Source organism: Lemur catta, chromosome 1 (genome assembly GCF_020740605.2).
Source record: "Lemur catta isolate mLemCat1 chromosome 1, mLemCat1.pri, whole genome shotgun sequence".
Classification (NCBI taxonomy): Eukaryota; Metazoa; Chordata; class Mammalia; order Primates; family Lemuridae; genus Lemur; species Lemur catta.
In genome coordinates, this window is record NC_059128.1 from 284123910 (window position 1) to 284258211 (window position 134302).

At 56.7% G+C, this 134302-nt stretch overlaps 1 protein-coding gene across 2 annotated transcripts; it reads left to right on the top strand.

Annotated features, from left to right (window-relative positions):
• The first annotated feature begins 28042 nt into the window (after positions 1-28042).
• Positions 28043-114675, top strand: AGPAT3 (1-acylglycerol-3-phosphate O-acyltransferase 3). 2 transcript variants are annotated; one of them, XM_045540780.1, is made up of 10 exons: positions 28043-28112; positions 45206-45267; positions 97367-97593; positions 103083-103252; positions 103708-103869; positions 104542-104695; positions 105255-105357; positions 109222-109297; positions 113226-113424; positions 114415-114675. In XM_045540780.1, exons 3-10 carry the CDS (start codon positions 97416-97418, stop codon positions 114501-114503), a joined length of 1131 nt encoding a protein of 376 aa, XP_045396736.1. In that variant the 5' UTR covers positions 28043-28112; positions 45206-45267; positions 97367-97415; the 3' UTR covers positions 114504-114675. The 2 variants fall into 2 exon arrangements, with proteins under 2 accessions (XP_045396736.1, XP_045396737.1); XM_045540781.1 differs by lacking the exon at positions 45206-45267.
• Positions 114676-134302: the final 19627 nt, after the last annotated feature.

Genomic DNA, 134302 nt, shown 5'->3' on the forward strand with positions numbered 1-134302 from the left:
ACCGATCTCCCCAAGCGTCACCCGGTGGTTTGGCGTCGGTGGTGCCCGAATCAGCTATTTCCCCAGGGGGCTGCGGGCGGCCGCCCTCCTGGGCCTGCCGCTCCTTCCCCGCTCATCGGCTGGCGTTTTGCTGCAAAGAGCAGCTGCTCCTCACCAGCCAGAAAAGGGCAGGGAAGATGAGCATCAGTCCCTTTAAAGGCCAGTCTTCAGAGAGAGCAATTCACGTGGTGTCACCTCCTGGTGACAAATGACATTTGCTTTCTTCTCTCTCACTCTCTCTTTGGTATGACTACGGATTTTCTTTTAGTCACTATTTTAGGGTTGATGTCATTTGTTGCTCCTTTTATTGTTCCAAACAATCCACGTTTGGCCAGCGGGACCCCCGATGGTGGCCCAGCCCTCTGCCACGCCAGGTGGCTGACGAGCTTCCTCGCTCGCTGGCAGGATGAGGTGCCCCGGCCTGCATGGGCCCTGGCCCTCCTGCGTCCCCAGTGTGGATGGCCCCCGCAGCCCGTCTACTTTGCAGAGGAGAAGGCCACATTTCCCTGAGTCCCTTGCCACCAGCGAGGCAGCTGCCTGCCACGTGGAAGGCGGGCATCAGGCGGCGTGGGCAAGTGACATTGCAATGGCTTCCAGGGAGTCCCTGTGGCAGGGACGTCTGAGGTTCCTGGGGTGGGGCTTGAGTGCCATTGCCTCGCTCCTGGCCCTCCTTGGGGTCCTTCCAGCAGCTGCGCGAGCCCGAGAGCCCGAGAGCCCGCAGCTGGACCCTTCTGCTCGGAACTCCCTGGGTGGCCCCCATGCTCTGGGCCAGACCTGACCGATGTCCCCAGACAGCTGCTCCCTGCACAGGGTCAGAGGGGCCCTGTACAAACACAGCCAGCCCAGGTCAGTGGCGATGACACCTTCCCGTGGCCTCCCAGGGACTGGCAGCAAAGTTCAGTCTCCCCGTCCACCCCGCACGCTCCAGGTCAGCGACCTCTGGCCCCTTCCCGCCCCCGCTCACTCCTGAGTTCTCCACAGGACTATTCCGCCGCGCGTTTACAAACATCAGGTAGAAAGCACGCGGCAGGTCCTCGGAAGTTTGAACCCAGAGTTGCCACGTGACCCAGTGGTTCCACTCCTGTGTGCGTGTCCCCAAGAACTGAAAGAGGGACTCCAACAGGAGCTTGCTCAGGGACGTGGCCGACACGCAAGAAGGAAGGAAGGGCTGATGCCGCCACAGCGGACGAACCCTGAGGACCTGGTGCCGCACACAAAGGTCCCGCGCTGGACGGGTCACGTGGTGCTCAGGGACACAGAGGGACGAGAGCAGACTCGTGGGTGCCGGTGAGGGAGAGGCGAGGGGGAGACGCTGTTCAGTGGGTCCAGGGCTTGCTTAAAGCGATGGAATGTTCCGGAACTAGACAGAGGCGGTGGCTGCACAATGTTGTGAGTGTCCTAAACGCCACGGAATTGCTCACTTTCAAGTGGTTAATCTGTTGTATGAATTTCTCCTCAATCCTTTATTTCCAGCGTGTGCGGGTGTGAGCCGTGTGGGCAGGACAGAGGGCAGAGAAACTGCCGGAGCCCTCGGCCACGGGTCCCGGGGGCCGCAGTCCAGACGGGGACACAGGGCTGGCATTTGCCCTGGGCCCACGCTCGGTGGCCACGGCCTCCTTGGCCAGGCCGCGCTGGGACGACCCTCCCCTCGCTTGGGGCAAAAAAGGCAGCTGGGATTTTGACAAGGATTCAGTGGAATCTGGGAGTGTTGCCGTAACAACAGCGAGTCTTCTGATCCACAAACACGGGGTGTCTTTCCATTTATTTAGGGCCTCTTTCATTTCTTCCAATGATACTTTGTACTTTCAGTGTGGATATTACACATCTTTTGTTACATTTATTCATAGGTATTTAAATCTTTTTGATGCTATTGTGAATGAATTTTTTTTTGTCACTCTGTCACCTGGGTGCAGTGCAGTGGAGTGATCATAGCTCACAGCAACCTCAAATTCCTGGGCTCAAGCGATCCTCCTGCCTCAGCCTCCCCAGTAGCTGGGATTACAGGCGTGCACCACCATGCCCGGCTAATTTTTTCTATATATACTTTTAGTTGGCCAGATCATTTCTTTCTATTTTTAGTAGAGACAAGGTCTCACTCTTGCTCAGGCTGGTCTCCAACTCCTGAGCTCAAGCGATCCTCCCGCCTCGGCCTTCCAAAGTGCTGGGATTACAGGCGTGAGCCACCGCGCCTGGCCTCAGAGTGTTTTCTAATTTGTCTCCTGACTTCTTTGAGCCACTGGTGACTTAGGAGGAGGCTGCTTGATTCCGTACATTTGTGTATTTCCCGAATTTCCTTCTATTAGTGATTTCCAATTTCTAGATCCCCAGGAACATGTCAGGGCCTTTCAAAGTTCCCTCTGGATGTCCCATTCCCCAGCTTTTCCTCTAAGGCTTTGGTCTCCGTGTCTGCCCCCACTGGTGACACTGCCCAGGCGGCTGTGACAGTCGTTAGCCCGTTGCCATGATTGTTCTCAACAGTCATCCTGGGGGAAAAAGTTGTTCCCAATAACTGAGGTCTGAGTCGGGTCTAACACAGAAGCCTGCGGGTGGCGTTTCTAGGAAGCTGCGGGCTGGGCAGGTGGTGACAATTACCAGGGAATGGGGCTCCTGGGGCTCCCAGCCCAGTCCAGCCCCTCCAGGGGGGGTCAGCCTGCTGGGTTCACAGCGACTGTGATTGTGAAGCTTTGGGTTTTCAAGGCCACTGTGGCGGGGGGAGGGGACAGGAACAGGGCAAGCTGAGTGCCACATGCTCGCCATGCTATCGAAGGCTTAGCTGTTTTTCTTGAATAAATGCTCCTCAGATTGTTGGGGACCATGTGAGGGTCTGTCTGTAAGGGTCCCTTTCTGAGTCCCTTAAGGAAATCCAACTCCGGAGCTCGAGGCTGGCCTGGAGGGGACAGGTCCCCAGGAGGCGCCCCTCTCACCGTTTGGGGAGGGGGTGTCTCACGCTCAGGCCACAGGGAGCGGCACCTGCTGCTCTCCTTGTTGGAGGCGGGGAGGGAGCTCCTGTTGCCCCACGGAGCTGGAGCACTGTTTCACGAGCACCCGGCAGACGCCAGAGGCTGCGGCTGGGTCACAGCTCGCCCAGAGTGAGCACACGTGGGGGCAAGGCCGTGCTGTTTCCAGAGCCCACTTTCCACCTGCAACGTGGCAGAAAGGGCTCGGCGTTACCTTCACCATCGGATTAATCAGCCAGAGAACGATTTTCACTGGGTGTTTTTTCCTTCTCGCAGGCGTAGGTAAGGCGAGGTCTGGCCTTTGACCTCCCTGCTCCCCCTCCTGTACCGAAGACAGTACAAACATGTTATCTCTCCTCTCCTCTCACTGCAAATCATTCCTCTTTGGAGCCATTCCTGAAAAGAGCTCTTGTGACCCCGGTGCTCTTGTCCTCAGAGGACAGAAGCCGTCGCTGCCTGGCCCTGGGGTTAGAGTCAGGCCCAGCCCTCGGCAGGTGTCACGGATGCAGGTGTCGGCCGCCTTGCTGAACCTCCCCCAAGGGGCTCCAGAGAATACCCAGAAACTGCTTAGCGAGAGGCCACGGTGCTGCTCTGGGTGAGGAGGGTGGGCTGCCTGTCTTTTCTTATAGAAAACCCACTTTTTAGGCCAGGTGTAGTGGCTCACGCCTGTAATCCCAGCACTTAGGGAGGCCAAGGTGGGAGGATCACTTGAGCCCAGGAGTTCGAGACCAGCCTGGGCAACATAGTGAGACCCAGTCTTTAAAAAAATAAAAAAATTAGCTAGGTATGGTGGGGTGTGCCTGTAGTCCCAGCTACTCCAGAGGCTGAGGTGGGAGGATCGCTTGAGCCCAGGGGGTTGAGGTTACAGTGAGATGTGATGACGCTACTGTACTCCAGCCTGGGTGACCCTGTCTCTAAAAAAAAAAAATTTCTGTTATCTAACTTTTTCCTCTGGACCTTCAAGTTCATTAGGACACACTCTGCTTCCCAAGGGAGTGCAGGGGAGCGATTTGGGCACTGTATAATGCAGCGCCATCTTCCCAGACGCCAATGATAGTCTTTTTTCTGCCGTCGACCAACGGCTAAGCCTTGGATTTTAACTCTCTGGTGCAGCCTCCTCCCACCTCTGGCACCAGGATAGGAACAGACTGTCCCCGAACATCACGGAGTGGAACAAGCATGCTCGGTCGTTCAGCCACACACACGTCTGCCCGGGTGGCCGCGAGCTCCACCGGACGCCGGCCTCACCGGCTCTCAGGCTGACGCACCTGCCACCGCCCGGGTGCTGCCGGTTGTCATAGCAAAGGGACATAAAACCAGGGGGCAAATCAAATGCTGGGTCCTAAACCTTCTGTACTCTCCAGAGTGATTTAGGTCACCGCTGACCACATGTCACTGGGCAAGGAGAGCCACGTGGCCTCACCCAGCTTCAGGTGTCCCCACAGGAGGGTGTGCCAGGACAGGCCGGATGGTGCTGTGGGAGCAACACTGCCACTCGGGGGCTCAGGGACAGGGCTGGGTGTTCACCTGCCCTGCGCACACCACGGGCAGGGCCAATTCTGGGCCTCCCCACCCGGGTACCTGTCATGGGCCGAATAGTGTCCCCTCCAAATTCACCCCCACCCAGAGCCTCAGAACGTGACTTATTTGGAAATAAGTTCTCTGCAGGTGTGACGGAGGGGAGGATCAGGATGGAACCACCCGGGCTAGGGTGGGTCCTAGATCCCATGAGTGTCCTTATAGGAGACAGAAGAGGACACATGGTCACACAGGGAGATGGCCGTGTGAAGACAGAGGCAGGGACTGGAGTGAGGTGACCATAGCCAAGGAACGCCGGGGCCACCGTCGGCTGCAAGAGATAAGGCAGGGTCCTCCCGCACAGCCTTGGAGGGAGCCCTGCCCACTCCTGGGCTCCTGGCCTGTGGCCTCCAGGACACTGAGGGAATGAATGTCCCCGTCTGTGGTCATTTGTCAGCCAGCCCAGGACACTCAGCCACGGTCAGAGCCACTGCTGCCGGGACCACGGCCAGCTGTCATGGTAGAGGGAAGTTACTGAGGGTCGTGTACTGGCCACTAAGTCCCTGGCCTGATGTGGCCCACATCGTCTTTGCTTGACTGTCATCTCCATGCCAGGCAGGCAGCCCCGAGCCAAGTGCCAGCGTACAGCGGGACACGTGCCCAGGCTGGGAAGAGCCGGGGTCTGGCAGGCAGTGCCACAGCCTCCCATGGGGAAGAGAGGGGCCACTTGCAAATAGCCCTAATGTTTATGGCCATGCAAATGTCCGACAGGGCGCAGAGAGGAGCCCGGCCAGTAAGCAAATGCCCAGGAAGGTGCTCAGACTTGCTGATGAGAGCAGAGGGGGCTGCGCACCGGGCTCTGCATCGTCTGCACCTGGTCCTTCGACACCTGGGCTTGTGCCAGCCCTTCGACACCTGGGCTTGTGCCGGCCCTGTAGGGACTTCCCGGGTGAGCCAGTTCCTGGAGACAGTAACCGCCTCGCCCCAGAGCCCACCTTCCAAACACAGACCCGCCGATCCAAAGCCCACAGCCCAGCTCTCAGCCACTCCCCACCTGCCCGCATCACCCCAGGGCAGGTACCAGACAGCTAGGGATGGCCCTGGGCCCCGGAGCCACTGAAACGGTTCAGGGCCACTGCCACCCCAGCCGGCCCACCCCGCCTCACCCACTGCTTCCCGTGGACGCCACAGCCAAGGCACCTACCCTCGCCTCCCCTGCCACCAGGCCTGCCGACGGCCCGGTGCTCCCGAGTGGGCCCGTGTGCAGCATGAAGCCCCCGACCCGGGAGCATGAGTAGGTGAATCTCCTCCTGCAGGACAGCCGCCCCGTGTCCCCGTGTCTCACCACACCCCACTGAAACACATCCGCTGCCCCCAGGACAGAGGCAGTGAGTGGCCACAGACCCAAACGCCATCCCCAGCACTTGTAGTGTTGGGTGCAGGGGACACTGTGCAGAGCTGGCCAGGCACGGTCCCCACTGTCGTTCAGCCAAAAAGTGAGTGACCGGGTTCCGATCTGAGGCGGCAAGAAAGTGCTCCTGGAAGGAGAATCATCCCACCATGGACTCTCCCCTTGCCGAGGTGCGCCGAGGAATGAGCGATCACTCTGGGGTCTTCGCAGGGGCATCGGCCCAGCCAGCGGGGAAGAATGACACCTCCGCCAGCACTCGAGTGAGCCTGGACCTGCGTCCCCCCGCCCAGGCCTCAGACGGCTGCAGCCCTCGCCGACACCCGGACGCAGCCTCCGGGGGTGCCTGGAGCCAGAGTCGCCCGCAGCTCCCCGACTCCACCACAGCCCCCAGCCCACAAACACCGCTAGCCCATGTTTGCTGTTTTAAGCTTCCAAGTTTTGGGGTAATTAGTGACGCAGCAGTAGAGACTCAACACAGGCAGGACGTGGAAGTGTGACCCATAGAATTATCACACATACTTGTTGGACATCGCTGAACATCAGAGATGTGAATATAAGGCCTCCTGGCACCCTCAGGGAATGCAGGATTGCAGTAAAAGGCTCTATAAAGGGATGCAATCGCCCAGTCTGCCGTGGGGGGCTGAGGGGGTCGAGGCCCACTGGAGAGCCAGGGGTCTGCACGTCTCAGCTCGGGCGTGTCTCGTGAGCAAGCGTCTTCGAGCTGACTCTGAGCGATGACAGGCCTCACAGACGCAGGGGAGTCACTCCAGAGGCCACAGCTGTGGTGAGCCGGGGCTGGCCGAGGGTAGAACCGGGCACGCTCTCACGAGCAGCCGATAGCTTAACAGAGACAAGTGCCCTTCCCTTTTAAGCTGTGTTTCTTTCTTTTTTCTTTTCTTTTCTTTTTTTTTTTTTTTTGAGACAGAGTCTCACTCTGTTGTCCAGGCTAAAGTGCCGTGGCATCAGCCTAGCTCACAGCAACCTCAAACTCCTGGGCTTAAGCAATCCTCCTGCCTCAGCCTCCCGAGTAGCTGGGATTACAGGCATGCGCCACCATGGCCAGCTAATTTTTTCTCTATAGTTTTAGTTGTTTAGCTAATTTCTTTCTATTTTTAGTAGAGACGGGGCCTTGCTCTTGCTCAGGCTGATCACAAACTCCTGACCTCAAGTAATCCTCCCGCCTCGGCTTCCCAGAGTGCTGGGATTACAGGTGTGAGCCACTGCGACCAGCCATGTGTTTCTTAAGTATTGATTATTTTTACCATTTTTACTAATTTTTACCCAAGTAGCCTATATATCATAATTTAACTTTGACATTTAGATTGACTAGCTTTTTAAAATCTTAGCTTTACTCTAAAATATAATATCCTGCCCAAGCACAATGCCTCATGCCTGCAATCCCAGCATGCTGGGAGGCCGAGGCGGGAGGACCACTTGAGCCCGGGAGTTTGAGGCTGCTGTAAGCTGTGATGACCCCACGGCACTCTAGCCCCTGCTTCAAACAAACAAACAAACAAAAAGAATGATATCCACAGAACCGCAGGTTTGATAGACCGTATTTGTTCCATGAACATAAGAATGAACAGTGTATAAAAAGGGACTCCACTTACGTTCTGCAGGGAGGGTTTTGCCGCAGACCCCGCTAGCCTGACGGCCCATCGCCTGTCACCGCGCTGTGTTTGGGAGTCTGAGAGGGGAGTGTCTGACGGGTCCTGGCTGAGGACAAGGCACAGCCTCCCGGTCTTGCTCAGGGTTTCAAAGTGTGCCCTTGTGCCCCAGGCTCTGCCCCAGCGCTTATCCCGGCATTTGGATTGTGCTTTAATTTTTTCCCAGGTGCCTTCCACTCTACTGCCTGCTGTTTACACTACAGCTGCAAGGGGGGTGGAGGGTTAGTCACTGAAGGGGGGTGGAGGATTAACGCCTGTCATCTCCTGTTTCACAGGTGCGTAATTGTTATCCTGCCACCGTAGACCAAAAGCCCTTCCGTGCACACGGGCGTAACTGTGCAGTGCGCGGGTGCCGATGTCATCACGTGCCCGGAGCTGACTCTCACGCACGGGACAGCGAGGAAGCCAACATCTTTCTCTATTAATAGCATTATTTTATCATTTAAGATTTTATGGTAAGCAAATTCAATATTAATAATATTAATGACTACATCACATTTCGTCAGACTGATAGAACCAGTCCCTTCCGCCAGGTACTGAACTGCTCTCTATTCAAACTCTGCAGCAAACATCTTTGTGAGTGAAGTTTTTTTGCGGGAGGGTGGGATCGCAGCCCCTGGCATTTTATTGCTGTTGACTCATGTCAAATTATTTTCCAAAAGGATTGTGAGAATTCACCTTCCACAGTATAGGAGCGTTTGGAAATATTTCAGATGGGGGGAAGAGAGAGGGAGAGAGAGAGAGAGGGAGGGAGAGAGGCGGATACCCTGAGAGACAGTGGACGGAGAAGACGCTGGATCCGGAAGAAACACGATGAGCCGTGCGGCCGTGTTAGGAGAAAAAACAAAGCAGCAAACAGCAGGCAGAATTGGAGGAAAGTAACTCCCTGTGCCCTGGAGCGGGTCCCAGGCACGTTCCTCTCGGGCGTCCTGCAGAAATACTGAGCAGCCGCGGGCAATCTCTGCAGGCCGGCGGTGGGCACAGAGAGAGCGAGGGAGCTCTGGGGACAGAAAAATACCCCAGTGTCCACCCCACTGGCCCTGCCCCAGGCCAGGTGTCGGACTCTCCTGATTCCTGCCTAACTGTGAGGGTCGGAAGACGTGAGATGGACGAGGGTCTGCTGAGCTGGACACAGGGGCAGAGAGCTGGCCGTGGTGCTGACAGCGGGGCGTGGCCGCCAAGGCTGCCGGGCCGGGCAGGCCCGAGGGAGGGAGGAACACATGGCAGTTCTGGCCCCGAGGACGCCGTCAGCGCGGAGCCTGGGCCCTCAGCGCCACTCACAGCGGGCGGGGCTCACACATGCGCTCTCGCCGCAGGGGCCACAGCAAACCTCAGCACCAGAAAGCGCCCAGCTAAGGAGCAACTTGGTGTCCCAGGGGCCCTCGGCAGCGGGCACTGTTCACAGCGGCGGTTTTCAGTAAGGACAAAGCCGGGCCTTGGGCTGGGACAGCACCTCCCAGCCGCCCTCGAGGGGCTCAGAGACGTCGCGCGGCGCTCACCAAACTGGTTAAACTTCCCAGCGCAGAGGCACCCTGTGTCCCTGACCCCTCAATGTCCAAACCTGCCCCGTTACGAGGGGCAGAGCAAAGGCGAACGATGTGGCCTAAAGCAGTTGCGAAGTCGCCTCTGTGCATTCCCGGTGTGACGTCAACCCCAGCAGGGGTCTGCAGTGCACTGTCCACCCCAGGGGTCCCCAGGAGTAACCTCCCGGGATTGGAAGCAGAGCCCGGCAGTGGGTCCTGGCCCGGCCCCTGGGGGGCCCAGACTGGGATTCTGACCCTTGGTCAGGACCCGGGGGAGAGGGGCAGTCCCGGAACCCACGCGCCTGAGGAGTGGGCGTCTCCATCGTGCAGTGTGAATCATTTGAACACACCCCAGCGGCTGCATGGACAGCCACAGACCCTGCAGTCACCTGTGTAAACAACCCGCGGTTTGTAGATACTCAGAGTCTTCAGCCACTACAAGTCAGTTTCCGAACATCGTGGCCACTCAGGAAGAAGCCCCTTGCCCCCAGCGATCGCCCCTCTGCCTTCCACACCCCCAGGCAGGCACCAAGGGAACCCTGGCTCTGGCGAGTGGCCGCTCCAGGCACTTCCCCAGGCAGCGGCTGCGGTGCGTGCCGGGTGCTGCGGGCCGCAGGGGCCGCAGTGCTCGGCTTTGCTGGCGTTTGTAGCCAGGGCTGCGCTGCGGCGGCTCGGGGCCCAGTCCGACTGCCGCCCGGAGCACAGCACCAGCGACCCACCGAGCGCCACTGTGCGCCCGGCACCGCGTCCGCTCCCGCGCTCCTGGCAGTAGGGGAGCTGCCCTGATGAGCCCCCCTTCCCAGACACAGACACTGAGGCCCGGGGAGGCCTGAGGGTGCCCCTCGCAGGTGACGGCAGAGCCGGGCTGCCTGCTTCCAAGGCTTCGGAAAACTGTGCACGGAATGCTTAGGGCCTGCAGCGAGGCGGCTGGATGGAGGGACGAGAGGTGGCCCAAGAGCCCGTCCTGGCCGAGGGACCTTGGCTGTTAACCTCTCCGGGCCTCAGTTTCCTCCCCGGCCGCACAGACCCCCCTGCAGGCCGGTCCGAGGACTCCTCTGGGTCTGCTCCCCCAGACGCGAGAGCTGGGCGCGCAGGGGCCTCCAGGCCTCGCCCCCCGGCTGTAAAGTGGGGGTGAAATAGCAGTGATTTAAAACACCGCAACGTCTGCCCATGGGGGTCTGTGAGAACTGGGGGAGCCCAGGGGGCCTGGCGCCACGGGAACCATTGTTGGGGGTCTTGTGCGTTTCCCTCGGGCACTGTCCCCGTCTCAGGACAGCCTGGGCTCCCGCATCAGCTGCTGCCAGTCCCTCCTCCCCCTGGGGAGAGCCCAGCGCCGTGTGTCACCCTCAGTGCCCACCTGGCGTGGTGTCACAGCACGGGTGCGGGACGTGCGGGCCCAGGGAGGAGCGTCACAGCCACGGGTGGGGGCAGCCCCTGCTTACACCGACGGGACTGAGACCCGCAGTGTCACCTGCCACCTCAGGGCCCACGACCTGCCAGATGAGCTCTTGCCTACTCAGTTCCAGGAGAAAAAAATATTTTTCTTTTTTTTTTTTGAGACAGAGTCTCACTCTGTTGCCTGGGCTAGAATGCCATGGCGTCAGCCTAGCTCACAGCAACCTCAAACTCCTGGGATCAAGCTATCCTCCTGCCTCAGCCTCCCAAGTAGCTGGGACTACAGGCATGCGCCACCATGCCCGGCTAATTTTTTATATATATGTTTTTAGTTGTCCAGCTAATTTCTTTCTATTTTTAGTAGAGACGGGGTCTCATTCTTGCTCAGGCTAGTCTCAAACTCCTGACCTTAAGGGATCCTCCCACCTTTGCCTCCCAGAGTGGTAGGATTACAGGCGTGAGCCACCATGCCTGGCCAAAAACATTTTTCTCTTTAGATAAATGTGTTTCCCTTTTGTTGTTCGAAACCAAACTCTGTGCACGCCCCAGTGTTTTCCTTTACCGTCAGCTGCCCAAGAAGGTGCAGCCATGTTCAATGCCTGGTCGTTTCAACTCAGATTTTCCTGTGGTTCTTTGCTAAAAATACTTTCTATTCCTTGCCTTACACTCTTTCTTTTTGGTTTTGGTTTTATGTTTGTTGGATTGTTTTTGGTCTTGACACTGCTGTGAGTTTTCTTAAACAATAATGTTTAGTTACCTAAGTAGTACAGAAATCTATTCTCCTTGTAAAAATTTTAAAACAAAAGGTCACAGATCAGGGCTGAGGTCCTCTCATTGTCCCCAACCCTGGTCCCTTTTCTCTCCAACGTTTGGGAGCCTGGCGTGTATCCCTCCAGATCTTTCTCTGAGCACTGCTGTACAGATATACATCTCCATAGAGAACATACAGCACAATTTCAGGTTGAGTTTTTCCATAAATGGGACAATACAAGACATATCATCTAGATACTTGGTTTTCTGTGTTCAACTCCATGCATGGTATTCAAGACGTCAAACATTAGGCGAGACATGCACTGAAGCCAGCAGGTATAATCCAGGGCCAACGACCCCCCTGCCTCCCCCTGCCCCAGCAGAGGTAGGCGGGTCCCGTGGGAGGTGGTGTGATCTAGCAACGAGCTTCTGCTTTGTCTGTTGCCCCGCGTGCTTCCTGGGAGATTACACTCTCTGAGGACCTGAACCCAGTAGGTTTCCCTGATTCTCAGAGGAAGATCACCAGCTGCAGAAGCCAGACGACCCTTATTGACAGATTCACGTGGAATTCCAAGGGCCTCTCTGGGCTCCCTGAGGACCGTCCCTCCCGGGGCCCCTGGGGTCGTGTGTCTTTGGACACAGTCTGCGTCTAACGATGACCTGGAAAACCCAAACACCAGGGTGGCCAGAAACCAGGACGTGCCTCTGGAAGATGTGGCTCTGGCCCGGACACGTGGCCCTGGGCAAGGCAGGCACCTGGGGGAGGAGTCAGAGGTCTGCAGGCCCCAGGGAGGCGGGGGCCGGGCGGACTGGGCCGAGCCTCGGTGGCAGGGCATGGGGGAAAGGCCTGTCCTGAGTCTGCACCTGGGGCTGGTTTCTCCCTGGGGCTGTCGGTGGGGCAGGGGAGGGGGAGGCTCTGACGGCTGAGCCCTGTCCCGCCCCTCCCCCAGGCATACGTGGCCAGGAGATCTGGAACAGAGGAACGGATAAGTGACCTTTGTCTCCTGGGCCCCATAGCCCTGGATTCGTGTCCCTGCTGTGTTTGTCATCGCCGCAGAGCACAGGGACTGTGCCCCGTAAGGAATCCCAGGCCTGAAGTGCGGCCTGGGCCACGCTCCGGCTGTGGTTCAATCAGACGCTGTGGGTGGGAGGGCATGTTGCAGCCCGGCCCACTATCCACAGATGGGGCCTTTTTGGAAATAGACCTGGGGGGGACGGGGAAAGGGTCAACTTGAAGCAGAGGCAAGTGCGGGCATCAGTGAGGACCTGCAGCCCCCGCCGACGGGGCATCGCTGGGTGAGGGGCCTTTTATTTTAAAGACAGGGTCTTGCTCTGTTACTCAGGCTGGAGTGCAGAGGCCCAATCACAGCTCACTGTAACCTCCAACTCCTGGGCTCAAGCGATCCTCCTGCCTCAGCCTCCTGAGTAGCTGGGACTACAGTCGCCACCACACCTGGCTAACTGTTCTATTGTTTGTGGAGACGGGGTCTGGCTGTGTTATTTAGGCTGGGCTCAAACTCCTGGCCTCAAGCAATTCTCCCGCCTCGGCCTCCCACAGTGCTGGGATCACAGGCGTGAGCCCCCGTGCCTGGTCACGGGGGAGGGTCTTTAGTTAGCCCCTGGCCCCTGAGAGCCTGCAACGCTGGCCTCTCTGTCCTAACACAGGCCTCCGGGTGGAGCACACAGGGCTCAGCTGGGGCCAGAGGGCCCTGACCCGACACGGTCGGGGTGTCTGAGCAGGTCTGACCCCGAGCAGGCGCTGGGACAGCCACCCGCAGCACACATGTGTTCCCCTTCAGAGACAGCTTCCTCTGAGGCCCGAGGCCACAGTGAGGGGAACTCACACTCGGGGCAGGGCAAAGGCCTCTTCACTTTATTAAAGAAAAAAAAGTTAACATCAAACCTGGCGGAGCAGAACCATAGAAAAATGCACACGAGGCACCTCCCTGCCTGGTTCCCTCTCTGGTCCTGCAAGCGGCATTGGTCACTTTCCAGACGATGTTTCGGAAGCAAATAGGAAACAGCCATAACTGTGCTTAACTGGAGGCAGTTTGTGACTCATTTGCATCCTAAATTCTGGGAAACAAACACCATTTTCATACTGATTTCCACATCCGCATGGGCTGCCTGAAGCTTTTCAGCCGGGGACACCCGGGGATGCGGCTGTTGGGGAGGGACAGCCGCAGGGTGGGCGGGGGCGCTGCCACCGCTCACGGTGGGGACGGCTGGGACAGGACTCAGGTCACTGCCGGGCCAGCCGCCTGCGAGGGCTGATGTGGAGATGGGACCCCTTCTCCATCAGCCCACATGGTCCCCACATACAGCTCGAGGGGCAGAGTCTGAACCCCCACAAATGAGAGGCCCAGAAGCTGCGCTCTGAGAGCACACGGGGTGCCCGCCCGCTGTCCCCCCAAGGGACGCGCCCGAAGCTTGGCTGTCACCGGCGTCTCAGTTGGTTTGTGCTGCTGTGACCAAAGACGGAGATGGGTAACTCAGACACTGAAGCTCACGGTCCCAGGGACAGAGTCCCAGACCAAGGCCCCCGCAGGGGAGGTGGCTGGCAAGGGCTGCTGCAGCCTTGGCGTCTCCTCGCAGCGTGACCTCACTTGGCAGGAGGCGGGGGTGGGGGGCAAAGGGCCTTTACAAAGGCCGCATCCCACTCAGGGGGGCCCTCCCTCGCGCCTGGTCACCTCCCGAAGGCCAGTCTTCTTACTACTGCTGCACTGGGGGTTGAGGCTCAGCATGGGTTTTGGGGGAGACGGCATCACACAGCCACAGCACTGGGGGTGACGGGCTGGACTGTGTCCCCCACCCCCAAGATTCATATTTAAGTCTTAACCCCCAGTGGCTCAGAATATGACCCTACTTGGAGACAGGACCTATGCAGATGTAATTAGTTAAAATGAGGTTGTCCTGCACTGGTGGGGCCTCTGATCCGGTGACAGACAGGCACGCAGGGAGAACACCCCGAGAAGGTGGAGGCAGAGACCGGGTGACGCTCTCCAAGCCAAGGACGCCAGAGATGCGATTTGTCAGAAGCCGGGGCAGAGGCCTGGGACGGGTTCTCTCTCGGAGCCCCCAGAAGGAACCAGCCCTGCCCACACCTCAGTCTTGGACTTCTGGCTCCCGGAACATGAGACGACACATTTTTGGTGTTTAAGCCGTTCATTCTGTGGTACTTGGTCACAGCAGCCACAGGACACTGGTAAACTGGGCCTGGTTGGGCCCAGGGTCAGAGCAGGACTGAGGGTGGCTGTCCGGGACAATATTGAGAAATCACAGTAGAAGGTTAAGAGCCTGCAATTAAATCATCCTCTTTGGTATAGGAAGAGAAACGGTGGAAATTTTTATTTCCTTTTCTTACATAACCCTGCAACTCAGGTTGCTAAAATTGTTTCTATTTATTTTTTAAGACAGATCCTTTATAGCAACGGCTCGAACTTGTCCGGCATCAGAATCCCGGGAGGCCTTGTTAAGCCACAGCGGCTGGCCACTCCCCGGAGCCTCAGGGCGGCAGGTCTGGGGTGCCGTCCGGTAACTGGCGTTTCCAACGCCCAGGTCTTGCTCTTGGGCTGGTCTGGGGACCACACTTTTGGAACCAAAGCTCTGTAGAGTTGAACAGGTAAACGTGACAGCACAAATACTTAAATAGTGACGGTAAGTCCCAACCTTTCCTACTGAGAGGAGGGGGAAGAGCAGCTGGAGAGGTTCGTCAACCCCGCCCCGAGCGCCACCAACACTGCAGATGTCACTGCGCACTTGCTCCAGGCCAGGCACCGAGTGTGGCCCTGCGATGTGCTTTTGCTTGACCCTCACAACAGTCCTAAAAGAGGGGTGCTGTTATTATCCCCACTTGAAATGAGAAAACCGAGGCACAGAGAGGTTAAGAAACCTGCCTAAGGACACACAGCTGTCAGTTGCAGAGCCAGGACGCAAACCGCGGGCCTCGCTGCAGGTTGTAGCAGGTCTCAGGAACATGTCTCAGAAGGGACACACACTGCATCCCTGCCGGAGGTGGGATGGAGGAGAGGACAGAGGTCAGAGGACGTGGGGAGGGGCAGGGAGGAGACCTGCCTGTTAGTGAAAAGGGCTGAGTCACAGGGTCTCGGTCCCCTGCGGAGCAGCAGGGAGACAGAGGCGAGCCCCGCCCCCCCGCCTGGCCCAAGTCTGGAGAATGCCGTTTGTTTATTTCAGACACCAACAGAAACTCAGACCAGTATGATGGTGATGATTTGGATAATAATTATTTATAATTAGCGTTTCAATTTCTGTGAGAAGATTGTGTTTAAATTGCTTAGAAATAGTTTTCCAGTATTTCAAACAGTCACTTAGCAATTTTATTTGCTCTATTAATTTATAGTTAAGTTGCAACAAAATACACAAAAAAGTGTGCATAAAGTAAGAGGAAATTAACCCAGTACCTGAGCAAATGATGACAAAATCCAAAACCTGGAGCCCCGATTATGGGTATTTGGCTGGAATTCTGTACAGTGGGAAGGTCGAGTTTTAGCTGGGGAGCACACTTTTGGGGTCTCTTCATAACTGTGAGTCACAGAGTGAGGATTACAAAGAGTAGTGACATGAACACGCAGGGCTGACCCGGCCCCTGCGCCCCCGAAACGCCGATCTGGCCCTGCCCGCCAGGGCTGCCGCAGGGGCCCGGCTTAGCGGTGTGCGGTGGGCAAGTGCACGGCGGGGAACGAGGGCTCACCAGGCGGGCACTGCCCGCGCAGGACGATGCCCTGAGCACAGCTGCCGCCACGGGGGAGGGGAGGGCGGGTCTCTGGAGGAGGGAGGACAGGGTGGCACTGCACCCCTTCCCGGGGCGGCCGTAGCAGAGTATCGCGGGCCGGGGCTTCAGCTACGGACGCCCATCCTCTCGTCCGGAGGCTGCAGTCCAAGACCACGGCACCGGCGGGCCTGGGTCCTCTGAGCCCTCTCTCCTGGCTGGCAGATGGTGTCTGCGTCCTCACGTGGCCGTCCCTGCGTGTATTCGCAGCGTCTGTCTTCTCAGCACTCCAGCGGAGGCTGGCTGAGCCGGGCAGCCTCGGCTCCCGGGGTGCAGCGATTTCACCCAGCAGCCCCCAGGCAGGGGGTAACTGAGGCTTTTGGGGACCTCACTCGACCTTCACCCTAGAAGGATGAGTCCAGCAGCAGCTGGCAGGGTGGACACAGCATTGCTGATGCGCAGGCAGCGGGAGGCCCCGGTGGCCGCTACGGGGACAGGCGGGAAGGGGTGGCGGGAGGTGTGGAGGGAGACACTCTGTACTTACGCCCAGAAACGGAGTTGTGGGACCGGTTTCGAGCTTGGGTGCTGGGCCATTCTGGCGTGGCTACTGTGCCCCGCTGTGGTTGTCACAGAACATTCAGACACGCCTGGCGAGTCTTGGGGGGAGATCAGTCCCGTGGGAGCTTACCTTTAGACAAAGTGCAGGGACACAAACCACTCTGCGTGACCGTCCTCCTGGTGGTAGGTTTGAGTTTTAACCTGGGGTCTGGCTGTGGTGCCAGGAATGACCATCCACCGCTGTCCCAGACCGAAAGGCCAGGCCGGGGCCCCGAAGTCCGTGGGTGTCCCTTGGAGCCGCAGCCCAGCTCCACGACCTGCTGGCCTCCATCCACGGCCCCCGAGGATGGACAGCGTTTCCTCCGTCCTTACGTCCCTCTGCACTGAATAGTGTGAACTGACAGAGAAGCTTCAAATCCGTTCTCGGTCATGTGACGAGGGACACAGGAGTCAGCCTCTGTCAGCCCACGGTTTGTCTGTGAAGTGGGAATGGCTGCCCTTCTAGGCCGGGGTGGCCCGAAGCACCCAGACAGGGGACGCACCCGCCAGGCAAAGTTCGCAGGACAGACTTGTGCCCGGCAGAAAGCAGCTGTTGCCGTGAGCACGACTGCGGTGAGAGTGCGTGGGGGACCCGGCCTGGGGAGGGACTCAGAGTGGGGGCTTTGACCGGGGGAAGCCCCTTGCGCCCTCCACGGGGGTGTGCGTGGGCCGGGCAGAGGCCAGACGGCCTGGCCGGGTGGCTCAGAGGTAGTTACCCGCTACCTCTTCCACCAGATATCCTGGGCCCCTTTCCCCTCTCTCCTTGCCCCGCTTCTCCCTTGCACTCTGTGCCCTGTCACGATGCTGCCTCGTGACTAATGGTGCATGTCCCCCAGACAGGACGGGGCCCTCCAAGGGGCAGGTGCCACGTGGAGTCGACCTTTCATCTCAGACGGTCGGATTCTGTCTAACGCTGCTGGGGGTGGGGGGACAGCCGGGCCAGAGAGGAGTCTGGGGCCGCGGGTATCATATAGCAAATAGAAACCCGGCTTTGGTGTGGCCCCACCTGGTTGTTTCCCCTCTAATGCAAAATTGTAAAGGAGTTTCGGTAATGCAGTTCCACAAGTTCCAAAAATCTAATCCAGTCGGATGGTCCCTGCATTATATTCCATAAAATGACAACTCTCAGAGCCAAGATCCAAGCAGCCTCCTAGTGGAGTTGAGCTAAACAAACACCTCTGGTTGCATTTCTTTTTAGACAATGTTAAGGCAATTTGAATTCTATTGGTCCATCTCAGCTGTAAAATAACAGGGACAATTTCTCTATTCACAGGAGCATAAGGTATTATGTTATACCTTCCCTATCAGTTTTGGAAAGAGAGTATGCTGAGACTTCTCTCACTGTGAGCTGACAGAACAATTAGCTGCTGTATCAGTTATCTATAGCCATGTAACAAGCCACCATGAAACTTAGTGGCTTAAAAGTAACCATTTATTTAGGCTGGGCATGGTGGCTCGTTCTTGTAGTCCCAGCACTTCAGGAGGCCAAGGCAGGAGGATCACTTGAGTCCAGGAGTTCAAGACCAGTCTGGACAACATAGTAAGACCCGCCTCTGTAAAAAATAGAAAAACTAGCTGGGCATGGTGGTGCACACCTGTAATCTCAGCTACTTGGGAGGTTGAGGTGGGAGGATCCCTGAGCCCAAGAGTTGGAGGTTGCAGTGAGCTGCGATGACACCACTGCACTCCAGCCAGGGCAACAGAACCAGACCCTGTCTCAAACAAGCAAACAAAAAACAAGCAAAAACCCCATTTATTTAGCTCATGATTCTGCGTGTTGCCCACTAGGCCGGGCTCAGCTGGGCAGTTCTGCTGCTGGTTTTGGCTGCAGTCTGAAGTCAGCTGCTGGTCAGGGTCTGTCTCATGCCTGGTGGATGGCTGGCAGTCACCTGGGTGACAGGGTGGCTGTGCCTCTTGTCATCCTGCAGGCTAGCTGGGCTTGCTGACATGGTGGGACTGCGGGCTTCCCAAGAGCAGCAAGAGAACATTTCATTCATTTATGTTTCTTTTTATTTCTTTTTTGAGACAGAGTCTCACTCTGTTGCCCAGGCTAGAGTGCTGTGGCGTCAGCCTAGTTCACAGCACCCTCAAACTCCTGGGCTCAAGCGATCCTCCTGCCTCAGCCTCCCGAGTAGCTGGGACTACAGGCATGTGCCACCATGCCTGGCTAATTTTTTCTGTATATATTTTTAGTTGTCCAGCTAATTTCTTTCTATTTTTTTAGTAGAGACAGGGTCTTGCTCTTACTCAGGCTTGTCACAAATTCCTGAGTTCAAGCAATCCTCCTGCCTTGGCCTCCCAGAGTGCTGGGATCACAGGCATGAGCCACCACGCCCGGCCCATTTATGTTTACTTGTGGTAAAGTATACATAACATAATATTTACCATTTCAACCATTTGTAGTGGTTACCTTTGCGTAGTCCCATTGGCCAAAGCAAATCAAAAATCAGAAGAGCAGCCACGTCTACAGCCATACCACCCTGAACGCGCCCGGTCTCGTCTGATCTCGGAAGCTGAACAGGGTCGGGCCTGATTGTACTTGATGGGAGAAGAGCAGCCGGGTCCGAGGCAGTGGAGGAAGATCCTGCCTCTTGGCGGGAGGAGCTGAGGATTGTCAGGGCTCTTCGTGCAACTGACCACAGCTAGGAGACGGCAGTGCCAGGTGGGGCAGTGGGGCTGGCGGGGGTGGCGGGCCAGTTATCTGGAGGGCCACTTTTGAGGAAATGTGGCATAGAGTTCCCCCTAAGTCTTATCGGGACAGGGAGTGGCAGGTGGATGGCAGGGACTTGGCTGCAGGTGTGGGCCCTGGCCTAGCGTCTGGGAACAGGTGCAGCGAGGAAGGGCGTGGCAGGTGTCAGCGTGCCAGCGACTGGATTGGCATGCGGGAGGACACTCCTGCCTGCTGGGGGCAAACACTCCACAGGCACTCAGAAAACATGGCTCCAGTTTTACTGACAAGTGGAAGCAAAAATCCAGGGCAAGGCCAAGCACGGTGGCTCACGCTTGTAATCCCAGCACTCTGGGAGGCCAAGGCAGGAGGATTGCTTGAGCTCAGGAGTTCGAGACCAGCCTGAGCAAGAGTGAGACCCCATCTCTACTAAAAATAGAAAAAAATTAGCCGGGCATGGTGGCGCATGCCTGTAGTCCCAGCTACTCGGGAGGCTGAGGCAGGAGGATCACTTGAGCCCAGGAGTTTGAGGTTGCTGTGAGCTAGGCTGACGCCACGGCACTCCAACCCCGGGCAACAGAGTGAGACTCTGTCTCAAAAAAAAAAAAAAAAAAGAAAGAAAGAAATCCAGGGCAAACACCCTGTCGTGGGAAGGGGGCAGTGGAGCGACAGGGGGAGAAGACACTGGCCGAGCAAGTCCAGCTGCAGCCCCCGGGCAGGAGCCGGAGCGGAGGCGGAGGGTGGGTTTCCTACCCTGAGCAGACCGCACTCACTGGTCCGGGGGCTGTTGAGTGCAGGGGCAGCTGGGCACGGGGCAAGCTTGCAAATCCAAACCAAACTTTCACTGGGGCAAAATGCTTAAATTTCATTTAAGCCACGACCTCTGCATCATCCAGGTTATGAAATAACGACTGGGTTTGCTGTGCATGGCCTGGCTCTCAGCAGGCTGCCCGCTGTGGTCTCGTCAGTCATAGATTGTCTGGTGCTTGTGGGGTCCCAGCGGGGCCAGTGCCTGCTGTGACAACTGCAGACACCTCAGGGTCCCAGCTGGGCCCAGGAGGGAGTCTCCGTTGTGGGCGCACGGCTGCTCTCAGACCCGCTGCGCCAGCCAGGCCCACGGCCGCGGGGGGCGAGAGCGGGTGTTCACCGGGGTCCCCAGGTGGGGCCGGGGCAGGTGCCTCACACTCTCTCTCACTTTGCCCTCAGGACGACCTCAGACAGTCAGGAATTCGGGCTCCATGTCCCCCGCAGGGGGAGGAACAACACGTCGAGGCCACAAGCTGGGACGCTGGGACTTGGGGCAGGAAGCCGGAGGCGTGTGGTCCCCGGGGAAGAAGGAAAAGGGACAGGAGGGGCGTTGCACAGGCACAGGCATCCTGCTTGCGTGCCTGGCCGGAATCCACAAGAGTCTGAGGGCCGAGAGGAGCTTGAAGATGGTGCCGGCTCCTGTCCCTCCCAAGCAGGGGCTCTGCGCCCAAACTTCCCACGTAAGCAAGTGTCCCTGGCCAGCTTCAACTGGGGGTGGAGAGTGGGCTGCCCTCCTATTTTACTCAAATTATTTACACAGGGTTGAGTGAACAAGCTTTGCAGCTGAAGGGACCAGGCTTTGACACTCCCCAGCTGTGTGACCTCAGGCAGGTTACTTAGTCTCTCTGTGACTCCTTAGCTTCACCTGAAAACAACAAAAACGATAGCCTCACCTCACCGTGTGGCTGGGAGGGTAAGTGCAAAGCGCTTAGGACGCTGCTGCCCATGGAGCACATGTCGACTGTCATACGTCATTATTATTGTCACTATTATCCGCCCCACTCTGCTCTGTCGGGCTGGCGAGGGCTGGAGCTCTCCCCCCTGAAGTCAGTTGCAGGGACAGTGTCAGAGGACCACTCTTTTTTTTTTCAAATTTTTGGTAGAGACGGGGTCTCGCTCTGGCCCAGGCTGGTCTCAAACTCCTGGCCTCACGCGATCCTCCCGCCTCGGCCTCCCAGAGTTCGGGGACTGCAGGCAGAGCCACCGTGCCCGGCCCAGAGGACGCTCCTGCACCCCCAGTGGTCCTCACTGTGCTCTCGTCATCTCCTTCCCGCCAGACTCCACGTTCCCTTTAGGGTCCACTCCCGAGAGGTGGACGAAACCGTGAGTCCCAGCTGCAGCGGTGGCCCGGCCAGGCAGCGCCCCCTCCCCACAAGAGCCCGCTGGCCCCCGACAGGCAGCCGCATTTGCGGGGCCTCTTCCCCCGCAGCTCCGTGTCTGCAGGACAGTGTTGTGTAAGGTGCCTTTCAGCATCACTGTCACTCGTGTCTCCCAGACAGGGACGAGAGAACCAGAGACCACTCACGCGGGGGCCGAGGGTGGGGGTGTGCCCCTCCAAAGCCGCATGCTGAAGTCCCAGACCCCCAAACTCACAACGTGACGCCTTTAGAGATGGGTCTTCGTGAGGGGGTTAAGCAAGGTGAGGCCATCAGGGTGGGCCCTAAGCCAACATGTCTGGCGTCCTCGTAAGAAGAGACGAGGACACAGGCACCCACTGAGGGACGACCCCATGAAGACACAGGGAACAGACACGGCCTGCCAGGCGGGGAGGCCCCAGAGGAACCAGCCCCACTGCCCGCTGACCTCGGGCTTCCAGCCTGCAGGGTGTGAGAGGACAACGTCTGCTGTGACTCGCGTCCGTGCCCTTGTCACGGCGACCCCACCCAGCGGACGAACCCAACACACAGGCGAAGCTAGGGGGGTGCTGTCCCTGTGGAGCCCAGCCCCGAGGCCCCCCACAAGCAGCAGCCGCGCTGCAGAGTCTGCCAGCCGCGAACGCTTGTTTCGTGTCTGTCCGAGCAGACAGGTGCTGCGGGCACCTCGGGGCCACGCCAGGGACCAGCTCCTGCACAGGCCCGAGGGGAGGGGGTTGGCAGCGACAGGGTACGAGCCACACACAGAAAGACACAGAAGCCGGGGCGATAGGGCGCAGAGCTCCACGGGGTGTGCCGCGCCTGGGTGAGGTCGGCCCCTGTGGAGGAGGGCGTGGGGCAGGTCCCCCAGGAGGTGGCCTTGTCAACCAGTGGCTCAGGGGCAGGAGTTCAGAGAAGCCCCTAACGTGGCCTTCCTGTGTGCGAACTCGTCCGGTCCCCCCAGACGCTGTGCGCCTTGCCGGGCAGTGCCCGCCACCCCGCTTTGACCAAAAGGAAACCGGGCTCAGGAAGAGACCAGCTGGTGAGAACCTGCCCCGACGGAGCCACCAAAGGAATTGCAAATTCACAGTTTCCCCCGCCAGCACGGCTGCCCCTCCACACCAATGCCGTGTGCAGAATTCCTGCCGTTTCACCGCCGGCCATGCCGTGCTCACGGGAGGGGGTGGGGACACCCCAGGGGTCAGCCCTTCAAGCCCTGGTGACAAGGGGGCGCAAGCAGATTCCTCCCAGGGCTGCACAGTCCAGTCCACAGTCCAACCTGACGCTGGAAGATGGTTTTTTCAGTGCAATGACATGACCAGCGACACTGGGAAATTAATCAGATGGGAACTGAAACTGAAGGGCCCTGAAACCCCTCCAGGGCTTCCCAGAAGTGACACGTGGCTCCTTTTCAGCACTGTGGCCCCGGGTAAGAGGGGTGTGGCCCCAGAGCCTTGTCTACGGCTCTCGTTTTCGCAGAAACAACTGCTCTTCTGTTATTCAGAGTATTGGGGGTTTAGAATATTTTATTCCTGGTCAAATGGCGTCATGACCTAAGTCTGTGCCTAGGGAGGAGGCTTCCACAGAAACCGTTCGGGTGTTCCTCCCTTGCACAGCTGGACTGTTTTCCAGACACTTCCTCGCCCCACCAACAACAGCGCTTTAACCCCTTCCCTGCTTCCCGGGAATTAGATGGGACATCGGGTCTGTGAGGTGGGCTCGGGTTCCTGCACACGCATTAAACATGCCAAGTCTGAACAGGGGAAGTTTTAGAAACAGTGTGTACATTTTTATTTTATTTTATTTTATTTCATTTTATTTTGAGACAGAGTCTCGCTCTGTTGCCCGGGCTAGCGTGCCGTGGCGTCAGCCTAGCTCACAGCAACCTCAAACTCCTGGGCTCAAGCGATCCTCTTGCCTCAGCCTCCCGAGTAGCTGGGACTACAGGCATGTGCCACCATGCCTGGCTAATTTGTTTTCTATATATATTTTTAGCTGTCCAAATAATTTCTTTCTATTTTTAGTAGAGACGGGGTCTCGCTCTTGCTCAGGCTGGTTTAGAATTCTGGAGCTCAAACAATCCTCCCACGTAGGCCTCCCAGAGTGTTAGGATTACAGGCGTGAGCCACCGTGCCCAGCCAGTATGTACATTTTTTAAACCCCAGAGAACAATTTGAAAAAATATTTGTGCAAAAAAGCAATTAAAATTTTTGGGCTGGGCGTGGTGGCCCATGTCTGCAATCCGAGCACTTTGGGAGGCCGAGGTGGGAGGAGCGATTGAGGCCGGGAGTTTGAGGCTGTAGTGAGCTATTATCTTGCCCCTGCACCCCAGCCTAGGTGACAGAGCAAGACCCAGTCTCTACCAATAAATAAATAAAATTTTGCTTGTGTGTGTGTCAGGGGGCGGAGGGGCCAGGAGGCAACAGGCCTTCCTCTGGGCGGTGGCATTTACTGCGCATTTCCTCAGAGGGAAATCTGTGGCTGGAGAGTTGATGTGGGTCTGTCTGTCCCCCTCCCTGTGGACAGGAGCCTGCCCAGGGCAGCCTTGAACTCCGTTACTGACTTAAAGACACCCGTGGCTGGGCCTGCAGGGACACAAGCTCGCGCTCCAACGCCGAAAGTGTCCGCAGAGTCGGGGGCAGCATTTCTCAGCACAGGGCGGGTGAAGGCTCCCTTCGCAGGCCCCCGTGTCGGGTGGGCCTCCAGCAATGGATGCCAAGTGGGTTAGGGTGCAAGGAGCTTGGGGGACTTTGTAAGGCCCGTGAAAGTCATGGGAGGGGAGCGAGATGGCAGGTGGAGCCTCAGACCAAGGCTCCCAGCGAAGGCTGCCATTAGGAGCACCCGCCATGGGCTGATGTACCCAGCGCCCTCCTGTCCGGGCTGGCAGGGGCTGCCTGGGGGGGGAGTGCCACCTTAGTCTGTGCCCAACAGCCTCGCTCTGGTCTCCCTATCTCTGCCCCTCCCTTGTCCAGGACCTCTGTCGCCTATCAGACTAGTCTCTGGCCCAGCCGCCTGCCCCCTACTCTGCTGTGTGACTCACTGAGGAGGCCAATGGCTGGTGGCAGCCACTGCTAACAGCTGCGAAGCTCTCACCTGCCCAGGCCCCAATTTCCAAAGGCCACATCCCTGCAGCAAAGCCACCACACAATGCAGGTAGTCCCCACTTTGCAAGAGGAGGTGGCGTCTGGACTCAAATCCAGGACTTCTACTCTGCAGATGGCTTCCCCACCTGCTGAGGTCTGTCCCAGCTTGGAGACTGGCTACACCTGCTCCTGTGACCTTGACTTTGACCTCCATGCTAATCAGGCCAGGCTTCCCACCAGGGTCCCATGTGAGTCTCTCGTGTTTTCCACTGACCCGCTGGGGGTGGTGACGTCAACAGTCTTGTCTGACTCAGACTGAACTCAGTTTCTGGAGTCATTTTTGTAAGTGAGGTCTTGCAGCGTCCTGGGGTTTCCAACCTCTTTGCTGTGAAAAACCCTGTTTATAATTTTTGCCTCTATAGAAGTCTATGTTTAAAATAATTTGTCTCCTGAAAAATTGTCATTGTTTTCCTTGTTTTCCTATTACATATTAAGCAAAAACATTTAACATCTATCCAGTTGAGATTAGTGTTCACATACTGGAGTTCCTGTATTTCCAGTAAAGTTATTATCTTGAGTTTGGGTAAATTTTTACACATGGGATAAACATAGAGTTTTCCCTGGGCTTTCAAAATGCCGGAATTACCCCCAGGGCCCGCAGCTCTCTTGGCACACTGGTGGGTATCAGGGCAGCCTGGGGCTGGGAAACTCCTGGTTTTCCAAAAAAAGAAACTAAGACCAAAGGGGTAATGTCCTTGTCCAAGGTCACAGGCTGGCACCGAACCTTGGCTCTCAGCTCCCCTGGCAGTCACATTACCTGATGTCTATGGCCAGCCACCCCAGGGGGCCTTCCCCACAGCCAGCCCCCTCCTGTCCTCTCCCCGACCCGCCTGGAGCCCAGACCAGAGCGATGGGAAGGTTCTCCAGTGAGGCCATCTCAGAACTAGACAGACCCCTCCGGGCTTGCGGGTGGGCAGCGGTCTGCCGTTTGACCTTGGGATCACCTCTCAGGCTCGGTTTACATTCTGCGAAGTGCAGCAAATAGCCAACACGGAGCTCCTCTCCCGGGTCTAGCTCATACACACACCTCCCTTTTTTCCATTCTTTGCAGACCTCTCCCCTCTGGACAAATAATACTCAAGGTCACAATCTACCCCCTCCCCCAGGGTTTTTAATTTAGGAAGCTGGGGAACTGCGTTTCTCTTCTATTAAGAAAACATTACTGGGTCATGAGAAGCTACCGAGTTGTGGCCGAGCCAGGGCCTAGAGCCAGCCTGCTTGCCTCTGCTGCCTGCTGGCAGGTATCTGCCGCGCCTGTCTCCTTAAATGGAAAACGGATGTCACTAGCCTCTACCTCACCGGCTTGTTTTGCTAAGTGAGATAATCCACCCATATAAAAGCTCTCAATAAATGCTAGCAATGACCACGTATCTTGCCAATCTGAGGACCTGCACACGACAGAGCCCTATAAGTAGTCAAGGGTGTTGGCCGACGTCCAACTTCTCTGCAAATGTTTACTCTGTTTATGTGTCCTGCGGCTTTCCGGTTTTCCGGGGCAAAGCCTGCTCGGCTCAGGTCCGAATGATCACAGATTCTAATCCATGAAGATCAGATTATATTGGTGAAGTTTTACACTGTTGAGACAAGTGCAATATTTTGAGCTGATCTAAAAGCACAAAGCAATGGTTAAGGAGCCATCAAATGTGTAAATAATGATGTGTGTTTCAATTGGTTTTTAAAGAATAATTGTAAACTGTGTGCTTTTGATAAATCTAAACATTACTACCTAGCATACAATAAAATTTCCTTACTCCTGCCCAGTCAGTAAGTCTCATGTTTATCTTTTTAGATACTTTCTGGGCATGTATATGCATATGTTATGTGTGGGGTTTTTTTTGCTTTATATGCTCTTTTTTAATAAAGTGGATTATTGTATATCCATTGCTCAGCTCTGTATCTTCTATTTTTTATTTTTAATTTAATAGGTCATGGAGATTATATCACATCAGTGTTCATAGAATTACCATATTAAAGTTTTTGAAAAATGTTCTAAATTGAAAATATTAAGTGACTGTTCTGGTGTTTATTTACCAGGTGTCTCTTGGTTATTTCCAGGCTCTCTGCAATTACAGGTAACGCTGTCAATCAGCAGGGCTTTGTACCCGGCATCCTGCAGGTGCCTGCAGGAATTTATTTGGGGCAGAGATTACTAGAAGTGGCAATGCAGGGTGGAAGGTTTTAGAAATATGAAATTTCCATGAGCTTTGCAAATTGTAACTTCTTTTTCAAGAATAAAGGATGTGTGAGTAGGACAGGTGCACCTACTTATTTTATTTTATTCTAAATATTTTCTGAAATAATTTGAGGAGGCTTAAAAGGAAGTGCAGCTCATAGTACTGGCACTTGGTATTTTAAATAGTTTTCAAACAAACCCGACCGAGCACATGAAGTCCCGCTTGCACCTGAGGACTTGAGCAGGCCTCAGGTCACAGTAGGTATGGAGGAGAGGAAGGGAACCCAGCCCCGGGGGGGCCTGTCCTGGCCGCCCCCTGCCCACCTGGCCACCTTCCAGCAGGTTCTAGGATCAGCCACCAGCCAGGTGGGGAGCGGGAAACGCAGGTGGCCTTTGTCCCTCCGCCCTGAGGACTCCTCAGCCAGGAGGGGACAGCGATCGGTGACCTGGCGAGGGGGGTGCGGCTGGCGAGGCCGGCTCTAGGGCAACAGCCCCTGCCCAGTTCAGGGAACCTTCCTCCAGGGTCAAATGTCTGCGTAGCGTTGGCAGCCGGTGCCATGAGTAAGTCACAGGGCGCAGCACGCGGGTCCGAAACGAGATCTCGCAGGACGGAGCCCGCCGCGGGCAGCGCCCCCAGCCCCAGCCGACTTGGGGGAGCTCACGGCCTGGAAGCACCCCCCAGACTGGAGGGCCCGGTGCCCCAGGGACCCCCGAGACTGGAGGGTCCGGGCAGAGCCCTGCTGGCTTCCGCCCCGCGCCCCACGATCGCTCGATGCTCCCCTGCCCCTCCCACGTCCCCGTTCTCACGCTTGCCACCCCCCCCACCCGGTCCGTGCCCTCGCGGGACCCCGCCTGGTCCCCTCGCCAGGACCCCATCCAGTCCCCGCGACCCCGCTCATCCGCGCACCACGTGCCCCTCCGCACCCGCCGCGTCGGCTCCCCTCCCCCACCGGGCCCGTCCGTTAGCGGGTCGCGCCGGGCCGAGCTCCAAGCGCCACCGCCCCCCGCCCGCACCTATCCGCCCCCGCGTGCCCCCTCCCCGTGTCCCCCCGCGTGTCCCCGTGTCCCCACGCGTGTCCCCATGCCCCCGCGTGTCCCCTCCCCCGTGTCCCCCGCCTGTCCCCCGCGCGTCCCCCGGCCGCCCCGCGCGCGCCGGCGGAACTGTGGGATCGCCGCGCACAGGAAGTGGCGGCGCGGCCGAGGGCGGAGGGCGGCGGCGGGCGGGGCCGGCGGGCCGGCGGGATGGGGGCCGGGGGCGGCGGGCGCCGCACTCGCTGAGGCCCGACGCAGGGCCGGCCGGGCCCAGGCGGACGCGCAGCGGCGGAGCGGGGCCGCCCGGGCCGCCGGGGACGCCGCGCGACGAGCAGGTGGCAGCGGCTGCAGGTGAGCGGCGAGGCCCCCGCCCGAGCCGGGCAGCCCCTCCGGCGCCCGCGGTCGCCCCTCCCCCGCCGCCCGCGGTCGCCCCTCCCCCGCAGCCGGCCTCGCCGCCCCCTGCCCGCCGCGGGCCGGCCGGGCTCGCGGGGCGCGGGCCGGAGGGGGGCTGCGGGAGGGTCCGTCCCGGCGCGGGGCCTCCCCGGCGGCCTTGTCCAGCCCGAGGCCGGGCCACGTCCAGCCCGTCCGCCGCCGCCCGCAGCCTGGTGGCGCCGGCGGGAGGCCGGGGAGGCCCGGGAGCGGGCACCGCCGAGCTGGGGGGCGACTGAGCTCCGGGTGGGGGCGTCCCTTCCCGTCTCCCCCAGGACTTTGCCGGGGACCCCTCTGCGCTCCATCCCGATGCGACGCGGGCCGCGGGTTTCGGGGCGCTGGGGACCCGGCATCCCCGGGGGCGCCGAGGCCTGGGGGCGACTTTCACTTTGGCCGGCTCGGCCGCGGGGGGGCTGCGGGGGGGCTGCGGGCGCGCCGGCTCCGCTCCGCGCTGGCTGGGACCGAGGCGACTGTGACTTTCCACTGTTCAGTCGGGTGACGGGGTCATCCCGATCAAAGGGCCCATTCGCTGCAAAAGGCCTCCCCAGGGCCACGCAGGGGTGCGGGGAACAGCTGATCCCCAGGTACTTAGGAGAGGAGGATAATTAGTACTTGAAGGTACGGTGAAAAATCGTAGGGCTTTTTAACTTCCAGAGAAGTTTAGTGAAATAGGGAAAATGTCTTCATAAATGGCTTTCCAGGCCTTTTTTTAAAAAGCACAATATTAAAAGTCTTGTCTAAGAGAATACTTGAACAGTGGGTTCTTTTTCCCCGCGAGATACCATGGTGTCACAAGAAGGAAAATAGGGGCTGTTGGCCTTGAGGCAGAGTAGGACGCACAGCGGCCACCCGTGCTAACCGCAGACACCATCCCAGGAGCCAAGCCCGAGTCCTGCGTGGGCCGGCGTCATGGGAAGGTCACCTGGAGACACCACATCTTTGTAAATGGCAGCTGAGCAGGCGGATCATCCTCACTGGGGCAGCTTCAGGGGGCTCCCTGGGATTCAGCCTTCTCCAGTTTGGTCGCTTCCTGGCTGCCCCCTCCCCCTTTCTAGTGGTGACTCCTCTGCACAGTTGAGAGTTAGCCTGTTACAACTCACCGCTGTATCCATTTCTCCTCACTCCCAGGAGTCTCCTTGGTTACATTGTTTAAAAAGCGCTACATGCCATGGGCATTCAGTGAACCGGCCTCTTGGCCTTGGAGGGTGTGGTTGCCTTCTGCGCTCGGTGGCCCTGCCTGGGTGTACCTGCCAGGAGCTTGGGCTGCCAGTGAGGACAGGGTTAAAACAGCGAGGCACACAGATGTGTGTACAGATGGGCACGGGGCACCAAAAGTGTGGGCCAGCCTGGGGCGGGGCAGCACGTGCCCGAGGGCCGACTCCAGAACCCATACTCCTGGCACTTCCAGCATCTTCCTTCACCATCCTACCTCGCTGTTTTAACTCTGAAAGTTATTGTTTTACTTTGGAAGTTAGAAGCATCCACGGAAGCGATCTGTTCCATGATGTTTCCTTCTGCTTCCGAAGCTGATTGGCTGCGGGTGCTCACACAGACCTGAGCTGTTTACATACGCAAACACGCTGCCGCTGATCTGCCCTTCGACCTCGTAAACCAGTGTGGCCTGAGAACACAGAGGTTAGTGACCAGCTGAAGGTTATGTCTCAGATGGGCATGGGAGGATTTACACCCAGATCCCAGGGACGCCACCTTCCCAGACCCATCAGGGTGCCAAAGCCCGGATATTTTATCTCTGGTCAAATCCAAGGAAGGTGGGAGACGTCGAAATTCTTACAAACAGGGAGAAGGAAAACAGAAGCTGTGCTTGAGAAGAGCCAGATTTACTGGTTTTGCGGGGAGGGGTCAGTAACTCATCCAGGCGCACTTACCTGACCAGGCAACTCTGGTTGCCTTGTGCAATCACTCACCCCTTCCTTGACTTTAGCCCTGCTTGGACTGGCAGGGCAGCCCCCCCCCCCCCGCAGCCCCCCCCGCACAGCCCCTGTGCAGCCCCCCTCACCCCTTGCTTTGGCCTTGAACCAGGGCCTCGGCCCCTGTCACCGTCAGAACCACACCTGGCAAACTCTTTGGCTTCTGCCCCTACTCACTCTCTTCTTCCCTTTCTGGCCCCGGTAAAAAAGCGATGGTTTTACTGTTGCACGCTGTGGCTAACTGATATTTATAGAGCAAAACTTGGGACATGATTGGCTACATTCACTGTTTCCTTTTTAATGACTTGTTTATGTGAGATCTTTAGCTTCTCCGTCTTCTCATTGAGAAATTTGTGATACCGTAAGGTTGGACTGAATTTTGTAAAAGAGTTGCTCAGAAATTTAGTAGGATCTTACTTTTGGTTAACCAAAGAATGTTTGGGGTTTTAAATGAGTTATTTGAAATTGTAAAGTGAAATGAGTATGCCTTAGTCTGTCCTTCCTAAAACCGCTTCATAATAACTTTAAGATTAACTCTAAGTTACTAATTTCAAGAGGCTGTTTTAGGCAAATGCATTAGTGGTTCATGTTCTGATAGTCTTTCATTTATTAATAGTTATTTAGAATAATTTACTGTATTTTGATTATCGCTGTCAAGCAAAGTTCAGGAGATGATGCGCCGACAGCCCTGGGCCGGGTCTGTGCTGAGTTTGAGGTGGAAGCAGAGCCGGTGGGGAAGTTGGTGTCGGCTCTCGCTGCAGGGCCGAGTCTGTACCTGGCCATTAGAGGACGTGGATTCTAGGGTTTAATTGGCCACATCTTTCCCCAGCATAGATAGAAGGATGCAGAAAGGATACATTTTAGATGTTAGTGGTAGTGAATTGAAAGCAACATGATGTCCTTTCATGCGTGACAGCCAGAAATCTCCCTCCTGGCTGGGGTGCTTGTTGTCACTTAGGACTAAAATTGAAGCTGGGTGCTCGTGGTGGGACAGCGTGCCAGCAGCCCAGGGGCCCGTCCCCAGGTGACCCGAGAGGTCATGCGTCATTGATGGAGATGATCTCGATTCCTTTCTGAGAGCAGGTGGGGAGTGAAATCCGTCATGAATAACAACAGTAATGAACTATAAAATGAGCTACAGTAACAGGCGCTGCGAGGACATCCCCCTGCCGCCCGCTGCTGGCCCTGCCTGTCTGCCCTCCTGTTTGGCGCGGAACTCCGGCTCCTGCCTGCTCCTCACGTCCTGTTTGCTGACCCGAACATTTTATAAGCATGTGCCGACGTTAAATTTGTGCCCTGCTCTATAATTTGGGCTTTACTTATGCTGTAGTGACTGCGACGGCCGCCCCTGCAGCCAGGGAGGAGGGCGCTTTGCCCGTCTCGCAGGCCTGAGCCGACACGGACGTGGGAGCGATGGGAGCGTGGCCGGGCGCTCGGCTGGGCAAGTCTGGGTTTCAGACAAGGTCTGTGATGGAATCCGGAGGTGTCATTGCTTCTGTCAAACTCCTTGGGTGCTCAGGAAACTCAGCATATGAAAATCTACATTTCTAAACAGAAACTAAGTCATTGGCTTCACACATATGTTCGTTGTAAAACTTCTCACTTGTAGAAGGCTGCGCTTGCTGGACCGGGCTCCGAAACCCCCTGAGGTGGTGGAAACAGCTACTTGCTGCATAGGACGTGCGATCAGGAAGAAAACAAATTCCGCTGTGTGAATTCAGGTTTTCATCTTGCACTGGGTGGGAGTACAGCGAAGCACTGCATATTGACTTTTAATATAAAGGATGTGCTGATGATGGGGGTAAGCGCTTTGTGGATTGATTTCTGATTTAGGCCATTGTCCTCGTCTAATTGGAGTGATTGATTGAATGAACAAATGTGCCTTTTATTAGGGAGACACATCCTTCGTCCATCCAGAAATTAATTGGTATACCTTGCAAGATACGATACAATAGCAATGATTTTTGCCAAAATAAGACAGAAGTCAGATTGTGCAATGAAGACTGCGTGGGCTTGGGTTGTTTTGGGGGACGGAGGGCGAGCAGGGGGGGCTCGGACCTGGAGGCAGGTCTGACGCCTGTGAGAGGAGGAGGACACGGGACTGGGAGGGGGCCTCAGACCCACCCAGTGCCAGTCCCGGGCCAGCAGCCACCCCACAGGGGCCTGCAGAGTGGCCCCTCCCAGGGGTCCTGAAGGCACGTGAAGGAGGAGGCCGCCAGCTCACCTGCCGGCTCACCTACCGCCAGGAAGCCAGCTCTCTCTGGCAGGGAGGCCTGAGCAGCCAAGCTCCACCTGGGCCTTAGACACAAAGTTTAGTGACTTTTGATAATTGACAAAAACAGAAACACGCAGTAAAAACAATCCCGACTGTTGCTCACCTCACAATATGGGCGATATTTTGGACTAGTTTTAGAAAAAGCCCGTGGTTACAAAGGCCTCCCTAGGCCACAGCCCGGGCCCCTGTGCCGGGGGCTGGTGAGCTGGCGGCACAGGCGGGAGGAGCCGGCGATTTCCAAGTGGATGCTGGAGATAGAGCGCACACGTTTATTTTTATTTTTATTTTTATTTTGGAGAGCACACATTTTAGTGCACACAGGTTATTTTCAGTTTTCTACATCAAGAAGTATACGACTATAACTTAAGTTCTGGGATGTTTGTTAGGAAGTATGTTTGTGGCTGCAGCTCAGGTCTAGCCTCGGGCTGGCATTGTAGCTCCTGGAGCCCTGACTGCTTTCTGCCTGTTACTTCTTACCTTTAAGTTTTCATGATTTGTTGAATATAAAATGTTTTTATTGCTGAACAAAGCTATGCATGCAAATTGTAAACATAGATTCCGGCAGGGGCCAGGCAGGCGGGTGAGTGAAATGCAGGTGTGAGACCTGGCGGGGAGGCCGTGCCCCTTCCAAGGGCTGACTCCTGACCGCCGGGCGCTGTCGTCCCATGGGGCAGGGCGGGGGGTCCAGGACCAGAGTCACTAGCTCTTTGGTCTTCCGAGAGAAGCCAGAAACCTGGATTTTTATATGCAGTTTATTTGTTTTTAACAAATCGCACATGCCAAACTGAAAATGTTGCCTGAATTCAGCTGTGGGCCATTATTTTTACAACCTCCGGTCTATAATATTTGTTTATTTCTTGAAGTAAAGTAAGCTGATTAATTGAGGACAAAATAGGCATTTCCAAAATGTGTACAAGGGAAATGAAAAATGCACTGCAAAAACCCAAGAATATGTGCAGACAAAAACCGAAAGAATTGTCCATGCTGTCTGAGGCGGGGCAGGAAAGGAGGCAATAATGGTACCAAGAGAACCGGGGTCGGTTGGGAACAGAGTAACTCTGTGTCTCTAGAGCCTGTAGGAGACCCTGATAAGATCTGTGTGAAGATAAAGTCTGCAAAAAATAACGTTTTCAGAAAGGGTGCGTGCACTCACAGGAAGGCACTTCTAGTCTTGATCTGTGTTCACTGGGTGTCCGTGTCCCTGTCCCCGGGTACTCCTGTGTAGGGCCCCCGGCGTCCTGCGGATGGACCTCAGGGAGGGCTGTTTCCCAGAACAGCACCAAGTCACAGGCGCCAGCGCGTGTAAGGCTGGTCCAATAGTCCTGGGCACTTGGCACTGTCATTAGTCTTTGCAAAGAGAGTAGATACAAAGTGTGGTCCAGCTGTGGCCAGCGTGGCCTGGTGTGGCCTTCCCCGCCCGAAGGAGCTGAGCCTCTCCCTGTCTTGGTGGCCCTGTGTGTTTCGTCCTCAGTGAAATTCTTGTTCGTGTCCTTTGTCCATTTTCCTACTGGGCTCTGCCTTTTTCGTATGTGTGGTTTTGTATATATTACATGTTTTCTTATCTGTTCAGGGTATTAATCGTTTGTTGTGTGTGTCAGATACTTTTTCCAATTGGGTCTTTTTCTTTTATTTTGTGAACAGATATTTTTAATTTAATGTATAATTTATCCCTTCTTTTCTGGGTAGTGCCTTTTGAGTGTTGCTTTAAGAAGTCCTTCCCACCCCTTGGGTCACAAATGTGTTCTGCGTTTTCCTGTAGACGTTCTAAGTCTGCTCTCCACACTTCAGTGCTCAGTCCCGCACAGCTGGCTCTGCCGAGGTCATAGGTCGTCTCCAGTGGCTTCTGACGAAGCCTCATGATAGTCCACACGCCGCCTGACACTCTGCGGTTAAGTTCATTCCCAGGTGCCCATATTATCTTTGTTGCTTTTGTAAATGGTGTTTTTAAAATTTATTTTTGAAATTTCTAACTCCCAGCTGGTGTTACAAAGAAATGCAGGTGACTTGTGGGTTGTGTTTTAATGGCCAGTCACCTGCCACTTCTTATAACGTGTTTGTAGGTTTGGGGGATTTTCTACATAGACATTCATGGTGATGGCTTTGTTTCTTCCTTACACCTTTAATATTAGTATTTTCCTTCCTGTTTCGTGGCCTGGGCCAGGGCCTCCAGAACAATGGTGAGTGGAGGCACGACAGGGTGTCCCTGTCTTGGTCCCAGTTTCAGAGAAATGTCCCTAATGTCTCCCTTTCTGCTGTTGGTACAAACTGGCTGCTTAGTCCTGAATCTTCCCACTGCTACAGGAGGCCATGGGTGGGAAACGCAAACACAGTGAGACAAAAATAAGGAGATGAAAACATGATTTACCTTCATGAGTCGTCAGGGAGAGGCAGACCTAAACCACGGTGGGGTTGCCTGCCCCCGCCAGGGTGGCTGAGCTGTGACAAGCCCGCCTGGACCGAGTGTTGGCGCAGTGGGGGATGGACAACGGCTTTGGGTACTGCGGGGGCGGGGGCAGCGAGGCGGCCTCACCTGGGGAGGTGTGTGCTTCTCGGAGGCAGCACTGTTTATCAGAGTCAAACCCCGGGCGCTTTCTGAATGCCATCTCCAGAAAAAACGACAGAGTAATGTGTGGTGTAGTCACGCGATGGAAAGAAGAATGAGGCAGCTACTACAGGTGACCGAAAGTGATTCTCACAAGTCTAACGCTGGGCAAAAGGGACACCAAAGCCAGCGCGCTGCCTGGGTGTGTTTGTGGAGTGCACACTCGTGCGGGAGCAGCTGGGAGGGTGGCCCTTGGCGGGGCGGGCGCGTGCGGGGCCGCTGGAAACCGGCCACATCTCGTTCCTTGATCTAGGTGTCGGTTACATGGGCGTGTTTGGTCTGTGAAAGTCTAAGCTGCACGCATAAGATATGCGTCCCCTTCTACCTGTGTATGATGCCCAATAACAGGTTTGAAGAAAGAGCTGGAGAAAGTTGTGATACCGAAGACAGGCCAAGGAGTCCCATGCAGGTGTCCTTAGAAGCCAAATGTGCATGACCTGAAGCCAAAGCGCGCGCACCGTGTAGCGCCGGCAGTCATCTGGACTGATGGCTCAGGAAGCTGTGCCGCCGCCGCAAGAGGGCTGACTGTGGGAGGACCCTCCTGTGTCCCTGGGGCCACTGACCCCGCGCCCCACCCCCCACCCCCGCACAGTGATGTGGTTAGGCATGAAGGACAGAAAGGCAGGCGGCCTGCACGCCTCCCCAGGAATCCCCGACCCCAGCCACAGCCGAAAGGGTCCCAAGGGAAGAAAATGTGGCTACAGCCTTTGGATCCAGCTGGGCTGTCCTTCCAGGACGTGGGCTCAGACAGCGGGGCCTCCCAGAGCTCAGGGAACGTCGGTCACACTCGCCCCTCTGGGAAAGTGTCTGAACGCTGAGGCCAGGGCTGCCCGCACGCCCCAGACACAGGGTGAAGACGGGTGCAGATGCCTTTGGGGGAGACAGGCACTGTCCGGAGGACACACCTGCGTGAGCCGTGTCATGTCACACGGGAGCAGAGGGAGCCTGCCGCCTGGTGTAGACGTTTTGGCACATTTTCGGGGGCAACGATAAACTTTAACAACACTGTTGACTGAAGCTGGGAGTGAGGGGGAGAGAGCGCGTCACCCCTAGAACCGGTGATCAGACCTCCTGAGTCAGGGTGCTCTGCCCAGGGGCTCTGCTGGGGGGAAGGGGGCGGGGGCCACCTCATAGTGACATGGTGACCTTTACAGGGCTGGGCGGTTCAGCATTGGCAGCAGCCAAGGGCCTGTGCACAGGGCGCTGCGGGTGCCCCCGGAGGTGCCCACAGAGCAGAGCACGAGGCACCTTCGGTCAGGAGGCGGCTCACACCCTCAGGGCGGGTCCCCAGGGAGCGCGGCAGGGAGGGACGCAGGCGTGCAGCAGCGGGCGTGGGCCGGGCCATGGAAGGACGTCTTCACCTTCTCCTGTGCCGGAACCGTGAAGCCCCGCACGGAGAAGTGAGCGGCCCTCCCACGGGGCGTGGGGTGGGAGCAGGGAAGGACCACGGCTGCACGGACCATGTTACCTGTTCAAAACCATGAAATCACCAAGAAAAGAGAAGGCTTACTTTTCTGTAGACGCCTCTTCTCAGGTTAAACAAGTTCTCGTTTCTGAGAATGTTTTACTTAACATTGAGTTTTATCAAAACTTTCTGCACAGGTTGAGCTGATCATAGGATTTTTTCTCCTTTTATCTGTTAATTTGGTGATTCACACAAGTAGATTTCCTTTTCTGGGAATTATCCTATCTAGGCTGTGATATATTATTTGTTTATTACAGTATTATAGTTGATTTGTTAATATGTTGTTTAGAAGTTTTTGCATCTATATATGTTCAGAATTGAGTTGCTGTGTGGCAAAGTCAAGTTTTGCTTTTTGTAGCTTTGTGGAATTTTCCCCCCAAATATCTTTGATCCAGAGCTGGTAGAATCCACAGATGGGGACAGAGGGAAGACTGTGCCACTTGCACCTTGCGCTCCACCTTGTCACACCGTGCTCTGAGCCTCGCAAATGCCTGTTGGTGTTTTTTCCCTTGTCGTCTTTCTGCACTGCATTCTGGGTTATTTCTTCTGCTCTGTCTTCCCGTCTCAATTTTATCTTCATCTCTGTCTGATCTGCTATTTAACCTGTTCTTTACAATTTTCACTTTAATGATTATATTTTTCTCTCCTAAAAGTTCTCTGTTTTTTTCTTCAAATTCTGTCTCTTCTCTTGTTTGGTGTTCTTTTCCTTGCAAGTATTTTGATTTCCTCTTTTATCTCTAAACATACTTACTTTCTACACTATAATAAACCAAAGTACTAGCAATAATACCACCAAATATAATACCAAAATTTGCATTTCTTTTGGGTTGAATTCCATGACTCGTTCTGCTGCCTCTTGCTCTCTGAAGTGTGTTTCTCATGTGCTGTGTAACTTTGGATTGTGAGCTTGTTTCAGGTGAACTTTGTAGACTTCTGCAAGGCTTGAAGGCAGCAAATCTCCCTGGAGGGAGTCCCTGCAGGGAGCCTGGGAACCGGGCTGATCTAGAACCACTTTAGGTTAATTTCCTGACTTCTAAAGATGTAATTGACTAGGAAGGAAAGGGATCCTCAAGTGGAAACCTGAGACTGAAGACACTGCTGACCGTGGAGGTGACTCTGTGTAACTCCTGGTGAGTAGAGCGGTGCCGACCAGGGGTGGGAATGCCGTGGGCCGAGGTTTGCCGGTGTGACTGCCGTCGGGGCGGAGATTCATCCTGGCCCAGCACGGCCTGTGGGAGACACCGTGCAAGTTCCAGGGAGTTTGAAGCTGGGAAGACCCTCCCTCCTCAGCACGTCATTGTCAAGTGCTTTTAACTTGTTTCAAGTTGTTAGGGACACAACCGCAAAATGTGACTCTGGATTTTATCCTTAAAAAACTTAACTTTTGGTCAACTTCTCTGTCACCCATCCAACCTGGGATGGTCTCTACTATTTTAGAATAGGCAGACCAGGTCCCCAGTTCAATTGGTTTTCTCCAGGTAACTTTCATGTGGCAGCTGACGGACCCCGCACACCTGCCGCACGTGGTGCCCACCGTGGCAGTTAGGAGGCCACCCAGGGTCTGAGGTGCTGCCGTTTCTGGGATGCCCGTCCGGCGGGAGCAGCCCGTCCTTCTTCCAGGACCCACGATCCCGCTCCTCCCACTTCCTGTCTCGCTGGCGTCCACGTCGGACACCCAGGCCCGCCCACACCCCCTCCCCCCCCCGGGCCCCCCCGGGCCTCCGGACCCTCACGGATTCCACCCCCGGATGCCGTGTCCCCAGCCCCCGCCACCAGCCTCGCCTCCTGCACAGAGTCCCATCGCCCGCACTTGGGCGGCTCCAGTCCGGCTCCGTCACAGTCCTGCCCCGCCTGCGTCCGCAGCCGTATTCCAGCAGCCCGAGTGCCGTCCCTGGTACCCGGCACAGCCCCGCAGCGACGCCCACTGATGGCGCCACCTCCTCTTCCTCGTGCTCCCGCCTCCGCGATCTTCACGCTGCTCCCCACCACGCTCTGCCTCGGACCTTGCACACCCTTTCTCTGGAACATTCTTTCTCCTTTTGCCTGGGGAGTTCTTACTCATCCTTCAGCTTGGCTGTCACTTTGCTATAGACGCTGTCCCATGCCGAGTCTGAGTTAGGACACACACACATGCACACACACACACGCACACACACACTTACCAAACAAATGGAGGCCCATCGCTTGTGCTGTCCCTGCAGCCGCTGCTCCAGTTCACGCCACACTGCTGACCTCCCCTGCACTTGCCTTCGGTGAAGACCGTGCTGACTGCGCGTGGCTCCCTGCGTGGCTGTAGGTGGCTGCAACCAGCCCCGTCGGGGCACCTGACGCCGTTTCTGTTGTAATATGATAGATATCCTCACACGGTTCTTTTCTGGTCAACTTCCTTTTGTGTGTGTGTTATTTTTAGAGACAGGTTCTCCCTCTGTCACCCAGGCTGGAGTGCCGCGGTGTGATCACAGCTCACTGCAGGCTCCAACTCCTGCGCTCCAGTGATCCTCCTGCCTTCGCCTCCCAAGTAGCTGGGAGCTGGGACTACAGGTGCCACCACATCTGGCTAATTTTTAAAATTTTTTTGTGGAGACAGGGTCTTGCTGTGTTTCCTGGGCTAGTCTCCAACACCTGGGCTCAAGCAATCCTCCTGCCTTCGCCTCCCAAAGCTCTGGGTCTAGTTAACTTCTTGAAGACAATTCTGTAAGTAGATTGCTGAGTGAAGGGTCTCCACATTTCCAAGACACTGGACACATGTTGCCAACTTGCCTTTTGCAAAGCACGTCTGTCCCCCTTGTGCCAGCAGCATTTGAAAGAATAATACTGTTATAGGTGCTTGATGGTTTTTCATTTCCACTTATTTTCTGGTTCTGAAATCCAGCACACTGAGACTTTATACACTATATCTCGCCGTGAGATACCGCAGGAAGGGTGATCCAACACCGTAGCCTGTTTGTTAAGTGCAACTGTGACAATGGACAGCAGGTGACGGGCTGGCTGGGGAAGTGCTGGGACAGCCCATGGGCTTGGCGCTGGACCGGCGGGAGTGTGGCCGGGCAGGTGCACCTCTGTGGGCGGCACGCCTCAGCGCCTCTGTCCCTCCCCAGCAGCTTGTGCAGGTTAGAAAAGACCTCGCGTGTGAAAGTGTGCTGTGGCCGGTGCAGGAGGGTGTGTATGTGCTGTGCCGCGTGTGTGTGCCGCGTGAGTGCCGGCCGGGCCGCCCTGGGGACGACCGCACTCAGGAAACAGCGTCTCAGGGCGGTGAGGACCACGCTGAAAAGGGGGTGCAACCTAGAAGCGGAGGACTGCGATCCGCGCAGGTGTGTCCTGACATGGCCGCGGTGCCCGGCGTCCGGCCGTGCTGTTTCCTGGCGCTGCCCGTGCTTGTGGGCTTCTCCCTGCCCCCCTCGGGTGGAGCTGCGGAGAGGTGGGTTCTGTCCTGCTCTGTGACCGTTCCTGAGGCACAGGGTGGTGTGGCACTGGGGCAGAGGACCCAGCCTGGCACCACAGCTGTCCCGGGTGTTTCTGGAGGGCTGCAGAGGCCGCTGCGGGACAGTACTTTCTCCATGAGCTGGCGCCAGCCCTGCGCATCCACAGAGCCGGTGTCTGTCCACGGCGTCCCAGGTCAGCACCGCGTCCCTGCGCCAACCTTTGATTTCCTTGTTGCTGAATCATTTCACGGCTCAGCAGATCTGAGGGGAGCGTCTTTTCTTCGCCCTTAGAGCCGCCCGTCTGAGAGTGGCGGGGGTTGCTGGCCATCGTGCACGTGGTGCACGGCATTGGCGCGGCTGATGGACGGACCGGGCGAGGCTGCTGGGTGGCTGCTCTTGTCTTGTCCTCACGCTGCTCTCGGGTACGTGAGCCCCTGGAGGGGGTGAGGAGGGGCCTCCGAGCGCCTGTCCAGCGCAAGAGTTCGGGGTCAGAGCTTCAGCACAACAGGCCTGTCTGGCTTTGCTGCCAGGGACGCCGGGGCTCAGGGCGGATGAGCTGACGCTGATCCTCGGTGACACTGCCCTGTGTGGTGGGTGGTCCCGCCTATGCATGTGGCCTTTTGAAAATAAACTTCAAAGTTTGCAACCACATTGGTGGTCGGACAGGCTGATCTAACGGTGATTTTGCCAGTAACTCTCGGTTTCCACACACATGTACCTGCCAGAACACGGAAGCACACGGCTAGCGACGGAGCTGGGTGCCTCGAGCTGGACACACGGGACAGGCAGCAGCGTGTGAACTGCGTCGCGAGAGAGATCTGTGACGAAGCTGGGGGCTCGATCACAGGGCTGGTCGTTCCTCACAGGGGGAACTTGGGGGGCGGATAAATGTACAAACTTTTTAGGAAGAATTGAAAAGGAGTGCTAGTAATTACTGTTTTCACTCTGTCATTTATTATGTATTTATTTCCAGAAAGGGATCAGTTTTTTCCTTTCCTTCCAAATTTATGGAAAGAAATGAAAATTAGAAGTATTTAATAACGTTCTCATAATTTTTGTTTTTAATACTTGTGATTATGTTTTCAAGAACCTGTTCAAAAGCAGGAGCTCCCTGTGTGACCGAGGTGGGAGAAGCCAGACCAGCTGGCTGGGGCCAGGCCCGCGGGTGCCACATTCAAGCCTCGTTGTCCTGCCCGACTTGGGCTTCAGTCTCCTCCCGTCGCGAGCTCTGGGCAGCCCCGTCCATGGGGCGCGGTGGGCCCTGGGATTCCCTCCTCACTAGCGGTTCCGTCTTCTGCCACGGTGCGGGTGTCTGTCTCCTGAGAGGTCCTTCTGACCAGGAGGTTGTCTCTGCCACCAAGGATGTGTCACCTGCCTCTCGCCCCTGCCGTGCCCCTCGACCCCTTCTCTCTCTCTCCCGCCCTCCCCTCTCTGCCTTGTGGGGGCAGCGGCTGCAGGCACTGTCTTTTCCAGTGAGCGAGGCCTTGACAGCAGCTCACCGGTGTGAGACGTGACACGACGGGCGACCCTGGTCTTTCTGAATTCCCTTGTCGTTCTCTGCTCAGCAGAGCACATTGCCCTCCTGAGACGACAGGGGACCCGCCCCCCGCCGAGGGTGGAAGGAGAGTTTGGCCGGCACAGGCCTCCACCACTTCCCAGGGCCCGTGGCTGCGCTGTGTCGCCATCGGGAGCTGCCTGGGTGCGACAGAGGCCACGGGGCCCCCAGCCCTTCCCAGAGAAGGCTGCCGACCTCCGTTCCAGACTGAAAGATCCTCAACAAGCGTGACCGTGTGGTGTGTGAGCCTTGGTCAGAGCTGGTTTGAAACCAACTGCGTAAGCAGCTCTGGGACAGTCGGGGAAGCTGGAACGTAGATCGGCTGTTAGGTGGCGTCAGGGACGTTGATTGTCTTGGCGAGCTGTTTCACTGTGGTTGTGAAGCAGAGCGAGCTGCTGTCGGGGAGACTCCCGGGAGGTCGAGGCCTGTGCTGTGACAGCAGGAGGTAACTCTCCGTGGTTCAGGAATAAAAACGCACGTGCGCACACATATTTATATGCAAAGAAAATCCGGCAAAATGTTAATTTTAATCTAGGTATTTGTGTACAGGTTTTTGTTGTACTGTTCTTTCAACTTTTCTGTACAAAAAGTCGTGGCGAGCTATTCGTGCACAGGCACGGGTGTGTCCATGGAGCCCGGCTGCATCCTTTTGCTAATTAAGCACAGGCTGCATTCTAGCGTGGTGTGGGCAGGCAGACGGTCCTAGTGTTACACCTGACATTAAAGGGTGTATGTTTAATGAGGTACTTTCATCGAGAGTGAGTGATCTGGGAGTGGAAAGATGGTGATGCTCTTGTTCCTTTCAAGAGATGGCTTTCGATGGCTCTGTAGTCGTCAGGCTTCTCTTGGCGGCTGAAATTCTGCTTTATTCATTTTAAAATTTTGTATTGGGATGGGGCCTTGCTCTGTCACCCAGGCTGGAGTGCATTGGTGTCATCACAGCTCCCTGCAACCTCAAACTCCTGTGCTCAAGCGATCCTCCTGCCTCAGCCTCCCGAGTAGCTGGGACTACAGGTACAGGCCACTACATCTGGCTAATTTTTCTATTTTTTGTAGAGACAGTTTAGCTCTTGCTCAGGCTGGTCTCGAACTCCTGACCACAAGTGATCCTCCAGCCTCAGCCTCCCAGAGTGCTAGGATTATAGGCGTGAGCCACCGTGCTGGCCTCCTTTTATTTTTTGAGTACTTCACTTTCTGGCACTGCAAGATTCTCTGGGCTCATCATTTCTTTTCCCTGCCCAAGCCCTAGAATCAGCCATTTCTCCAAAGGTTCCTGGTTTGTTTTGTTGGAGAATGATATTCAGAAGCCAAAATCTGAGTTCTGGGTCATTCATCACTCATTGCTACTGGGGAATAGACCTACATTTTGTTTTTGTTGTTGTTGTTTTGTTTTTTTTTCTTTTGAGACAAGGGTCTCAGTCCGTTGCCCAGACTAGAGTGTAGTGGTGTCATCATAGTGTTACAGTGGGTGGTCCCGAGGATAAACCGAGTGGCACAAGGAGAGTCAGAGAATCAAAGTTTATTCACCAGCGGGCTCAGAGGGGTCCGACCACCAAATTCTGAGCCCCACCTACCCAATTTTTCCCACTTTTATTAAGTTGGGGTGGTCTGAGGGGTGGGGTCTCAGTGGCTAAGGTAATAGGTTAGTTTACCTGTCAGGTAATCGGTTAGTATTATGTTAATGTGCCAGGTAATAGATTAGTGGATGGGCCAGGTAATAGGTTTTTATTATGCTGATGCGGGTCTTCCTTGAGGGGTGGGGGTCTCAGGTGGCTGATGCCCAAGTAATAGATGGGAGTTTTCCTTATCAATAGCTCAGAGCAACCTCAAACTCCTGGGGTCAAAAATAAAAATAAAATAAATAAATAAATAAAAAAGACCCAGGTATTTTTCTAGAGATGAGGGCACGCTGGCTGGGATCAGAGGTGGTTTAGACGTTGCAGGAGAGACACTGAAGACACAGCTCTTGTAAAATGAAACGGACAGAAACCAGAAGTGTGTCTGAGGGAAAACCAGAGACGGCTGGACAGGGCCCTGGTGGGACCGTGTCAAGCAGAACAACATGGGAAACTGATTTCCAGAGAGGAGGCACGTGTGGTGGGAAATGTTTGAAAATGACTAGAATTTTTCCAAATTTGATGAAAACTCATATTTAAGAACCTCAACAAATGCCAGGCGGACAAAAATGAAGAAAACCACACCAATGCGCATCGTAATCAAACTCCTGAAAATCCAAGAGCAGCCAGAGCCAAAACCCTATCCTGTACAGAGGAAGAAAGATTAAAATTAGAACAGACTTCTATCAGAAACCGCACAATCCTCAGACAATGGGGAACATCTTAAAAATGCTAAAGGACGATATGGGACACCTGTTTTCAAAGGCAATGACTCCTCACCCTACTCCATCCTATATCTATTATAAAAAAACTAGGCCGGGGAGGTAATCCCAGCACTCTGAGAGGCTGAGGCGGGAGGATCACTTGAGCTCTGGAGTTTGAGGCTGCGGTGAGCTGTGGTGACGCCACTGCTTTCTAGCCCAGGTGACAGAGCGAGACCCTGTCTCAGGGGAAAAAAAATTTAAAATGGATCATGGACCTAAATGTGAAAGCTAAAACTAAGATTTATACAAGAAAAGAAGTGACATATACGTTGTCTTTAGTCAGTTTGTGCTGCTGCAGCAAAATACCACAGCGGCTTGGACAGCAGACTCGTTTCTCACGGCTCTGAGGCTGCGGGGCCAATGTTCCCGGCGAGGTCTGCTGCCAGGTGGTGTCCTCACGGGGCGGAGCGCGGACGCAGCTCTCACGGGTCTCCTCTCAGCGGGCACCCACCCCACGCCCGAGGGCCCCTCCCACGCAACTCGCCGGCTCCCTAGGCCCCACCTCCAACTGCTGCCGCGCGGGTGAGGCTGTCAGCTGTGAGTGTGGGCACAGGCCCCGTCCTGGCCTGCACACAGCGGGGCGCCACTCAGCCTGGAGAGAGAAGGGAGCCCCGACACAGCAGCGCGGACGAGCCCGAGCACGTGTGCCGAGTGAGATAATCCTGTGTGACTCCACTCAGGCAAATCCACAGGGACAGGAAGGAGCACGGTGGGTGCCAGGGCCAGGGAGGGGACAGGGAGCTCGTGTTCCACGGGGGCAGTTTCAGTTTGGGAAGTTGAGAAAGTTCTGGAGATGATGGTGGAGATATTTGCACAACAGTGTGAATGTGCTGAATGCCACTGAATTGTACACTTAAAAATGACTAAAATGGTAAATTTTATGTCACATATATTTTGCCACAATTTAGAACCAATGAGCAAACTTGGGGCTTTGCCCTGTGACACAGGCTGTCAAGGTCTGCTGGAGGGGGCTGGGCATGGCGGGGCCGGGGAGGGCGGGAGCCCGGGTGGGGCTGGCGAGGCTGGGCCCCAGAGCCTGGCGTCCGGCAGGGCCTCGCCTGAGCTGTGCCCCTGTGCTTCGGGGTCCGGCCCCCTCCACCGTTGCAGAGCTGCAGGGAGCTGGCCTGGCTTTCTGGGGTCACACAGGGGCAGCCTCTGGTGTCTCAGGGCCTGTTCACTCAGGGGCTGTCAGTGGGGCCCTTGGTGGGCCTCGGTCCAGTGTTTGCTGGAGTTGGTGGCGTGTTCAGTTTCTGGGGAAGGAAGTTAACGCGTGGCTGTCGTTTCCCTGAGCACGGCCTTTCTGGCGCCAGAGTGGCTGCATGTGGCTGGGTCCTGTGCGCGACTCGCCACCCCGGCAGGTGTGTTCACGTGTGTGCCTTTGCTTTCAGGCCGGCCGAGGCGGAACCTCTGAGGACACTTGCTCCCGCTGCCCCTGCTGCCCCGTGCCTTGGTAAGTTAGGAGGGTGAGGCCGCCCGGCACGTGGCGCCGTGTGTGTGTGTGTGTGTGTGTCTCTGTGTGCGTGTGTGTGTGTGTGTGTCTGTCTGTCTGTCTGTCTGTCTGTGTTCGCTCACTCTAGGGGCGGCGACACGGGCCTGGCTGTTGTCAGCAGACGCGGAAGCCGTTGGTCTCCGGCTGAGCAGGCGAGGATACCTGTGGGGCCTTAATGCCATGTTGATCACTTTTCTTAAGGGGGTGTGCAGTTTAATGTTTTCTTGTGCCCAAAAGGATATTTATGGTCACTTCTCATTTGTCCCAAATCCAGCTGATAAAGCTGAGATGAAACTGTTCTCTTCCTGCGAGGGGTGAGCAGAGCTCAAGGCGGCTGAGCCTCGGGCCGGGGCACCCGCTGGGTGCAGACGGGGTGGGCCCACTGGGCTGGCCTGGCTGTCGGCTGCCCTGGGAGCCCATCCGTCTCCCTGAGACCGACGGGGGCAGCCGTGTGACTGGGCGGGCTGACGTGTGGCCCGAGGTCAGCCGCTGGTGTGGGCGCCCTGGCCTGGGGAGGCTCCACTGGGAAGCCCAGGCCCTGGCGGAGGGCAGGGGGGCGACTCTCCCCGTGCTCGGGGACCCCTCCTTTCGGGTTCCAGGCTGACGTCTCCTGCTCCACACTCATTCCTGGGATCCGCTGTTGGTCGGCAATTAAGCTGTGGCCCCCCACAGTGACCGAGCCTTCACCGATGTCCTTCTGATGGCTTCTTTGTACCTGGGAGACGTCTGTCTTTGTCTTGCCGCCCACAGAGAGCAAATCCGCCTGCTGTGTGTGGAGGTTTGCAAGTGACGCGCGCAGCCCTAGTGTGGCGGGCAGGTGGTTTAACCTCCCGTGTCATGATCCCAACCCAGGGCATGCTGAAAACTACGCTTGGTGAAAACACACGAGTAGGGTTGGTGCGACCTGGTGCCAGGCGTGCGCTGTCACGCATGCAGTCGTGACTTACGTAAAACGCTGTTGCTTAACTGTGTGAACCGGGTATTGAAACACCTCCTTAGCTTTCAGATCAAAATGACTTTGTTTATTGTCTCTTTGGAATCAAGTATTTTGTCGTGGCAGCTTGTTTGACAGCTGATGGTGTGAGCTGACGGGCGTGGTGCTGCTGACCGTTGCTCTGAGCATCTTGTCTCCAGGAGCTGAGCCAGCACTGGCTTATTTGCTGTTTCTGCTCATTGTTGTTTCCTGCTGCTTATGGTTTTGACTGTTAAACTATTGTAAGCAAAAGACAATCAAAATGCATTCTGTCCTACAGGTAAGCTCTCACTGTCTCCCTTTACTTCTGACTTTCTCCTGGCAGTCACTGGACTGTTGTCAGGGAGGGCCAAGAGTGGCCCGCAGGGCCCGTGTGTGGCTCCCAGAGCCTTCAGATCTGTGTGGCTCTGTCGCCGTGCACGGGAGGCAGGTGGCACTGACCACGGCTTGTTTCTTGGGGAGAAACTGGCCGAGGCTCGCCAGTCATGAGGCAGACCTGTTCTGGAAAGGGGGTCTTGAGCATGAAGTTGGACATTGGTTTGATCTCCTCAGTCCCCTCCTGGGAACAGGGACTTCAGGGTTCTGTAACAGCTAAGGGCTGGGAAGGGGGTTAGGAGGAAGACTGAGGATGGAAACACTGTGCGTTAGCACCAGTGCTCGCTGCAGCTGGCTCCTGAGCCAGACTTTCACCCAGCGGCCGGTAAGGTCAACTCAGCCGTCACACAGCGGAATGGCTTGAGTCGTGCTTCACTTTTAAGAGACGGGAAAGATACAGCAAAACCAAGCAGATGATATTGTGCTGCAGCTCCTCCCCAAGCTAGTAATCATCCATATCGAAATGTGTAGCAAAATATTTATTTATGACTTGAACTGGCACCTCTCATAAGATGTCCAAGTATCTAATAAATATCTGAAAAGGTGCACAACTTAGTTATCAGAGAAGCAAACATTTAAAACCGCATACGTTATACGTGATATCACTGCACAGTCCCTGGAACGGCTAAAACGGACAGACGGACACGGCCGGAGTCGGCGAGGAAGCAGCGCGGTGGGCGCTGTGCACATGGCGGCTGTGCCGGGCCGGTTCCTCTGGCAGGCTCTTGGGCAGTGTCTGAAGCTGAGCAAGCCCACGGCCCGTGGCCAGCAGCTCCCCCTGGGCGAACCCCCAGCCAGGCCCGGGAACATGAGAGAAGCACATTCCTCGGGGCCCGTGTGCCCCGTGGAGGTGGAAGGCTGAATGCGAGTTGGATATTCGTCCCGTGCCGCGGCGTAGGGCGAGAACGCGTGAGGCACAGCCGCACTCGGCACCGGGGACCCCACAGACAAGCCGCATGGCCGTTTACAGGCAGCTCAGAGACGCAGCCCCGCTCTCTGGCGCCCAAGCAGGAGGGGCGCTTACCTGGGGGAGGGGCCGGGCCGGTGACGTTCCGTCTGCTGACCTGGTGCTGCTCAGAGCTGCTCGAGATTTGCGTCCTTGTCTGTACCTGTGATACTCTAACAGGAAGTCCCCGTGAAGCTGCTGTGTCAGCTGCGCAAGTGAGCTCGCGGTTTCCTCTAAGGGAAAGTGCGGACTTTTAGGACGGCAGCCGGCACCACAGGGACAGCACCGCTGGCGTGTCGGGTGTCCACTCTGCAACAGAGCGGCGGAGAAGTCCCCTTGCACAAGTGCCGTGGATCGCAGACGGGCCGGGCTGTCCTCTGAGGTGGGGACGTTTCTGAGTCCAGTGTGCTGGGAGACCCGACCTTCCCCAGAGCCTAAATAACGTGGCAGCAATGTGGCCCAGAGCTTACTGAGGTTTCCGGAAGGGTGTATGGGCCAGTGGTAATCTTTATTTGTTGTGATCTAACAACACCCAGTATCAGAGCTTGGGGGCAATTTGGTGACATCCAGAGCTAGCAGCTGCATGGGGGCTGATCACAGCCCGTCCCCCAGAGGACCACGGGAGTGCGTGTCCCGAGTGGAACACCAGCCCAGTTCACACACGGCCGCCCGCCAGCCGGACCTCAACGCCAGGCGCAGGCTGCAACTGCCCAGGCCGGAAGGGCAGCAGAACCTACCAGAGAGGAGGCGTCATGTGACGGGGGTGGGACACAGGACGGGAGATCCCTGGAGCCCGAGGTTTATGAGTCAGTGGGTGATTCACACAAGGCGTTTGCTTCTCTGGGCCTTGGTGTCCCCCTCTGTAGAGTGGGCACGGGGGTGTCTGTTTCAGAGAGCCTGGCTCTCGCCAGATAGAGAGCAGGCGGCGGTGGCGGGAGCAGCCCAGCTGCCAGGCCCAGGGTGGGCTGAGCCCCTTCCTGGTGCCCTGTCATTTCATCCCTTCCGTCCCTGAGAACTGACTCCTGGCAGGGGCAGGAAAAGCTCACACTGCCCTCGGGCAACACGTCCACGTCATCCAGACGCTCCCGCTGGGCCCAGGGCAGCGTGTCCTGCTCCCTCTGTGCCCCGCCGGGAGACCCTTGCGCCTGTCCTGAGCTAGCCCTTAGGGGGGGCAGCTGCTGCCTGGAGCCCCTCAGGACCTCAGCTGCAGGGCTTCATCCCTGTGGCTTCACGGAAGGCTCCAGGTCTGGGTGCTCCGGGTCCCACTGGGCCACTCCTCTCAAGTCACTGGGATGGCTCCTGAGAAGGACGTTGGGGCGCCGTGGCCCTGCACTGACGAGCAGTGGGCCAGGTAACCTCTGCTTCTCGACTCTCCTTGCAGTTTTAGCTCATTCTTGTTTCCCCCTGGTCTCTGTTGCTTGTTTTAAGAGGACTTTAAAGCTAGCTCAGTCTTTCTCGGGTAGTGCTGTCCAGCCGGTGCCTTTCCTGTGTGTTTATTTCGGGTCTTTTCTCTCCTCCCATGCCTGTCCTTTGAGAGCCTGGCTTCCCAACCTCCGGGTTGGCCGTGGCTCCCCGGCAGCCCCTGGGGGGGGGACGGTGTCCTCTGCAGCAGGAGGGAGCCGTGAGGGAGGGCAGAGGGGCTTCCCTCACCCCAGAGGTCAGTTCACCGTCCTTCCGAATCTGCCTGAGCCCGGGGGGCCTAGGTCACCTCTCGGTGGGTGTGACTCACGAGCCTCGGTGCTGTGTGTTGCTGCTCCCAGGGTGACCAGCGTTGGGGGCTTCGGAGACCTGGGACACTCCCTAGGGGTGACGCAAGGTGGGATGTCTTGGTCTTTCATGGTTATAGCCTGTAGCATGACCTGCTGCTGGGATCCCACCGCTCAGGAGTTCTGGAGGGAGGGGGGCCCGCAGGACTGTGACTCCTACCCGTCTCAGGGACTAGGGACATGGGGCAGGTGGGGACAGTGTCCCTTTGGGCTCCCAACCTTTTCTGGGGACAGGTGTTTAGCCCCCGACACCCTGGGGGTTTGTGCAGGCTGGTCCCACGGCCTGCGTGTGGGTGCTGAACCGCAGCAGGGTGTGACAGATGCCCCCTAGGGGGACGAGGCCACGGATTGCCCAGCGCTGTCGTGGCCCGTGGGCATCGCACGGCAGTCTGAGGTCGCGCAGGGAGGCTGCCTGGAGAGCGAGAGGGGTGATGCCGGGCAGGGGGGGTTGGTCTTCCTGCTGCGAGAAGGGAAAGCACGTGTGGTAAAACGGTCGCGGTGGGCTCGGGGGTCTGGCTCCCTGTGCAGCCCTTACGCCTGCCGTGTGTTGGGGGAGGGGCTTGCCTTCGTGCTCTGGAAGGTGACAGAGAGCCAGGCAGGGCTCGCAGCTCAGACTTTGAGCAGCCGGCTGGTGTCTGGTGCAGGCAAATCTCCTGCAGGAGAAACTTTGTTCTTGAAAGAAGAAACAAGTGTTAGCAGCGTTTAGGATAATTGGTTGGACTGTTGCAACCACCAGCCAGGAGACAAAAGGTTGGAGCTTAATATGCAAGCAAGTTAATGCTTTTCTTAGTATTTAAATTTTAATTATGAAAAACAATACAAGCTTATAAAAATTAAAGGCAAAACCAAGTCTAATGCAGAACTAAATATGTATTTTTGACTCCATCCTGAATCCTTCTTTTTCCTGGAGGTAAAGTGGTTTATGGTTCATCCTTCTGAGCTTGTAAGCATGTAAGAACATATATATACATACACTTGGTTTCCAAATGTGTGTTTCTGTGTCATGACGTCTGTCTGTGCAACGTGGCTTTAACATGTCTTGGAAGTCTGTCAGTACTGCAGTCCCCACCCTGGGCCGCAGACCAGTGCAGGTCCCTGGCCTGTTAGGAGCCCGGCCACAGACGCCCTCCAGTGTTCGGTCACCGCCTGAGCTCCACCTCCTCCCCACCCCGCCCACCTCTGTCTTCCATGAAACCTGGGACCTGGCCCACAGCAGGAGGTGAGCCACGGGGAGGGAACGAAGCTTCGTCTGTTTACAGCCACTCCCCGTCACGCCTGAGCTCCGCCCCCAACCCATCCTTCCACCCCAGTCTGTGAAACCCGTCCCTGATGCCAGAAAGGTTGGGGACTGCTGTTTTAGTATACACAGACCTACCTCACGTAAACAAAGACATCCTTTTTAATGCATTTTCTAAAACAGCGGTCCCCAACCTTTTTGGCACCAGAGACCAGTTTCATGGAAGACAATTTTTCCATGGACTGGGGCAGGGGGATGGTTTGGGGATGATTGAAGCACATCACATTTATTGTGCACTTTATTTCTATTATCATTACATTATAATATGTAATGAAATAATTATACAGCTCACCATAATGCAGAATCAGTGGGAGCCCTGAGCTTGTTTTCCTGCAACTAGATGATCCCCTCTGGGGGTGATGGGAGACAGTGACACCCAAAGTGTGATGCTTGTGTCCAGTCTACTCCGTAGTCTCATTTAGGTTGCTGTCACTGCAGGAAACGCTGCTTCACAAAGACAGGACGTTGGAAATGGAACAGGCAGATCTGACGTGGGGGAGCTCGTGTGGTGATGCGTGTGATGGGGAGTGGCTGTAAACACAGACGGAGCTTCGCTCACTCACCCACCTCTCACCTGCTGCTGTGTCCCCGGTTCCTAACAGGCCACGGACCAGTACTGGTATGAGGCCCGGGGTTGGGGACTGCAGTTCTAAAGAGCGTGCATATGCACATGTGCAGATACATATACACACATGTGTGTGTGCATTGTAAGAAATGTCTGTGTGATGGTTTCAGAGCACAGTTAGCCGTTGTTAGAACCAAAGTGTGCTTTCGAGACCACACGTGTTTGTGTGGTCCAGGAAGCGCCGTGGAACTGCATGCTGGGACTTGTACTGAGGGGCCAGCCCCGTCAGAGGTGACCTGTCCCGACAGGCACAGCGGAGGCCAGGTCCGGGCACAGCTTGGCCCCTGGGCCTGGCAGCACCGTCTCTGAGTGAGGCTGCCTGGCCAGACACCCGCCGCACTGGGAGGCAAACTGTGCCTCCTGCCCTGTGTGGAACCAGTTCTCGTCTGTCCCTCTGGCTGGTGATGTGATAAGGTCATAGGGGTGACAGGAGGCTCTCGGTGGACGGTGGCCTGGGCCATGGATTCCTTCTCCACCCAGCAGTGGCTGTTACCTGGACCTTCTGCACTGGGTTCTTCCTGTGGGAACACAGGCGAAGGGCAGTGTGCGCACACATTTCCGTGCACTTGATTGCCTGGGTCACCCACGTCCCTAAGCAAGTGGCTTTCCTCCAGTGCGCCAAAGTGCCAGGGCGGCAGAAACAGGCTGGGCAGTGGCCTCCATCTGCCTGCACTTGGCCGCCGGGCCGCTGCCCAGGCACCCCAAGTCTTCTCACACTGACACCATCTGTCTGGCGCCACCCCCCCCACGCCTTGGTGAATATGATTCGCAGCGAAGGCTGCCCCTGGCACCGCTGGGTCTGGGGCGCTGGGCTGTCCGGCGCTGGGCTGGCTGTGTGTCACGGGGTTCTGGTGGACCCAGGTGGCTGACGGGTGGTGGCGTCTGGGAGAGGTGCCATCCGCAGCCTGGGAGGTATCTCACCGTCCTCGTGTCCTCGACTCTAGGCGCTGCCTGACATCTCCTCCTCGTCACTTCCGTGAGTTGTGTCAGGAGGCGTGTCCACAGGAACACGAGTGACCGAGCGGGAAGGGACCACCGCGTGCCTTCAGTCAGCCTGCAGCGTGGGGGGCGTTGTGAGGCCCAGGGCAGGCCTGGCCCTCGAGTGAAAGTCAGCCCACGTGGCCGCGCGGGGCTTGGCCCCTCTGCCCTGTCCCTCCAAAGTGAAGATGAGTTTCTCCCACGGGCGGGCGCGGGCCGCGGAGCAGGCCCAGAGAGGGGGCGGCAGCCCCGCGGTGGGCGCCGTGGGTCTCCCGTGCAGATGGCTGCGTCCCGTACGCACGGTGACAGTGTGTTCTGTTCTTCCCGGTCTCACTGCTCTCCTCGCCCGTCTTACCCTCGTGGCTGCTGCAGTCCTCTGAGCAGCAGCCTCTGGACAAAGTCCTTGTTCCACAGTTACGCGCCGCCTTGAACTTCAGAATCTGCTGTTCCTGAATCCAAGAGAATTTACATGAAATAATCATGTTGTTTTTCTCCTTTCATCTCTTACTGTCAATAGTTACATTGTGATTTTCTATAGTGAACCGTTCCTGTGTCCTGGGATAAACCAAATTTGGTCACAGGTTTTGGTAAACACCTGGCTGATGCAGACTTACTGTGCATGTTCTGTCTCCAGCCTCCCACGAGCCTGGCCTGGGACGAAGAGCGTTTGCTTGTTCCTGACGGCGGCTGCGACACCTCGGTGCAATCCCTCGGTGGCATTCCTCTGTATTCCTCCGGGAAGTGAGGGCGGTGGCTCTGGGCCGAGGGACGGGCAGCTCCCGGGTGGGGGGCAGGGAGTGTGGCCGGGGGGGGGGAGGGGCGCAGAGAATGAGGACGTGTAACATTTTGTGCTGATTCCTGCTTTATGGAGTGGTTCTGTCAGGAGCTGGGGTTGAATTTTGTCAAATCACCTGTCCAGCATTCTTGCTGAAGAAAATTCCCTCATAGCAAACTATTCTCACACCCGTGAACACTTGAGAAACAAATCCCATTTAGTCATCATATGCGGACTTTTTAATGTGCCGTTAGACTCTGTTTGATGATTTTTTTTTTTTTTTTAAGATGAGGTCTTGCTCTGTCACTGGGCTGGCGTGCAGTGGCGTGATCATAGCGCTCTACAAACTCACACTGCTGGGCTCAAACAGTCCTCTCGCCTCAGCCTTCCAAGTAGCTGGGAGTACAGGCGCGCACGCCTGGCTCATTTTTTTATTTTTTGTAGAAACAGCGTCTTGCTGTTGCCCAGGCTGGTCTCGAACTCCTGACCTCAAGAGATCCTCCTGCCTCCCCACCCAGAGTGCTAGGATGACAAGCATGAGCCACTGTGCCTGGCCTGATAATATTTTTAAAGGAAGTTTGACATTCACATAAGTAAAGAGCAGTGGTTTTCAAACTTTGGCCTCTACACTCTCAAAAACATTATTTGAGGACCCCAGAGAGCTTTGGTTTTGTGAGCTGTATCAGTTTAATACTGTGGTTCTCAGCTGAGGGTGCCCCCAGCAAACATTTAGCAATGTCAGGAGATGTCTGTGGGTGGCACAGCTGGTGGGGGGCAGGCACTACTGCGCCTGGTGGGCAGAGCCAGGGAGGCTGCTCAGCATCCTGCAGTGCGCAGGGCAGCCCCCCGCCCCCGCCGCCCCGGAGAATGAGCCGGTCCAGAATGTCAACAGTGCTGTGGTTGAGGAGCTCTACTGTGGCTACCATTTCATTAAATAGGAAACGCCCGATTTCAAATCAAAAGTGTAGGTGATTTTATCTCAAACGAGAAGCAGTACAGTTAATCAAAGTGTGCGCCTGAACTATCGACACAGTTTTGCCATCTTAACGGTAGCTTGTTTATGCCAGCAGTGAAGAAGCCTGGAGAGCAAGTGGCGATGAAATCATGAAAGGTGTTTTCCACAGCTTGTGTTGAGAATGGAATATCTTTCCTTGCAAGAAGTGGTCCAAAGCTTGGAAGAAGTGGTGGTAGTTGGTGCAAGGTCTGGTGAATACGGAGGATGACAGAGAGTTTCCAAGTCCAGCCTCTGTAGTCTGAGCAGCGTTTTTTGTGCGACATGTGGTTGAGTGTTGTCTTGCAAAAGTACTGGCCTGTCTCTGTTGACCAGTCTCGGCTGCTTAATCACAAGCATCCTCATCATTTCATCCAGTTGGTTGCAGTAGACATCTGCTGTAATGGATTGACCAGGTTTCATGAAGCTGTAGTGGATAATACCAGCACTGGACCACCAAACAGACACCATTAGCTTTTTTTGATGAATATTCAGTTTTGGACTGTGTTTTGGCACTTCATCTTTATCTAACCATTGTGCCGAATGCTTGCAATTATCAAAAAGAATCCATTTTTCATCACATGCAACAATATAGTGTAGAAATGGTTCACCTTTATGTCATGACAGCAAAGAAAGGCAAGCTTCGAGACATTTCTCTTCTGATGCTCATTGCATTCATGGGAAACCATCTACCCAGCTTCTTCACCTTGGCCACTTCCTTCAAATAGTCCAATATATTGGAATAGTAACGTCAAACATTGCTGCTCACTCACACATAGGTTGAGATGGATTCACTTCCACTATATCTTTCAGCTCATCATTATCCACCTTGTTCTCGGGTCGCCCATGTGGCTCATTTTCAAGATTAAAATCACCAGAGTGGAACTTCTCAAACCATCGATGTACTTTGCAGTCATTACCCACATCCTTCCCAAACACTTGGTTGGTATTTCATGCTGTCTCCACTGCATTGGTTCCACAAAGGAACTCATATTCAAAAATGACACGGATTTTTGACTTATCCGTGGTTTCACAAAAATTGCTCTAAAAAAATTTGAAAGATAATCACAAGGCAAAACATGCGTTTGAAAGAATGAGGATATACCTTCATAATTAAAATAATAATCATAATAATAAACCAAGAAGTGTCAAAGTGAAATATCAGAGATATCAACTGTCAAACTGAGTACTTAAGGCAGTTAGACATTCCATACTTAAGAACCTGACATATGTTAGTCTTGAACACTGAGAACACTTAAAAATATTTATTTAATCATTCATTTCAAAGCAGCAGCAATAAACCCAATATGTCTTAACATACAGATAACATTTTTTATAAAGAAAAATTATATTTTCCAAAATTGCTAAGGACAGTGGCACCGTTTTGTATTTTTACAAGTCTCTTTGACGTCTGACCTACGGGGCCGGGGCTGACGGCTCTGCTTCTGTGTTCAGGCCGGCGCCGTGCTGCTGGGCCTGAGGCCAGCAGAGACGGTGAGGCTGCCAGGGACTCGTGCTTGTGAGACGGGCGTGGCCCGGGGTCCTCGAACCAGCAGCTTAGACGGGTTTCCTTCCTCCTTCCTGCGCCCTCCCTCACTGTGAGTTTTATGTCGCACCTGCTTCACCAAAGCCATTTGGAAGTTTTTCTTCTTTCTCTACGCTCTGGAGAAGTTTAAATAATGTTGAGATACTCTGTTCTTATCTTATTGGTAGAATTCTCTTGTGAAATCATCTGTCTTTGGTGTCTTTTGCTAGAGGTAACTATAACAAAACACGCTGACAAGTTATTTTAATTCTATAAAAATAGACCTCTCAGTTCTATAAAAATCTATAAAAAGTCTAGAAAAATCTCTAGAAATAATTCTGTTTAGACAGTCTGTCTTTTCTGTGGTCTCATTTTATAATTATTTTTCTCCTAGAAAATTATCCATTTCATCTATGTTTTCAAATTTGTTTTCAAATTTGTTTGCAAAATAGAGATGTGTAATTATTTGCATGACTTTTAACAAATTTATTTTTCTTTTGATGATTATTCTCTCTTTTCTTACATATTTTTGTTTTCCTGATTACTTTTTTTTACTGCTATAGGTAGCTTACTGTTTTATTGATTTTTTTCAAAAACCACCTTTTAATTTAGCTATTGATCAAGTTTTTTTTCTAAATTGTGTTTTTTTGCTTTTCCCTTTATTAATTCCTTGTAATTTTCTGACTTTTTGACTTCGAGGCTTAATTCTCTTATTTTCATGCTTTCATTCATACAGATTTAAAGTACTTAATGGATTAACTTCTCCTCTAAGCATTGCTTTACTTTTTATTAATATATTTTAAAAAATTCTTCACTTTTTTTTTTCTATTTTACCTTTGAGAGAAATACTCTACGAAGAGAATGTTTAAATTTCAATGTGGAAGGCCCTTTCTGTTTTCTGATCTTGTTACTAATTTCTAGGGAGTATTATTCTTATGTTAGTTATTCTTTGGTATGTGTTGGACATGTCTCCGTTGCTGACCGTGTGAATGTTTCCAGGGGCGACTGACGGAGGAGGTGTGTTCCGTGCTGCTGTCTCCACGGCCTGTCCTTCGTTAATTTTGCTGTTTGTGTCTCCCGTAGGCTTCCGTATGTGCTTCTTGACCGCTTGTTCTTCCTCAGATCAGGAAAGAGATCTTAACAGCATGTTTTGACGCATTTCTATGACATTCCCTGAATATCTGCTTTATGAAAAGTGCTGTTGGACTACTTGGTGCATAGATACTAAGCTGTTACATCTTCTCTAAGAATTTTAGTTTCTAGCATTATAAATGTTCCTGATTTGTGTCATTTAATCCTACTTGGCCTGATATTTTATTGTCTAATATCAAGATTTTGAATACTTTTTTTTGTATTTTTGCAGTATACATTTATTCATTTATCTTCAACCCTGCTGAATTGCTTTGTCCGAGGATTTCTCTGATACCTGCAGATAGAAGCTGGGTTTGTTTTGTAAGCCAGTAGGCTGATGTCTTCCCTTGGTCAGTGAGTTGAGCCTATTTGTGTTGGCTGAGACGGTTGATGTGATGGACGTGTTTGGACCAGGGCCGTGTCCATTTTGCGCATTTTGGGGCATTGCAGACACACATGAACACACGCGTGCGCAGCGTCCCATGTGCGGTTTCTGCTCTTAGCCTTTGTGGATTGTTTGTTTTGTTCTGAGCTGGGTTTTGGTGGTGTTGACGCGATAGCTGGGGAGTGCATGGCTTGTTTCAGTGGCTGCCTGATGCTTGTGTCTGTCCCTAAGGTCCTCAGTCCCTCCTTGCCGGACGTCTGCTGTTGCTCTGCTGAGAGCAACCCGGCTGTCCTGCAGCCCCCGCGCCACGCCGCTGCCCTCCTGCTCCCGGGCACCTGGCTGCACGGCCCACGCGCCCCACAGCCTTCCTGGCCGCCCCCTTCTGCCCCTCCCCTCCTGTCAGCCCAGTCACCTCTGTCTGGGCACATCCGTCCATCCTGCCGCTGTCCCCACCGCAGGTTCTTGCAGGGCGGCCACCAGCAAGGGCGTGGACGCTCTGACCCCCCCACCTCGCCCTACACATCTCTTCATCTGTGTCCTGTGTAACATCCTTCGTAATAAACCGGTAAACGTAAGTGTGTCCCCGACACTGTGAGCTGTCCTAGCAAGTTCCTCGAGCCCGAGGAGGGCACTGTGGGGACCCCGATTTATACCCTGTGGGTCGGAAGCTGGAGCCACGGCCTGGGGCTTGCCGTTGGCACCTGAGGTGGGGGCAGTGTCCTGGGGCCAGGCCCTCAGCCTGCGGGACCTGACGCTGTCCCCAGGCGGAGGGTGTCGGGGTGGAACTGGAGGACACCGGCTGGCTGGCTGGGGTCTGCTGGGGAATACTCGGTGTGGGGGAAACTCGCCGTTTGGTGACCAGGAGCCTCTGCCTTGAGTGCGGAATGCGAGGGGAGGGAAGAAGTTTGCTTTCCTTTCACTCTGAGACGCGGGGCTTTTCCACGGTCGGGAGCAACTTTGAGCAGTTCGGTTACGCAGTGCCTGTGACAAGTTGCTCTCAATTGGTGATAAAAGCAGGGAGTTGATGGCTGTACTTTTGTTAATCAGTAATTAGCTCCACATTGCTGATTCTCTGAGTTAATTATTTTCTTAACGAGGTATTAGCCTCCTGTCAGTCCCCTTTGCAGACAGCAGAGGAGGCGATTGGGTGTCTGCGGAGTGGGCGTGTCCCCTGCCACGTGGTGGGCGGGTACGGGGGGGCGTCCCATGGATCCTCGGAGACCACCAGGAAGCCAGCAGTCGGCAGGAGTGGCGGGACATTCTTCTACTGATTTCACTGCATCTTGATGCTGTTTTTGTGAAGTTTTGGCAAATATTTGATAGATTGTTGTAATGTGGGCCTCGTTATTTGGGGTAAATTTTTTATAATGGAAAAGGTTCCCCTTTTTGGAAGTTAACACACTAACTGGCATGTGAGTTGTTTTTAAGTCACACTAGTTTTGAGCCCAGGGCCTCGTGAAGCTTATGTAACTCACACGGCTCTTCACCTTGGGAGCCGTGAGAACTATTTTTCAAGCTGCATATAACTCAGGCACAGAAAACAATAAAAAATAACAAATTTTTCATTAAATCAGAAAGGATCGTTTTGTTTTCCTAATAAAACACAGTGGCCCCAAGGAAAAATTTTTTTTTCTAGCGTGGAGTCAATGGTTAAAATCCTTGATCCCATGATCTGGGATCAAGCGGCTGGAACCCTAGTAATGAGGGAAGGATTGCTTGCTGGTGTGAAGTGTGTAGGGAGCCGAGCAGCGGCTTGAGGAGGTGTCGCACTTGCTGGAGAAATGCCGCAGTGGTGGCTCGTCTTGTCTCTTTTCCAAAGCCACATTGCTTACAAGGAACTATGCCAGTTTAATGCTTTGAGAATTAAAATAGCTCAGAAGTAAAGGCAGATTAATACTTCAGTCTGGGATTTCCCCAGCTGCCTGCAGGTCCGCTGAGCTCTCGGTTTGGAGCCTGGTGTTGAATCTTGCTTGTGGGTGTGATAGATGCAGGGTCTTGGGTCCCGCGGATGCCCCAGGGCTCTCTCTAGGAAGGGGCTCCGGCTCCCTTTCCCGGGGCCAGGCCGGGGTGACGGCGTGGGGGAGGTTTAATAAGCTGTGTTGCACGAGGGCCTGGCACAGCTGTGCCCCACTGGACCTTCGGGACGGAGGGGAATAACCCAGGGCCTCGGTGTTGGGGGGGGGGTCCCCCAGACAGACTCAAACACGGGTTGCAGCCCACGTCAGCACATTTGCTCACGGATTTGCTGGGGCCCTTCTCAGCCCTGAGGACGCGGAGAGAACAAGACAGGGGCCGGGGTGCCAGGTGGCAAGTGTGAGGAGGAGGCCCAGTCCCCCAGAGCCCTGAGTGACAGTTGTCGAACCTGCTTGGCTCCTCGAAGGAGACGAACCGGCCTGGGGACTCCCGCCTGACCGAGGGGGAGGATTTCCCTGGAGGAGGCGTCTGGTGTGGCGAGTTGCATGTTCCTGGGAGGCGAGAGGCCCAGAGACACCTGGCACACGCGTCCTGGCTGGTTGTGACTGTGACCAAGACTGGGAGGCTGGGCTGGAGCCCCCTGCTCTGTGGGCAGATGCGTGGATGGCCTGGACTTCAGAGTTGCTGTTGGTGTTGAGCTTGTGTGCACAAATACACTCACATACTGTACACACTCACACAGGCATACAAGCACACACCACACCTGCACACACACGTGTACAGCACTACACACACAAAATACATGTATATGCACTACACACGCCTACCCATAGGCACACAGTCATACATGCATGCACACATACATACTACACTACACAAACACTCACATGCACACACTACACACACTCATCCCTGCATACACACACCCGGCCTCATTTTTTTAAAAAACAAAGCTCTGATGCAGTTATCACAAAGGTTTCATGTCAATGCTGGGCAGCTGGTGTTTTAATGTTGCTTTTTTTGTTTGAATTTGTAAAGATTAACAATATATGTAGGTGTACACCGAGGGCCATGTGGCTAAGGGCTGTGGCCTGGGGCCAGGTGCCAGGCAGAGCGCCGGTCAGGTGACAGGGCCGTCGTGGGGACGGGGTGAGAGCGTGGGTGTGGGACCACACAGCCTGTGCTAGCAGGGACCTCGCTGAGGTTGCTCCCCGTGGGATGGACCAGCCGCGGGTGCGGGGTCAGAGCCAGCCCTCGGCCTGTGCGGGGTGCCTGTCCCCAGGGAAGGGCTCTGCACAGAGCACCGCGAGTCTCTCCTCTTTCCTCCTGCGCTCAGGGAGGGATTCCGGACTTTGTGAGCAGCGTGTTTCCCCAAGAAAAGCAGCTGCAGCTGCAGGTGTCTTCGCCGGTGTGAGGAGGAAAGACCAGCGAGCCCTGGGCTCAGTCGAGGGGGGATGGGCCCCACCGGGCGCCGCCGTCACGGCTCTGTGGATGGAGCTGGGGATCGCAGACCTGCCCCTGTGCTGCAGGAACCAGACGTCGGCTTGCCATGGGGCGCGGGGGCTCCCGCGGTCTGCAGTGCGACCCACACGTCTCCGCGTGCGGGGGCTGGCAAGCAGCTCGGTGCGTGGCCTCCCTAGCGTCAGGATCCGCAGTTTCATCCGTGCTAGCCGGCCTGCAAAAAGGAAAAACACCTTTTCTCCTCACCGTACTGTCACACTCAGCGCAGAGCGCTTCTGTGACCGCGTGTGGGTTTCCCAGCACCAAGTGCTTCTCCAGCTGCAGCCAGTTCCGACACCGTCTCCCTGAGTTGGGTCAGATCCGCACTGAGGGCTCCGCCCACGAAACCACCCACTTCAGACGCGTCTCCAGCCCCACGCGGCCGGTGGCTGCACGTCGGGGTTCCCACAGTGCCCTTCTTGGGCTCGATAATCTGCGGGAGCGGCTCCCGGAACTCAGGGAAACACCTGCTTATGTTCACCTGTTGATTACCAAGGACAGAGATGGGCAGCCAGGTGGCGGTCCCCAGGGCAAGGTCCAGAAGGGTCTCGAGTGCAGGGGCTCTGTCCCCGTGGAGTTGGGGTGCACCTCCTCCCGCATGTGGGTCAGCTGGGCTACCCTGGAGCTCATCAGATCTCGTTGTCAGGAATGTTCCCCCCTTCCTGGTGGTGGGTCGGTGGGACGTTCCCACCTCTAATGCCTGGTCTTTCCAGTGACTGGTGACCAGCCCAGCCTGTGTCACTTCATTAGCACAAACCCAGGTGTGACTGAAAGGCCCTGTTACGAGTACCAGTGGATTCTCCCATCACTCAGGAGACGTAAGGTTTTAGGAACTTTGTACAAGAGCCAAATATAACAAAAGACGCTCCTGGGGGGAGGGATGGCATATTCACACCTAACGGGTGCCGTGCGCACCGTCTGGGGGATGGGCACACTTGAAGCTCTGACTCAGGTGGGGCAAAGGCAATATTGTAACCTAAACATTTGTACCCCCGTGATATGCTGAAATAAATAAAAGAGAGATAAACTATATTCAAGTTGACAGAGAAAACAGTAAAAAAGATGCTCCTTATCTTATCACCCAGGAAATTGCAAGGGATTTAGGAGCTCTGTGCCAGGAACCAGGGAAATACCACCAAAAATTATCCATTTCTCATCACACAGTTCTGGGGTTGCATCTGTTGGGAGCAGGTCCCACCCTCTGTAAGTGGTCCCACAAACAGCAAGGCTGCTCTCTGCCCTTCAACAGTGCGTTGGTCAGGGTGGGTGCCCCAGAGACCCAGGGCTTGCTGGTCTCAAGGTGACTGCCACACCCTCGCCATTTCATCTGCATTCCAAGCAGGAAGGTGGAGAAGGGCGCCTGGGCTTTTCCTTTTGAGGCCTCTCTCAGGCCCGTCCAGCTGCCAGGGGCTGGGCTGTCACCGTGGCCTGGCCAGGGCTGCCGGGGGGTAGGGGGGCTATCACCATGGCCTGGCCAGGGCTGCCGGGGGCTGGGCTGTCACGGTGGCCTGGCCAGGGCTGCTGGGGGCTGGGCTGTCACCGTGGCCTGGCCAGGGCTGCTGGGGGGGGCTGGGCTGTCACGGTGGCCTGGCCAGGGCTGCCGGGGGGTGGGGGGGCTGTCACGGTGGCCTGGCCAGGGCTGCCGGGGGGTGGGGGGGCTGTCACCGTGGCCTGGCCAGGGCTGCCGGGGGGTGGGGGGGCTGTCACCGTGGCCTGGCCAGGGCTGCCGGGGGCTGGGCTGTCACCATGGCCTGGCCAGGGCTGCCCTGCCGCGAGGAAGCCAGTCAGAGTCTGGGACCAGCAGCCAGCACCTTCCTACCGCTTGACAGAGTGGGCAGCGATTCAGAAACCTGGGTGTCTTTGACCTTTTACCTGAACTGGGGAGAAAGAGGCAATTTTTTCTGTTTCTTTGGGCTTCCCTCTTCGCTGCACTTCACCCACAGCACAACTGCGGTCGCGCTGCGGCCGTGGCTGTGCTTCTCGCTTGGGTTTCCAGTCTCCCTGTGACAACCAGACAGGGAAGGAGGCCACGGCACCATCTGGAGCCCAAGTCTGTTCTCTCGGTGGTGCTGGTGCCACGGGGTGTGGGCAGCAGGGTCCCTGGCCCCAGCCTGCCTTCCTGGGGTGCAGGGACTTCAGGTCTTGGGTGGGGCAGGTGGAGTCGCAGGATCCCTCCCTTCCCCGCCCGCCAGCCTGGGCGGGGCGGAGGCAAGATAAAAGCCAGCCCCACCGGCTCCCCACCCACCACCTCTGCTGCTACCACAAGCTTCGCCCAGGGACCTGCCCTGTGGGTTTGGCGGAGCTGGCAGGTAAGGGTGGGCTAGCCTGGGCAGGCTGCCCCCAAACAGAACTTTCTGGCTTCCCGGGTTGACTTTGGGGCATGCTGAGTAGTTCTGGGGTGGAAGTCAGCCCCCCCAAACAGCACTTTCTGGCTTGCTGTCTCCCCTTTGCACGGAGCTCGGGGGAGCATTCCCTTCAGACCTTCGCCTGAAACGCAGATGCCGGCTGGAGGTGTGGCTGCCTCGGCCCGGCCCGTCCTCCGACGGTTTTGTGATCGGAGCATTCCTACATAAGGTGCGTTCTCGTCCTCCAGGGAGGACGACTGGCTTACCGCTGTGCTTGGGCTGCCACGGGTTAGCGAGTCAGGCAGGGGAGCCTGAAAGGGGCGCGTGCTCGCGTCTGTGGCTCCATCTGGGCCCAGGACGGTGGACAGGGCCTGCGTCCGGCTCCGGTCCTGGCCTCCCCATGCCACACCGGGTCCCCAGGGCCTTGGGAGGCGCAACTGAGGCACATGTGAGCGCCCTGGAGCACCGGGTGCCTGTCGGCTGTTCCCACCATCTCCGCTGTGCGCCTGGCTCTGTTGTGTGTCACCTGTGACTGTCACCTCTGGTTTCCTTAAAGAGCAGCAGGAACTCGCAGACACCGGGCGTCCGAGGGCCGAGTCCGCTCATGCGTGTGTTTCCTCAGGCTGGTGGGGATGTCTCCCTCACGTGGGTGATCCCTAGCGTCTCCCATTTACCGCGTTTCCAGAGGGTTCCGCCTGGTGGCAGCGAGGGCCACGTGGGCTCTGCGCTGAGTGAATCGCCCGGCCACAGAGACGCGTGCGGCACAGGCGGCTGGAGCCCAGACCCGGGTCCCTGTGAACTCACGGGGGTGCAGGTGCCGGGCGGGCGGCCGTGGCCAGGTGTGTTCCGGATGGGCGGGGGCACGGCAGGGAGGGCCGCCCCACCTGGGACGCACTGGGGCTGTGGGTGTGGGGGGCTGGTGAGCGCCGTGGTGAGGAGAAGACACGAAAGGTGCCGTCCCCTCAAGGAAACCAGCGCACAGAACGTCTGGCTCCAACAGGGTGGGCATCCCCAGGGGCTGAGGGGTCCGAGAGCTCGGCCGCCGGTGGGGCACACAGCTGGGGGCAGGGAGCAGGGTGGACAGAAAGGACGTGGCCCCTCAATGCTGCTGAGGGGCCGGGCTGTCCACTGACCCTGCCAGAGCCGCAGCAGCCCCGACGCCCTCTGGCCCTGGCTGGACTAAAGGCCTTGGGCAGCCGACGGAGGCAGCTGCAGACGGCTGCACGTGAGGGAGCGGAGGTGCCCTCAAAGCCCTTTGAAGAGCTCCTGACCAAGTTCAGGGTCACACGGAGAAACCCTGCCCCAAATAGGACAGAAATCTGCAGACCCAGCAGGGTTTCTCCCGATGCGATTTATTTTGTGGAACAGTCTGGAGGGACGTTAGGGGACAGCGTGTTCAGGATGCTCAGAGAGCTGGGGAAGGTGTGACATCTGTTGAAGGAGGCACAGTGCTGTGCACAGGAGCAGTGGCAGGTCAAGGGACTGACAAGGGACACCTCGTCTCCCGTGTGGCTCTGCACAAGGGGAGGTAAATGCAGTGTCAGGCGGGTGGGGGTCAAGTGCGCCAGCTCCGTCACTGACCTGTCCAGGGACGTGGCCCAAATGCCCAGCTGCCGTCGTCTTGCTGACTCAGAGCCCGCCAGGCACAGCCACGGTGGGCACCCACAGCCTGCCCTGCAGGGGAGGTCCCCAGGGTGCGGGGGGGTCAGAGGTGGGCACTCTGCAGGCCAGAGGGTCCCAGGAAGGGGGGCGCAAGCTTGGGGGCCGGCCCCTCCCACCACACTCACAACCTGCCCACCGAGTGCCGAGTGGACGGTGGGGGTGAACGGCGGTGCCCGACAGGACAGAAGGACCCGCGTGCACTGGATGTGTGGTTGGAAGATGCCCGTCAGCCAGATGGGTGCCACAGCCCAGCCCCTAGACTAGCAAACACCGAAGGGTGGGCTGAGGGCACCCCATGGCCAAAGGGACCCTGAGTGTGTGTGGGAGGCTTGGATCCCGCCCCAGGTCTGGGGGAGAGGAGGAGTGGGGTCCCTGTGGCCGGCTGCGATGGTTCGCATGGGCCAGTGAGGACGTCTTGTTGAGTGCCGGTGGCCAAAGGGTCCCCAGAGAGACTCCGGTTGGTTGCCTGGCAGCCCAGGAAGGTGGAAGAGGTGAGCTAACTCCATGGGGCGTGCTGCTCTGCACACAGAGCCCGGGAGGGCGCCTTCCTGTGGCTCACAAAGGGGGAGACCCCGCGGTCGAGGGAAGGGTGAGTCCCAGGTCTGCTGCGGTTACTGGCACGGGACTCTGCAGTCCCTGTGTTTGCAGCCAGTCTGTTGAGGTCATAGCTCGCCTCAGGGATTTGCAGGGGACATTTCTGTCAAACTAAGCACAAGGTGTAAGGACAAGGCTGGGATGTCACTGCCCCTTGGCAGATCCCAGGGCTGGGCTGGGACAGCTGCAGGCAAGGCTGTGACACAGGCAGTGGTGGCGTGGCCACACGGCCCTTCCAGAGGCTGAGCGCGGGGTGGCGGAGTCCCCCGTGGCTGGGAGCCTGGTGCCTAGCACACGCTCTGGCTGCTTCTGCCAGAACAGTCCACGCTGGCACCCCGCTTTCTCCAGCCGGGGGGCCCTCCCTCCTCCCACATTCCCCTTGTCTGACGTCAGCAGCGGGGTCCAAGTCCCAGCCAGTCCTTGGGTGGCGCCTCCTCCCCCCTTTTCATTCAGTGTCCTGGGAGCCCAGCTGGGGGCGCAGGGCGGTCTCTGGGAAGAATGGACGGACTGGACTTTGCCCCCACCTGCCACCAGCCGGCTCTGGGCCGACCTTTCTTCCTTCAGCAGTGACACGAGGAGGTGCAGGGGTCACAGTGGATGGCAGCTGGGGGCCTCCCTGGGTGCTGTGGTCTGAGTGCATCCCCCAGAGTCATGTGCTGGAAACAACCCCCCGCAGTGTCGGCTGGCGAGTGGATTCCGCAGGTTGTGAAGGGCTGGCGGCTGCGAGATCCATCGCCCCCCTGTCCACTGGGCTCTCTTGCCCTCCCGCCTCCCGCCACGGGATGCCGCAGCAGGACGCCCTCGCCAGACGCAGGCCCCCGACCTTGGACTTCCGGCCTCCAGAACTGTAAGAGATAAGTCTCTGTGCTTTGTCGGTACCCAGTTGCAGCACGGGGTAGACAGAGATGCTGGGTAAGAGGCACTTTTTCCCAGGACATCCCTGTCTGTCCCTCCATGGAGCAGGGGCTGCTTGTGGGGTGCATGGACACGGCGCACGCACGGGGCCCAGCAGCTCTCGCGAGACACAGCTGGCAGGCCACGGGCATCCTGGGCACGCTGCTCGAGCGCCCTCACCTCTGCCGGCCACTGTCTCCAGACCTCGGCAGCCACAGCCTCTCCCCACACCCCTTGCATCGAGCCACTGACCCCTAAACTAAAAGCAAAAACCAAAAAGCCTCTGTGCATCGTTTCATCCTATTTCGTCCTCGTCCGTGCAGGTGCAGGGGTGTCCAGGGACACCTGCCAGGCTGCTGCTTCCCAGGCCCACCGTGAGGGGCGCCTGCCTTCTCAGGAGCCCTGGACTTTGGCAGGTGACCCTGTAGAACGTGGGTGTTATGGGGACACATATGTAGGGGAGGTCGCATGGAGGTGGAGGCATGGTGCCCCAGGGAGGCACTGCGTGTTTGAATTAAGGCCCTTCATCTGACGGGGCCGGAGGGGACAGGAGGGGAGGGCAGCAGCTGGGCCGCAGGCCACCTCTCCCCAGGTCACCCCTCCCGCCAGCCCCAGGGTGCCCGGGGCTGAGGAGGGGCTCCTTCCTTCTGCTGTCCTCGGTTCAGATCCTTTTAAAATTGAACGTCGATGTTCTCTGGAAGGTTCTGTTTAGTCTTAAGAACATTTTGTTTCTACTGTAGCTTTAAGGAGTTCTCCCCTCGTGGCCTCCAGGCTCCACACTGGTGGCCCACATGCACAGTCGGGGCTCCTGGAGGGGCTCCCCAGGGCCCTATTTTACGCTCTGGTCTCCTAGCCAGTGGGGTGGGGTCCCTGCAGGAGGACAGCTCCCCTGTCAGCGTCGCCCGTCACCCCCAGCCTTTACGCCGTTCAGTGGAGGTTGTTCTTACGCCTATTTCCAGTCTCTTCCAAAGATTAGAAGAACCAGCACACACTCATTTTCAGAAACAGGGTTTTGGGCTTCCTTACCCAGGGTACCCACCAGCGGCTCGGTGTTCTGGGCTGTGGGGACGTCTGACTGGGGAAGGGCGAGACACTCAGCACTGAGCCGGGGAGACCGAGCAGGTGCAAGGTTATAACAGTAACGCACACCTGTTTTCACCAATAAGATACAGGCCTGGCTCTGTGGCTCACACCTGTAATCCCGCACTGTGGGAGGCTGAGGCAGGAGGATCGCTTGAGCCCAGCCGTTCGAGGCTGCAGTGAGCTATGATGACACTACTGCACTCCAGCCTGGGTGACAGAGCCAGATCCTGTCTCTAAATAATAATATAAAATACAGTATATTAGACTTTCCCAACGAGGCTTCTGAGCACAGAACCTCTGCCCTCTGAGCCATGGGTGGCACCGGCCACCCGCAGGTCACAGCTCTCGGGAGACTGTTTCAAGGGCTGGACAGTGTGTTCCTGTCCTGTCGGCCCGGCCGCCCCTGGAGCTGCTGGAGCGGCTGGACGGGCCGTGCGGCACGATGAAAGTGGCGCCAGCCGTCTGAGGACCAGATGACAGTGCTTTTGAAAACAGAGACCTCCGTCCAGCCCTGTTTTACAGAAAGACTCAGCAGGGGCGTGAGGATGTACGTGTAGGGGTGTTCTGGAAGCATCATCTGTAAAACAGAAACAGGATCCAAAAGTCCTCGGTAGAGTGTGGTCATGTACTTTCCAACACGCTGTGCAGTGACGTCATCTGCGGCTGGTTTTACCAGAATGAAAGAAACGCCCTTGGCCATAATAGCACCGCCCCGGCCAGTGCCTGGGCCAAGCACATTGCGTGATTTACTCATTTCATCCACGTAACCCAGTGAAGTGGGGACCGTGTTCCCCTCCTGAGGTGTCCCCTTTCCCAGGGTCTCACCGCTTGCGCTGGGGCCTTTGCCCCCAGGTGGTTGCTCTGTGGTCTTGTCACTGCTCTGCCCCTTCCCGCGGGTGCGAGGGGACCGGGAAGGCTGGCCTGGGACGGTGCTGGGAGGGAGAGTTAAGTTGCAGAGCCGCACGGCACCGCAGCGGGTGACGGTTGAGGAGTCGCCCAAGCTTCGCCGCAGCCGGGGGTGGGGCTGGGAGTGCCTGGGACCCCGCACCTCTGCCTGGTTTGGAATTTTCACGGCGCGGCGTGTTGGGCTCTATTCATTCGTAGAATCTCATTACTTCACACAGTCTTTAAAAAACAAAACAGGTGCCAGGTACCCATGTTGCAGGGCGGCGACACCGAGTTTCTCCCGGTCCGTTCAGACCCGATTCTAGAAGTTGGCGCAGGAAAGTGCCTTCTTCAGCCACGTGTCACCCTGGCCCCTCTGCTGTCTTCCCCTCGTAAGCGGCAGAGGCTCAGGAGGCTCAGGGCAGAGCCGCCTTTCGGAGCACGGACGTGCGATTCTGTGTTTTAGCCGCCGTCAGCGCTGCGGGAGGGTCTCTGTGCGCAGGGGTCCTGGCGTTTCACAGCTGCCGTTCTGCTTTCTAGAATGCGGGGACAGGGACCTGCACTCCCGCTGGCCCCACGGGCTCCAGTGTTGCCTGTGGCTAATTGCCTAGTCTTGGGTTTGATATCAGTTTAGTAGTGATTTTTAGTGGAAGTGCTTAACAAAGCTAGCTGATTCAGATGGATTTTAAGAATCATGGTAATTGTTTGAAACTATGTTTTGTTTAAAAATTGCTATCTACGTGGGAGTGTTTTCCTGGGCTGAGTTTCAGGCTGGCGGCACGAGCCACTGGAGAGGCCGTGGGATTCGCCGAGAAGGGCGTGCGCTTGTGCCTGCCGGCCACTCGGGGACGCCTGCCGTGTGGCTTTGTCTCACAGTGAACTGGAATCTGTCCCCACACCAGCACTCGTTTAGCCCCGCTGAGTTTTGCTTTGTTACTGACCATGAGGTAGCTGCTGCAGGTTCTTTGAGGCTGTGTTCACGTCATCCTCACAGTGGCTGTCATGTGCCTGCCACCGTCTGCAGACGGCCACAAATTCAGGAAGCAGTTGGCCAGTTCGGAGTGCAGCATCTTGGAAAAATGAGTGCGTCCTCGTCACCCCTGTTTGAGGTGCCAAAAGGCCACACCGCTGGGTCCCACATCCACAGGGGCCTGGGAGTGGTGACCCTGCGTCTCAGGACGGAGCCTACCCTTCACAAGGGAGGCCACTCCTCTGCGGGTGGCCGGACTCCTGCCATTGCCAGGTGCTCTGCACACACCCACCTCCGCCTGCCTTTGACCAGCGCCGCGGGGCAAGCGCCAGCCCACAGACAGCTGCTGGCACGGAGGTTTCTGCACAGGCTTCAAGGCACTGGAGACCTGGGCCCGGCTCGCCCGCGGCTGTTTGCGCTTTGTTTGGTTTGCGTGGCAACCTGCGGCCACGTGTGTCCCAATGTGGGTTAGGACACTGGATCAGCCAGTCCCTGGGATCACTGGCCTCGTTCCTGGAGCCTCTGCCACCGCGGTGCCTGCGCTTGCCCCAGGGTGAGTCAAAGGAAGGAGCCGCTCACGGTGGGGCTTCTGTTTCTGTTTGTGCACTTACTCATTTATCTAAAGACGACGGCAAATTGGGTCGAGTGCAACGAAACGCACCGTGTCTTGTCGGGAGGCAAAGTTGCCCCCTGAGACAGCGCCTGGAGGGAGGCCTGGGAGGAGCAGGGGGGGACACGGGTCCTCACAAAGGACAGAGCAGGGCAGGGGCCACGTGAGCACCTGAGTCCTGCCCGTCCCCCTTGGTGCTGAGCTAAATCTGGACAAACAGGCTGGGGCGGTGGCTCTCCTGCAGGCCCCCAGCGTCTGGTTACCCTAGTCAGTGCGGCAGGAGGGCCGGGCTGCCTGGACCAGGGTGTCTTCTCAGTGGTGCAGAGAAGGGACTTGAGTTCCTTTCGTCCTGCAGTTTGGGGGTCTCCTGGGGACCTGCTTTCATGAGGCTCAGGGTGTCACAGGTTGACACGGTGTCTGTGAGGAAGCTGAGGAAATAACGGAATGGACCGTAGTTTCACTGTAAGAGGCAGAGGCAGAGGGAAGTCAGGGACGCTGCACCCGGGGACACTTCTGGGCTGGGAATGAGGCAGATTTGCCTGTGGGGGCCTTGGGGTGCAGCCAGCCCGCCCGGCACAGCGCGACCTGGTCCTGGTTACTTGGTGGTCCTGGCCAGGCGCTTTGGGCTGGCAGTGGCACCCCCAGAGCAGAGCTGTGGGGGTCATGAGTGAATCATCCGTGTGAGGTGCCCGTCACCAGCGTGACCTCTTGCCTGCCGGCTCCCTCGGCCTCTGAAGGACTGTAACCAGCAGGCCTGGCCTGCAGCTCGGAGGCCACGGCGCCCAGTTTGGGGTGTCCGGGTGTGCTGGCCTGGGGCACGAGGGCGGGGGGATGCTGGGTGCTCGTTCCGGTGGGGCGGGGCGGGGGAGTGTGCCGTGCCTGGCCAGGGTCCAGGCTGGCTGACAAGCCGAGGGGGCCGATGAGCCCCTGCCCGTGCAACCTCAGCCTCCCCGGGTGGAAGTGGGAGGAGGCCCAGGGCCGAGCTGCCCCTGCAGGCTCCACCGCGGTGGCTGCGGGGACCGGCAACAGGCTTGCTCACGTCCTGCAGGCCGCTGGCGACAGAGACCCAGGGCGCCCTGCCGCCCTGTCCTAGGGCATGCGTCGCCTCCTTCCTGCGTGTTCAGTTCCCTGTTAGGCTTTATACTTTATACACCAAATGGGGTGGCTGGATTTTGTCACTGCCCCACGTGAATCTCATGGGCCAGGGGCACGTGGGGCTCTAGGTTTGGGGCAAATGAGTGTCTGACGCTCCACAGGGACCTGGTGCGGGGCCCTCAGTGGCCCCGTGACTGGACAGTCCCACTGTCCTCACGACCGATCCTCGTGGCCAGGCCCTGGGGCATCACCCTTGAGCACCACGGGACTGCCCGCCCCTGGCTGGGTAGAAACAGTTAATCGCACCTTGAGTTTCTCTCACTTCACTGCGTGAGAAAGGGAATGTGGACATTTCACGGGGTTTGTCCAACCTAGAGAAGGGTTGTACTGAGGTCCTAAAACCGTCCTGTTTTACGTTGCTGCTCTGAGGAAACTTCCAGGAAATTTTATCAACTTACTGCCTGTTCTTCTCATTGATTATTTCTGTATAAATCATTAATTTTTCAGGTCCAGGGAAATAATCTAGAGAGATTATATTCCTGTGACAGTTTTTTTTTTTTTTTGAGTCAGGATCTTGCTCTGTCACCCAGGCTGGAGTGCAGTGGCATCATCACAGCTCACCACAGCCTCCAACTCCTGAGCTCAAGCGATCCTCCTGCCTCAGTCTCCCGAGTGGCTGGGACTACACGTATATACTACCACACTGGGCTAATTTTTAAATTTTTTATAGAGACAGGGTCTCGCTATGTCAGCCAGGCTGGTGTCAAAGTCCTGGGCTCATGTGATCCTCCTGCCTTAGCCTCCCAAAGTGCTGGGATCATAGGCGTGAGCCACCGCACCCGACCCTATGACATGTTCCTGTGTAATATGCTCAAATCAGCTTAAAGAAGAGGTGTGGAGGCAGGGCGCTTGTGACCTGAAGCAGGATCTCAGGCATTCATTTATCTGTTCTTAATTGACAAATGATAATTGTGTGTATTTACAGGGTACAATGTGATGTTGTGATCTATGTATACATTGTAAAAGTATTAAATTGAGCTAATTAATATATAATTTCACCAACTTATTTTTTTGTTATGAGAATGTTAAAAATCTACTCTTTTTACAATTTTAAAACATGTGCTACATTGTTAGTTCCTGTGGTCACCATGAGGTGCAATAGGTCACTAAAATGTACTCCTCCGGTCTGAGACTCTGTGTCCTCTGATGAGCATCCTCCCGCCGTCCCCCACACGCCCCCAGCCCAGCCTGTGCCTCCCCGTTGCCCTCTGTTCTGTGAGGTCGGCCTTGTACGTTCTGCGTGTCAGTGGGATCGTGGTGTTTGCCTTTCTGCACTGGGTCATGCCCCTGCGTGTCATCTCCTCCAGTCCCATCCGAGCCGGCACACGGGGCCGGCTTTCCTTTTTGATGGCTGAGTAATACTCCGTCGCACACATACAGCGTTTTCTGTATCCAGCATTGGGTGTTTGGTTGGGCCCACGTCTTGGCTGCTGTGAACAGTGCTGCCCCACGCGAGGTGGGGGCAGAAGTCTCTGTGGCCGCCGGCCCCAGAGCCTTTGCACGCAGACCCTGCGCTGGGGCTGCTGTGCAGCGGCTGTTTCTGGTTTCCGTGTTTTGAGGACCCTCCGTGCTGGTTTCCACGATGGTCCTGCGAATTTGCACCCCGGCAGTGTGGGGGCTCCCTCTCCTCCAGTCCCGGCCCCCACTTGTTACCTCCACCTGCCTTTTTGGTAAGAGCCTTTCTGACAGGTGTGGGTGGTGTTTCATGGCGGTTTTAATTTCCATCTCCCTGACGACTGGTGACGAGCATTTTTCATACACCTGTTTGTCTTCGTTTATGTAAATGTCTTCTCCGGTCCTTCGCCCATTTCTAAACCGAGTCTCTCACTCTCTGGAGGTTGAGTTTGAGTCTTGCGTGTTGTGGAGGCTCGTCCTTTACGGGCCGCGTGGTTTGCAAACACTGTCTCCCCGTCTCTGCTCTGTGCGGTGTCTCTGCCCTGTGGCATCTCTGCCCTGTGACATCTCTGCGCCCTGTGGCGTCTCTGCCCTGTGACATCTCTGTGTCCTGTGGCGTCTCTGCGCCCTGTGACGTCTCTGCGCCCTGCGGCATCTCTGTGCCCTGTGGCGTCTCTGCGCCCTGCGACGTCTCTGTGCCCTGCGGCGTCTCTGTGCCCTGTGACGTCTCTGTGCCCTGTGACATCTCTGCGCCCTGTGATGTCTCTGCGCCCTGTGGCGTCTCTGCGCCCTGTGACGTCTCTGCGCCCTGTGGCGTCTCTGTGCCCCGCGGCTCCCTTTGCTGGGCAGACCCTGAGCCGGCTTGGAAGCAGGGTTAGTGCTGGAGTAAGAATGGAAACAGCAGCCGCCCCAGGTGCCGTGGGTGCCGCCGAGCTCTCTGTGCCGCCGCTAGCCATGGCTGGCAGCCGCGGATGCGGGAGGGACAGTGTGGGGTGGGGGAGGGCTCTGTGCGCCACTTGCCAGAGACCCGAAGGGCAGGGGTCAAGTGAGGGCCAGAGCCCAGGCCGCGTCAGCCAGGGGACAGTGCTGCTTGCACCCGCCTCGTGCCCCAGAGTAGACATGGGAGGGTGGCGTTGACATGACTGAGCTTCAGACGGGAGGAGCGGGGCGTGGAGCGGGGCCTGTGGATCTGGCCTCCCTGGGCACCCGTGTGCTGGGCTGTTCACTCCCGCACTGGCCCCACCTGGCGAGACCCTCCCGCACACGGACAGACGGACGCTAAGCCGCAGGCTGTACCCTCGGAGCCTGTATTCCGGGGCAAACAGATGAGGCACGAAACCCAGCACGGCAAGGCCTCGGGGCCACGGTGCCGGCCCTGGTGGGGGCTTGGTGCCCCAGGAGCCCTGGGCAGGTCCAGCCTGGCGGGCGTGGAAGGCCGGGGGGTCAGCCAGGCTGAGAGGCTCAGGCTGCCCCGCCGGAGGCGAGGACCTGGGCGGGAATGGGGAAGGCGATCCTGGGCTGGGGCCGGCCGGGGCCAGGCTCGTGTCGTAGACAAGCCACTCTGGCCACGCCGTGGGCACCGGGTCTGAGCAGTGACGTATGAGGCAGGCGGAGGGCAGCGAGGAGGGTGCGGCGGCCTGGAGACGGGCCTGCGGGTGCGGGAGTCGGGCGAGACCTGTGGCCCAGGAGGTTCGGGACCTCAGGACACACCCTCGGCCGCGATGGGCGGGGCGCAGGGCAAGGGGCGTCTCCCGTGGAGAAGGAGACTGAGACGGACTGCGAGCGGGGACGGGGGCACTGGCATCTCTGAGGCCGGGGCTGGGGCACAGAATGAGGGACCGGCAAGCCTGGCAAACGCTCCGAGGCAAGATCAGCGAGTCACCAAGGCAGGTGTCCATGGGGCAAGAAGACACTGGGCAGGAGAGATTAGCCCAGTTTTTAACGTTCGAGTCCCAAACGGCAGGCGGGCCCTGCTCATGCAGCTCGAGGGCCTAGCTTGCCTGCCCGCCAGGAGGAGAGCCCGGCGCGGGCAGGGCCGCCCTGGCACGGCGTTTCTTTCCGTCATTACCAGCTGCCGCGTCACAGAAGCAGGCGCCTCGGAGCGCATGTGCCAGCCTGGCCTCTGCTCGTCCTTGCAGGACGGTTACGAGGCTGTGCGACCCGGTGCGCTGGCGAGCAGACGTGTAGTGGGCGCACCACGGAGTGCCTGTCCCCAGCTCGGGGACCGTGGGGTAGGGACTCCAGTCCTTGCTTCCCTCGGCTGCGTCCACGCTCAGGGGTGGCAACTTAAGAGGCCATAGATGTTCCGCAGGTCCTTGGGTCGTTGGCTTGCTGTGCTGGTCAGTGTGGCTGCGCCACCTCCCTGAGGGGCCCGGCAGCAGGGCCTGTCCTCAGACACGGTTCAGTGTGCAGTTTGTTGCTGTGTTGGAGAGCACATAGGACCCGAGAGAAAAGAACCGGTCTTCTGGGAGCCTGTGGCGTCCCTGGGACAAGACAGAGACACAGCACGGAGGAGGAGGTGGCTGTGGGCGGCTAGCGGGATTCGGAGGAGGAAGAAGGTGGGACTCGGGCAGTGTGGGCAGGGGTGGCTCTTGGGTGGTGGGACAGGAGAGCCACGGCACGACACGGGGCGAGCGCACGCGGGTGCCTTCCTGGGGCAGGGACACGGGCGTAGAGGACTTCTGGCCTGAGAGCCCTGAGGAGCGGGAGCCGGGGAGCGCCGGCGAGCGTCGCTGCCAGGGCATCGGTTGCTGCCACACCGCTGGGCTCAGGTCTGGGCCTGGAGGGGCGCAGGGCAGGCCCAGGACACCCCCAGAGGAGCAAGCCTGGTGCTGGGCCCCCAGCAGAGCAGGGAGGAGGGGGCGGGGCCACGCGTGGGCAGGAGGGCGGGGCTGACCAGGGCTCACAAAGTCCTCACGAGCGCTTGGTGCTTGAGTCCAGCAGCCGCCACGGTGGCCTCTGCGGCGTCGGGTCCAGGCACCTGCTCCCTTGGGGGGACCCGAGGGAGCCCAAGCCAGGCCCACAGCACCCTTGCTCCAAACCCGCGGCTGGGACACACCAAAGGGCTTAGGGCTGTGTCTGTTCGATGTTCGGGTGGCTTATTATTCAGGCATAGACAACTGAGCAACTCCTGAGAGAAGGGACTTTCTTTTTGGTACTGTTAGAAAGGCAGGGACTCGGGTGTGGCAGGGAGCTTGGCCCCGTGTTTCCCGGGCTTCCCGCAGGACCCGGAGCTTGCTGTCGAGGCAGCTGTGCGGGAGCCTGTCCTTGGCCGGCAGCGCCTGTGGTCACTCTGGGATTAAGGAACGGCAAAGCTTAGCCAACAAGGTGACACTCAGGTGGCCTCCCCGAGCCAGGTGCACCACGTGGACAGACAGTGGCAGGCCTTCTCCCCAGAGGATAGAGTGGCAGGATGATGCTCCCGTGGGAGCCTTGTGACAGCCCACCTGGCTGTCACCCAGGACCTGCCGCCCAAGGTCACGTGGGAACGCTCCCACGCCAGGGTCCCAGCTCTTGGGTTTGGGCACCCTGGGGGCAGCTGGTAGGGTCAACCCGCTCACTTCATAGAAGAGGAGCTGAGGGTCAGGGAGGTTAGACGACCTGCTGCAGCCCTGGCTCTGTAGCCAAAAGGGGCAAGGACTAAGATGGAAGCGGAGAGAGGACAGCCCCTCGGCCATCCAGGGCTGACGGCACGCCAGGCTGGCGCCCCGGCCTCTGCCGGCCCAGCTGCGCTTCCTCCCCTCGCTGGAGAAGCCGCGAGCGCAGCGCTGCTTGGTGGGGGTTGGGCAATTTTCCATGGGGTGCAGCTGTAGTTGTCATCTGTTCTCAGAGAGATCTGAGGCAGCAGCACCCCTGGGTAAAAGCATCCAGGGATGGGATGGCGCCTCCTCTGTCCTGGCACCTGCCACAGCCCCCGCCGTCCCCTGGTGACTGGCCTGTGGGTAGAAGCTGGACGTCGGGGGGCATCTGGAGCTGCCAGCTGCCTGCTTTCTCCAGCAGAGGAAGACACGGGAGGGAACCCAATGGCGGCCTAAGTAATTTTGCACGTAGCAACGTGCTTGTGCGGGAGTTCTGCCCAGGATCTTTTTGTTCTCTCATGACCTGAAAGCTCGCAGCGATCTCACAGGTACTTTGGCCTTTAGGTACGTTGCAAAAACAAGCTTTTTGCTTTCTCACGAGTCTCTTGGACCGTCTTGGCATCCGCGCAGCGCCGTAGCAGCTGTCCTGGTCGGCTGGCGGCAGGTCTCGGGCCTCAGCGGAAGGGGTGTCTGTGCTACGCGCAGCTGTGCGGGCTGCTTCCTTCCCCTAGAATTTGCTAGAATCTGATGACGTGAACAAGCTTTTATGCTCTACCTTAAAAAATAAAACTAATACAAAGTGGGCCGCGGGTCCTGGGATGCTGTAATGGTTTCCCGAGCATCTTCCTGTAATGGAAGATTTCAGTTTCATGTTTTCAATGAATGCTCTTTTTACATACTGTTCTGAATTATAGCCATGTTTGCTTTAAAACAGAAGAGTGTTTCTCTCCCCGAACCCCAGTGAAATCGATGCTTCTGGTGTTGGCCCACGTGCGCCACCGAGCCCCCGGGGGAATTGGCTTGTTCTTGTCCAAGGGGCCCCTGTGACTTCCACACTGGGGCAAATGCAAGACAAGCGTCTGCAAGTCGGTCCCCTAGACGTGTGTGGGTGCAGAGGGCCACCGGCTGGGATGCTTGTGGCTTGTGGCTGGGGGTAGCAGGACCCGACTGGGGCTGACGCAGAGGGGTGGCCCCTCCTTGGCTCCGCGAGGCCCGCCAGGCCTGCGTCTGCGTTTCCCCCGCTTGCCGCCCTCTGCCTTGCTTTCCCCTGCAGGCCCGTCTCCTCTGCGGCAGCCGTCACAGCTCGACGCAGAGGAGTCCAGTGGCAGGAAAAGGGAGTTTCCTTGTGCAACCTTTCATCACGGGCAACAACTTTCCTGGGAGCCCCCGCGACGCTCCCCGTGTCTTGTTAACTACCCTGAGGCAGGCGCTGGCAGCCAACCTGGACACATCCTGTTCCATCCCTAAAACAGGGCCCACCTTCCCCGCAGGCCCGGCCATGCTGCGCCCGGCAGGGTCTCGTTAGCAGGAAAGAGGTGTGCCGTGGATGCCGCGTGGGCAGCCAGCCACATTTGCATGAAGGTGTGCCGGTCCCCATCGCAGGAGGAAGGAGTGGTGCTCCTGCTGTGGGCTGGTGCAGGGCTGGTTTCTTCTCTCTCCTTCTCTTTTTTCTGGTTTTGAGACAGGGTCTCGCGCTGTCACCCAGGCTGGAGTGCAGTGGTGTCATCACAGCTCACTGCAGCTTCCAGCTCCTGGGCTCAAGGGATCCTCCTGCCTCCTCCTCCCGAGTAGCTGGAACTACAGGTGTACACCACCATGCCAGCTAATTTTTCTATTTTTAGTAGAGACAGGGTCTTGTTATGTTGCTCAGGCTGGTCTTAAACTCCTGGGCTCAAGTGATCCTCCTGCCTTGGCCTCCCAAAGTGCTGGGATTACAGGTGTGAGGCACCATGCCTGGCCTGTCTCTCTGTCTTTGTCCCTCACACACACTCTTCAGTTTCTAGGGCCTCTAACACGATCAAGTGAGTGTGTGTCTCAGCTCGGCAGGATGCGCAGGGAGCCGCTCGCTGGGACAGCAGGGACTGAAGAGTGGAAGTGGGAACTCTCGGGTTTGCATGTATCTGTTTTACTCCAGACATTGGCTCCAGCCCTAGACAGTAGCCCCAGGCTCGGGCATCAGTGGCACAGCCATGCTGGCCCGCCTGCCTGCACTGCTGCGAGTTGTCTGTTGCTGTGTAACAAACCATCCCCGAATTTAGCAGCAGGAGCAACAGACATCACCTTGATCATCTCACCGATTCCCAGGCTCAGGCATCCGGGAGCGGCTTGGTGGGTGGTTCTGGGTCTCATGGGATCACATGGGGTCAAGGTGTGGGCCGGGGCTGCAGTCCCCTTGAAGACTTGTGGGGAGCAGGAGGGGCTGCCTGGCCCCAGGGAAGCCCAAGGGGCCCGTCACGCATCCCCCTCACCCCAGGCTCACAAGGCCGAGCGTCTCCAGGCCATGAGCACAGCACTGGGACCCAGCTGGGCCCCCCCGCCGCAGTCCTCAGCTTCCCCCCAGCACGCAGGGGCCGCACCAGGGCTGGAGTGGGCAGGGCAGGCCCCTGCTTGGGACGGTGGAGGGTGCAGGGACACGACTGCTCTATCTCAGCCTGGGGCCTCGCGGCCTGGAAGAGAATGCGTTGCCAGAGGCCTGTCCAGGCGCCACAGTGAAGTCCCCCTTTCCTTCCTCATGTGTCTGTCGGGGCCTCCTGCACGTGGGAGGCTTCGCAGGGTGACACTTTTGCCCCCAGGTCATTTGGTCTCACCTCACTAGTGTAGCCGTGTTTTCTTTGCTCTGCCTTCTAATGCCTGCATTTCAGACGCAGAAGTCCAGACTGGGGAGATGGGGCGGGGTGGGGGTGGGGGGGACACGTGCTTGGCTTCCTGGAGCATAAGTGGTGACGTTTCCCACAGTTGTTTACGTGTGGGGGCCCTGAGCAGCGGTGCCCAGAGCACAGCCAGCCAGTGGCGTTTCTCGGGTTTGGAGCGGGTGTCGACAGGGCGGCCTCCGCGGCTCTTCTCTGTTGAGGCTGGAGCCTCCCCCCAAATGTGGGAGGTTTGCCCATCGCTGGCGGGGGCTTCCTACCCCACGGCCGAGCACAGGGTCTCCCCACGCCCCCCCAAGCCTCTGACGGGCGGGGAAGGGACATGCGGGTGCTCAGGTCCCCGGGCCGAGGTCAGCGCGGGGGTGGGGCCTGCTGACCTGCGTCCCGGGCACCCCGTGACTCTGCCTGTTTACAGCGGCTCCAGCCAAAGCCGCTTACTGGATTAGCGGGTGCCCCGACGGCAGAGCCCGAGCGGTGGCAGGAGGCAGGGCCAGCGCCTCACGTCCTGCTCCTGTTGCGCTTCTGCTGCCCCTTGAGTTGGCCCCTGTGGCTTGGGGGGTGCTGCTGGCCAGGCAGCCAGGGAGACCCGGTGCCCGTCTCCCTCCCTCGGCAGGCAGAGGCTTTGGGTGGCTGCGGCCCCCAGACGGGGCGCTTAGGCCTGGCCCTAATCCCGCTCGCTGAGTCTGCACATTCCTCCCGCTGGACGCCTGCTGCCTGCAGTCTCTCCCCGCCGGCCTCCAGGAGCGCCCGGACCAGCCAAGATGCTGAACAGCTACTCGGCCTGCCTGTTCTCGGGGGTCTGCGTGGCCCTGCTGGCCGTGGCCCTGGCCTACTACTTCTACTGGTGAGCGAGGCCGGGCTCGGCGGGTCTGGGGCTTTCGCGGTGGCTTCCCCCTCTGCCAGCTGCGGATCCCCCCGCCCCTGTGTGGGGGCCTCCTGGGAGGCAGCAGGCGGAGGGGCAGCATGTTCCCTTCCCCTCGTGGGCCTCGTTCCCACGCAGCCCAGAGGCGTGGCGCCCACGGGGGCTCGGCACGTCCCGGGAAGGGGAGCCTGCCGTGTGCAGACGCGCTCCTGCCGTCCCCCTCGGTGGGTGCCGTGGCGGCTGATTCAGGTGGGCTGTACACAGAGCAGAGAATGCGTAGTTTCCGTCAAAGTGACGCTGTTCTCTTGTTCCCGTCACACGACAGCTGGTTTGTGGCAGTCACTGTGACTCTGCCCACGGTCCGTGATGAGTCCTCCCGGGTCTTGTCACTGTGGTTGAGAGCTGGCGGGTGTCGCCCACCACGCTGACCCAGGACCTGGACTCGCCCGCTCCGCTCTGTCCCCAGGCCGTGATGAGACGGGGCGGCTGGGCCTCTGCCCTCCAGTTTCCGTCTGTGAAGTGGGGACGCCGCGGCCTGCCCGGTCCCTGCAGAGGCCCCAGAGCCCCAAACCCGTGACAGCCTCGCGCTCTTCTGTCTCTTCCAGAGGGTCCCCTGGGATTAATCTTATTTCCTCAGCCTGCACTTGGCCGCGTTCTCCAACCTGGCGCTTTCCCCTCTCAGATCCGATTAACGCCCCTCGTCCCACGGCCGGCGGGGCCACTGCAGGTGCAGGCGGGGCCGCAGGTCTGGCCCTGGGCTCCGGGTTTGTGGAGGGCGGGACGGGCTGCAGGGACACGCACAGAAGTGGAGGACAAACCCAGGCGGAGCGGCCCTGGCGGGGGAAGGAGACTTCTGTCCCGTGACGGGCTCTCAGGCGTCTGTGAGGCTGGGGGGGCAGTCGTCCGCGAGGAGTTCCTGAGCCACAGGAGGTGAACACTCGCTGGTCACAAGCCTCGGGACGCGTGTGAGCGTGACGGCACCATGGCACAGGCCAGGGCGGCCGGCAAGGGGGTGTGGCCACCACGGCCCCTGGGCAGCCTCCCTGGGTGGGGCCACTGTGGTGGCAGCAGGCGGGGTGCGCTTAAATATTTAATAAGTTAATGACCTTATTGCTAAAGCTGTTTGCCGCGTTGGCTTGGGCATTTTCCCTATTTCGAGAGAAGAAAGAAATCCTACCGCTAAGAAATATGCTAACGGTAGAAAGACAATGCAGCAGCCTGTGGGGCCCGTCCGGACGATGCCGCCCTCCGTCACGGTTGCAGAAGGGGTTTGTTGCTAAGTTTCCACATCATTGTAGTCAAAGTGTAGTCTGTTTTGAAAAAAACAAATTAGTACCCAAAATCTTCTTTGAAATAATAACAGTAGCTGTTTGTGACATTGGTGATTCCTAACCACATCCAAGAATCGGATTGCAGCCCTGCCCTTCAGGACGAAGCACACGTGTGTGCGTGTGTGTGCATGTGCATATGTGTGTGTAAACACTGAAAACTTCTGTAATGTAGACTGTACAGGGAGGTGAGTCTGAGTTAGTGAAACTCATAAATTAGAGATACTTAATGCTTCATTGAACATACAAGTTGAGTAAAGAGCTAGTTAGACCAATTTCCCTCCTGCAGGACTTCTCAGAGCCTTTATAGGGTGCATGTATCTGTAGCGTCACCTTCGGGACTGGGCAGAGCCTGAGGAATTTCCCAGACTCAGGTTTCAATGAGACCCTCTTGTATCAAATCATCTCCTGGGATTAGCAGCTGAACTGTGCAGTTTTACAAATGCTTAAAAGGATCAAAGCTCTGCCGGGCGCGGTGGCTCACACCTGTAATCCCAGCACTCTGGGAGGCCAAGGCAGGAGGATCACTCGCGGTCAGGAGTTCGAGACCAGCCTAAGCAAGAGCGAGACCCCTGTCTCTACTAAAAATAGAAAGAAGTTATATGGACAGCTAAAAACATATATAGAAAAAATTAGCTGGGCATGGTGGCACATGCCTGTAGTCCCAGCTACTGGGGAGGCTGAGGCAGGAGGATTACTCGAGCCCAGGAGTTTGAGGTTGCTGTGAGCTAGGCTGACGCCACGGCACTCAATCTAGCCCGGGCAACAGAGTGAGACTCTGTCTCAAAAAAAAAAAAAAAGGATCAAAGCTCTATTAATATGATTTGTTGAGAAAATTTCACCTTTGTTTACTGGCCGTGAGACCTGAATAACCTTTAACAATTGGCTCATGAAGGATCTTCTGGACCTTGTTCTGTCGAAGGGGCGGGAGAGACTGGCTGCGCCATCTTTACAGCTTGAAGATTTTCTAGGAATTCTCGTTTCTTATCGTTAGATCTTAAGAAAGAGAATTGTTCATGGCATTTGGGGACTGTGGAGGGTCTTCAGAGCTGGGCTGGCGCACCGGGTGCCGTTCAGTTGTGCTCGCTGCACAGCGCGGAAGCTGCGGCCCGTGAGCTCGTGAGGTCTCAGTCGATGCAGTGTGACCAGGAGGGCCGGAGGGTGGGTGTTGGGGGTACAGAGACGTTGAGCCTCACGCTGGCTGCTGGGCCCTCGGTAAGGAAGATTCCATGTTGGCATCACTGTGGGTCCAGGGTGACCTCGGCCAGCCCCCTGGAAGCAGGAAGGAAGGCCCGGTAGCTGCCGTGCGTCCTCCACGCACCGCCCGCTGGGGTTCTTGAAGCCCCTCTGTTCACTCTGCCAGCTGCGTTGCGGAGCCTCGGGAGTTGCCTCCAGGGGCCGCTGTCTTACGGTTCTTCCCGGACACCACTTCCTGGTGGCCACTGGTGTCCAGCGTGGGACACTCTGGGTATGGGGTTCTCTTAGGATTCAGTCTGCAGTGGGAAGAGAGGAAGTAGTCAGGCTTCTCCTTAATCCTGTGAAAACTGCTCTGGAGAGGGAGGGAGCAGTGGCCCGGGATGCTGGGAAACATCTGCAAGAGGCAGCGGGATGACCCGCCTCGTAGCCAGGCCTGCCGGCCGTCACCCTGGATGCACAGGGGCCTGCTGGTGGTGACCCTGGGTGCACGGGCGCCTGCCGGCGGTCACCCTGGGTGTGGCAGTCAGGCTGGGTTCTCCTCCATGGCCCCCTTTGGCAGCTCGCCTGGTGGGAAGAGGTGGCGGGGCCACGCCGTGGCCTCCTGGGTGCACGGGGGCCTGGCAGAACCTCTGCTCCATATCTACAGCTGGCTGTGGTCCATAAACAGAAAATGGTCCCGTCGGCCACCTTCCCACCTGCCACCAGTGGAGGAAGAGGGAACATCTGTCAGTCCCACAGCACCTCGTCCATCTGGGCCCGTGGTCACCCTGGGACAGCATTTTCTACTGTAGGCCAGGACGTCTTTCCTCCCTCCTCCCTCCACAAGCCTTTATTGACTGCCTGCTGTATGCCAGGCACTGGTTAAGCTCCGGATGTACGGTGGTCACAGACAGTGCCCACCCTCCTGGGCTCGACGTAACAAACCTTCGAGAGGAAACCAGTCCTGGGTACAGGCAAGGTCCTTGTCATTAGCTCTGCTTCCCCTAGTGTAGAAAGATGAGCATGAATTGATCTTCCTCTGCTAGGATTGCTGCGGATGACTCCTGTGGCTTCCGGCCCGTGTGCCCGTGTTTTCCCCAGGCGGAGTCCCGGAGCCGGGACACAGGCTCGCAGGCGGAACCAGCCCGGGTGGAGTCAGGGCAGGACGTGTTGCTGGTTCAGGGCGCAGCAGCAGCATGAGCTCGTCACCCCTCCAGTGACGGCAGAAAGGTGTTTTAGCAAGGTCTTGACATCAGGCGTGAGAGGGCAGAAAGAGCGAGTGTTTTTTGTGTGAATCTTCCTGGATAACTGCTTTCTTGCCGTGCCTGACATTCCCTGCCCACCTAGGGTGGTGAGTGACCGCGGAAGGGGTCCCTGGAGCTGCTTGGGGACTTTAGGGTCCGGTGGAGTCTGGACAGTTTCCACCTCCCGGCAGCACTTCTCCGTCGAGCCGCGCCCACTCGTGCCAAGTGTGAAAATGAGCCTGCGGGGCTGGGGCCTGGACGTTTCGCCCACTTGGCAGGACCGTGTGCCAGGGTCACACCCAGGCTGCTCCCTCCCTGCCCAGCAGGCCGAGCGGGGCCCCCAGCCCTTGTCCCTCTAGAGCCATGGTTTTTTTTGGGCTCTGGGAGGTGGCTGGCTGTGTCCCCTCGCATTGCAGTTGGGCCGGAGGCCACACATTTCACGCAGTCACGGGCTCTGGGAGCCGGGAACCCAGAGCAGGGGACAGCAGGAAAGAGAAAGGACCAGGTGAGGGGCCTGTGTGGCCCAGGGCCCTGCCTTGCCGGCCTCCAACTACGGCCGTCCCTGGAGGGTGGGCGGATGGGCAGGACGGCAGCCACCCTGGGTGTGGGGTCCCTTGTGCCAGTCAGGACAGAGGCTGTGGGAACAGGCACAGAGCCGCTCTGCGGGCAGCTGGCACCGCTGACCTGTCCACCCCACGTGGCACTGGCTGGAAGGGGAGACAGAGGGAGGGTTGTTCCCAGGAAGCACAGAAAGCCAGGCGTGTTCTCAGATATGAGGTGACAAGCCCGCGTCGGGAGGCGGACGGCCAAGTGGGTCGCACGGACACGCGGGGGCATCCTCAGGGCACCGTTGCCCTTGGCCGCTGTGGAGGGGGTTATCAGGGATGAATTGCAGAACAAAACTTTGGTTGGGTTTAACTTTTTGGAACTGGGGAAAGCAGAAGGGAAAGAGGAAGCAAAAGAAGGGATTAAATTCATTGTTTGAGGAGATGGAATGAGGAAAGATTTAGGCGTGTGATTTGCATGTTTGTTCATAAATTGCACCTTAGCTGCCGAGCTGGGAGGAGCGGGGAGGTGGCAGAGTGGGGCGTGTGGTCTCCTTGGGCTCGGGCCCCCTGGCTGTGCAGGGCAGCTGGCGGGATGCCCCCGAGGGTGCTGGGGTTGCGGCCGGGCCTCTCCCAGGACTCCAGGGCGGGGGTTGGCTGCTGGTTGCCTTGCTCTCACTGGCTTGTCCCAACCAGGTCATGGAACACCGGGGATAAAGTGGGGCGGGGCGGTGCCTGGGCGTGTGGGCTCCTGAGTGTGCCTGTCCAGCCGCTCCCTCTTCCAGTCTGGGGACGACGGTGACGCAGCGGGAATGCAGGCCGGCTCGGGCTCTGCGTGGCTGCTGGGGACCCGCGGTGCGCCGCGCACTTGTCAGCTGCGTCCCCCAAAGAAGCACGAGTCACTGCGCTGCTGGGGAGAATCTTCGTTACGCTTTCCGTATCACATGGCTCTTATTAGACTGATTAATCTTTTAAAAAGTATCTTTTACTTCAAAACATTTGTACAGCTGAGATTCTCCGGGTTTATGTCCAGACAGGAAGCTCAGACGACAGGCTGCCGAGTGACAAGTAGCCCAGCTCTGTGACTCGGGAAAGTCTGGCCTCTTCCGAGCCGCCTCCCCCAGCGAGCTGCCCTCCGGGGGCACTGGTTGTGGGGTCACCACTGGGTCCCGTAAGGTGACGCTCCTCAGAGCCCTCATACTGTCCCGGGCCAGGATGGCTATTTTGAAACCCACCTGGTTTATTCCATTTTGAATCTCTGCTTTCTTTCAAATCTCTCTTGTCAATGTGTGGATCACGATGCCTTTTCATGGCAAACGTGACAACATTTTCGTCTTTGTAAATGATGAGTACATGGTTGTCCTTTAAGGTCTGTGTGCTTTTTGTTTAAAACACGCTATGAGATACTGTGTGTTCTTGCGTGTCCCTGTGCCACCTGGGGAGGGCACGTGGGGTCCTGGGGGAGCCAGCAGGAGGGCGGGTCCGCAGGCTCCGGGCTTCACTCTCTGCCAGCCACAGGGGCTCTGCCAGGTCCCCGGGAGCTGGAGCTCTGCTCACCAGCGGCGGCTCTACCCTGCCCCACCCTGCCCCGCCCTGCCCCCGCAGGCCCACCTCGCCAGGCCGTGGTCAGGTGGTCGTCCTGCAACCTCAGATTTCTGATGGGACAAAGTGAATCCTGAACTTACGGTTTGTCCGGCGTTATTTTTGCAGTGAGGGTGGGAGGCGCAAGGTCTCTGCATCCTGAGGGGAGACTGGAACTCCAACTCCTACGCGGTTTTTAAAATTGCGAAATGTAATGAGAAGTGCGTGAAGCATCAGCGACCAGTTTAAGGCAGACTTGCACAGCAGACGCTGTTTCTCTAAGAGTGACAGTTGTTAGTTACTACAGTGTGCAGCTCGTTGCAAGAAAATTACATCCAAGTGAACTTAGCTGCAGCTGTTTTGTGTATGTGTGTATGTGAAGGCACGTGTGTATGTGTGCACATGACACGTGTTTACATGTGTACATACATGTATGTGAATGTGTGTATATGTGCACGTGGATGCACATGTGTATGTGTGCGTGAATACAGGTGTGTGCAAGTGCATGTACACGAATGCACGTGTGTATGTGTGTGCATGTGCGTGCCGTGGAGAGTGGTCCCCACAAACCTGCCAGCCCTGAAAAGGGCCCTTCTGCCCTGGCAGGGCTCTGGTTCGGGAGGTGCCTGCAGGCCACAGACTTGTCACAGGTCTATTGTGCAGTCATCAGGCTCTGGGAGCTTTTCACACCCCTCCACCCCCTGCACCAACACCACCACTACTCAGGCCGGGGTAACCATCACAACAACCTGCAGAATACGGAAGATTCTGGAGCTCAGAGAATTGGGGCAGGTGAGGGGGACCCTGGAGTTCCTTCTGGCTTGGAGTCACCAGGCCCGCTCTGTCCTTAGGGTCTGTCCCACGCCCCCACTGTCCCCTCTCTGCCCAGCCCCAGCCCCACCCCTCCAGGTCTACTTCCACCAGGATTTAGTTTATGTGGTGGAAAGACCTGGTGGCAAACAGACTGGGGGAATGGCACCGAGCCCCTCGCCCTTGGTCTGCGGCCCCCATTCCCTCCTGAGACACGCCTGGCAGGGGGGCTTCTCCCCTCCTTGGTGGCGCCAGGGCCCTTTGATCCATGCGGTCAGGCCTGAGGCCGGGCGCCCGGCTGTGCCAGGCCCGCTCACACCGTCTGCCGGCCGCCCAGGCGGAGCTGCTCGTCTGACCTCCACTTGCTGGGACGATGCTCTCAGCATCCCCGATGAGATCTGGAAATACCGACAGTTTCCTGTCTACCGAGTCCGAAGTCACTGCGTTCTGGTGGGCCCAGCTGCCCCCAGCACCGTGACTGGCCTGCCAGGTGTCTGACAGGGTCTGATTGTGAGATGGGCTTTGGTAAGTGCCACATGGGCTGTCCTGTGACATTGTTCTTTCAGGAAACTTTTAACTGAGGCAGCTCGTAATGACACATGGACCAGGAAGCCGTGCTGCTGTTTGTCACAAATGTACGTATAGCACCCACGGGCCGAGCGAGTGCTGACGGAGCCCCTTGGTGTCATGTGCTAGGCCTGACAGTGACGGTGATGGTGGTGAAAGGAGCGTTTTGGGCCGCAGGTCACAGAAATAGTGATTTCAACACCAGCAGCCCTTGTTCTCCCTGCCTCCCAAAGGGGCACCCGGCCGTGGGGCCCAGCAGGACCCGGGGCACTGGTCTGTCCTCAGGCTCGTGGCTTTGTGCTCCCGAGGTGGCTGCTGCACCTTCACACGCCCCGTCCTCACTCAGCAAGGATGAAAGTAAAGCGGTATTTGTCCCTTGTCTCAGGAAAGCAGAAGCCTCCCTGGAGGCCCCCAGATGTCTCCCTAGCGTCTCCTGGCAGGGATTGGCCCCTGCCCGTCTCTGGGTCAGCGCTCGGAGAGGGGACGGGGTTCCCTTCACGGCTCAGACCCGGGCTGTGCGCCCCTGGCGAGTCCAAGGCTGTGCCCGGCTCCAGTCGCAGAGCTCTGTCACCAGCAGTGGGTGGTGGCAGGCGGGTGACCCCCAGTGACCTGTGTGTTGCAGAAGCAGAGCTCTGTCATCAGTGGCAGAAGGAGTGGTGTTAGGTGTGTCATTTAGTTGTGCCTTTTAAATATCGCTTGAGAAAAATATGTAATGCTAAAAGATTCTCATGAGTCTAGTAATGGTTCTAAGTTAGTTTTGTATTTTATTTATTTTCGCAATATCTAAATACCATGTAAATACAAACATAATAGAAAATGGGGCTGGTGCAGTGGCTCATGCCTGTAATCCTAGCAATTTGAAAGGCTGAGGCAGAGGGATTCTTTGAGCCCAGGAGTTGAGACAAGCCTGGGCAACATAGTGAGACCCTGTCTCTATTTTTTTTTAATTATAAAATTTAAAGAAAAAATAAAATGGAACGAATCGTGTGAGATGTGCTGTTGCTTAGCCTGTAGTCAGCGCTCAGCGCATGTAGGGTCCAGGCCTTCAGCTTTGGTGCTCTAGATGCCGGAGGGCCGTGGACAACTGCTCTTAGGACGTGGGCTGCCAACTCTTCTGTCTGTCTCGCGGGTCTGTGCGTCTGCCGATACGCCAGCTCTGTGCTGTTTTAATATTGAGGCGTCATAGATGTCGTACTATCTCATAGGGCTATTTCCTTGTTCTCTTTCATGGTTTTCCTGGTTTTTCTTTCCTGTTTATTTTTCCATATGAACTGCAGGATCAGCGTGTCTAGTTTGAGGGGTGGGGGACTTTTGGTATTTTAATTAGTATTCATTTGTATTTATAAATGGTTTCTGTATCATTTATGTATTACTATCTAACAAACCACCTCAAAAGGTAGCGGTTTAAAACACCCCTGTTTGGGGGCTCACAGTTCTATGGATCAGGAGTTTGGTCGGGCTCAGCACATTGGTTCTTCTGTTGGTCCCACCTGGGGTCGCTCATGTGGCTGTGGCTGGCTGGCAGCCTGCCTGGGGGCTGCTGTCTGGGCGTCCTCAGCTGGGAAGGTCCATTTTTTGCTTCACGCGGGCCCCTCTGCCTGCAGCCTGGCCCATGCCTCCTCGTTCGATGCCCAGGAGAGCGTAAGGGATGCTGCGAGGTCTCTAAAGGCTGCTCCCACCACATTCGTGGGTGAGCCCTGAAGCCAGCCAGGCTCAAGGGCAGGGAGCAGACCCCACGTCTTGACGGAGGAGCAGCGTTGCTGTGCCAAGGGCGTGTGCAGGGAGGCCTGGACTCACAGGATTTTTCTGTTTGCTCAGGCCTGCTTCAGTGTCTTTCAGGATATTCTGTGGTTCCCTCATGTAGGCTTTTTTTCTTCTGTAGTTTGGGATTGGATATTTTTCCTTTTTATTGCAAACCTGCATGGGACCTTCTCTTTCATTTTACCGCCTGTTTTTGTGTGTCTGTGTGGTCCTCTGGGCCGCTCTCCCCTGGCTCCTGGACACGTGGGGACTGTATGTCCGTGCCTGCTTCGCGGGGGCCGCAGGCGTGTGCCTCGCTGGCTGGGGAGGGTGGCCCTGGGCTGCACTTCGGACCCCTCCTGCCCAGAGCACCCTCGTGCTGATGGCAGCGGAGCCTCCAGAGCCCGGGCCCTAAGTGACCAGCGGGGCAGAGCTGCCAGCGACCTGCAGCTGTTCAGTGACAGAGAAAGAAACTCCTCGGTGGCCTTCGTCTCTTCCGACTGATTTGGAGGCTGTTGGTTTCCGTGTGTCGTGTTTCACTCCTTCCCGCATGGCTGTCATCTCGTCCTGCTGTGGAAGTGATTGGGTGCGGTGGGTTCCCGTGGGTCTCGGGGCGCACACCTGCCACCTGCACAAGTGGTGGCATTGCTGCCTCCTTTCCAGTGTCAGACCCGTTGCTAATTGCAGGTGCTGGCACGGTTGCACTGGCAAGTAAATATTTCATATTTTTCACGCTTGTTTGAAAGATAAGGTGGTCTCTGTGAGAGGATTTACCTGAGAGCTGAAGTTTTCCCTTTAAACCTCAGAAATAGAAGTGTGTTTGTTTCATCTAAAATGTTAGTTGAACTCTTAAAACTGCCTTCCCTGGTTCCCAGACTTCTTCCACAACACGGTGAGCATGACGTGGCCCTCAGCATTCTGCCTGGTCGGGCCCACAACAATCGGCCTTGTGTTCTCACTCGTGATGTCACTGCGAGCCGCAGGGGTCTGCGCACTGCCCTGCGGGGCCGCCACCGGGGGCTGCCTCCTCCAGCCCCGGGCTCGTCTCTGCCCCGCGCTGCTGTGGGCAGCATGCCTGCCTCCGTGCACCGCTCCCCCCGCCCCCGCCACGGGGCCTCCACAGAGCCGGGGGCTCGGCCACCCCCACTCACATGCGGTGGGGGGGTTTCGAGTAGCAGGAAGGAGGACCCGATGACGGGGCTGCGGAGTCCACTGTGAGTGTCGTGTTTGCCTTCGGGACACCCTCAGTGCGGGACGGGCAGTGGGAGAGGGGTGGGTGGGACCAGGGAGAAAGGAGGAGGGAAGGTGACAGTTATTTGTCAATTCTCTGTCATTATGGACTTGAATTTGAATCACTGAAATCCTTATATGACTAAAAAGTTCTTTCTATCCTGTAATTCAAGGTTCTTTATCCTGTAATGCAAAAGTTCTTTTTACCCTGATGTTCTATCTAGAACATCAACGATGATGCCCTTCTGGCATATTCAAATGTCTTTTCCCTTCACCAGCCACTGTCTGCAGAAGCTGCCTCGCCCTGGCAGGCACCTGGGCAGGGCAGAGCCAGGCTGCCGGGGTCTGGGAAGGTGCGGTGGCTCAGGGTCGAGGACAGCGGCTGCACCTTTGGCCCCGCCCAGTGCCTGCCCTCACGCAGACCGTAGACCGGGTGCCGCTGGGTGGCCACACGGTGCTGCTTTGGGAAGATGGCGCTACCTTCCGACCTGGTGCTGTTTCCCCGCTGGGGCACCGTTTCTCGGTGCTGTTGGCAGCGGCATGAAAAGCGCGTGGACGGGAGGGTGTCCCTCCCGTAAACGGAATGGCCGTCCCTGGGGACAGGGAAAGCCGCAGCAACTCCACATGGAGCACAGGAGTGGGGAGCCTGGCAGGCGGCACGGAGAGGGCACCTTGCAAAGGTTGGGAGCAGGAGCAGGAAGAGGAGACGGGGACAGCGGCCGCAGGGAGCGTCCCTGGGCGCCATGATGGGCCCGGAGGCAGGTGGGGGACGAGGGGGCCTGGGCAGCAGACCACGTGTGTGGCAGGGCGTGGGAGGGCCGTGCATTTCTGGAATTGAGGCGTCTGCGTGTCTGCTAAGAGGCGTGTGAGTCCGCTCGGCCTTGCAACACGGTCAGCAGCGTAAACAGCAGGGAGTTATCACGCCCTGGAGGCCAGAGGTCCAAGGTCAAGGTCGTCCCTCCTGAGGCCTCTGCCCCTGGCCGTGTTTTCACATGGTCATCCCTTTGTATAAGGACACCCGTCAGACCGGGTCCTGACCCGCCCTGATGACTTCTTGTAGCTTGATCGCCATTTTAAGGCTGTCTCCACATACGGCTGTGTTCTGGGGTCCTGAGTGTACTTTTTCAGGGGGACTCAACTTACCCACAGCAAGAGGTGACAGAGTGGGCGTGGCCAGTGTCACACTCCCGTGACACCTGCCATAGCAAGCCCCAGATTCTTTCCTTTGAATTAGCAGCCAAAGCCCCTAGCGGAACAGAATGGCAGAGCTGGCTTCTTGGTGGGTGGAACCGGTGGCCAGAGGTCTTGTTGGGGACCCCATCTTTCCTGTCCACTGGGAAGTCCGGCAACTCCGCAGAGGGGCAGCCGTAAAGACCTTGAGCTGGTTTCTCTTCCCGGCTATGCTGAGCGTTGAGGCTTTGCTCTGTGACGTTCCCCTGCCGCCTGGCCCGTGCCCCTCCAAGTGGCAGGAGTCCTGTGTCCCTGCCCAGGCGAAGGCAGCACCGTCCCTCACCTTTGCCCCTGACCCGAGAAGGTGTTGGTCTTCGCAGCTCATACGGGGGCTGCAAGAAAGCCAGGAGGCAGCAGCCACCCGCCCTCAGGGCCCCAGGCGTGCTGCACCAGGCTCCTGGAGCAGTGTGACCCTATAGCCTCTCGAAGGGACTTAGGAACACGCTCAGGTTTCCTGGCCATCCCGGTGCGTCTGAGCATCAGTGGAAAGGCGCCCGATGCACTGCGGCCGGCGTCCTGTTCACCAGCTGCTTGGCGTCCACGCCCCAGGGCCACACGGCTGCCTGCAGGTCCCACCTGTGTGGCTCCTGTCTCCTTCCAGAGTGCGGGGCCTGCACAGCGGCCTGCCGTGGCCGGCGGGTCGGGAGCAGGTGCAGAGTGGGGCTCCAGGCTCTTCTCGGGGGAGTCCCCCCCCCCGCCGGAGCCCCATCCTCTCGTGTCCAGCACACAAAGGTTCGGCTCTTCGGCCGAGAGTGCGGCTCCGGTGCCTCTGCTCCTTACTTCCCCGTCTGTGACACAGGGCGATTTAGACCCCAAGAACCTACAGTGTTGGAATTACTATGACATCATAGCGGTGAGGAAAATAAAAATTAATACGCCATGTGATGCCATTTTACACGAGTCCTGCGTGCGGGAGATGGAAGTGGATGTTGGTGGGCGTCGTCCAGCGGTACGAATGAGTGACGGCAGCGCGTGACACTGTGGAGGGACTTTAGAAACAGGGTTGAAGGAAAACGGCAAATCACAGAAGGTTAAAGTTGAAAATCAAGTGTGACGATGCCTTGCTGAGAGGCGGGGCAAAGCTTTCTCAAGTGCAGGAATCACAGTGGTCCCCTCTGGTGGGCGGCAGATTGAGGAGAGCCTCGGATTTTGTCTGTCTGTGCGTCATGATCTGTGTCATTAGTAGATTCTTCCATGCGGGAACGCATTAGAACGCGCCACGCTGCCGAGAGCACTCAGGCACTCGGCGGCTCGCCGGGGCGCGTTGCTCGTGTGTGAAGCACCGTGTTCACTGCTGCCCCTGGCCACGCCTCACAGGAGACACGGGTCCTACAGCTCCGGCCCACGGGGTCACCGTGGCTCAGAACGGGCTCGGCCAGCTTCACGGACCGCGAGGGCTGGCGTCTTGCTGGCGCGGGCGGTGTGGGCTGGCTGCCGCCGCGGGGTGGAGGGTGCTGGGCGGTGTCAGCGCCGTCTCGGGTCTCTCCCCAGACTGTGCGCTGATGTCTGGAGGCATCTGGTGGCACCACCGTCACCAGGTGATGGCTTTAGCATCACCGTAAAGTGGCAGTAAGTGCCCCTGCTGGGATGCGGCAGGAAGCGCCCAACGGACGCTGTAGCGCATTCCTGGTCAGGGACGCTGGGCCGGAGTTGCTGTGAGAAAAGGCACAGAGCCGGGCCGCGGGGCAGCTGCACAGCCGTCAGGCCCGGGCAGGCGGGGGTGGGGACCTCGGGTTAAGGGCAATAAAGAGACCCCCAGCCCAGTGTGCGTGGTCTCCAAGGGGCCCTGCGTGGGGAAGGCCGTGAAGGTCGCTTGGGGGACTGTGGGTGCAGTTGGAACATGGATGAGATATTTGATAATATTCTTACATCAATATTAAATTTCACGTTAGTAATCATGGTATTGTGGTCACTAGATTGTCCTTATTCTTTGGAGGCAGCTGGAATGTTTGGGAGGGACGTTGTGAAGCAGCCCAGAGGACTTTTTAATTCAAAGCCTATGCATATGAAGTGTACAAGTTAATTTTAAATGCTCATACGTATTTTTGTTGTAGAATATTAGGTTAGGGTAAACAATAAAAGACTTTGAAGCATAATATCAAACAAAAGGGATTCTCGGTATGTTACGTGATGACAAACCCCACAGAGCAGATTCAAATCTGGGGAACAGACGGGACAAAGCCACTCCCGGCACTGAGGAGAACTTGCTTCCTCGAGCTGCTGCCGGCTGTGAAACCTGCGGCATCCAGGTCCCGCTGGCTGTGTTTAAAAGAACAAAGCTACGCTTGAAAAAGCCCAAACTTGCAATATGCCAGGATTTACAGCCCTTGTATATTTAAACTTGGGTTTAGAAATGCAGAAGTCGGGCCGGGTGCAGTGGCTCACGCCTGTAATCCCAGCACTCTGGGAGGCCGAGGCGGGAGGATCGTTTGAGCTCAGGAGTTGGAGACCAGCCTGAGCAAGAGCGAGACCCCATCTCTACTAAAAAAATAGAAAGAAATTATCTGGACAACTAAATATATATAGAAGAAATTAGCTGGGCATGGTGGCACATGCCTGTAGTCCCAGCTACTCGGGAGGCTGAGGCAGGAGGATCACTTGAGCCCAGGAGTTTGAGGTTGCTGTGAGCTAGGCTGACGCCACGGCACTCTAGCCCAGGCAACAGAGTGAAACTCTGTTTCAAAATAAAAAAAAAAAAGAAATGCAGAAGTCAGCTTAACATTGGGGATACATGATTCTTCAAACATTGCTTTAGAGGGTCTATGAGCAGATGATTTTGGGGGCCACTGAGTTCCGGCCCCTTGCCAACACTCTCCTGCCGGAACAGCCTGGAGGCCTTCAGAGCGGAGACGGAGACGGGGCAGGCACGGCCGGGCTGAGCCCGGCCCCATCCTCACCCTCACCCTTGTGCGGGGGCAGCGGCCTCTGCCCCCCTCCCCCCCCCCGCTGTGGAAGGGCCGTGCGGTCAGGCAGCCGCACGTCCACACAGGGCGGTCAGAGGGGCTGGGCGCAGCGAGGTGGGACGGGGCACTGGGGAGGTCTGTGAGCAGGAGCAACGCTAGCCAGAGAGGTGGCGGGGTCCCGGCGGTCTGTGCGGGGCACTACGTGGGAGAGTCTCCCACGTGCAACGGGCTGAAATTAAGTGGGGAACAGCCTCCGTTCCTCAGGATGCGGCCTGGTCCCCAGCAAGCGATGGAGCCGTGTGTTTTGATCCCGTGTCTCGGCCTTGCAGGGGCAGAGACTGATGGCCCAGGCGAGTGGCCGGCAGCACGGCAGCATGTGGGAAGGTGCCAGGGAGCCTGGCCGGACCCCGTCTCAGTGGCTGTGGGTGGCCTGGGCGGGTGGTGTGGGCCATGGAGCAGGTGGTGGTCTGGCCGCCAGAACTGAGCTGGAAGGCAGAAGCCAGCCCCCACGGAGTCCGGCACTTGCCTGGCTCCGTCTGCCTTTTTCCAGGGTCGGTTAGCCCTGGAGACTTTGACCTCGGGGTCAAGCTGGGACTCCAGGGTCCCGGGCGGAGTGAGTGTGTGTGGCAGCTGGGCCAGGAGAAGTGCTGCCGAGAGGGTGGGTGTGGGCTCCCGGGGGCTCTGTGCACAGGCTTTCTAGTCCAGAGATTCAGGTGACGGGCCAGGGACCAGCCGCTTTACCACACCGAGAACAGTTGTCACCATGAGATAGATTCTTGCGTGGAAGCTCGTGCCACGCAGAGATTCCCACGTGAATGTGCGTGATGGCTTTACTCGTGACCCGCAGAGGCTGGCACACCTGGGTGCCTGTCAGCAGGGGCATGACTGGCACATCCGCTTGGGGAAGGTGACCCCCCAGTCCAGGGTGAGCTTCGGTGCGCGCTGCGGCGGGTCTGACCCCAGAAGCACCGTGCAGGGCCGGCCAGGCCAGGTGCCGCACGGACCTGTAGAAAAGAAAACTCTATAGTCTAAAGCCGTGGTGGGGACTGGCCGGGACGGAGACATGCCCCTGTGCAGTTGCGGTGGCTTCACCGGGTCAGCGCCCGTCACGCCGCGCGGAAACGCTTGGCGAGCACGTCTGCCTGTGTGTGAGCGACTCGGCCACGGAGCAGACTTTTACAAGCCAGACTCTCCTGCCTCGCGCCCCGGCATCACCCGGAGTGCCCGCCTGCGCGCTGGGCCAGGGAGGAGAGCGCGTGCCCGCCCTGGGGTGGCGTGGGGGGACAGCCCCGCAGCGCAGGAGCGACTTAGCCAGTGGTCGGGGTTTGCCGGGGAGGCAGCCGCTGAGCGGACGGTCAGCACCGTGGTTGGCTGAGGGCTCGACCGGGGCCAGAGGACCTGCCTCCACGGTGGCTCCTCCCACAGACAGGACCTGCTGCTCGCATGTCCGGGGGGCGGCGGGGGGCACGGCAGGGGTTCCCCAGAGCAAGCTGTCCTAGGAGCAAGAGCCAGGCAGAAGCTGTCCTTTCCACGATGGCCCGGCCTTGGAATCACACAGCGTCACTTGTGGGCGAGTCTGTCTGCAGGAGAGGTCAGCAATCCAGGGCACGGTCAGAAAGGGGAGGGCAATCGCTCCACCGCTGGAAGGGAGGAGCAAAGCATCTGCCAGCCCGACCAGAGCTTGCTTGGCAGAGGCAGAGCTGCAGGCCGAGCTGGAGCACAGGGCCTGTGTCCGGAGAGAAGTGACTTTTTATGCCCCACACGTGTGAGAGCATCGGGGGGCGGTGGGAGTGCGCTGGCCTCCGTGGGCCGAGTGCAGGGGGAGGCAGCGTCTCCGCAAGTCCCCCAGAGGCAGGAGGGCGGGACGGTGGCGCCTCACTGGCCCTGGTGCCGCACGGAGGGGCGCTTGCTGCTGGGCGGGGGGCGAACGTCCACACATCTTCTCCAGGGCCTGGGAGGAGGGCGGCGTGGGCCGCGGCTCTCATGCCCCTGTGCACTCAGCTCGTAACGCAAAGCAGGGCCCTGGGAGTGCGGAGGGGCCTCTGGGGTGATGGCAGAGCCGGTCCCCTGTCCGCGTCCCGTGGGGGCCCAGGGCACCCTTCTCAGGACCAGGTCTGGGGGTCTGCAGCGTGGCCGGCCCTCACTCTGCGGGGTTCGGGTCACGGTTTCCACTGCGTCCGACTGCACACGGGCAGCCCCAGGGCAGCTCGTGGCTCTGACAGCCGGGAGGTGTGAGCCGGCTGCTGCCCGGGCCTTGAAACTAGAAGGCACGTGTTGCGGGAAGGGGGACTGGTGACGTTCTTGGGGAGGCCTCCTTGCGTGTGGAAACCAAAGGCTTTTAGCTGAAGGTACCCACAGGAGCTCGCAGTCCGGCCCGAGGAATGAGCAGGTGTTTTGTATGGATTCCACGGGCAGCTTCCGTCTCGTTTTCAAATGAGATACTAAATGAAATAAAATGTACTCATAATGCCTTGATCTAGAAATAATCACTATTCATATTTGGGTACATTTCTTCTAGCTTTTTCTTTGTTCTTTCTTGTTTGCATGAGAGAGTATGTGTGTGGGTATGGTGTGCTTATGTGTGTGGTGTGTGCGTGTGTGTGTGTGTGGCGTATATGGTATGTGGTGTGTTGGGTGTGTGATGTGTGTGAGTGGTGTCTGTTGTGTGTATGATGTGTGTGGGTGTGTGGTGTGTGCGTGTGTGTGTGTGGCATGTATGGTATATGGTGTGTTGGGTGTGTGATGTGTGTGAGTGGTGTCTGGTGTGTGTGTGTGATGTGGTGTGTGGGTGTGTGGTGTGTGCGCGTGTGTGTGTGGCGTGTATGGTATGTGGTGTGTTGGGTGTGTGATGTGTGTGAGTGGTGTCTGGTGTGTGTGTGTGATGTGGTGTGTGGGTGTGTGGTGTGTGCGTGTGTGTGTGGCGTGTATGGTATGTGGTGTGTTGGGTGTGTGATGTGTGTGAGTGGTGTCTGGTGTGTGTGTGTGATGTGGTGTGTGGGTGTGTGGTGTGTGCGTGTGTGTGTGGCGTGTATGGTATGTGGCGTGTTGGGTGTGTGATGTGTGTGAGTGGTGTCTGTTGTATGATGTGTGTGGGTGTGTGGTGTGTGCATGTGTGTGTGGCATGTATGGTATGTAGTGTGTTGGGTGTGTGATGTGTGTGAGTGGTGTCTGTTGTATGATGTGTGTGGGTGTGTGGTGTGTGCGTGTGTGTGTGGCATGTATGGTATGTGGTGTGTTGGGTGTGTGATGTGTGTGAGTGGTGTCTGGTGTGTGTGTGATGTGTGTGGGTGTGGTGTGTGCGTGTGTGTGTGGCGTGTATGGTATGTGGTGTGTGATGTGTGTGAGTGGTGTCTGGTGTGTGTGTGTGATGTGGTGTGTGGGTGTGTGGTGTGTGTGTGCCGTGAGATGCGCAGTGCGTGGTGTGTGCGGTGTGTGTTGCTGTGTGGGTGTGTGACGTGGTGTACGTGGTGTGCTGTGTGTGGGGGGGACACACAGGTGACCACTGCGTGTCTGTCAGTTCCCACCTTCCATTCCTTCCGGAAGGAGAGGGTGTGTGTGGCTCCTCCCGGCCCGCGGCGCCTGGCGTCCGGCCTCCGGCGCACTGACGGCTGTGCTTGTCCCGCAGGACGGCTGTTCTCGGCGAGGGGCCCTGCACGCGCTCCTGAGCAGCGGCCATGGGCCTGCTCGCCTTCCTGAAGACCCAGTTCGTCGTGCACCTGCTCATCGGGTTCGTGTTCGTGGTGAGCGGGCTGGTCATCAACTTCGCGCAGCTCTGCACGCTGGCCGTCTGGCCCGTCAGCAAGCAGCTCTACCGCCGCCTCAACTGCCGCCTGGCCTACTCGCTCTGGAGCCGTGAGTGTCTGTGCCTGCGGGGGTCCCCAGGCGCCGTGGGGCGGCGTGCGGACGGCCCTGTTGGCCCTCGTTTCCAGCACGGGGATCGGGGGGTGCTCGGGACTTTCGGAGGTTCACCCCTGGCTCAGAGACGTGGGAAAAGGTGTCGACCCACAGCCTTGCGTGAGGTTGAACCGTGGGACGTCCCAACATGGCCCCACTTTGACCCACAGAAGCGGCCATGTCGAGGGGTCTGACTGAGTACTTCGGGGGTTTGGTCACTAACAAAAGCAGAGTGAGAAGCTCAGGTCACCCGATGCTGAGCGCCAGCAGCTGCGGGTCGGCCTGTCCGTCTCCCACACGAAGCCGTCCTAGCGCCAGGGTGGTTTGCAGAGGTGCCGTGTGTACCTCCGAGGGACACAGACTCTTCCCTCCCTCTGAATTACGTCCCTGTGCGAGTAGCTGTGTGCGTCTGTCTGCATTGCTTGTGCGTGTGTTTATATGTGGAAAGCCAGTGTTTACCTCTTACATGGACAGGGACTTAGGAGCTTCATGACACCCACTGTTGACAGAGGCGACCACTCACACCAGGGTCAGTGGGAGTGTAAACGGGCACATCTTGGGCGGGTAGTTTGGCAACAGTTGCCAACAGTTTCAATGGTTATAATTTTCAACTGAATTATTCCACAAAATAAGAAGGTAGGTGGGATGCGGTGGCTCCTGCCTGTAACCCCAGCACTCTGGGAGGCCAAGGCAGGAGGATCACTGGAGCTCAGGAGTTTGAGGCCAGCCTGAGCAAGAGCGAGACCCTGTCTGTACTAAAAATAGAAAAATTAGCTGGGTGCAGTGGCGTGAGCCTATAGTCCCAGCTATGGCTGAGGCAGGAGGATCCCTTGAGCCCAGGAGTTTGAGGCTGCTGTGAGCTGTGATGACACCACTGCACTCCAGCCAGGGCGACAGAGTGAGATTCTGTCAAGAAAGAAAGGAGAGAGAGAGAGAAGACAAAGATCTTTTAAAAAAAAAGGCAAGAAAGTAGAAAAAAGCATAAAATAAGAAACATTGAGGTCAAAATTAATATAAAATTCTCAGTATTTGGAATGAGGGCAGATACAAGAAGAGCACCAGCCTCTCCTGTCTGCTGAACTCGAGTGTTTGCGTGACTCCCCCCACGTGACTTGGATTTGGGGACATTCTCCATGTGGGTCATTCTGTGAACGCATCAGTGGGAGCCCTTCTCCCGCCAGGGCCACACGGGAGCCTTCCCTGACTCGGGGCACGTGGCGAGAGCAGGGACCACGGGGTTTTAATAACACGGAGCCACTGTTTTCGAGTCTCCGTTCCTGTCCTTGCTCTTTGATGCCCGTACCTTCCACCGCCCACCACGACCTCACGGCCGGTGTGGCTCCGTGGTGTGTGGCCACAGAGCGTGGTGCTGTGTGGGAGGGCGCAGGTTCGGACCCCGCCTGGCCGGGGCCGGGCTTCCGTCTTTCTCAAGCACAGCTTTCTCTGTGAGACAGAAAACCGCCTGTCTGGGCGCTGTATTAGAAAGGTTAGATTAATGCATAGAGTAGGTGCATGGTAATGCTCCATAACTTATTGACGATTATTAGTCAAATTTTGAATTTTTTAAAAAAAGCAGTGGCTGAAATAGGCAAAGAACGGCTTGCCGTGTTTTAGGGAAGCATATATTTAAATAAAGGCAATGATGAAGAGAAATTCCTGTTGGGCCCAGGAGCCCACACCCTGCCAGCCAGTCTGCAGACGCCAGCCGGCCGCTGTCCTACCGTAGGCCGCGGGGACCTGAAATGCTGGAGGCGCCACACGCACAGCTCGGGGGAGGTGCTGCCTCTCCCGGCCTTGCCGCAGGTGACCTTCAGAGGGGACCGTCCTCCAGACAGCGCAGCCTGTCCCTGTAGAACACTCGTAGGGAGACGTCATCTGCGTGTGGCTCTGCGGGTGCTAGTCGCTGCTTCCTTTGCACTCGTCACCAGCGTGAGCGAAAGGCAGAGGCCCCGGCGAGGGCCGGGGTGGGCGAGCAGGCAGGGGCTGTGTCCCACCCCCACACGCAGGATTTCCTGCCGCGCTGGCTGCTCACAGGTGACATCTTCCTCCGAAAGCAGGTGTGGTCCCTCAGCGCCCACCCGGACCCCGCGCCCCCTCTCTTCTCTATGTCCTGCTCACGTGCGCTTAGCCCAGCGTGGTGACGGCTCGGGAGACAGCCCACACCGCCTGCTGTCTGCAGGTGTCTCCGGCCGTCTGGGGCTGCGGTGCCTTGCTCGGCTGTCCAGAACGTTGCTGAAGTTGTGTCTCTGATGTCCCTGCAGCTGTGAGTGATCGGCACAGAGGAAACCTCAGGTTACGGCCTCCCAGAGAGGAGACACTTCGCGGGTGACGCGTCTAGTGCAGGAGATGCAGCGTTTCCCAGCAGCCGGGCGTGGTCCCAGCAGCGTGCCCTGTGGGATGTCCTGGGAGGCCGTGACGGAAGAGCTGACAGAGTGAGGCAGTGTTGTCAGACTGCAGCAAACATATGGCTTTGAAAAGTGTCTTTTTAAAAAAATTCAGAAATGCCTCATAGCGGTCCTAGACCGTCACCACCCTCCCTCATGTGTGGGTTCCCCGCGTGTCCGCCTCTGTCAAAGCAGAGACGGCAAGAGGGTGTTCACCGTGTGGCCGGCACTTTCCTGGGCCCCTGGGGCAGGAGCTCCGCCCCGAAGCCCCGGGGGAGGAGGGTGCCAGCGTCGCAGGAGGCCTGCGCGGCTGAGGGGGCAGTCAGCTGGCAAAGGAAGTAAAAGCAGCCATGTCCCCAGCTTCGTGCGCGTCCTCGCACAGACGGGCAGGCAGGGCCTCCCTTGGCCTTGCCGTCCTTGCCTTGGTAAATAGCTTCACTGGGTTAAAAGTCAGCATTTGCTGTGTACAGTACGGTGGCTCTCGCTCGGCTGGCAACCTTCACCACAATCTGACTTTGGAACATTTTCACCCCAAAAGAAGCTCCGTGCCCGCTAAGTAGTCACTGCCTACTCTGCTATCTCCCCGGCCCCGCGGCCACTCAACTGCCTTTGTCCCTGTGGTGTCACCTGCTCTGGATGCCTCACGTACACGCAGTCACACCACACTGGCCTTTGTGTCTAGCTGCTGTCACCGAGCGTGTTTTCAGGGTTCACCGTGTTGTGGCATGTTATCAGCGCTTCAGGCCTTGTTCCGGCTGAACGGTAGTCCACGGTGTGGATCATATTGTGTATCTATTCACAAGTTAGTGGCCATTCGGGCTGTTTCTACTTTTGGCCCCTACGAATACGCTGCTATGAACATTCACGTACACGCTTTTGTGAGGATGTGTGTTTCCATTTCCATTGGCCGTACACTTAGGAGTAGAATTGCTATGTCGTATGGTAACTCGGTTTGGAAAACAAGTATTGAGGAACTGCCCAACAGTTTTCAAAGCTGCAGCCTCCAATCCTGGGCTCAAGTGATCCTCCTGCCTCAGCTTCCCAAGTAGCTGGGAGTACAGGTGCACTCCTCCACACCCAGCTAATTTTTTAATTTTTTGTAGAGACAGGGTCTTGTTCTTGCCCAGGCTGGTCTCAAACTCCCGGCCTCAAGTGCTCCTCTCAAAGTGTGGGGATCACAGGTGTGAGCCACCATGCCTCACGTGTCCATCTTTCTGATAAAGCCACCCTAGTGGGTGAGAGGTGCTATCTCCCTGTGGTTTTGATTTGCATTTCCCTGATAACTAATGATTAAGCACCTTTTAATGTCCTTATTACCCATTTATAAGTAATCTTTGGAGAAATGTCTAGTCAGGTCCTTTGCCCATTTTTTAATTGGTTTGTCTTTTTATTCTTGTGCCTTCTTGAAATCAGTGAGTTTGAACGCTGAGTTAAAGCCCCCATGGCTAATGGGTCTGTCACAGGTGTGGAGTCTGCCTCTGACAAATGGCCTTTTCTGGTGACCCCAACTCTGTGCCCTCCAGCCCCCTGGCCTTTCATGGCTGCATGTTGGGGACTCCCTCCCTCCTGGACCCAGGGGGACGATTGTCGGGAAGGAGAGCCCAGCTGTGCCCCTCGGGTGTGAACTTTCCATGCTCCATTCCAGTAGCCCTGTGAGGAAGCCACTGTTGTCCCCTTTCTATAAATGAAGAAACTGAGGCCCAGAGCCGTGGTTTGCCTGAGCTCATGGCTGTGTGAGCCTGGCCAGACTCGGAGCTGGTCACCGTCCCCTGGCCTCTGTCCCCGAGGGCTGATCCCCGGCAGGCAGACCCGGGAGTGGTCCTCTTGGAAGACGGCTGGGTTGGTGTCCAGGACAAGAAGCACGGCTGTCCCGTGACAATCTGGAGTCTGAAAACCGTGTCCTGGCTCTTTGAGGTCACCCTTGTCAAAACGACTGGCCACGGTGGGTGTGACTCTGGCTGCCGACACTCGGGCCGGGGCTGGCTGGGTGTGCGGCACCCGCCCCCCACTCCCCCTGGCTTCCTCCCATCCCCGCCCCAACGTGGCCTGGTGGAAGGGACCCGTTTGCACCCGGGTCCTGTGCGTGACGGGACGCACAGAGCTCTTACCGTGGAACCCGCAGGCCTGACGTTCTCACACGGTGCGTGTGCGCATCCCTCGAGCCCCTGATGAGGAGGCAGGCGGTGCCCTACTCCCAGCTTGTCCCCACAGTCCCCACTGGCATGTGGGCTCCAGACGGACAGTGCAGACAGAGCCCCCAGCTGCGTGTGGCCATCCCAGCTCCTGGGAAACGCTCCCCCAGCGCCCTGAGGCCGCAGCCAAGGGAGACCCGACGGGGAGCTGGGTCTGAACCAGCTGGGCAGGACGGCAGACAGCTCCTGACATGCCGGCGCCCGCGTGCTCACGCGCCCTGCTGCCTCAAGGGGCTCGGGGCTCCTGGCCGGCAGTGAGCGGACCGGAGCACGGTGCCCCAGGCCTTCCTGGGGGTGGGCAAGGACTCACTTTTTCTTTTTGTTTTTAAATATGAAAAAGCAGTGTAACCTAAGGAATGTAACGGAAGCTTCAGGAGACACTGTCACCTATTATTCCACTGCACTAGGAACTATTTTCATTTTTTTTCCAAGTTTTAATCTGTGGACATCCAGTGGTGTGTTCCACTTCCCAATCGTACAGTGACATCTGTCTTCCTGCGTGTCCCATCGTTGTCGGTGGCTGTGTGGTATCTAGCCAGACGCAGTGCACTCGAGGATCGTGTGACAACTGGACAAAGTCGTGTCCTCACAAAGCCTCACAAAGTCTTCCTCCCCCGTTTCTTCTGCTACTTTCCATTTGTCTTCTCCCCTGACTTTTGCTTAGAGAAGGTAATTGTAATTTTGGAAAATTTATTAAGTGTAAGGCGTTAGAACTCATTTCTAGCAGAAAATTCTACTCTAGATGAAGATCCTGTGACTGTCCCCGGTGAGGGCCCCCAGACCTGCCAGAGGACCCCCAGGGATGCTGGCCGCCCATCCAAGAGTAGAGGCTGTCCTGCGCCCAGGCCCACACCCCTCCGTCTGTCCGCAGAGTTGGTCATGCTTCTGGAGTGGTGGTCGTGCACGGAGTGCACTCTGTTCACGGACCAGGCCACGGTGGACCGCTTCGGGAAGGAGCACGTGGTCATCATCCTCAACCACAACTTCGAAATCGACTTCCTTTGTGGGTGGACCATGTGTGAGCGGTTTGGCGTGCTGGGGGTGAGCCACGGGTCCCCGGGCAGGTGCGGGGGTGAGCCATGGGTCCCCGGGCAGGTGCAGGAGTTGAGCCACAGGGTACCCTAGGCAGGTGCAGGAGTTGAGCCACGGGTCCCTGGGCAGGTGCAGGGATGAGCCATGGGTCCCCGGGCAGGTGCAGGAGTTGAGCCACAGGGTCCCCTAGGCAGGTGCAGGAGTTGAGCCACAGGGTCCCCTAGGCAGGTGCATGAGTTGAGCCACGGGTCCCCGGGCAGGTGCAGGGGTGAGCCACGGGTCCCCAGGCAGGTGTGGGGGTGAGCCACAGGTCCCCAGGGAAGTGCTGAAGTTGAGCCACGGGGTCCCCTGGGCAGGTGCCAGGGGGTGCCGCAGGGTCCCCGGGGAGGTGCTGGGGGAATCTGGCCAAGCACCCCGGCTTCTCCCAGACACTGAGTGCCGGCTACTTTCCCTCCTGCTGTCAGAGTTCCAAAGTCCTTGCTAAGAAGGAGCTGCTTTATGTGCCCCTCATTGGCTGGACGTGGTACTTCCTGGAGATCGTGTTCTGCAAGCGGAAGTGGGAGGAAGACCGGGACACTGTCATCGAAGGGCTGAAGCGCTTGTCCGACTACCCCGAGTACATGTGGGTAAGTGTATCGGGGGATCCCAGGGGCGTCTGTGCTGAGGGAAGGCAGCTGGGTTTGAATTTGGACGTCACTCCCAGTCTTCTCCCATCCAAGTACCAATCAGGCCCGACCCTGCTTAGCTCCTGAGATCAGACGAGATCGGGCGTGTTCAGGGTGGTGTGGCTGTAGACACTCGCAGCCTCCTGACACACCCACAGCCTAAATTACTAGTCACGAACCCCATGAGGACCTCCTGAATGCCCGGGACGCTGTCTCCGGCAGGGCCCAGGCTCCCCGTCCTTCTGGTCTGCGGACGTGCAAGCTTCGCTCAGGCCACCTGCTCCTCCAGAGACCACAGGCCCCGGCTCCGACCCAGAGCCATCCGCAGGGTGCCCAGGAGGGGTGGGGCGGGGCGGGTTTGCCCTCCAGCCAACCCCGGCCACCTGCCCATCCCTGCTCTGCGTGCGTCTTTGCTTCTTTTTAACTTGTGTTGTGGCAAATGGATAGAAGACCTTTCCCGTTTTCCACTGCCCGATCCGGGGCTGCTGCCCAGGGACACCTTCATGTCTCACTTCTTTCTGGAAATCCGTTCTGTGTGAGTGGACGTATGTGGCTGGAGTGCAGGTTGCAGCCCTAAAATAAAATAACATCTCAAATTATGCCACCCCTGTCCCCCTGGGTTCCGTGTCCTAGTTTCTCCTGTACTGTGAAGGGACACGCTTCACGGAGACCAAGCACCGCGTCAGCATGGAGGTGGCCGTCTCCAAGGGGCTGCCCCCGCTCAAGTACCACCTGCTGCCCAGGACCAAGGGCTTCACCACCGCGGTCCAGTGCCTCCGGGGGACAGGTAGGAGCCTCGGTCGCCGCGGGGCCGGGACCACCACTGCTGTCTGGGCTCCCGCATGAAACAAAAAATGAAGGCAGTGAGTTGTTAAAAAACCAATAAGTACATTGCATGTAAAACACAGGATTCCAAAAGCAGTAAGGAAAGAGTCGAGTGAGGAGAGTTCTGTGTTGTAAGATTCTTGTATCATATTTTGATAAAATGCTAGTTAATAGGAAACAATTAAAATAATAATAAAAATGTATAACAGAAAACCTAACAAAGGAAAAACTAATAAATGTATCTAATTAGTCAGAAAGCAGTCAAGATAAAAGAAAGAACAAAGAACATGTGGAACAAATTGAAACAGCCAAATCGGAGATTTAAACACACACGTATGTCAGTGAGTAAATATGTGAAACGTAAACCAACTAAATATCCGAGTTAAAAGAGAGAGTTGAAGGGAGGGGGAATAAAAAAAAAGAGAGAGAGAGAGAGTTGGAAAAGAACTCACACGTAAGAAGCCCTGGCGTGTCCTGCTCGGCCTGGGGGCGGCCATCACCGCTCCTGTCTCCTCCTGCAGTCACAGCTGTCTACGACGTCACCCTGAACTTCAGAGGAAACAAGAACCCGTCTCTGCTGGGCATCCTCTACGGGAAGAAGTATGAGGCTGACATGTGCGTGAGGTGAGGCCAGAGCTCAGCCCCTGCCCCCTGCCCCTCCCTGCCCCCTCTCGAGCACCCCTGCGTCTGGGCACAGCCAGGGAGACCCCCCCATCCTGGGCTGTGCTCCCCGGCCTCCTCCCCTTGCCCTGTCCACCTGGGCGGTGCTCGCAGAGGCCCGTCTGAAGTCCTGCCCTGGGGTCTGGGCAGGCAGGTGCTGAGGCGGGAAACGGGGAGCAGACTCCTTGTCCCCGCCGCGTGCTCCGTTCCTTTGGGAGAACTGTTGGGCCAACGCTAGGGCCACTGTCCTCTCCTTCCGCTTCCTTGGGAGGCCCGTGCAGTTCGCTCTGTCCAGGAGGCCTGGGGGACGCACGGTGCTGACTCCCCCCGCAGGGCGGCCCAGATTCCCAGGGGGGCAGGCAGCACGGGGCCTCCCGCAGAGCCTCTGGCTTGGAGCTGCAGTTTGGTGTGAGCGGCTTTTTGCTGGTGCTGGTTATTCCAGCCCCAGACGGTGGGGCACCCCAGCCTCTGAAGGGAAACCAATGAGGGAGAGCAAGAGCCTGGTTTGGATTCTGTCTGGAGTATCGGGGCTTCAGTGCTGCGTGCCCCCATCCTGTCCCAGTGAAATAAGCTGGGAATGACGTGTCCAGATGTCCAGCTGGGAGCCCGAGGCTTGCTCTGAAGTGCGTCAGCAGCCTCGCGGGAGAGCAGCCTTTCTCTCTCCAAGGTCAAGGCCAATCATAGCTCAGAGAATTCCCGTCTGAGTCGTGGCTGCGTGTTTCATTGCTGCTCTTTGATTCTGCAAGTCTCTCTGGTTCATGAGGAGAAGAAAAGCCACCCAGAACATCTTTTAACAGAAACTCAGTCTGGGTGTGACCTTGACTGCAGCCTCAGGCGTCTTTCAGGGCTGCCTGCGGGTCTGTGTGATCCGCATGAGGAATCGTGGTGGACTGGCCCCCCGCAGTCTGTCAGTCTCCCATTCACTCAGGCGTGTTCAGAAAGGCGGGTTGTCCCTGGGGGTGTGTACGGGACAGCGCGGAGGGTCGCAGTCCAACCATTGCAACGCGTGTTCGTCTGTCCGTCAGCCCGCCGGGCGTGCAGCAGTCCCTCTGCATGTAGTCTGGAGAGTTCGAGCCCTTATAAGTGTGAAGAAAATACCCCCAGTTCCTCTGGCCTCTCGGTAGGGAGTTTCCAGGGCTGCCTTTGTGAGTATCAGCGGGAAGCCATGTGACTTTCTTGCTTCCAGAGTTGGTAACGGACTGGCTGATGGCAGGGGCGGGAGCCTGGGGTCCCCTCCCTTGTAACTGAAGAGCTCTGGGTGTGGGCTGCCGTGGGACCGGATAGCAGCGGCAGCCGGTGGTGCCTGTGTCTCGCCATCTCCCCGGGGAGCCCGGGAGGCACGTCTGGCTCTTGTCCTGGGCGGGAAGCTGTGTGCCGAGGCCCAGGCGGTCTGAGCAGCGGCTCGAGGGCAGCCGCCGTGGACGGGCGGCCAGGTCCTGCTCGTCTGGCCCGGGCCGTGCGCAGAGCCACCGCCCGCCGTGGACACGCAGCTGCAGCTGGGGAGGAGCCTTTCCTCGTCTGCTCGCTTCTCCCTAGTTGGGGCTGGATTTCGCCCAGTCGTATTTCAGTAGGTATATTCTTTGAACTTGTGAAAGCTTCCACTGTCGTGTGTCACGGACTGCTTGGAGATTTGAGTGGAAGCGCGGTCCCAGCGCGTCCCCGGCACGCTGTGATCACACGCCCTGAGGCCATGCGCTGTCCGACCGGGCTTCCCTCTTTCCCGTCCCAGCGCAGGCGAGGTGCCCGGGGCTCGTGACAAGGCAGGGCTGGAACTTGGTGCGGTCGCCTGGGCTCGCCTGACCTCAAGGCCAGCGCTTGGGGCCAGTGTCCTGCACGTGGCTTGAGTGACCTGCAGCAGCTGCGGCTAAGGGTGCCCCACTGGGGTGCAGCAAAAACTAGAATTTGGATTTACATTCACTTTTTTTTCCTTTTTTTTTGGTCATTATATTATTTTCAAATTCTAGTTTATTTCTACTTTTTGGCTTCTCGTCTTTATACATCAAAACTTGTCAAATATATTCAATTTTTATCTTCTCATTTTTATTATAGTTCTTATTTTTATATAATTTATAATGGACATAACAGACTTATAATAAAACCTGTATGTGGGGGGAGTGGTATGTGTGTATAAATTTGTGTGAAGTGTGTATATGCATCTATAAATGCTGTGTGCATGTATGTATGGTGTGTTGTCTATGTGTATGTGGGATGTGTGTGGTTTGTGTGTGTGTGTGTGTGCTGTGTGTATCAATTGTGTGTATGGTGTGTGTGTGGTGGGTGGGTGTGGCGTGTGTGTCTGTAAATGAGATGTGCGTGTGTGCGTGTGTAAACTGTATGTGGCGTGTGTGTCTGTAAATGAGATGTGTGTGTGTGCGCGTGTGCGTGTGCGTGCTGGGAGAGCAGGCAGGCGAGCAGAGCCTTTGTTCGTCTCGCGTGGACAGAGGGAAACGGCATCTCTGGCAAATGCTGCAAATGCAGCTGCACTCAGGGGCTCGGAGTTACAGGCGTTTGTTTCCTGGGGCACCAGGCGCACAGTGGGGCCCGCAGAGGCCGCTGCTGTGCCGCCCCGGTGCGCGTGTGGAAGAGGCTCTGCCCTCATTTCTGGCTGGGGGAAGACCCGTGGGTGTGACCCACCTACGCCGGCACTTCGGGTGCTCAGCTTTCGGACAGCACGTTGGAGACACGCTGCCTCCATGCGTGGGGTTCGCCTCCCACCTCCTCCCCCAGAAGCAGCTGCCCCGCACCCGCCCGTCGGGGCTGCTCTGGTGTGTGCCGTCCGTGCCCCGGTGTTGTGGGTGCTGCAGCCGCCCGTGGACAGCAGGTTCCTACCCGCTTTTCCTTTTCCTGCCCTCGCAGACGTCCACACTGAGTCTGACAGCTGTCGGGGTGCCGAGGGCTGGTGCAGCGTGGTCCCAGTGTGGTTTCCAACAGCTAGAGCAGGGAGGCCGGTGCGGGCGGGGCCCCAGCCGTCGAGTGCTTCCTCCTGCAGTGGCACCAGGCTGCACGTGAGACCACGGGAGGAGGCACGTGTATTCTGTTAGTCCCAGGAGGAGAGGAGAACGGGGTATGGGGGAACAGAGGTCACGTCTGCCCGACGTCCTGCGGGGGGCTGTGGGGAAGGGGTACCCTGAGGTGGGGTTCCCGCCTCTGCCCCCATGCGCACTACCCCTGCCTTCCAGAGGGGCCACTGTGGGCCCCGTGGACAAGCATGCTGTTCTCACCGACTTGCGGAAGTATTTTAGTGCCAGGTGCCGTGGCGCACACCTGTAGTCCCAGGTACTCGGGAGGTTGCTATGAGCTGTGATGACGCCACAGCACTCCAGCCTGGGTGACAGAGCGAGGCTATGTCTCAAAAAAAAAAAAGTTTCGAAATTTTTAATACTTTTTATATTTGAAGCAAATAGATTTCATTTGTGAAATATATAATCTTTGCCGAATGAAAGCAGTCTTGTCAGGGTAACTTCCGGAGGATGATCATATTAAGAAAGACCAAACCCTCAGAAGCTCATAAGCAATCGCCCTGCACAGTGGGACTGGAGGCGGGACCTGCTCCGTGCAGTCGCCCCGGGAACCCCTTGTCACATGCTGCACACAAAGGTGTCACAGCCTCCGGCCACTTGGCCAGGCTGGTTCCGTGCACTCAGGGTGAAGGCCCCAGGAGAAAGTATTTTGATGTTTGCTTGTTTTTAGAAACTGAGGATGAGACTTAAATAGAAACAGCAGGGCCCACAAGTAACCTGGTGCACGATCACTTATGTTTCCCTTTCCCCCCTTTTTAATTTGTTGTCATCTGGTAATTCATTTGTTTTTAATCTTCCTATAAAACAGGAGATTTCCTCTGGAGGAGATCCCGCTGGACGAGAAGGAGGCAGCTCAGTGGCTTCACAAACTCTACCAGGAGAAGGTGCGTGCGCTCAGCTCACCTTGGCGTGTGGCCACCGCGCGGGTGCTGGGGCAGCTGGCAGGGCGGGCGGGTCACTCGGGGTCTTGCTCTGCGCTGGGAGTACCATGCCGTTCTCAAGTCCTGCTGATCCCGTTTCCCTTTGTCGTCCCTCATAAGAAATTAACAAACTAGGGGAAAGTGCAGAGGACAACATAATGCTTATAACCATGGCTGATAACATTTTGTCAGTTTTTCGTTTTCTTACATAAAAGAAATTATGGATATGAAACAGACATAGATCTGCAAGAGGCTGCGTGTGTGACAGACACTCAGGCCCGTCCCCCACAACGCCTGCTTTCTGTTTATTTTATGCACAGAAACGCACAGGTCATTAGATTTCCATTTTCTACCTGGTGGGAGACTAGATAACCTGAAAAGGATAACAGATACCCGACCGAATGCATCGACGAGCTCGCAAGAAAAGGAGGAGGTTTCCAGGGACCAGAAAGGGGCTGAGACTGGAAACTGGGGTGGAGGGCCCGAAAGCCGCCGCCACCACACTCCCCCAGCGCCGTGTGCTGGTCCCTGTCTCGAAGTCTGGAGTTGTAGTTCCTCCTTGGAAACGGTAGATAAAGATTGACCTTATTCGAGGCAGGAAGTTAGAGCTGGAAGCCCCACGTGGAGCCGGCCCCGCCAAGGGTCTGAGCCTAGAAAGGTCAAATGGAAAACTGCCTCCAGCACAGGGAAAGGGCTTCCAAGCTCACCTCGCTCTTCACAAAAGTCTGCCCTGTAGTTTATAATCTCAGTCTTGCCCTCAAACGGGCTTGAGGTTTGAATTTATACTAACAACATAGTTCAAGAAGCACAGAGCCAAAATATCAACATAAAAATTGGTTCCAGGTGAATCACCGTAGCACTGCCAAGAGAAACAGATGCGAAACTGGGGGAGCACAGCTGCGAACCTAAGGTGCTCACGGTCTTCCCAGGTAAAGCTCAGCTGCAGACGAGCTCACAGCAAAATACAAGACATTTGGGGAGAAAGAAACAAACCCTGTCCTTTATAGGTAAGGGACAACAGGTACAGCAAATAGAAAAATGAAACCCTCCAAAATAGAACTGATGGAACTGTCAGATAGAGGATGGGTAGAGTCAGATAGAAACTACAATGAGTATGTTTTAAATGATTAAGCACAAAAGAAGGATTGAAAACTAGGATAATAAGACCAAAAAAAAAAAAATGAGAAGGATTTGAGAAAAGTCAAGTTGAATTTATAGGGCTGAGAAATCTATTCACTGATGGTAAAATCCTAAGAGATTAAATAGCAGATAAGATGCGGCTAAAGAGAGAATTAGTAAACTGAAAGATTTTAGGGAAATTATTCAGAAGACAGCACAGAAGGAGAGAAAGTAATGAATAGCAATTGTTGGAGAAAATAGCCACAAAATTTCTAGAATGGATGAAACAGATTTTTATCAGGTTCATGATGTACAAGTCCTGAATAGGATAAATAAAAATCTACCCCCACACATTAATGAAACTGCTGAACACCAGAGATAACGGGGAGATCGTAGAACAACCAGAGAGAAAAGGCACATCGTTCACAAAGCCATGTCCATGGGGCTGGTTTTAGACACATACAGCTCCACTGTGGATCAGGGTCTCTTCTCCTGTCTTACATGTGCTTTTTATCTTCTTAATAATCATACACGCACGCACACTTACATATTCATTGTAATACACGCACAAGAGTGAACCCAAAGAAAATAATAGCAACAATAGCAGAAATATAAAAACAGAAATCAAAGCTACAGAAGAGCAAATCAGCTGCGCCAGGAGCTTTTCCTTTAAAAATGTTATTAATATAGATAAGCTTGGGCAAGACTGACTGATGTACCAAGAGTGATGGGAGTGACAGGAATGAAAAGGAGACAAACCACAGAGCAGGGAGTAAAGTAACACGGGGTGTGACGGGGCACGGCTGACTTTATTCCCACATGTCTGAAAGCTTGGGCAAAACACGCAGTTTCCTAGACCAGCATAACTCTCTCACGAAGAAAAAGGGGGCTCAACAGAAGAGAAGTACAGTGCGTGGCATCGTGGAGACAGGTGGAGGGATGTCCTAGGTACTGGGTTGCAAAGGAAAGTTCACCTCTTAACTGAAAGTTCACCTCTTAACCTGGGTCAGGTTTAAAAAGTTTGAAACTCTTACATGAAGTGACATTTGCAAGCAACAGTACTTTTTAGCAGGAAATTAGAAATAACCTAGAAGTTTATTACTAGGAAATAGTTACACTGCATATGTGAATTCACCTGATATGACAATTAAAATGAATAAACTAAATCTCCATGCTATGGACATAGGTGACTCTCGAGAGTAGCAGCGTGTGGAGAAGCAGGTTGCGGAATGCATGCGGTACGATTGTGTTCACAGACAGTTGCAGAACACACAAGCAGTTCTGAGTCTTACTGTTATGGACACACACACGTAGTGCAAAAGTGAAACCATGCGTGGGGTGGGAGTCGCCTCGTCGGGGGACGATGGCTCAGAGGTAGGGGCGAGGCCTCTTCCCCATCCCTGATGACTTGCTTTCTAGAATAACCCAAAGCAAAGTGCATCAAATGACAGGTTTTGACATCACTGATTTACTTGGGTGTTTTTACATTGTTTGTTGTGCTTTTCCATGATACTGAAATATGATAACGTGACATTTTCAGTTGTCTCTTTGTGCCCTTGTTTTTATTTACATTAAACATTTACATTTAGATTACATCTTGTACTTAACGCAGAGTTCTTGTATTTTTTTCTCTTCTTAGTCCCATTGTTTTTGAGATCTGTCCACCTTGACATAAATAGATTTCATTCATGCCTTCTAAATGCTGTGTGGTACTCGACACACGCCGATACCCGTTTGAGTTACTCATTTTCCTATCTGTGGACGTTTTGGTTGTTTCCACCCCTAATAAGCAGTGTGCTGGGTGTGACGCCCCTCACAGCGGCTCCGGGAACGGCCAGGCCGGCCGACATGTGTCAGCTGGGAGACCGGGTGTGTGCCAGGCTCCCCACACCCCGCTGTGTGTGTGTGATACAAAACACAACTGCAGAAACTGGAATGTGGGAAATAAAATAGGGAAAACCATGACATTCCGTACCCCCAGTAATTATTAATGGCCTGGTGTGAATCTTTCCAAGCTCAGTACACACATGTGTGCAGTCATAGATATTTTTTATTTTAAATAGAATTGTATGGAACTTTACCCTCTTCTGCCAAGAACCTTAAAGTACCTAAATGTATGTCCTTGTCGGTCTGTGACTGTCTCACCACGTGCGGTGGCCGGGGAGCACTGTGCCCCGTGTGGCGTGGCGGTGTCCCGGCGCTGCGGAAACGCGCAGACGGCACCGTCTGTGGGACTGCGGGGCCGGGCTCCACCGCGTCTTCACCGCCTCTTCCTACCTCCCGCCCCTCGTTAGCCGCCCCGCCAGACCGGGAAACCGAGGAACGAGAGGGCGAAGCACCTTCTGTGGGTAGTCTGCTGGGAGTGGGTGACGCGGGGGTCTGTGCCCAGGCTGCAGGACCCCCACAGTCACGCCTGCCGCCCCCACTGCTGGCTGTGGGAGGGTCGGGATGGGTGGGCGCTGCGCACCTGTCGGGCACGTGCCTGGCGTGATCTGTACATTCCCAACTTTGCCCGCTGGGCCGTTTTCCTCGGAGACTTCCTGGGCCAAAGGGCTTATATGTCTTCAAGCTTCTGCTGCAAGCTACAAAGATTCTCCAAGAAGGTAAAGCCAGTGTCGTCTCTCACCTGCAGCTTATAGGATTTGTCAACTCAATTTATGTGGCACTTGTTTTAGATTGAGCCACTTTTTCATGGCCAGCGATTTTCTCACGCGTGAAAAGCGCGGCATGTAAGGAAACCTTGGCTTTCTTGTTCCGTTGTTGGCTCTTCCAGGACGCGCTGCAGGAGATGTACAATCAGAAGGGCGTGTTCCCGGGGGAGCAGTTCAAACCTGCCAGGAGGCCGTGGACCCTCCTGAATTTCCTCTGCTGGGCCACCGTCCTCCTGTCCCCCCTCTTCAGTTTCGTCTTGGGCGTCTTTGCGAGTGGCTCTCCTCTCCTGATCCTGGCGTTCCTGGGGTTTGTGGGAGCAGGTAAGGGACGCCAGTGCTAACGGCCCGCAGTGCGGGGGTCTCACTGCGCCAGCCACGGGCTCAGGACGGGACAGCTCGTCATGGTGGTGATCACAGACCTCGGGGGAGCCGGGATCCAGCCCACGCCTGTGGCCTCGGAGCCTGGGCTTCTGCCGCTGAGCTGCAGGGTGATCTTAGCGAGCCGGACAGCTGCCGTCCTGTCCTGCAGCCCAGCCAGCCACCCAGGACGCTGCTGAGAGGGTCTCGAGTCCCTCTGTCTGCATGTGGGCTCTCAGGAGGTGGGCTGGGATGGTCACTCTGGAGGTTTAACCCCGACATTGTCATTTCCTGGCACCCACCTACCTGTTGGTCCTCCGTGACGTGCCTGTGTGCCCAGCTCTGAGCACAGTGCCGGGCACCTGCCAGGATTCAGGAGATGGCTGGGGGCAGAGGGCGAGCGCCCCGTCTGTCTCTGCGGTGAACGTGGGCGCCCTCCGGTCCCTGAAGCGATGGACAGGCGGTCCACATTCAGTGCCCGGCAGCAATGCCCAGCCCCTTCCCTGCTCCTGCCCGTCCCCTGCCGGGAGCTGGGTGGGAGGTTCCAAGAGGCAGTGATTGCCATCGTCCTCTCCTGTTGAACGACACCTTGGCTTGGGACCACCCACGAAAGGCGGATGAGATCTGGTTACCTCTGTCCTGTGTTAGGACGCTCCGAGGCCTCCTGCTCAGTCGGGAGCCAGAGACGGGCAGGCAGGGCACGGCCTGAACATCCACCCGCCTCTGACCCAGCTAGGCAGAGAACACGGCCATGTGCCCTGCAGCCTGGCGGGCCTGCCCGGGAATGCCACGGCCGACGGCTGTGCCCGCAGCGGGCGCCACCACGCAGGGAGCTGGGGGCAGGGGCACTGTGCCGAGGGCGAGGGGTGGAGGAAGGGACCCTGCCGTAACCCTTCCACAGTGAGGTGGCCAAGTGACCCATCTGACCTCTTCCCTCTTTCTCCTGTTTTAAAGCTTCCTTCGGAGTTCGCAGACTGATAGGAGTAACCGAAATTGAAAAAGGCTCCAGCTACGGAAACCAAGAATTTAAGAAAAAGGAATAATTAATGGCTGTGATCGAACACACACAACCTGACGGTGGTATCCTATTAACTCGATTAAAAACAGAACACACAGAGCGGAGGACAAAAAGACACTTAGAAACTATTTTTCTTATTAATTGGTGACTAATATTAACAAATAAAACTTGAGCCAAGAGTGCGAGGTCGGAAGGCCGCCGGCCGAGACGCCAGCTCCCCGCGGGGCCCGGCCTCTCCGAGCGCAAGTCCCTCAAGACTCCGCTTCCAAGCAGAGCCTTTGGCTGCTCTCTCTCCTGAAGCCTAGACCGAGTTTTTTGGTTTTTATCGGTTGTTTTGGGAACTTAACCTGGCCCCTCACCTCTTCCCCTGCACCCCAAAAAACTGTCTCTTCATGAATTTCCGCCGTCCTCGTGGGAACGGACTGACTGGGTCCCGGTCGCCCCGAGAGCTGGCTCGGCTGCCCTGCTTGGCTCTGCACATGGCTGCTCGACCCCGGGGCCGCGGGGCGCTCTCCTCCTGATAAGCACACACCGAATGTAACCGGTGGATCCACAGCAAGCCCGGCTCTGCCTGCACCCCGCGCCGGCCGGGGGCGAGCGCCCGTCTCTGTCCCTGGCCCTGCGTGCCCCGTCCTGTCTGGCCCTGTGTGCACCGCCTTCCATCTGTTTTTAGCGTGAACCGGCCCCTGGGGACTCGGCAAAGTGCAGAGTTCTCCAGGTACAGCCCCTCTGTCCCCCGCCCCCTCCACGGGCAGCGGACCCCAGTGCCCCTCGCCGGGTGCCGGGGAGGGAGGGCCGTGCTGGGCCACCCCCGCAGACCAGGAGCCCTGCAGCCTGCAGGATACTCCGGACTGCTTTTTAAGAAGTGATGTCACCGTTAAACCTCTTTCTTTTAAAGGTGGTTGGAGACTGTTAATACCGAGCTTGTTGGCTTTTAGAGATTTTATTTTTCCTAGCTGTTCTCTTGTTGGGTCTCAGCTCCCTGCTGGAAACTAGTGGTGGTGCCTCCCCCACCCCCAGCCGTGCACTGTGTCCCTGGGGGGTGGGGGTTCTGTGCAGGCAGGTGTCATCACAGCCCCCACTCCCCGTGGGTGCCCAGCTCCCGGCCACAGCGCCGTCTTGAGTGTCCTGACAGAGAAGGTGCCCTCACGGCCGCACGGCAGTCCCTGTGGCCCTCGGCCCAAGCGGAGGAAGTTTCTTCCCAAGGCACGTTTACTGCCCAGCGTGGCCTGGGATGGAAGCCGCCCGGCCCACAGGTGCGGTAGGAATGTCTCTTCCTACTTCCCCGCGTGGCCCGGTCCCTCCCTCGCTCGGCCAAGTCATAACCCCACCAGCCCACCTGCATCTGGCTTTCTTCCTAAACTTGCAACTTGCTTGTTCAAAGTCACACTCCCCCAATTTTTTAGCAAGGGGGAAAAATGGATGTTTTCTCTGCTACATTGTAACCAGCATTCTGAATAGAGGTAGGTTGAGTTTTTGAGGAAAAAACGGAGGAAAGAGGCATGGAGAAAAGTATAAACTAAATTGAGAGAATACTTATACCTCGGCCCTGCATGGGGAGGATTTGTCAAGACAGCATATTTTCCTTCTAGAAGGAAGACGCTGCTGGGCTCTGTGTCTGGGGCCACACCAAGTGGCGTGGCCTGGTCCTGAGGGGGGGCAGGGACACGGTGCCTCGGGGCGGGAAGGGGCCAGCCAGCAAGACAAACGAAACACACTGGAAACCACTTTGTTCTGGGGTGTGCTTCTCTGTCTGCAAACCCCCCCGCCACTCTGCCCTGGCGGTCGGCTGAGCGTGGGCGGGCTGTGCTCCCACAGGGGGTTTGGGGTTTGCTTCTGTAACACGCTGCTCCTCTGTCTTCACGTGTGTTTTAAATCTGTCCTTCGCTAATTCACTAACACCTAAAAGATCTCAAAGGAGAAACACTGAAAGGTACCACTGTGCACATACATGCGCTGGAAAATGCAGTCTGGCTCTCTTGCCGTTGGATTCGTAGTCCTTGCCCCCCAGAGAAGCCCCCTCCCTTCGGAATTAATCTATGATCGGCGAGTTCTGCGCAGCCAGTGAAGGTGCTGCGAGGAGTCCCAGGTTAAAATGGCATTGAGGCCACAAGCACAAGTTTCAATCGCCCCCGATTTCCTTCTGGTCTGAAAGCTTAGCTTGTGTGTCTGAATACCGAGCCTTTGAGAGCAATAAAAACTACACCATGAATGTTTTGGGTTTTTTTTTTTTTTTTTTGAGGGGGTGGATTTTGCTTTTCATCTCCTTTAGAAGGAAAGGAGGAGGAGAGCTGCTTTAACTTTTTTAATTAAATCAATAAATCCCAGAATAGCACTTTTTAAATTTTCCCTTTACACCCTACTACTGGGCTTCATTCACTGCTGATGTGACGTCCAAGTTCAAGCTGAACGTTGGGGCTGAAGTGACCTCGTAGCCCCCAGCCAGTCTGTGCTGGTCATGGGGGGTTGGGGGGGCTCCCTGGGCCAGGCTGCCCCTCAGAAACCAGGTCTGGCACGGGCTCTTCCAGGGTCACTGCCTGGTAGTGTCTCTCAGCTCGGCCTGGTGCCGTGGGGTCCCCTGCCCATCCGCCTGAGGGCCCTGTCACGTCTTTGTCATCTCCCCACACGCGTGTCCTGGCCGTGGAGTTGGGTTGTGGACCCTCCCCAGGGCTCATGAGCAGACCCCTCTAACACTATGCTGGGCTGGGGAGGGGCTCCAAGTTCTTTTGGCCCCCTCTGGGGAGTTCCAGAGGCTTCTAAGATGTCTGTGGCCTTTCACGGTGCCTTTCTGGAGCTACCAGCATCTGTGGACCTTCTGGCTCCTCTCTGGGGTCCTTCTGTGAGCGCTGTAAGCAGTGACAGTCCCCACGGAACACAGGTGGGCAGACGCTGGGGAAGGGCGTGGTCGGCCCACGGGGACAGCGCTTCACAGGTTGGGAAACACTGTTCCCTCCAGACTGAGGCCTTGACGGCGTGCAGGGGCGGCTCATTGATAAGACTTTGGACCCAGAGAAATGACATTGCCCAGTACTTGGTGGCAGATGCGCAGCCCTGCTTGAGGTGCTTTAAGGCCCGTGTGCTCGAGAAGCACAGAGTGTGGTTGGAGAGACGAGCTCTGCATATGCACCACAAGGCAACACGGAACAGCAGCATACGCAGCACTTCCTTACAAAAGAATAGCGCGGGTATTACCGCTGACCAACGTCAGATCCCTGTCCCTTGTCTGCCCCGTGCCTCCCCTTCCGTGCACATGGCGTGAGACTCTGTCCTCACACCACGCTGGTCGAGGTGTTGCTGAGCACTGAGGTGGATCCGAGGAAAAGGCAGCGATTGGCCCCAGCCGCGTGTCACACTGACGCGCAATTCAGGAGCTGCAAGCGGCTGTCCACGCGGGCTGTGACTGCCAGTCTTTGTCAGATCTGGGGTGAAGAATTCCTTCCTTCTCTGCATGCTCTGTCCCTGCCCGAGACACTTTCAGGACAAGCCAAATAGAACCTTTCCGGCCCTGCTGACTTTCGCCTGAATCTTCGGCCCCCCGCATACCCGTGCTGCGCACGTCCCCCCAGTAGCCGCCGCATGCAGCCCCAGCACGCAACGCTCAGCGCCCGTGGTGCGGCGTGGCTTCTAACCCTCTGCGGTGTAGCCAGGCCCAGGGCGGACACTCGAGCCTGACGTGCCTGCCTTCCTTCTGGGAATGGCACGTCCCTGGCCCCAGTGCCTGCCCCTTTCTCTGGCCAAACCCGAAGGCAGCCCCTCCAGAGCACCTCGGGCCTGGGCACGGGCCCGGCCACACCAGGGGCTCAGAGCTCCGGGCTTGTCCCATCACCCTGTCGCAGGCTGCCAGGGTGGGTGTGGACACGCACGCTCCATGTTCTTGCATGTCAAGGCCAGGTTGCAAAAACACAGGGACAGTTTTTGGGTGAAAGATGTCACACTGCAATCTGCGTGAGCGGGGTGGACACACATAAATTAAGTTTTATCACAAGCATTTGCTGCTTGTTAATTCAGGGAAAATGGTGGCATTCACACCAACTGCTCGGGAGATAAAGCGACAAGAACACTTTTGGGAAGTTCCCAGAGACATTGGCATTGGTCAGCCCCAGGCAGCAGTAGCGTATATGCTTTTCAAGGATCATTGAATTGTCTTAAAATTTTAAGCTTTGTAATGACAAGTTCATCTGGAGTTTCTCATTAACTTTTCAGTTTCGTTTTGTTGCAAAAGTATTTGGACAGAAGTCGAACTGTGAATGAGATACTGAAATGCACTAAATTGTATTAAATTAAACTGGAGTTACTTGATACAATGAAGAAATGCATCTGATCTACTTGTATTTATTGTCTCAGAACTGTATGTTGTGACAATCAAATGTTACTTGCCTAAATGCCAGGAAATTCAACTGGCTTCTTAATCACAAAGATCACCAGCAAGTACTGTAACTAAATGAAAATCTCTCTGGAAAAACCACACAAAGCATTGACTCAAGTGCATGTGACAGACATTGGGGTTCTTTTTCTATTATTGAAAAGTCGCCACACTCACTGTTGGCCAGTTTCAAAGGGATACATTGTATACAGGGTGCAAATGTATTATACTGATGTTTCCTTTTGTACACTTCATTTTTACAAGTTTTGCTACTCACAAGCTTTCTGTAGTGGAGGATAGAGGTGTTTTTGGTCTATGGCAGCTTGTCAGGGGTGGGGTGCCTAGACTTTAAAGGCCTGTGTCCCAGAGGACTAGCTGTGTTTGCCGTGCTATGCAAGGATCTCTGTGTACTCGGGCAGGTGAGCCCGCCCGAGCGTGGGTGGCTCTGTGTGGCCGTGTCTTCCAGGTGAAATGCTGCAGGCATCGAGCTTGTTGGTTTCAATTGCTGCTGTGAAAGAGAGGGATGAACTATCCACAATACAAGAGAATGTGACTCTTTGCCTCCTCTTGTTTCTTTGTGTCTAGTCTTCACAGATTTTTCCAAGGGGACACAAGGACCACCAGGCACCACTGTCCCTTGGAGTCACCCACCTGCACGGCCCCTCCCCTGGGCACTGGCTGTTGCCTCTAGGCTGTCCTGCTGGTGGCTTTGTCAAGCCCCCCATCCCATGAAAGTTGCTTTCTGGAAGGGGGATTGAGAAGGAGCCAGACCGTGTGTCTTGGGGGGATCAGCTGAGACCTACAATGAGCAAAATGTCCTACCTCGGGTCCTGGGAGGGGGGAAGGCCAGACTCCATCTGGAATTCTGGAAGGTCCCCCATCCATGTACATCCTGGATGCAGACAGGTTTTGCATGACGGTACGCCGTTTTCTCGGAAGACAGAGGCAAAGTGCCCTGGGACCACTTGGTATCTGGGGACGGCGCAGGTGGGTCAGGCCTTGTTTTGCTCACAGGCCATGAGGGTAGCCATGGCAGACACCTGCGGGCTCCCTCACCCTGAATGTCACTCACAGATGTCTGGGGCACCCTGGATTTGGGCCAAGGTTAGCTCTGAGGCCCAGGTCCCACCTCTGCTTTCACTCTACCAGGGAAACTCAGTGTGTAGGAGCCAGCCCCTGGCCACCTGACATTCTGGGACACACATGTACACATACATGCACACAGCACGTGCACGTGGACATTTGTTCACATGTGGGCACACATGCATGCACGTAGGTGTACACCCATATGCGTGTCCCGAACAGTAAGGAGGAAGCTTGGGTGGTCCTACAAGAACAACCCTTTTAGGAAATGGGCTTTTCGGATCATCCTGTGCTCACGTCTCCTCCTAACGCAGTGCCTGGGGACCTGGGAGCGTCCAGGTAGCCCGCACGGCAGTGGCATTCACGGAAACAGCAGCTAAGGAACTCCATGAAGAAGCCAAATGGTCCTGGGACATCTGTCTCAGAGCAAGTTGGTGACGTTACCAGGCCTTTGCTTTGCTGCTGGATGTGAGCTGTTCTTCTGCACGTGGCCCGCACCTGAGGTTGGGTCGGAGCTGAACATCTGCCTGTGGCCAGAGGGGCCTGTGCACATGGAGACACGTGTGTGCAGATGCTCCCCCTGCAGCTGGGGGCGGGGTAGACACCAGTCCCGGGAGGACAGGGCTGTGGGGGCTCAGAGTGGCCTCTGCTGCTCCCCGGCAGGTGGTCTTGGCCTCACGACACTTGCCAGGGTGGAGTCGCTCTGCAGTCTTAGAATCTCAGAGACAGAAAATACCATAAAGATCATTCTGTGCAAATGCCTGTCACACACTTGAATTTCCTTCAGAGCAGCCCGCTTGGCTTCCGCTGGAACTCACCCGAGTCCTGGAAACTTGCTGATGTCCAAAACTGTTCCTCCTCCTAGGGACAGCTGGCGAGGGAGCAGAAGCGTGTTTCCGTGAGACAGTGCGGTACAGGGAGAGGGTTTCGATTCTGGGGTCTGGAGGCCTCCAGGTTAAAACCCCAAACCTGCCCCTTAGTGCCCATCTGGCCCCGGCGAGGTCCTGAGCCCTGGGCCCCTGGGTTTCCTCATCTATAAAATGGGTTATTGGGAGGACCAGAGTGTGTCAAGAGCTCAGGACACGCAGGCTGACAGGAGGCCACCGTCCCTCGCACACCTGCAGGCATCTGGAGACCCAGCGTCCTGTCCTGAACTCTGCCTGGGCCAGCCTGGACCGTGACAGTGTGGTGGGCTTTCCCTCACCTGTAACAGCTCACAAGCCCCCACAGCAGCTCCTCTTCCCTGTTCCTCATCTTTCTCTGTCACTTTTAAACCCCTTTTTGTTGAATTCGACATATTCTGTAGGTCCAGTAACTTCGTCCTCTAGCACTTTCTTTGGTGCACGCCACCTGTGTGCCCGTCCGCCGTGATGTCTGCCAGGGCTGCTTCTGGACAGAGCTGACTGCACGGGGCCTGGTGACCTGGTCACCCCCCACCCCGGCCACAGCAGGACTCTGCCCACCGGGGCAGCGCACCTGAGGCCGGGGCTCTGGGCTCTGTCTGGGCTCCGGCTGCTTAGAGGATCTGAGGCTTCCAGAACACAATTTCCCCTCAAACTGTTTAAAAATGGATCACTTTCTCAAAAAATTCTGACTATTGATGGCCATAATTAAATGGTTGGTCCCAGCTGCCCAGGACTTTGTAAGAAACCTGACCCACTGGGCCAGCCCAAGTCTACCAGATATACTCCCTAGCCTATTTTAAAAAAACAAACAAAGCGAAACAGGAAGGGCTGGGCAAGGTGGCTCACACCTGTAGTCCTATCACTTTGGGAGGCTGATGCAGGAGGATCGCTTGAGCCCAAGATTTCAAGACCAGCCCAGGCAACAGTGAAACCTCCATCTCTACAAAACATAAAAAAATTAGTCAGCAGTAGTGGTGCACGCTTGTGGTCCCAGCTACTCAGGAGGCTGAGGCGGGAGGATCACTTGAGCCCAGGAGGTAGAGGCTGCAGTGAGCTATGATGATGCCACTGCACTCCAGCCTGGGCAACAGAGCAAGACCCTAGGAACAAAACAAAACAAAACAAGAAGGTGGCTGCCACCTCCAGTGGCCCTGCCATCCAGACATGACAGCAGGAGCTACGTGACTGCAGGACACAGACCCCGGTGGCTGAAGACAGCAGAGCAGGTGTGAATTGTCCAGTCATGCCTCTTGCTCAAACCCTCTTTCTGCTGCTCCTAACTAGAAAATAGGGGTGAGACCATCTGCAGCACTGCCCTGGCCAGTGGAAGTTCCGGGCAGGAGGTGCGGGGTGCCGGGGGCCAGTGGAAGGTCCGGGCAGGAGGTGCAGGCTGCTGGGCATGTCAATGCTGGGCACTGCCATCTGTCTGGGCTTGGGGCCCAGCCGTGGTACGAGGTACCCTGCAAGCCCTGCCTCTGGGTGACTGAGGTCTGCACCTCCTCTGCCCCAGCTGGCCTAATTCTCCAAGGCAGCCCCTGAACATCTCGGGTTCCTCTGGACCAGGAGAGAGGCTCCTGGTGCAGATGTGGCTGCAGTGATGCTGAGTCCACAGACGGGTCCCCGGCAGCGCCAGGGAGTTCCACCCACAGCCCCAGCTGACCCTGCCCACAGGAGACGCGCCTCTTCCTGCCCCTCGGCGGGGTTCCCAGCGACCTGTGTCTGAGCTCTGCCGCCTCCCGAGCCCCATGGGAGTGTGACCGTGCCATGGGCACCTCAGCCCGGGCCACAGCAGGAGGGAAGCGAACAGTCTGTTATTCCTATTCTCTGTCCCAGGCGACAGAAACTCACTTTTGTTATCCTGAACTCCATTCCTGCTTAGAGTTTGGGGCAACCTGCCCCAAAATGACTTTTCCCTTGTCCTTGGTACTGGGGGACTCTGTCCTCTGGTCAAAACCATGTATAAATGGGTCATTGTGTGGAGTCTTCCTGGGAGATTTCCAAAAAGCATATCTCACTTATAGAAAATAGGAGAACCGCCGTGGGTCACCTGGGTCATTCTTCCTGCTCAGCCCTGAGTGAAAACACTCGCCCCCCGACCCCTAGTGTGGGGCCGACCTGAAGGTCACAGGCCACCCCTTCTTCAGAAAACAGCCACCGCCTCAGGGTCAGGCCTCGGTATCTCTTCCAAGACTCTGGGCTCTGGGGTTCTGGGGTGTGGGCAGCGGGAAGATGGCCAGCAGCTCCTGGGGTCCCGCCCAGCCCTGCCCGCCAACAGAGCCCCACGCGGCCTCTCCCTGCACTGCCAACATGCTGGCGGACGGCATGGGGACTGGCACCGAGGCTGCCGGGCTAGTGACGGCTTTGCCCCCATGAGGACGGATCCCACTCCATCTCCCGGTGCGAGGTCTTTTCTTCAGGGCCCACCCCCCCCCCCCGCCGCCCCGCACACACCTGCCCCAGTCGGGCTTGTCCGTCTCTGCCACAGCACACGTGGGCCGAGCCGTGTGGGGCACCTGGCGGGGGAACCCCGACTCCTGAAGCCATTCCTCAGTGTCCTGCTCAGAGAATGAAACCCGACCTACAGTGTGGCCGGGGGTCTGCAGGCTGCTGCGGCCCAGAGGCCTGCGGGGGGCGGGGGGCATCTGACGTGCTCCCGACGTGCCGGGGCCCTTCCTCTTCTGCAGCGGAGGACGAAGGACACAGAGGGCCGAGGCAATGGTACCCTCTGGCCGTCAGCATCCAGGACCAGGTATGACGGGATCCTCGACCTGCCCCACGCCAGCCACAGACCTCACAATGGGGAGTGTGGAGACCAAGGACACGGCCGTGCCATGTTGTCCAGCTAGTTCACAGTCAAGCAGGGTGACCCAGGGCGGGACACAGAGGGCCACCTCCTACCAGACTGTCATGGGGGCAGCCAGGTGCTTTGAGAACCGCCGTTCACAGGGCTTTGCGGCAGAGCTTAGACCTAGACCTTGAGCTTGACGGATTTGTGGAACATGAGTGCCCGGAGTAAGGGTGGGCCGGCGCTGAAGGCCGTGGAGCTGGCCAGAGGACAGCTGGAAGCCCTGATGGACAAGTGTGTCCCAGTCCAGTTCTGCCCAATCCCGGGGAGAGCTAAGGGCGGGGGCAAGCGAGGGGTGTGACCAGGCGCGGCTGACCCCCTCTTATCTTGGCCAGGAACTCAGTTCCAAGGGTTCCCTGGGGCCCCCTTGGCCCAGAGGGGGTCCGTGCAGTCAGCTGGGGGTACAGGATTGCGTTTTCATTTCTCAGGTGTCCCCACCCGGGCACAAGCCATGCAGACTCTGTGCAGCCCCCAGGGTGCGGGGTGGGGTTTTAGCCCGAGGCGGGTGGAGTCGTACTGAGGGGTGGTTCTGCCCCTCGTTCTGCTCATTCGGCGAGGTTGGTGAGACACAGTCGGGCAGCCGCAGTTCATCTCAGCTGCCGTGTGGGGCTCCTCTGTGACTAGATCCGTCCACCCACTTTCCTACAGGACACGTAGCTCGCCAGGTTTTGCTCTGTCCCGCCATGCCGCCGTGACCATGCTGCCGTGACCATGCCGCCGTGACCATGCCGTGCGTATTTCCCGTGCCCACGTGTGAGCGGTGACGTGCGCATGGGCGTGGATCACCGCATCTGGGAAGAAGTGAGGCTCCGCTTCCCTGCATCCTGCCTTTGTTTCCCAAAATGGGTCCCGCTGTTCACACTGCTGGGCAGAGGAAAGGCGTCGCCCGTCTGACGGGGTGAAGGGGTGCCCTGCCCACGGCGGGGGCCAAGCCAGTCCTCGTGGCTGCTGTCTCAGAGCTCCCCAGCTGGCGTTGTGCAAAGCCTTCCTCCATTGTCTCTTGTGTTGTCTTTTCTTATTGACTCATAGTGCTCTTTATATAATTTGGATGCCTATATTTTGTCAATTTTATACAAGGTAAAAATCTTCTCATTTCTGACTTGTTTTTTCCTCTTATTTATGGTGACTATCCATGCACAGAATTTTTTCATTTTAGTGGTATTGACCTTATTAATTTTTTCCTTTAAAGATTTGCATGTTTTGTGTCTTGCTAAGAAATCCTTTCCTTGCTTGAAATCATAAAATTATTCTCTTACATTTTTTCCTGAAAGTTGTAGTTTTTAGCTTTTCACATGTGGAACTTCAATCCCTCTGGAATTGAATTTGAAGTGTGGGAAGTGGAGGTAAGTGTCCGATTTTGTTTTTTTTTTCCTGCACGGGAGCAAATTGCCTACTTGTTGAGGAGTCTGGCCTGGGCGTCTGCACAACCACCGGCCTTCCTGCCCGTCTCTGCGCTAAGTCCACACGCCGATCGCCAGGGCCTCCTGAGAAGCCGAGACCCCTGCAAGGGCAAGCTGACTTTTTGTGCTTCAACTTTTTCTTGGTTATTCTTGAACTTTTATTCTTCCACGTAAGTTTTATAATCAGTCATAAGTTCTGCTTTTTCATTCTTTTTTTTTTTTTTCTGACACAGAGCCTGGCTCTGTTGCCCAGGCTGGAGTGCAGTGGCACCATCACAGCTCACAGCAACCTCCAACTCCTGGGCTTTTGTGATCCTCCTGTCTCAGCCTCCCGAGCAGCTGCAACTACAGGTATGTCACCACACCTGGCTAATTTTTTTACTTTTTGTAGACACAGTGTCTTGCTATGTTGCCCAGTCTGGTCTCTAACTCCTGGCCTGAAGTAATCCTGCTGAATTGTCCCAAAGTGCCGGGATCACAGGCACGAGCCACCAGGCCTGGCCGGGTTTTATAAGTTTTCCATACAGGTTCTATACACCCTTTGGTCCGAAGTACCCAGCCACTCATTCTGGGCTGTAGAGTTTCGTTAAGTGCCCATTAAATCAAGCTTGCTACTTTTATTTATCTATATTCTTACCTATTTTCCTCTGCTTTAGTTTGTCACTAAGAGGAGGATGATAAAGTCCCCCATGAAGATGTCACGGATTTGTCTATTTCTCCTTGAAGTTCTGTCCCTGTCTAGATGGTCAGGTGCACATGCGCTTAGAACCGTTCTGTTTTTTTGGTGAATTGAACGCCTTCATTTCTAACCATGCTTTTTGCTTTAAGTCTATTTAATCTAATCTACTTTTTTTTTTGACCTACTATATCATTTTTCCTTCCTTTTAACCTGTCTGTATCCTCTATTTTGGGTTCGTCTCTCATATCTCCTGTTAGCAACATATACTGGCTGATTTTGGTTTTAATCCTGTGAGAAAATGAACATCTTTTAGCCAGTGAGCTTGGATCATTCACATTTATGGTTATCAGTGAATCATTTGGCTCTATTTTTACCACCCTATTCCAGGATTTTCTGTTTGTCTCTTTTGTGCCTTCTTGGCTTTCTTCCCCCGTTTCTCTCCGCTGGTGGGGGGCAGGTCTGCGCTGCCATTGCTCTTCCCGCGCCTGCCCTGCACCAGCCTCCTGGACGTGCATTGGCTGAGTCAGTCCACGTCTTCACTCTGCCCCCCGGCCAGCGCCCGCCCGGCAGCCTGCAACCCCACCGCCCGGCCGTCCGCCCACCCCACCGCCCGGCTGCCGCGGCCCCTCCCAGCCCCACTTCAGCAGCAGGGTGACTGTCGGTCCACACACTCCTGCTCCCGGCTGTTTGGGTTTGTTTTGGGTTTTGTTTGTTTGAGGGTTTTTTTGTTTTTTGTTTTGTTTTTGCTCGCCAGCCCTCTTCAATCTTGGTATTTCCTTCTAGGATAATCTTCTTTCTTGAAACAAACCTTTCTGAAGTTCCTTTGGTGGGATTTGTTGGTGACAAACTCTCAGGTTCAGTTTTCCTGAAAATGTCTTTATCTTTCCCTGGTTCTAAAGCGAGAGTTCAGTGGTGAGGATAATTGTGGGCCGTCATTATTTTCCATCAATGCTTAACAGACATTTTTCGCTGTTTCCTGCCCCTGCTGTCCCTGCTGCCAAGTCTGCAGAAAGTACTTCATCCCCCAGTTGGTGAACTCTCCTTTCTCTCCGATTTTGAATTCTCCTCTTGTTGTCTTTGGTGGTCTGCAGGTCAGCTACAGCGCGTCCGAGTAGGATTGCTTTTTACATGGCCTGAAATTGATCTCACTCCTGAATCTGAGGTACAGTCTTTCATCGCTTCTAGAAGTTTCTCAACCATCATCTCTCCACATATTCCTCATCCTCCACCTGCTTCCTTTATTGTTCCCTCTGTGACTCTGGTCAGATGCATGTAACGATGGCTTTTCTGTTCCCCAGTTCCAGCTCCTTGTCCCTCTGTGCTGCCTCCTGGGCACTTTCTTCTCATCTATCTTCCAGTTTACGATTTTCTGGGCAGCCGCATCTCATCTGCTCTTTGAACTGCCCACTGAGTCTGAATCTTAATGTTTATGTTTCTAATCACTATGTGCTTTTTAACATGCCTATTCACACAGTATGGTCCTTGCTCATGCATCTGATCCTCTCTTAATACTTGCAACATCTTAAACATGCTGTTACCACTAAATGTCTAGGCACCAAGAGATGCCCCAGTGAATGCCCCGAGTTCCAGAGAGACCCCTCCGAGCCCATGCTGTGTGACTTCTTGCTCTGCTTGCTGGGCCACTGGCACAAAGGGCTCCAGGTGGCCAGGAGGCAGCCGGCTGTGTCTCAGTGCAGCGCTTGCTGTGCACCCAGTGGAAGCATCCCCCCCCCCACAGCCTGCGCCTCTCGCCCGGCAGAGCAGGGCTGCAGAGGGGAGGCACCCATTCTGTAAGTGGTTTCTGGGACAGACGGTGCAAGGAGCCCACCCTACTCCCACCCTTGGCTCCCAGACTGCCTCTGGCTCTTGGGGACACTGCATTCAGCTATTGGCCAAATACACAGACTGTACCCTGGGGTTGGTGCCTTGGCTGAGTCCTGCCTAGGCGTGAACATTTTATGAGACCGGGCTGCTTGAGTGACGTGGGAATGTATGGTGGAACAGTGATTTCTGTGGTCACAACTCTTTTGCTATAAAATGAGTCACTTGATCTGAAGCTATGAGCTGTGCGGCCCCACGTTGGAAAACCTGGCACCAGGAGCCCTTAAGCAGTGATGCTGGCAGAGGCCGTGTGGGCAGAGAGGCAAGCCCGTAGCTGGGATTGGCGTCAACTCTGGTAGTGAGGAAGCGCCGCCCCTTCCAGCGTGGACGGGGTCTCATGTAACCAACCGTCCCCGAGCAGCTGGGTGGAATCTTTGAGGAAAAGCCCCACACCGAGGGCTCAGTGTGGGTCGCTCTGGGGACAGGTGCTGTCCAGCCACACCAGCCTTGGTCAGAGGAGCCTGAGCCCTGCCCGGCCCCCTGCCTGCTGTCACGGCCACCTGGTCCTCGATCGCCCGTGCCAGCACTGGGGACCCATGAGTGCCGCTGACCGACATCTCCCAGATGAACCGTCTGTCCACGCGGTTGTTCCCTGCAGTGGATGCTCTCTGGTGAGCGCTGACGGGACATGAGGGTCTGCAAACTTTTCACCGCCCCCTTAGACCCACCCGCTTTCCCAACGGTGTCGCCTGCTGCCCTTCCCCAGCCCTCGGGGCTCTGATCCGCCAATGCTGCTGCTTCCGGGCCCCTGAGCCCCGAGCCAAGCTGTCTCCACAGGCTGAAGTCCTTTTGTGTCACTGCCTCAGGCCGCTCCCCGCCATACAGAGCAAATGACGGTGGCCCTCGCCAGCGGCCCTGAGTTGACTGTAGCACAGCGACGTCCATTTTGGGTCTGCACCATCGTATGAGGTCGAGCCACTCACAAGCCAGAGTGACGGTGCTGTCCCCACCAGTGTCAGAGGGAGCACCTGGAGCCAAAGGGAGGCGTTGGGGCAGCAGAGGAAGAGGAAGGTGGTGCAGGGTCCCGACCCTGTGCACGCAGCTCACTCGTGCCTCTGCCCCGCTGGGCTTGATCCCACAGGCAGCGTCTCTGGCACAGGACAGATTGCTCCTGCACCCGCCCAGCCTGTCACCCAGCAGGTCTGACAACACCCAGCTTGGGAGGGACAGGAGCTGCCTCTCACACGGGGTCTAGTTCTCTGACGCAGAAGACATGGATGGCATCACTCCGAAATCCTGGGGCCTCACACTGCCACTGACCTGCTGGGGCCGTTCACTGACACCGGCCAGCCCCAGTGCACGGACACACCCCACCCTGACACTGGCCAGCGGAGGACAGCACTCTGGAGCTCTCCAACAGGGGCCGTGCCCGTTGCTAGCGCAGTCCTCGCTGCCTTGGTGGAGGGGTGACCCCTGGGCCTTCCTGGGTACATCACCCGACAGTGGGTTTTCCGATCTTACGTAACACATCTACCCTCACTCTTCCAGCTACCTGAGCCTCCTGCCCCTTTCTCAACACCCTGCCAGGGCAGTTCTGGCATCTCCATTTGGGACATGTCACCACAGGGACAGGTCCTCTGTCCTGCCACCCTCCCTCCTCTTGTTAGGCAGGGACCAATTCTGAAGGTGGCAGATACAGGTCAGCAGGGCGGTGCCTCTGGTGGAGAAGCCAGGACCGACCAGGGAAGGGACTGCGGGAAGATGCAGAGCACCTGACGATTGCTGGTGACATTCCACAGCTCTAAGCCCTCGCCCGGGCCAGGCCAGTGAAAGGGTTGGGCGTCCTCAGCAGCTTCCTCCACGCTGCAGACTGGCCGTCCCTCTCTCGGGAGCGCATCTCCCTTCTTACTGTCCCTTTGCACAGTTTCTTGTCTGTAACTGTCTCGTGGGTTGGCTTTGTATTTGGGATCATCGGCTCAGCTCAGGGCCCCGCTCACTCTCCACACGGGAACCCAGGGCCAGGGGACGCCGAGCCAGACCCGACGCTCTCAGCCCGGTCCACGCTCCTGAGCGTGTGACTCAGGCATGGAAACGCCTCCTCCGGCTTCAAGTAACAGGAGACCCAGCTGACAGCGGCCCAAACAAGGAGGGGTCGTGTCCGTCCAGTAAAAATCCAGACCCAGGTCTGCGCTTACCTTGGCCGGGCAGCTTGTTGAGCCAGTGCCAGCAGCTTGTCACGTACCGCCGGGGCTGCAGGGTGGCTGGGAGGCTCCCGCCCATCGTCCCAGGGCTGGTGGTGGAGGACAGAGAGGGCAGTGTGGGGCTGTCCGCCCGGCAGCCCCCAGCAGCGTCCTCTCTATCAGGGGACGACATTGACATAGCCCTGGGAAATCTTAAAGCCACATCCAAAGGCTGCCATCAAATCCATGGAACTAGTCCATCAAACTAACTTGGCTTTAGAGTTCCCACGTAAGGAACTGCAGCCTGACTCAGGAATTGGCCTCTGAGTAATAGCGAGGAGAGGGGAGCCGGCCAGTCGCAGCAGCCGGCTGTCCGGACCTGCCGCAGGGACGGTGTCCTGAGCTTAGGGACGGCGCGGCGTTGGGCCCCGCTTCCCTCTTCCACGCTTCTGTCTCTCCCTTCTCGCTGCTATAGTCGAGACTGCACGTGCCAAGTTTCAGTCCAGACTGCTGCCGATTTCAGAATCGCAAATAAAAGCCAATTGAGATCTTTAAATTTGCTGCAATTGTGTCTTTTAACAAGTGCCAGCAGAGAGATTAGCTGTCAGCTCACCACTGTCTGCCAGTCAGATTTCCCGCCCCACCGCCTACGGGCAGGCTGCCCTGCTGCCAGGACAGCTCGTCGGAGCGGCGGGGGCGGTTCCAAACGACCAGTCCCTGCATTGTATTGACCAGCAAGCGTTACTCCTGCTCCTAGGCGAGTATTTGCACTAGTTTCACAAGAGACTTATCTTTCTGGTGATTTTTATGGAAACTTAAGCATCCCTCTCTCTCTCTCTCACTCTCTCTCTCTCTCTCTCCTTCCTTCTGGGCACTCTACCTCCCCTTTCCTTTTCTCTCCCTAATTTATCCTGCCAGGCCACAATAGACGGACACTCGGCCTGTTCCCAGTCCTGAGCTATCACGAAGCGCTGTGGTGAACAGTGCCGTTTTGACACGTGCAAATACGCCTGCTGCAGACACTCCAAGAAGGGGCTGGGCAACCACAGGGTGAAGGCAGCGGAAATCCGATTGGCAGTGCAGGGAGGCCCGACTCCCACAGTGTCACCATGCAGTGTGTCGTCACACTTGGACTTTTGCCAGCTTGACGGGTGAGAACTAGAGTCTCACCGTAGTTGGATCCGTATCTGCCTTATGGTGAGAAAGTCTGGAGCCTCTTTTCACATATTGCTTTTCACACGAATTCTCTGTTCATTTCTTTCCACATTTTCATGGCATTCTTGTTTTTCTTGATTTTTAGGAACTCTATATATTAGGAAAATTAAACCTTCATGACATATGTTACACATTTTTTTCAGTTTGTCTTTTATCTTTTGATTTTGCTTATGATATATATATATATTGCATATTTTTTTACACAAATTCATCCATCTTTTGTTTTATGGCTTCTAGATTTTGGGACTTATTAGAATGGCTTCTCTACTCCAGGGTTATACAGGAATCTATTGTGTTTCCTTCTAACAATTTCATGGTTTCACTTTCTATGTCTCCATCTTTGCTGTCCCTAGAGTTTAGCGTGGTGTGGTGTGTGAGGCGGGGCTCTGGCCTGATCCTTTTCCCGTTGGGAATTTTGTTGTCCCAACACAACTTATGAAATGTCTCTTTGTGATGGTTCTTCCAACTATCTGATAAGCCTCCAAAAGCCCTGCAAGGTGGGGTTGATTCTATTTGATACATAAGTCCACAACAATAAAATGGCATTAACAATAGTTGATTGATCAATAGTTAAGCGATCCTCCCACCTCGGCCTCCCAGAGTGCTGGGACTACAGGTGTGAGCCACTGCGCCCGGCTTAAATTTTATTTTAACAAATAGTTATTTGAATTAAAAATATTTTTTCTTGTTCTGTGGTTATTTTTCATCGGTCACCTTTTATTTCGTGTGTTTGTGCTTTCTCCTTTATTTCCTTGACTCCATTAGCTAGTCATTTGCTTACTTTTTTCCAAAGTTGCCAGATTGTTTCTACTAGTTTCTATTTTCTCTTCACTGATTCCTGTTTTTGTCTATATTAACTCCTTCCTTCCGCTTTCCTCTCACCTATTCTTGTTTTTTATTTCATAACCTTTTAAGTCAGTGCTGAATTCCCTGACTTTCGTTTTTCCTTTTTAAACAGTTGACGTGTCGAGTTTAAGGCCCTGTGTTTCCCACCAGGCGCTGCTCACAGGTCCTGAGCGCAGTGTCCTCTTTGTCTCTGACAGGTAGGAATCCTGCAGTTGGATTTATATTTGCCCTTTGACCCAACAGTTGTTTAAGAGAAAGTCTGTAGATTCCAGATAGAATGGCCTTCTGTCAGTTCCTAGTATTATTGCATTATGATCAGAAAATGTATCATTTTACATTTTGGAACTCTCTGTGGGTCTTCTGGGTAGCTTATGCATGGTCAGCATTTGTGACTGTCCCGCTGGCACGAGGGAAGGTGCTGTGCCTCCTGCTGTGTTGAAATTTGTCACCTTAGTCCTGGAGTTCCCGGCCTGTCCAGCCAGCGACAACAGGACGATGGCTGCCGAGGAGGCCTTTGGTCCCCCTGGAGCTGGGCTGAGGCCACCAGGCCCTGTCACACTGCGGCCTTCAAACACGGCTTCCACGCGATTTAAAGGATGCGGGGAGTGGGGGCAGCTGGGCTTTCTGCTGATGACAGTGAAGTGCTTCGTGGTTCAAAGGGAAGCACTTACAATAATTTCCTTAGCCAGCCAAGTTCTGGGACAGTGTATTAAACATTTAACATTTGGGTAATAGGATGGTCATTGATTTCAGTAACCAGGCCGTGAATGCATCTGTTCTAGAATTTGGGGCAGCTATGGGTGGCCTTGCCGGGCTGGGGCTGGACAGCGGAGCGAGGAGGAGAAAGGCATCCGTCAGGGAGCAGTCTTCATGGGCAGGGCGCGAGCAAGGACAGGGTGCGGCCGGTCTATCTGGGGTGGCCTGGAGACAGGAGGAAGGGGATGGGGAAGGGGATGCAGAGAAGGACAAGGGGCCAGGGCAGGGAGTGTGTGAGCTTATTCCCGCCTCAAGGCGCCTCTGAGCAGAGGGAGGTTTGCACGACTATGCACCTGCCCCAGGGCCGCACTGCTGAAGGAGGGCCTGGAGGTGGCAATTTTCCGACACTTCCTGGTTAGCCTGCTTTTGGGCCCTTGGAGAAGGTTCTGAGCCTGGGGCAGAAAAGTGGGGCCCCATTGGGGCTCAGGGGTGGGACCCTAACAGTGCCTGGTGCCACCGTGCTGCAGGTGAGATCAGAGTGAGCTGAGGGCACGGGGCCTGGGGCACCCGGTGCACCTGTTAGGGTCTGTGTGTACCAGTGAGGGCTGTTCCATTGTCACCACTCAGGCCCCTGTGGCTGGATGACTGTCCATTGTACCAGTGATGTCAGAAGAGGCCTAGAAACCCGAAGTAGCTGCCACCACGCTTCCAGCCTTCTCCAGGGAAGTGTGGGTGCCCTTGGAGGTTGGCTTGCCGGGCAGCTCAGCCCTTAACTGGCCCTTCCCTCCCACCACCATTTTCTGCCTGTGTCACCCCCAGTATTGGAGATGCCAGGGGCTGGCATGAGCGGCATTGGCCCCGCTCCTGTGGCTAAGCCAGGCCACAGTGGGCTTCTGCCACCAGGGCAGCGGTCAGCTACCTGGCCCTGAGAGCAGCCAGGGACAGGTGGAGCACAGAGGAGGCCTCCAGAGAGGTGGCTGCTGCCGTCCCTGCCTTGCACCCTGTCTGCGGGGACATGGCGAGGAGCCGGAGGCTTAGGCACGGACAGGCCTCTTGAAGAGTAACCTCTGCTGCAGAAAGGGAGCAAGAATCCAGACTGTCAGGAAGCCAAGAAGAAGAGGCAGCTGAGTTAAAAATAGGAGCATTGAACAGAGAGTCGGGAAATGCCATCCACAGCCCAGCTCTGCTTTCGTCATTGCTGCTGGTCGCGTGACATCGCGCAGAGCGAAACCCGGGAGGAGCGAGTTGTTTCTGCATAAGCACACGTGGAGAACAGGTTCTCAGTGAAGATGTGGTGACACACCGTGACAGCAACAGGTGCCAGTGTGCTGAGCATGCCGCTGAGGCTCAGTAAGAGGAGGGTGGGTGGGCTGCGGGCAGGGCACAGCCTAGCTGTGCCAGGAGCCCGTTGTGCCTCAGTTTCCCCCGTATGAAATGGGATGATAATGGCAGTAAGGTGACCGTGGGCACTGTGGCGTTCAGGAGTTGCCACAAGCAGCGGGCTCCCCGTGTTCCAGGTGTGGCTGAGCCCCACAGGTCTGACCTCGGAGCTGCCTCGGGTCAAGCACTTGACCTCTGTGTCTCTACCCTGTCTGTGACATGGAAATAGGATGTGGGTTTTTGTGGGGATAAAAAGAATCCAGGTGTGTCAAGTGCATAGAATTCATGTTTTGGAGGGAAGGAAACTGTCATGCCTCCTGCTTTCAGATGAGAAGACAGGCCCAGGGGATGTGAAGAGTAATTTAGGATCCCTGGATCCCGCCCCGGAATCTGCTGCCAAACCACAGTGTG

Coding starts and splice junctions, on each gene's coding strand:
- AGPAT3 (XM_045540780.1), top strand. CDS start 97,416: ATGGGCCTGCTCGCCTTCCTGAAGACCCAGTTCGTCGTGCACCTGCTC. Junction 103,253..103,707: donor AGCGGTTTGGCGTGCTGGGG/GTGAGCCACGGG, acceptor TCCTGCTGTCAG/AGTTCCAAAGTCCTTGCTAA. Junction 104,696..105,254: donor CCAGTGCCTCCGGGGGACAG/GTAGGAGCCTCG, acceptor CTCCTCCTGCAG/TCACAGCTGTCTACGACGTC.